The sequence below is a fragment of the Rattus norvegicus genome, chromosome 2, assembly GCF_021556685.1.
Source record: "Rattus norvegicus strain SHRSP/BbbUtx chromosome 2, alternate assembly SHRSP_T2T, whole genome shotgun sequence".
Classification (NCBI taxonomy): Eukaryota; Metazoa; Chordata; class Mammalia; order Rodentia; family Muridae; genus Rattus; species Rattus norvegicus.
In genome coordinates, this window is record NC_141535.1 from 242,648,424 (window position 1) to 242,792,602 (window position 144,179).

Below are 144,179 nucleotides of genomic sequence, written 5' to 3' on the forward strand. Positions count from 1 at the left end.
CAACAGAGGAATGGATATAGAAAATGTGGTACATCTACACAATGGAGTACTACTCAGTTATCAAAAACAATGACTTCATGAAATTCATAGACAAATGGATTGAACTAGAAAATGTCATCTTGAGTGAGGTAACCCAATCACAGAAAAACACACATGGTATGCACTCACTGATAAATGGATATTACCTCAAAAGCTTGAATTACCCAAGATACAATCCACAGACCACATGAAGCTCAAGAAGAAGGATGACCAAAGTATGGATGCTTCAGTCTTTCTTAAAAAAGGGAACAAAAATATTCATAGGAGGGGATGTGGAGGCAAAGTTTGGAGCAGAGACTGAAGGAACACCCATTCAGAGCCTGCCCCAAGTGTGGTCTCTCTGTGTGTGTGTGTGTGTGTGTGTGTGTGTGTGTGTGTGTGTGTGTGTGTGTGTATATATATATATATATATATATCCACCAAAACTAGATAAGATTGATGAAGCTCAGAAGTGCATGCTGACAGGAATCTGATATAGATGTCTCCTGAGAGACACAGCCAGATCATGTCAAATACAGAGGCGAATGCTAGCAGCAAACCATTGAACTTTGGGAGAATTAAAGAATGGATTTAAGGAGCTGAAGAGTCTTGCAACCCCATAAGAACAATAATACCAACCAACCAGAGCTCCCAGGGACTAAACCACCATCCAAAGAGTATACTTGGACAGACCCATGGCTCCAACTGCATATGTAGCAGAGGATGGCCTTGTTGGGCACCAATGGAAGGAAAAGCCCTTGGTCCTGCCAAGGTTGGACTCCCAGTGTAGGGGAATGTTGGGGTGGGGGCAGGGGAGAGGGGGAGAGGAACACCCTTATAGAAGGAGGGGAGGGGAATGGGATAGGGAGCTTATGTCTGGGAAACCGGGAAAGGGAACAACATTTGAAATGTAATTAAAAAATAATCCAATAAAAGAAAATGAAAAAGAAAAAAGAAAAGTTCTGCCTGAGGCAATCAGATTTAGCCACAAAAATAAAGAATGTATTGTTCCTTCCTCATTACTGGCTGTACCTTCAATAATTTTACATGTTTCTCAAACAAGATTCAGTTGGAAAGATGCCGTTTTAACCATTTGCCCCACTTTCAAAGACTCAGTTTTCTACCACTGTGCAGATCCCTTACCCCAAGTTCATTTATGGAAACGGTCTTGGAAACACTACCAGGCCCAAAAAGCATCCTCATAAGTGAATTCAACACTGTTCACCAAACAGGAAGGAAGCATAAAGGCAGTGACAACTTTTAAAACAACTGCACCACACACTGTGTGACCAGGACAGAGACTTGAGTGTTAGGCTAGAGTAATGAATGATTACTCTCTGGGAAACCATAAATTATAAAGCGCTTTAAGGACAGGGTAAAACTGGCTTACAAAATAACCTTAAACACACACCAATAAGATAACGCTACCTGACAGCCTCTTATGGGTGATGCTAATTTATGAGTTCTCTGCTGATAATACCATATGATGATGGGACTTTGGAAAGATCAGATGATGACCTCCAAATTTGTCTAATCACTTCATTGTGGGTAAATACGTATTTGCAATCAATGGAGCTAGTTTAGTGCTGTTTATGATTATCTATAGCTTACACTGAGAAATTTTGAAAATTAAGGTCCTGATGCCCATGATTAAAAAAAAACTTAAAAATACGATAAAGTACAAGAGATTATCAGTTAAGGCGACTTGAGCTTTCAAAGAATTTTCTCCTTTCTAAGCCAATATCCCTTCCTAGAGCCTATTAATAAAACACATTATAGATGGAAATTTAATCTTGACCAAGATTAAGGGTGTGTGACGAAAGCAGAGAGAGTCTAAAACGATGATTCCCAACTTGGTCGGAAGTTACGAGGGGACGCTCCAGGGGCTCTAGACCTTGGTGCGTATCTTTCCTGTGCTCATCACCAACAGTGGATGCGACTTGCTATTACTAATCAATTACAATGATTCGTTTCCCTGAAATAAGTGAGTGACTGTGACAAACTTAGAAAATAAACTAGCAATTGAAAAACCCAAAGGTAGATCACGCTCAATCTAAAGTATACTGCGTCGCCAAGCTGAGGAAATTGTTTAAATTACTCACATGTCCTGATGGATTTGGAAACCTCTAGAGATATTATTCAGAGCAATTTGATGAACCAGAGCAATCAACTGGGAATGAATCAGCACTCTGACATGTGGAACGCAGAGTTAAAGATGTGTAACACTATTAAGTAGAAAGCTATTTCACCGTGGTGTCTGTTTTAGAAGTGCTGCCCTTTGGAAAGATGAGGTCAGTTTAATATTTGTATGACATGGAAAAGGTCCAAACAAAGAAAGATAGATTAATGAAACAATTTGGAAGCCTGATAAAAGGCAAATAATTAGTATAGATGAGATTCTCCTTCCCTCCCTCTCCCTCCTCACTCTCACTCTTATTCCTCTCTCTCTTCCCTCCCTCCTCCTCCCCTCCCCTCCCCCTTTCCCACTGCCTTTCTCTACCTTCCTGCTGATGCAGAACCTGAAGGGAGAAGTAGCCATTAGAATAGAAACTTTTACTACTATTACTCAAAATAACGGCAAGATTAGTGATTTTTCTAAAGGTCACCAAACAACGGAAGGACCAGCCTGGGAAGAAACTCTGATCGCCTCCCTCCATGCAACACTGACATCTCCAGATGATCTGAACCGCTTTCTACTAAGAGAATCCCAGATCAAAAAAAAATAGGCAAATATTCCTGCTCACACTCACGAAATCAGCTTTAAAAACATTCTTTTAAATACAAAATTACCTCAGAATTAGAGGAAGAAATGCCTGATACTTAAGTACAAATGTATATTAAGACACCATAGTATTTTTGTATGTATGGGGGGAATGGTCTGTGTGTGTGTGTGCGCGTGTGTGCTTGCATGTGTGTGTGTGTAGAGAATGTGTGCTAGTAAGAGTGGATAACACTTTGGTGTTGGGAGACTTCCTTGCTTGCCCTTCACCTTACACACTGAGGCAGGGACTCTCTTTACACCCAGACCTCACCAGTCAGTCCACTAGCTCGCCCAGGGAAAGACTGTTCTCTCATCCAGTGCTGTGTTTTTAGATGGTCCCACTCTTATCTGCATTTACTTGAGTGCTGCCGTTGGAATTCTTATGTTCACTTGTGAGCAAAGAGAGGTTTATTAGCTGAGAGGTCACCCAAGTCCTACACTTGATACAATATATTTACAAAGATTCAATGTATTACAGCCTGTAAAGAAACAGGTTTTGAACTTTATGTGTGGTGCCTAGCTCTGGACACTGTAGTATCTTCTGATTCTCAGTTTTTAAAGGAGATCATCTACACAATGGAGTACTACTCAGCTATTAAAAACAATGACTTCATGTGAGTGAGGTAACCCAATCACAAAAAAAAAAAAACACTCACTGATGAGTATATATTAACCTTAAAACTCAGATTACCCAAGACACAATCCATAGACCACATGAATCTCAAAAAGGACAACCAAAGTGAGGATGCTTTAGTACTTCTTAAAAGAGGGAACAAAAATATTTATAGGGGTAGATATAGAGACAAAGTTTGCAGCAGAGACTGAAGGAATGGGCATTCAGATCATGCCCCACCTGAGGATGCAGCCCATATACATACAGCCACCAAACCCAGACAATATTGATGAAGCCAAGAAGTGCATGCTGACAGGAGCCTGATATAGCTGTCTCCTGAGAGGCTCAGCCAGAACATGACACATACAGAGACAAATTCTAGCAGCCAACCATTGAACTGAGAATGGGCTCCCAATTGGAGGAGTTAGAGAAAGGATTGAAGGAGCTGAAGAGGCTTGCAACCCCATAAGAACATCAATACCAACCAACCATAGCTCCCAGGGACTAAACCACCATCCAAAAAGTACACATGGACTGACCCATGGCTCCAACTGCACATGTAGCAGAGGATGGCCTTGTTGGGCACCAATGAGAGGAGAAGCCCTTGGTCCTGCCAAGGCTGGAAGCCCAGTGTAGGAGAATGTCGGGGCGGGGAGGAGGGTGCCTGGTTGTTTGGGGGAACACCCTCATAGTAGAAGGGGTAGGCAGATGGGATAGGGGGTTTATTGATGGGAAACCAGCAAAGGGAATAGCATTAAAATGTAAATTAAATAAATATCCAATTTTTTAAAAAAGTGAATAAGAGACAGAGGAGAGCAGGGCTCCACAGTCCGTCCCGGAACTGTGAATTCCTGTTCACGTAACTAAGGTTAGCTGTGGTTTTTGTTTGTTTGTTTGTTTTGTTTTGTTTTGTTTTGCTTTGTTGCTGTTATTGATGATGCTGTAATTAATTGTGGCAAAATTATCTTCTGTAGCCCCGGTGACATAAAATGCATCTGGAACACTAAAGACACCCGAGGCAAGCATTTATAGCTAATTTCCCAAAACAAAATGATATTTTGAACCAATTTTACTGCGCGTTACTGTACAGATGCATCTACTTAACTGAGGCAGTCAGTGTACACCACTGTCTCTGCTGTCCTGTTGCTGGGCTACAACACTGTCTCCCAGGTTAGCCTGGAACCCACTCTGCAGGCAGGGCAAGCCTAAGACCCCAGCCAATCTTTCTGCTTCAGCCTCCCAAGTGCCACAGCATCTATCGCTCAGCCATTGTTTAATTTGCATCACAACCCTGGCTGTTTCGTGTATGAGAGAAGTAACTACAGAACTGTGACCCCTGATCTTTGTATTGCAAGAAACTGGTTTAAGAATAATCTTAGGCAGACAAGCCAACCTTGTCCCCTCAGTCCTTATCCATTCTTGAGAGCCGTCATATGCTGTGTACACTCAGATACTAGTCAAACAGTTGAAGGTTTTAAGATGAATTATGCTGTATCAAAAAAAAATCACACATAACTCACTTTATTTCTTTGCTTTTCTGTGGCATGCATGCCAAGTGGGGGGTGTGAATGTTGCATTTGTACATTGTCTTGCTTTCTATTTGAGAAAGTATCACTTATCCCAGAGTAACCTCAAAATCACAATGGAACAACGTTGGAAAATTCCCCATAGAAACATGTATCCTAGTGAACTAAAGAAATACATGGTGTGAAGTGAGAAGGAATTGCTTCAGCGCATACTTTGGAGGCAAAAACTCACTAATTTTAGCAAACTCAATAGGTGGAGAATGAAGAATGTTTACAGCAATAGTCACAGGGCTAGAGATGAATCCAAGCACGAGATTGGCTCTAAGGGAAAAGTCAGCCTAACCGAGGCATGAGGAAGGGGTAGAGAGAGCACTCCTTGCCTAGCCTTTGTGGGAATGTAGACATGGCTCTGGAGAATGCCTTCATACCCACTGCACATTGATGTCCCGTACTCAGGGGTGTTGAATGTTACAGGCTGACATGTTGGTGTGCAGTATGTACCACGTTGTTTCACGCAGTCCTCTGGCAGGGACATGATGCTGCTTCCACATCATGGGGCCAACTAAGTAGCAATTCTCCCAGAGTCTATTCTGTATGAGTTCAAACTGCTAAGCCTAGACTTTCACGGCAAAAATCTTCCAGTACAAAGTCTACCCTTCCCAGGAACATCTCAAAACTTTCCTGTTAGTTTTGGCTTTCACACATAGAACTAACATCAAGTACTGAGACCTCACACTTTGTCATAGAACGAACCAATGCACAAAAGCACAGTCAGACAGGAAGCCTATCGCTGGCTTCTTTCCACAGGCTATACATTAAGCAAAGTGAAGTCTTGGGTGATTGCTGTCTTCAAAACTTGAACTGGAGAGATTGCTCAGAAGTTAAGAGCACACACTGCGTTTGCAGAGGACTGAGGTTCCGTCCCCAGAAGCTAGCATAGGCAGCACACACCTGCCTGTAACCCCAGCTGCAGAAGGACCTTCTTATTGCATTAGGCGCACTATTTGGGAATTCATTTACACACGCACGCACACACACACACACACACACACACACACACATAATTCCTTTGTAATTGCTGCTTTTAAAATATGCTTTCCTTCAGTGACACAATATTTTTATTGAAAATTCTCAAAAATGTCAGTGTCTTTCTGAAATACTGTACAGACAAGAGATTCACAGTTCCACAGTGAACTCGTGTCTCCCTTTCCACAATGCAGGCTTCCTCAAACAATGCATTTTAAAATGATTTTGATCTCACAATGGGCGATCGTAAAACTACAAGCATCATTAAACCCTCTGCTCTTTGTATAAAATCATTTTTTGAAGTATAAATTAGCTTCCAGATTAATAAGAGCACACGGAGAGAAAACACATTTTATACAATATTCGAGTTTTAATTTGCTCTTGTTATTTTTTTTGCAAGAATAACATTTTCAAAGATTTTATTATCTTCTGTTATCTTTGGAACAAGCTAAAGTTTGAACATGTGTGGCAGAAAGGTGGAGTAAATTATTTTAGGTTAATGACTTCTTAAAATAGGTATTGTGTCTCAGTATATAACTTTTGTCTGAAAATAATGAGTTTCTATATTTAAGCCCTTTGAAGTTAGATTCTGTGTATGTACACTGAAACTCAGTTTCTCTGGACCTAAGAAGCTCACACCACATTTCCTGGCACAGATACGAAGCCACGCTCGTTTCTTTTTGTCCTTTCTGAGTCCTCATCCTAGCCTTCCTGAGTTTATAAAGGGATCTAACCTTTCCCACCTAAAACAACTTGAAAACCTCCGTGCCCTCCATCTCCAAAGCACTCTAACCAAGCCGTGGCATCCTGGCTTGGCCAAATCGAATCAGCCAGAACATTCTGGCTTGGTCCAGCTCTTTCAGGAATCTGCGTGTCTGTGCCCCTGAGCATCAGCATGCAGGGCTAGCCTAGGCAATTACTGGCTGTTTCTTCAGCTATGTGGAGACTGCTCCTCTCTTTGAAAGCTGCTTGGGCTTCAGCATTTACATGGTCCTGGAATTCTCCGCTATATTGCTATCCTGTGCTTAAAAAATAGAAAAAGAGAATAAAGAAATGATTTTATTAAAATTAGTAAACACTTTTCTTTCATGAAATCCAAGCGGGTAAGTAATCACCTTTTGAAACTCCCTGCCTAGCATTCTCCAGTGCAACCTACAAAGGGAAGTATCATGAGAAAAAGACTATGTGCGGACCAGCCAACCACAACCTGGGCTTGGAGCAAAATAAATATCTATCTTCTAGACCAGCTTCTGGGCTATCTGTGGGACCGTGGGGATGTCTCATGACATTCTGGTTTTCATTTTCGTCACATGTGGTGGGATCTCTCTCGGGAACCTTATTTATTCACACATTTATTTATTTTATGTACCATACATTAAGCCTGAAAGGGTCTCAGGGGCACCGTGAAGGACGAGGAACAGACCTTCCAACCCTTAGCTTTCCTTGCATCTTGGGGACTGGTTTCGATCACGCCTTCATCCCTGTATGTGCCCTGGCATTGAGGGACACGGATGCTCATTACGGGAAGATGCTCTGTGTTAAACGTAGATTCCCAGAAGTCATCAGATAAACACTGGATGGGTCAGAGTTGTGCCCTACTTCATAACGTAAAATGGCGTATGCTGACAGAAGGAGCTTCAGCTATTTCTTTACGTCACCTTCAAGCAAACGGTTTCCTTAGCTTACATACAGTGGGGTCACCAAGCTTGAGCATTCGGTTTGATAAACTGTTGACACTCACATAAACTCATGCCATCCCCAGCTCAGTCAATGCGCATGACATCTGCTTTACCCCAGACTCCCTGTGCGTCTGTCTGTCTGTATGGCTCATCTCCCAAACTGTTCCAGGCCGATGTTTCAGGTCAATGGGTGTCTAACTTCCACTTTTCTAAATTAATTTGTCTGCAAGTTACTTGTAATTTTTTATGCTAGAATTATTTTTCTATTTGAGCAATTGCCTATTTAGTTATTCATTCCTTCATTCATGTATTGGAAGTTTTGAGTATGCCCCCCCCCCGCCCCCTGCTCCTCGAACATCTTCCCTATCTCCCTGCCCACACAATTTTCTCCTCTCTTCCCCACCCAAATAAATGAAAACCAAAACAAATAAACAAACAAACAAAAACCAATAAGACAGAAACATACCAAAAACAAAGCAAAACAAAAAGCCCGCAAAATGATAGGAGGTGGTTTTTGTGTTGGCAACACTTGCCCTGCCATGTGGCGGCTACACTTTGTAACAGTTCTTTGGAGAAAACTGGAAGGGTCTGGTGTGTGCTGTCACCGTCCAGGTGAATTGGCATTGGCCATCTCTGGCTCCTAAGATCTTTGTGCCATGTCGATTCTCCAGTCTGAAAGATAGTCATTTACACAATAGATTCATGCGTCAACAAATGGAGGGAACTTGGATATGATGCACAAATCGTACAGGCGCTGGGTTGGTAAGGGGTGCTGCGGTAAAATGGACTTGACATTAAGTTGGAAAAAAGAAAAGAACACTTTGTCCTTCGCAATCTTCAGCTGGGAAGCTGACCTTAAATGTTTCTTTACTTTTCACTCTCTTTCTTTAACCACAGTTTTTCTCCTGGGTCCTTGAATCTCCCATCGGGTTAAAACAGAGCAGCACTAACAAAATGGGCCCCTGTTGCCAAGGTTAGTCTTTTCCTTTCAGATCTGAAACCAGGGAACAGATAGGCAGTGGGGGCCCTCTGCGGTGTGCTCTCTGCTGGAATAGAGTTCCTAATGGGTGAGATCTGAGAGCACAAGCCTTGAGGGCTCTCTGGTGGCTGCTCCTGGAGCAATATGAAGCCACAGAGTCCCATCTGTGATCAAAAGGGAGTTTGTCACCACAGGCTGAGACTAGAGTCCAGGCTGTTTGGGTGAAGGGGCCTGGCGGCCGGACGTGGCCTGCAGAGTCTGGGCTGTGCACACATTCACACAAAAGAGGCCGGGAAGTGACAGGAGGAAGCTGTGCGTCACAAGGGACTGAGCGGGACCCTGCCGCGCCTGCCCAGCTCCAGGACAGACCCCAACTCTTGCCTTCAGCGCTCTGCGGAGCCAGCCAGCTCCACCCGGCTTCCAATGAGACTCCTCCTGCTTCTAGGTGAGTTGGGCTGGGCTGGGAGGCAGCACAGAGCCCACCTGCAGGGAACCAGGGAAGGCGATTTCTCACTAGCTGGGGTTCAAGAGTCAAGTGTCTGGCAAGGTCTCCAAGGAAAACAGACTCAGGCTTTCACAGGATGTTTTTCTGCTTGGCCTTTCCACTCTGGACCTTGCAATCCACGATCCAGGACTATTACCCTTTTACTTCATGGAGAAATCCCGGAAGTCTCAGCTTTGACCTTTCTTGTGTCCATCCCCTAGAAACCTGGGAATCTAAGTGGCAAATGCTTGAGAGAAGTTTCCTGACATTTTTACGGCTACTGCCTGCCTGGACTTTGGGTTCATATAAAAACCTGTTTTTGGTGATGCCTGGGGACACGTAATAAATCACTTCTTTGAAGGCAAATTAATTCAGGTTTAGGAAGTACATATAGTTTTATGTGGGGCTGGGATTTAGAATTGACCGCGTAAGAATCTCTTGGTACCCGATAAGGACAATTTATCTAAGATAACTGCTTTCGAAACAATGGCTTTGTGATTCATCCCTGTTCCCTACCAAGCTTACTCTTAAGTGGGCCTAGAACAAGACAATTAAAAGAAAGAAAGAAAGAAAGAAAGAAAGAAAGAAAGAAAGAAAGAAAGAAAGGAAGGAAGGAAGGAAGGAAGGAAGGAAGAAAGAAAGAAAGAAAGAAAGAAAGAAAGAAAGAAAGAAAGAAAGAAAGACAGTAGCACCAGCAACAACACAACAACAAAAACACTCTATGACTTGGCTTGTCATTCCTTAACAGTCCCCCAAAACACAGTATCCTTTTTCATGTTGGTCAAGTGTTTTGTGTCTGAGGCCAATCTTACAACAGTGTGTTGAATTGTTTCATTTCTCCAACTCTGTAAAAGATATTTTTCTGTGTTGGAAAAAGAGCAGAATGACAATTGACAGAACAGCGGGAGAAAGGAAGGGGTGTGCATTTCTTCTCCGCCATGTGACAAGTAACATCTTCAAATTTTTGCCTTGAAGAGACACAGATATTTAGTTTCCCTCTATTCTGGAGAGAAAGGTGTCTCCCAGAGCCAAGTGACACTGCAGCACCTTCAGAGGTAGCCATTTCACCTCAGTGAGGATACAGAGTTTCCAGGGCATGATGCGGGCATGGTTTTTACTATAAAATCTGGATTCTTTATCCCGTTGTAGTTTTACCTATATTTTCAGGATATATTCCTTAATCTGTCGTTGTGGTCATTTTTCTGTTGTGATTTAGCTAGGTGAATCATTGGAGAACTTTTATAATTCACCTGTCTAGATGCAAGACAATAAGAGCATTTGTGGGGTATTGGTCTTTAGCACAGGGAGGGATGGATGTCTGCTGTTTTTGACAAGGTCTATGTCTTGATTTTCTCTAGTGGGTCTCTCCACTTTGCTGAATCACTCCTACACACAAAACTGCAAGACACCGTGTCTCCCAAATGCCAAGTGTGAGGTGTTGGACGAAGTGGCAGCCTGCTTCTGCAGTACAGGCTACACTGGGAATGGCATCACGATTTGTGAAGGTAAGAAGTCTTGAACTCTTTTGATCTGCTTGTGAGACTCAGTTCTGAGGTGACTCCTTTCTGCTCTCTAGAAATGAACTCGCTTCACCTCCACTCTTAGGTTTGGGTGAATCAAAAGAAGTTTAGTTACCTAGTCACTAAGGATGGACGTCTCATATCAAGACGTATTTTGAGTATTGATAATAATTACTCCATGTTGTCTTTTAATTTGAAAGGTAAAGATTTCTCCAGCCTTAAGCCAAAGTCCAGGCTCAAGGAAGAAAGCTAATAGCCTGAAAGCTCACCAAGGCCGGTCTCTATTGGCTTCTTAGATGTTTTCTCTGGTCGTTTACTGCCTAACATCAAGTTTGATGTTAAGGGTAGGAAACAGAGTTGTGTGGTGCACACGAGTAATCAGAAGGAGAGAAAGAAAGAAAGATTACAGATGATCTGGCAGCCTGGTCAGAGCAGAGCCTCTCAGAAGGGAAGGACAAGTGGAGAGAGAGGTATAGAGGGGAAAGAAAAAGAAAGAAATGAGACAGAAATGGGGTAGCAGCATGAAAGGAAGGAAAGGAGTAGAGAAGGGAATTTAAAATAGCTTTTTCTCTATTTGTTAATTCTGCCCAAAGAATATCATGGTGGAGGCCAGATGTGAGGGGTCTTTGTAAGATACAGCTCTAGGAATTGACAGGACAGGATGAACTCCACCAGACAACCAAATTGGGGTGAGTTCCAGCCTGTGATCATATCAGCCGGTGTTTCTCCTGTCCAACAAGACTCTTCCTCTTTCTTGTCCCCCACCATCTTCAACAGAGGCTACTTTCAAGTAGGTTATTAGTGAAGCATTCTGTACAGAGAGACAGAGAAGACAGGAAAATGTCACAGGTCAGATAAATTAGCTTCAAATACAATTAAACACTAAGTTCATATTGGAGCTGTGTGGTATTGGCTGCCTAAATGTATTTAAGATCACATGGACTTTTTCTAATTAAGCTAGGACATTGTGCTCTGTTAATATTGCATGCTGTTGCTTATAGCATAACCAAGCTGCATCTCATGATTCAGCTTGATAGGCTCTTAAAAAGATTAAATGCGCCATATACAGTAAAATCCAAACCTCATCATAATTAGATTAATGCTTAAAAAAATGTACCGTAAAGATGCAGTTTGCGTAATGGTGCATTAGATCAGTCGTTTCTGTTCCTACAGCCAGCCAGAATTTGTAATGTACTATTCTACAAGTACTACAAAATACTTTCCATAAATAATCATGGTTTTTTAGTGTGTGTTTAATTGAATAGCAGTAAGGCAAGCTGATAGCTGAATGACCTTCAAAATACTGCTTCTGATATGTCAGCATGCTCTCCCACTAATCATTGCAAATTGTGCTGTAGCACTTATAAACCCATTGCCTTTCTGTTATTTAGATACTGTTGCTGTCTTGCTTGGGTCTCTGACAACCAACTAGCTGGCAATCCTGACTTTCATCCTTTGAAAAAGACATGTTTCCATATGCAACATAGTCTCAGCACCCGCTGCCTAAAAAAAGAGTAAAATAGTTTCTCTTGGGAGGAAAATACAGTGTTGAAGGTCCTGTGACTTGAAATTTCTTCTCCCTCTGAACACAGTTGGCAGTGGGAATTATTTGTCTTTTTAAAAATGATTTAAACTTATGTGCCCTTTCCATTTAAAGAAAGTCCTGTATTCACTTGATTCAGGGGTCGTTATCTGAGTTCATAATATCTTCCAAAAGTCCTACAGACTGATTTTCTTCCTTTCAACATCTTTTTCAGTCGATGTGCTAATATGTTCTCTCTAATTAAACTTAAAACAGTACATTTTCAATTACTGAAAAGTATAGGTTTTGTGTTGACTGTGAAGATCTTTTTGTTGGATTTTTTTCATCTCTAAATAGATATATTCCCTATGTATCTTGGCACGGTTGGCACTGTGTCAGTAAGAAATATCTGGGATCAGCTATAAAGAGGCCAAATAATTTCAAAGTAGGAGTTTTTTTCTTCTTTCCAGTATCACAGCAATCACATGACAGTGATCAATACAGAATTTGTTTTTTTTAAATATCAGACACATGTTTTGGTGATGATGTAGTTTCACTAATTGTACAATAAGAGCTGGTTTTAAGCGAGTCACATGGAACGCAGCTTATATGCTTCCAGCAAACAGGATTTAGCAGTAATAAATTAATCTCACCTAATCGCCTTGTTACTAAACAGATCTATCCATTGAACACCTTTACCATATACTGTATGCTCTTACCTGTCATTACTGAGATTAATAATAAGTATTGCACATGGATTCCAAAGCAGGAGTCAGTACAAAACTTCCCCTGTTCATGGTCTCTTTTATCTTTGAAGAAGAAATCAAGGGATGCAGCCAAGACGTGATGGAGACAATTGTTTCACCAGGTTGTCCTATTTGCCAGCTGTAACATCTTCTTTAATTATTACAGATATACATTACTGATATACATGTATATATGCTGATCTAAAGATATATAGATAAATATCAGTAATATCAAATTACTATTAGAGATAAATTATATATATATATATATATATATATAAATTTTTCTTGTATAAGAAAGTAGCAGTAGTAGGCAGGTTCTCCTCTAGGTTCTGGGGCTTTATTAGTCATAAGTAGTTGGCTAGGAATACTCCACTGCCCTGGTCTGAATGTATAAACAAGAAAGAGTTTCTGACATAGAAAGTGTGTGATGGGGCAGTTAAAGTTCTGTATTAATGCTTGTGAAGTGGGGCTATAAAGAGTAGGAATACAAGTGAACCTGTGGAATGGAGATATGTAACGAGTGACACTGAGGCAGAGAATAGAAACATAAAATAAATCGGTCAAGGTGTCCAAAGCAGCAATGAGAAGGTGGGCAACTGTACAACAATGGCCAGTAAAAAGGAGCCGGAACCACTTCCATAGCGCGAATCTCTGCTGCCCTGGAATAAAATAAGCTCGAAGAAGCAGGAAACAAGACCTAGAAGTTGAACATATCTAAAGCTTTTCAGACGCCCCAAGTATTTCATGCATGGAGGTAGAACACATTAACTGTAGGGCCAGGCAGGATGTTCATGCAGAGGGCCTGATTCTATTAGCAAGAATGGAGGCATTGCGAAATCTTAATATGACTCTGAGTTATACGATAAATTCTTCAGATTAAAAAAAATCAACCTACAGGGTAGAGTAAGCAAACGTGCAAGAACCTAACAAAGGCTGTTGTATAAACGACGCATTCATGTGACACATCATGGGTCGTGGACTTCCACGCCATACAGAAAACCTCCAGTTTTAAGGACAGATTTTGTAAACATGGTCTGTGTTTTGATTTCTGCACTCTTTTGTAACTGGGCACACTAGCATTGATTTAGCTACACCACAGTCTTTTGCACATAACAAAACAGAGGCATAAAGATGTGAGCTCCATATTCCCTAAGAATAGCTGGGAGTGTTGGCACTCAGATCCTCGGACCGTGAATCTCTAATAATGGAGAATACTAACATATTCTTAGCCAATAGACATAGTTAGGGTGGCACAGTCTTTAGAGGTGTGCCTATAAAGCAATATTTTGAACGGAAATAAGCTACTTTTATAGACATAGTATGACCATGTTCATCATTTATTTGAAAATTTGCGTGTCCAGATATTTGAGAGACTTTTTTTAAGAAAGGAAGAAGTATGAGTACAAATTTTAGAGAACCATAAAAGGCTCATAGATTGTTGAGTCATTTCATCCCATAACAAGATTTCTTTGTTTTGCTATCTACACTGTTACTAAGTATGCATCCCAGCACACTTCAATGCTCAACTATTACAAGTCTAGTAAAGAGGAGAATATTCACCCTCAAGTGAGGGAGAAACTGTGAAAAGCAAGTAAAGGGAGAAGGTTGAGGTGCCTATGGGTTCTCAGTGTGTGTGTAAAGCATACACTTGGTGCAGTACAGGGCTGGTGTAGGTGTGAGGATGGATGTGAGAGACAGACAGGCTCCCTCCTGACACAAACCTTCACTAAGTAGAGCAATGTTTGGGGCTTGAGCAGAATGTGAGTGAGACAAACAATTGTCCCAGGTGGGGACAGGAAGTGTCAGGAAGGATGCAATGTGGACAGTTTGTGCACATGTGTAAACATCTTTTCCTAGCTTGGAACATGTCTAGCCTGAATCAACCTAGGAAAAGCAATGAGGTCCTGCCTCTAGCTGAATAACCAACACATTTCATAAAACAGTGTCTGTGGCCAACAAGATGGCTTCACCAGTTAAGTGACACAAGTCCCATTTCCAGGATCTGCATGGTCTAAGGAGAGAACATAGAGCCTCTGCAAGCTCTCTCCTGACATTCTCCCAGATGGCCACTCCCTGCTGTTCTCTTTGCTTCCTTCTTTTTTAAAACGGTACATTTCATGTGTGTGACTGCCTCCCCCTGTGTGTGTACACACGTCCATGGAATGCCTGAGGGAGGCAGAAGAGGGTATCTGAACCACTGGAACTGCGACTACCAACTCTGAGTTGTCAAGTGACTCCTGGGAACTGAACTCGTGTCATCTGCAAAAGCAACAAATGCTGCTGACCACTTAGCCATCCTCCAGCCACAACACACTGGTGGAACACACACACACACACACACACACACACACACACAGAGAGAGAGAGAGAGAGAGAGAGAGAGAGAGAGAGAGAGGCAAATAAATATTCACTTCCCTCTCTTTTATTGAAAATAGATATTTTTTTTCTCATTCACACAATTTATCCTCACTAGTTTCCTCTCCATCTACTCCTCCCAGTTCCTCCCCATCTCCCCTCCCTTCCAGATTCACTCTTTCTGTCTCTCATTAGAAAACGAACAAGCTAATAAGGATTGTAATATAATTTACCTGATAAGTGAGGAGGGCGATGTATACTTCTGTGGGTACATGTGTGTACATGCTTGTAGAAGCCAAGGGTCGTTTCTCATATGCCGTCCATCTCGTGTGTGAATTTCTTTTACTTTTTAAAAAGAGAATCTTTCACTGGCTTAAAACTTGCCAAGTAGGACAGGAGGCCCTGGGCATCCATCACTGTGTCTGCAGCCCCATGATGCTGACATTAGGTTCTGGTGACTGAACTTGGGTCTTTGTGCTTTCAGAGCAAGCCCCTTACTACAGCCAGTTTTCTCCCCTAAACTCAATGTATACATTTTTATTCTGAATGTAACTATGTTCTGTATAATTTATATACAGCATATCTATATGTAAGTACAAATATATAACTTTTAGAATATGTGATGGAATATTATATTAATATTATATATGATAAAACAAAAACTAGTAGATCAGAATTGGACAAACGCACAATCAGGGAAAAAGAGCCTAAGAGAAGAGGCAAAAAAAGATCCAAAATATATATAAACATTTGGTATTGAGAGACCAAATCTTTTGGGGTTCAAACTCCATCTCAGAGAACCCTAAGTTTGAATTCAAGTAAACTAACAGGTCAGTACCTAGCACTAGTTTCCAAGTTCCCCCACCCCTCCACTCCCACAAGACCTGCACCTAACAACAATCTCCAGGTTAGTCCTCCAACAAATTTGTACCCCCAAGTTTCAAGCCTGCCCCTGCCTAACAACCACCAATCAAGAGGAAAACAGAAGTGAAGTTTATGGTTTGGCTCCCATCACCAGCCAATTATATTAAAGGCCTTAATGTTCCTCAATTAGATGTGTACCAGGTTAGATAGCCTTCATACTTTTTTTAAAAATTTTATTAGATAATTTCTTTACTTTCATTTCAAAGGTTATTCCCCTTCCCGGTTTCCTGTCCATAAGTCCCCATTCCCTCCTCTCCCCTCCCGCATATGGATATTCCCCCCATACATTCCCCTTGTTGCCCCCCATATTCCCTTGCACTGGGGTCCAACCTTGGCAGAACCAAGGGCTTCCTCTTCCCCTGGTGCCCCAACAAGGCTATTATGCAGTTGGAGCCCTGGGTCAGTCCATGTATAGTCTTTGGGTAGTGGTTTAGTCCCTGGAAGCTCTGGTTGGTTGGCATTGTTGTTTTTATGGGGTTGCAAGTCCCTTCAGCTCTTTCAATACTTCCTCTAATTCCCCCAAGGGGTCCTATTCTTAGTTCGATGGTTTGCTGCTAGCATTGACCTCTGTATTGGACATGCTCTGGATGTGTTTCTCAGGAGAGATCTATATCCGGTCCCTTTCAGTATGCATTTTCTAGCTTCATCAATCTTATCTAGTTTTGGTGGCTGTAATTATATGGCCACATGTGGGTCAGGCTCTGAATGTCCATTCCTTGAGTCTCTGCTCTAAACTTTGCTTTCATATCCCCTCCTATGGATATTTTCCCCTTTTAAGAAGGAGTGGGAGCATCTGCATTTTGGTCTTCCTTCTTGAGATTCCTGTGGTCTGTGGATTGCATCTTGGGTAATTTGAGCTTTTTGGCTAATATCCACTCATCAATGAATGCATACCAAGTGTGTTTTTCTGTGATTGAGTTACCTCACTCAGGATGACATTTTCTTCTTTTAATGCTTGGCTGAAACTGGGCTCAGGGCTCCCCCTTCCTGATGTGTCAGGGTTTGAGGGGAGCCCAAGCTGAAGCTTGAATTGAGACCCTAATGCAACTGCATCGTGTTTGATTCCTTGGTGGTCTTTTGGGGTTCACAGTCATTTCACCATTTCACAGCACAACAGTATAGACCTGTGCAGATGCTGCCCCAGTCTCTGTAAGTTCACATGTGATTTCATCATGTCGATTTAGAAGGTCTTTTTCATGTGGTCTTCCAGTCCCTCTAACTCTCACGCTCTTTTTGCTTCCCTTTCTTCATGGTTCCCTGAGCACTGAGCAGAAGAATTTGATGGAGGCTCCAAGTTCTCTGGATAGACCTTGGGCTATCTAGTCTCAGGCTTTTGGCTACCTAAGCAGTATTGTGTGTTGGTTCCATCTCAGGAAGTGAGCCTTAAGTCAAACCAGATATTGGTTGGTTACTCCCACATGATTTGTGCCACCATTGCCCTTGTATCTTGTAGATAGGGCTCACTGTTGAGCAAATAGTTTGCGGCTGTCTCGCTTACATTTCTTGTTGATAGCCTGCAGAGTACCTCTCTGTACCAAAGTTGCTAGTAGGCAGGGGTGAAGGCTCGATGTGCACATCAGTTCAGTTTCTCCATGTTCAATGAGTTGTGTGGGTGCTGTCTTCAGCAATGGGGCCTTACGGTCAGTTTGTGGAGAGGGACCTACAGTCTTGACAACAGCCTAGATTTTGGCAAATTTTCATGGGAGCCCTCTGGTGAAAACTGAACAAGCTGTAACACAGTCTTGAAACTGGAAATATTTACTTACAACTGGAAGTGGAAAGAGGTGGCCACTGGGTCTGTTTCTCTTACTATTTGGTGGTTGCAGTTAGATAACTTTTGTATATGCATGTATTTTAGGAAGTTTTTACTCTCTATTAATTTCTGTAACACCCCCAAATGACCCTTAATTTTAGTTGTATCTCCTTGTGTTTCCTCCTTCATCCACCTCTCCCCTCTGCCTGCCACCCATTACCCTCCCACCCCCCCATCCATTCATAACTTCTATCCTATTTCCCTTGCCTAACGATATATATCTGTCCCTCCCACTTTCCATTACTCTATACATAATTCTGTGGTACTCTGAATTGTCATTAACTTAATTGTCACTAATGAATTATCATTAACTTAACAGCTAATATCTACAAATAAGTGAGTATATACTATATTTTTCTCTCTGAATCTGGGTTACCTCACTCAGAAAGATTTTATTTTTCTGGTTCCATCTGTTTATCTGAAAAATTCATGATTTTATTTTTGATGCTTGGATAAAACTCCATTATACAAGTAAAGCATATTTTCTTTATTTATTCTTACATCAAGGAACATCTAGGCTGTTTTCAATTTCTATCTATTATGAATGGAAGCAAGTAGCTATGTGAGAGGATCAAGCATCCTCTGGATATATACCCAAGATTGGTGTATTAGTCAGGGTTCTCTAGAGTCACAGAGCTTATGGAATATCTCTATATATTAAAAGAATTTATGGGAATGACTTACAATCTTCAGTCCAACCAACTCAACAATGGCCAGCTGTGAATGGAAAGCCCAAGAATTGAGTAGTTGCTCAGTCCCACAGGGCTGGTTGCTTCAGTTGGTCTTGTGTATAAGCTGGAATCCCAAAGAAGTGGGTTCCAACAAATGTGCTGGCAAGTAAGTGCAAGCAGGCAAAGAGGAACCCTTCCTTCTTCCACACCTTGTGCTTATATAGGCCTCTAGCAAAAGGTAGGGCCCAGATTAAAGGTATACCACCACACCCAGACGTAAACTTTTCTTTACATGGAACTTTCTCTGTCCCAGGCTGGCTTTGAACTAAGAGATCTGCTTGCCTCTGTCTCCTAGGATTAAAGACATGTACCACCTTGCCTGGGCCTAAGCTTTTCATGGCTACTGCCTCAAGATCCAGATAAAGAGACTGCGTCTTCCAGCTTCAAGATCTGGATCACGGATCCATTTCTAGCATTTCCGGAGAGTAGTTTATTCCAGACATAGTCAAGTTGACAACCAGGAATAGCCATCACAATTGGTATAGCTAGCTGTTGAGGTTAGATCTATTCCTCATTTTCCGAGGAACTGCCCCAGGGATTTCTGTAGTGGAGGTATGAGTTTTCAATCTCGCCAACAAGAGATTGAGTGTTCCCCTTGCTCCACATCCTTAGTGCATGAGCTCTCCCTTGTTTTTTGATCTTAGAGGTATGAGATTACATCTCAGAATCATTTTGATTTGCATTTCCCTAATTATATACCTTTGAATGTTTCTCAAAAATTTGAATTTCCTCTTTCGAGAATTATCTGCATAGATCTGTACTGTGTTTTTAATTCATATCTAGTGTTTTAGTTCTTTATATACTTTGGATATTAGCCCTCTATCAGATAGGAATCCATCTTTTAAAAAGCACAGTGCCTCTAACACTATAAAATAACCATCGCATCCAGAGTCCTGCTTTTTGTGTCACAGCTCTACTCTTTTTGGATCCGTTAATGTTCCCACTTTATTTTGGAGCACTGATGCTATTTCCTTTGTTCTATGAGTGACTGTTACCTGGAGCCCATTTAAAGGGTAGTAATAAGTCACACACATCCTGTCGTTTATTTTTGATTTATTTTCTCTTCTCCATGAGTTAATCTTTATAATGCTCAAATTGTTCCAAGCTCATAGCTTAAAAACAAAATAGATGATACACTAATGCTAATGCTAATGCTTTCTGCAAGTTAGACACTACCCTAAATACTTTACACATATTCATGGATTCAATTGCCATAATATCTCTCAGAAGTATGAGTTAGTATTATCCCAGTTTATAAATACATAACTTGTTAGTGAAAACACATTCAAAGAATTCCTGTAGACAATCTCAAATGACTTAGTGAGGTAGATCTTTAAATAGGGAAACTAATCTCACTGAAGTAAAAGTAAATAGCTTTAATTCTAACTTGGCCCCACCTCCTTTCTTCTATACACAATATTGTCAGTGAAATGGACAATCAACAAACATAAGTAACAGGAAACTAAACAATGTGTATAACTTTTAGTGTACTGGTAAAGCTTGTATAGGAAATGCATGTATTTAATCATTTTCCAGACACTCTTGGAAGCCAAAGAGCTTCACAGTAAAAGTAGAGAACTCAGACAAGAGCATTAGTCCAATACTGAAAACTCAGCTCATGGAAGCTCCACAGGGGTCGGTCACTCACTACACACAAAGATGAATGCATTAAGATGGTGAACTGCCCTTGTGATGAGGGCACTCTGTACTTTTCAATAAATGGGATGAATTGTTAGGTGACTGGTAGATACACGATTTTCCAAAGAGTATATACATTGGAGACTGTCCTCTACCTTTGCTTCACACACATAAAGCCATGGCAATGCTCACAAAGAAACATAATCACCTCTTAGGAAAGAACTTTTGTCAGTGAAAATTGGTGCCAACTTTGTGCCTTTCTGACACCCATGATACTGGAACAATGCAGAAAAATCTATTTCCCAATTGTATACACAGAAAACTCTGAATTTTCTTATAGAGAACGGTCTATCATGGCTCATAGAAAAAACCTGAGGCAAGTTATTTGTGACAACTTCACCTCACTCTATGAGTGGACTCACAAGGATCACTGAAACATAACCAGCCTCTTAAGAGAAGATAATGACGTGACTGTAAAGGGGAGTAAGTAGAGAACCTCAGCATGAAAAGTTAAATGGAGGGAGATGGTGTCAAGGGAAAATGTCAAATACAGATATACTCAAGAAAATCATGATAAATCTCCATCTAAACCATAAAAGAGTGGAATGCGTGACAAAATATCAAAGCCTGGGTCATGTACCAAACACATGCTACACAGAGACGTCCTAAACTTGCCATGAGTCTCACTTTCCTGCCTCTACATTTTCTTCTTGTCCCTCTTCAGTAGTAAGGGTTTCAAGGCAATCAGCTGATGGAATTTCAGTTTATAAACGTTTAAAAACAGAAGAAGAGGTTTTGGAGTTGGATGGGAAATGTTTTCCATGAATGACCAACAACCTGAGTTGTCTAGAAACCATGATAGAAGGAAAGAAACATCAGTACCCCTTGGCCTCCTGTGCATACTGCCCCATAGTGGTAAATGACAACAATCAAATATCAGAATATTAAAATGAAAGCCTCCCATTTCTGGGTTGCTTGTCCTATAAGAATAGTCAGCACACAGAATAGAGAAGACAGAAATATAAAATTCATGTAAACATTAGTGAAGGATATATCAAGCTACAATAATCAAGACATTAGGTCACTACAGTACAACCTCTTTCTGTAATAGTCCTATTTCTCTTCTTAACTGTTATAAACCTTTGCCAAATCCCTTCTTACTTAATCTCAAGATTAGACAAGGCAGTTACCAACATGTTTTCTAACCTTCATTTTACGAGTAGTCTGTGATATTTATATTATAAAGCCATCAAGATGGAAATGAACCTTATACGTGGTGATGAGCGATAGCATAGTATTGGAGAAAATCAGTGGCTCCATTTGACTGAATTCAATTTTTTTTAAATCACTTGCAACTTTTGTGGTCACAATAATGTGAGTGTTGTTTTCCTAGCTTGTCTGGGGAGCGGGCATGGCCAATGAAAGAGTCATGTTCATCTTCTTGCCCTAGCTACTCCCCTTTCGTGACCCAGGCTCATCAAGATGTTTCCTGCTGAGCTGGACATGACCCAGACCGTCTCTCTTAATGTTCACAGGCAGGTGCTGTAAATCAGCTAGGGTTGGAATGAAGCGGAAGATTGTTTTCTTTCTTCTTCCTATAAAATACATTTCTGGATCAGTTTTCAGAGATATATATTAAAGTTACAGTAATAAAATGTAAGGTACTAAATATAATAAATTTAATTGAGAGAAGTGCTACGCTCTAATCACTGAATAATAAAGATAAGTCAATAAAGCAGTTTTTTGCATCTGTCTACCTACTTAGGCCAGTTGATTACCATCACGTGCAAATGTGAGTTTGCTCTTTGAGCAATGTGTGCATGTGTGGGTCAGTAAGTATTGCCTCACATACACACACTTTGTATCAGGCACAATGAATGGGATAGAGCGATCAGTTAGCATTCAGAGTAGAAACTAAGCTATTTCAATTTTGAGGATATTATCACCTAATGTGCATTACCTAAGGCCCAACTTATAAGTCCAATTCTTTGTAAGACTGAAACATTCTATTCACGATGAGTTATAGTTTTCATGTCATAGTGATTTCATTCTGCTTTAGATAGGTATACTTTTGAAGTACATTAGAAGGTCTGTCTGCATTTCAGTAGTGACAAAAAAACCCCTTGGTAACTGTCTCTCATTCTGGTTTGTGTCCTTGGAAGTTCCCAAAGTGTCTTGTCAATCTATAACATGCTTCCCCTGTGAAAAGTGCTGTCCCAATATGACAGCTGTACACAAAGTGTGCAAATACACAGCTTGAGATCAGCACAGAGGGTTTGTTTCTCTATTCAAGCTATCCCTAATCTTAGGACTGAAGGCTTCTAGCCTCTGTACAACTGATCTTCAAAGCTGACTTACTCAATCCAGCTTCTCTTGGCTTCCCATTGAATTGCTCAGCCTGGCTTCAGACTAACTTTGGTAATATGTTCAAATCAGGCTCCTTCTCATTCTCTGGCTTGTTCTGTCTTGACCTGTGTCTAGTTGTCTTTGTAAAACTCTCCGAGTAAAACTGCCACACACCTCTCTCCCTGCACAACTCTAAGTGCCCACTCAATCTCGGACCGCTCTTGTGAGAGTTGAGCATCACCTGTCTCTGACTCATTCCGTCAAATCTCTGTCTGCTTCATCACTTTGTCTGCCCTTCAATTAAGTGTCACTTTTAATCATTGTTGCTTCCATCTACAGACTAAACCTACCTTCACTGTTAGGGATTAAAGGTGTATGCTAAGGGCATGTTCCACCCAGATCATACTGTAATCCAGAGCTTGTCTGCATTCCAGCATATACCTAGAAAGTCTTTGGATGTGACCCCTTACCAAAGCAGCCATGCTTCTGGATTAAAATTTCTCTACACACCCTGACCACATGTTCACCTCCCTCCATTCTTCCCAGCTTCTCTGTACCTACTGTCTTCCCTAGTTCTACTCCCCCTCCAAGCCAGGAGACAACAGTCAAACAGAGGGGAAAAAAGATACAATAAGACAAAGAAAACATCTTCATATTGAGGCTGGAGAAGGCAAACCAATAGGAGTGAAAAAATCTCAAGAGCAAGTAAGAGTGAGAGCTACACCTATTCTCACTGTTAGGAGTCCCACAAAACCACCAATCTAACAGCCATAATGTGTACACAGAGAACCTGGTGTCTTTCATACATGAAATTCACTAAGTCACTATGAATTCTGAGTTTTTGAGATGGCCCGGTGGGTAAAGTGCCTGCTGCACTTGCATGGGAACCTGAATTTAAATTCTCAGAACTCTCATAAGTTATCGTGGCAACATGAAAAAAATGCGGAGAGAGATCAAACAAGGTGGAGGGCTTATCAAGAATGTCCTGATCTTCTGTGTGCTGAGACACAAATGTGTACATACCCTAGTATGACTATGTACATCTCACACAAACACACACACTCACACACACATACACACACATACACACATACAAACACACACACATACACACATTTACACACATACACATGCACACGCACACACATTTACACACATACACAAACACATACATACACATACACACATACACATACACACATACGCACTCACACACATACAAACATACACACACATACACACACACATACATACAAATACACACACACACACACACACACACACACACACACACACACACGAGTTCCATGAATGGAATGTATGCTTCTGTCCAGCAGTTTGGTTAAATTTTTTTCACTATCTGATGTTTATATAAACAGAGAATGTCTGATATATAATCTCAATACAAATATTTGATGGAAAATAAAGGATACTCATTATAATCAACTGAAAATTATATAAAAAATGAACACAGGTAGTACAAATCTTCATATTGATTTTTTTCCCGTATGCCTTTTGTTTTCCTGTTTCATCAGAAGTAATCCATCCTCAGACCTGGATTTTAGTTTGTCGCATTGGTAACTTATTCACAGCTTAGACAGCGACTAAGCTAGTGCTGACACAGGCTCAGACCCTACCAGAGCCTTCTGTTTTTCAGAAACTGAGCCCTGGTCTTTGTCTTTTGAGAATCCCAAGAATCGAAACGACTGTTGTTTATTTTTCTTGCTTGATCTTATGCTATCAATCTGACTTTTTCACAGTTCTAAGAAGAATAAAATCATTGGCACTGAGAAAAATGACCCTTTTGTTTCTAATTTGCATATATCTTTGTGAATTTTTCTTTAATTATTAAAAGAACTTTCATAGAACTCACACACTCTTCTCTCTTTTTCATAATCAGGCCTTTATAAATAGAACCTAGCATGGAGTCTTATTTATTTCTGAGAAACTATAGAAGATTATGTTTTACCCTTTTACATTAATAATCACACTGTGAAGGAAGGACTCCATTTTGTTACAATTCTAATATTTAATTTACTACCCAGTTATAAGTTTGACTGAAATAAAACAAATGACCACAAGTAAGGGAGGAACGAGGCATCCTTTCTCTCTACAATTTCAAATCCTTTTATGTGATTTTTGACACTCATAAAAATATAACACATAAAAATTCTTTCTCCACTCACAAAAAATTATTGTTTAAAATATTTGGATTTTAGCATTCCATAAGTGCACCTGCCTCTAAGAATGACTGTTCTGGTTAGCATCGGTGCCATCAATGGGAAGATTACTGGCTCAGAAGAATGACAAGGAGGTGTTTAAAAATTCTAAATATCTCAGAAATTCCTTTCATGATTGCATGTGATATGATTTTGTGTTCTCTTTTTTTTAATCAAACATCCAATCCTTTGTCTGATTTTATATTTGAGTTTAATTATTCTCTAGCCAGCTTCATGACAGAAGACCACTGTACAATGCATATAATATACCATGGATATAAATTACTCTAACATTTGAGCTGTTCTTAAAAAAGAATTAGAAGCATACTTGTCTAGTATGGAAATCATATTTTTTCTGAAAATTAAATACTTAAGCAAGATTGGTGCAATGTTTAGACTTGTTTAACTATTTGGACTGTTCCCACTGACCACAGGTAGGGGAACTTATTTGAAAGGACAATTTCTTATAACTGTAATTACAGTGAGAATGAGGTTAGGAGGAAGAGAAGGAGAGGGAGAAGGAGAGAGAGAGGGAGAGGGAGAGGGAGAGAGAGAGGGGGAGGGAGAGGGAGAGGGAGAACATTGATAACAACTGGAATCAGGCGAAAAGCTCTAGCCTTTTTACCTGGATGTAAAACATGAAGGTATTGTATATTCAAGTCAGATAATTTTCATTAAAAACATGATTATCTGGAAGGACATTGGCCAGACAGGCTCAACTCATGCAAAGTCGCTCTTCTGGGATTTACTGCATGGTAACACTATTTTCCATATTAACAGGATTTTTTTTCTACACTCTTAGTTCAGACACATGCTTTATATCACCAAGAAACGTGACTACATCCGCAGCCCCATAGATCCGCTTTGCAGTTGTGTTAAAGCTCCCAAGTAAATCGCCATCATGGCGACCCAGAATGTCAGGAGAGTTCAGACTTTGTCCTAGACGGGGGAGGAATTAACAGTCGGGACTTTTATTTGCTATGAGAGGAGATGATGACTTTCTCTGGGATGATGAGAATCTAACCAAATATTGTAGCTAAATATAGCACACAAAGCCGTGTGCCATTTCTGAAGATGGTATCACGGAGAAAACCCAATGGCTGGGCTTCACACTGTAGTTTTTAGGTACACAGATTCAATTTAGAGATTGGGTTTGAGAATAAAATTTACTGCCTGAGTGTTTTTGGCTGATAAGAAATGGATTTTGTGACCCTGGTGCACATTAATTGAAGTATCTGGCGATGTGTCCCGACCAGGTTAAAGGGACCATATGTACGTGGAGCCATATTAGGGCTTCGCACTGAGCGCCCACATTAAATCCCCTCATTACTCTCTAAGGAAGCAACTTCACCATCTGGAGACAGCTCAAGCGAACGACGCTTACTGCCTAACACCTGAGTTTTATGCAATGTACCATTTAGTTTTCAATCACTTTTGAAAATTGATATTTTTTTAATTTAAGAATGACATCATCAAATGGTATATTATTTTCTTGCTATTTTTTTATTATTTTTTCTCGTTTGCTTGCTTCTTCGTTTTTGAGGCGGTTTTACACTCTCACTTAAGCTGACTGAGAACTCATGTATGTTCCAGGCTTGTCTCAAACCCAGAGTTCTCTTACTTTAGCCTCTTAAGTCCTGGAATTAAAGATGCACACCACCACACCCAGCTGATATCTTCTAATATCTGAAAAGTTTTTTTTTCATTAAAATATACAGAATTACTTGCTGATGACTGCATGTGCACCCAACAAAATCAACACCAGTGTTGGATTAGCCGCTCACTTTCATAATTAATTTCTAAGATGGATGAATGAATGTCGTTGCGCGTTTCATATGATAAAGTATATGGACTAAGTATGTAGCTGCTGCTGATCTTTTTGCTGCTTTGACGGGTTTTGATTGTGGTTTAATGCACACAGGGCAAAATCATTTCAAGAAAAAGTTTGAGGCAATGGTGAAACCATAACCTTTTCCCAGAGGTCTCTGATTTTGGGGGGACTTAAATAACTGAGCAAAACGTCTATTCAATAACTGTCCATAGATATTCCTCCTTTTCTCTTTTGTTTATGCAATAAATACCAAAATGTGGAGCATGTCCATAGAGTGACTTTGTCTTTCTGTTCCTCGGCAAAACAAGGACATGTCCTGCATCCTAAAGAAATGACCACATAAATTTCAATTGACTCATGCTTAACAAGTGGACCAAGATTTGAGAGAGATACACAGTCTTCTATGTGTTGCTATTGCACTAAAATTGACACATACAGGACAAAAATCAGTTTGAAAAGATTAAACAGAACCTGAGGTGGTCCTAACATTTGTTTGATAGTTTTGCTTTTGCGGCAAACTTTCGAATTCTGAAATAAGAGAGCCATATATGCTTTCTGTCAGAAAGAACCTTATGCCAATTTTTGTGGCACCATACGGAGGAGAAATTCTGAGAGTATTTCTGGACCTTTATAAACACAGGAACCCATTGAGAATGCTAAAGAAAGTGCGGCAGGCACATCTCTGCTGTCTACGCTGTGGTGGGTGGCGAGCATCTGCTTGATTAGGCTGAGATGTTTGTTCAACTAATGTTATGTTCCTTGCGGCAGCTTTGTAATGGATGCTGCATGAAGGAGAATGATCTGTAAAGCATGTACTGAACTTGGAATTGCAGTTCATTAGGGCACAAGGGCGTCTGAAATTTTTCAGTAGATGCATTAATTCTTGTTTTATAGTCGACAATCCCTTTAGCTTATCCTTTTGCCGGGGGAGGGGGTGGAGTGGGGCTCAGATGGCTGCCTGAGAAACAAACACGCATGGAGTGAATCTGAATTTAAGGAAAGCTTTAGACACTGTGGATGTGGCATATCATGCTTGTGATCTCAGAAATCAGGAGGCTGAGGCAGAAGGGTTGTGAGTTTAAGGCAAGGCTGGAATAAATTGTGAGTCCAAAAGCAGCCCCAGCTACAGTGTGAGACCCTTTCTCAAAAACGGGGGTGTGGGTAGGATTACCAAGATAGCTCAGCCAGTAGCTGTGCTCACTTTAGAAACCTGACTACTTGTGAGCCCAGGTCAGTGAGGAAAAAAACTCCATGAGGTTGTCGATGACTCCACACTTGCCCACCGTGGCATGCATGCTCCCATGCGCGCGCGCGCGCGCGCGCACACACACACACACACACACACACACACACACACACACACACACACACAAATAATGAATGGAAAGAAGGGAAGAAGGAAATTGATGGAGAGATGGCGGAGAAAGGGAAAGAAGGAGAAAAGGAGAGAGCAGTGCAAACTGCATCATCATGCTGGGGCAAACACAATGAAGGCTAAGTCTTACTAAATTTCACTGAAATGATTGCACTGAAGCTAGTGATTCCTAACTATGGTTTTTTAGTGTCTCGAGACACGTTCCTTTGCTAATGAAATTTTCCTTTTCATCAGTATTTAAAACTAAGGTTTGAACTATGATCGTTGTTCAGAAACAGAATATTAAGGGCAGACAATAACTATGGAGAAGAAACAATGGCTACTGTTAAGTTAGGGCAAGTTTCTGGCAATGTAGCCCCACGGCTACACCTTAGAGATGTACAGAGTCCATAAGTAAGATTGCAGTCCAAATTGAAGCCGTATGAAACTGTCCCTCTACTGTAGAAAGACAAATTACAGTGTACCGTAGAAAGCAGAGCCTCTGCGGACTCTGTCTGTGGGACTCAATCCTCATCCTGGAATTTTTCGGTGACTAAATCTACTGGATACACACCGTTTTGTCAATACCAAAGCCATTTCTGCAGATTCAAGAAGATAATACAAATTAGGCACTTAATTAAAATGGTCCTACGGGAAGACCTCAATAAATCAAGACTGTCACTCACGTACGTTTGCCAGTCACTTACTGTCAAAAGTGTTTTAAGCACACTCTCTGCCTTCAACCACTGAAGAAAGTAGATGAAGGTTACTGGGCCACACGCACCAAACGCTAATGTTATCACACAGCAAAGCATTTTCCTGCCTCCCCCAAAGAACAACACACATGTTTACATCTGGGCAAGTTCAAGGAGCATCTGCCAATTCTCAAGTTGCAATTTACACTTCCTATGTCCAAAGACAAAATATGAAAAAGAAAAATGAGCAGTCTGACTATCAGTTCCCTTTCTCTAAAGAGTGAGTTTATTGACATTTCCTCTGTGTACCTTACCTAACTCACATGATGGGAGCTTCTGCATTTGAAGTAGAAAGAGGTTTACAAAGAAATATCCAGGAACTAATTGTTCCTAAATCATATATATATATGATTTAATGTCTGTTATATTAAATATTGTACTGTATTATATAATTACCTTGCATGTATTATGTACAATACTAATAATCTTAATTATAATTATACATAATTTGTATATATGTAGATACACAGACAGACAGACAGATAGACATCAGTTAAGAAATCAGGTAAAACCATTCAGAAGCATCAAAGGCAAGATGCATACAGATCTAAACTACAGTAAGACACGTTAAAAATAGCATGCATTTCTGGCCGCAGAGATGGCTCAGTACTTAAGACCACATATTTCTCTTCCAGAGGACTCAAGTCCCTTCCCAGCAGCACATTGGAGGCTTTCAAATGTTGACTCTAACTCCAGTTCCACAGGTTTTTGACCCTCTGGCCTCCAGAGGCACCTGCATTGATGTGTACTGGCAACAAGCACACTTACTAAAAATAAAAATAAACCTTAAAAAGTAAGTGTGAATTCTCAAGAGATATTTTGTGTGCAGTGAATATTTATCAAAATTAGTTATCATATATATTAGTAACCTACACCTGTCTAATTGATTTAAATGAATAAGTTTACATGAGTGTATTTGTGTTTAGTCCCCAAAAGTCTCTCCCTGAAGTTAGTTAAAGAATACATGAACGGGCAAGGGAGAGGTTGGAGAGGTGGCTCAGTGGTGAAAGCACCAGCTGCTCTTATAGAAGACTCAAGTTTGGTTCCCAGAACCCACACCTAACAGCTTGCAACCACGCAAAAAGTCAGCTTTAGGGAATTAAAAGCCTACATATATAATACTTCCTCCTACCCCTCACACACACGCACACATAAAAACAAATCTATAAATGAAACACGGAAAGAAGGCTGACTAGAAGGCTCCGTGAGTAAGGGTGCTGACCAACAAGCACAAGATCCTGAGTTCAATTCCAGGGATCCACGTGGCAGACAACTGACTCCCACAGATTGCCCTCGGATATCTATACATATAGGATATCTGATATCTATACATACAGGGGATCTGATATCTATACATACAGGGGATCTGATATCTATACATACAGGGGATCTGACATCTATACATATAGAATATCTGATATCTATACATATAGGATATCTGATATCTATACATATAGGATATCTGATATCTATACCTATAGGGGATCTGATATCTATACATACAGGGTATCTGATATCTATGCATACAGGTGATCTGACATCTATTCATACAGAGTATCTGATATCTATACATATAGGGGAGCTGATATCTATACATATAGGGGATCTGACATCTATATATATGCATACAGGGTATGCATAGGTGCACATAAACACACATGTGAAACACTAATAAAATATAAGAACTTTTCAGTGAAAATAAATAAATGATGGACAAGGAGATGATAGATATATCAGTATATGAAACCTCTTCAACGTATCGCTTTAGAAGTTTAGCAAACCCTTAGGATATGCCCACACAAATATCATTATTATGTACGAGTGTATGTGTGTGTGTGTGTGTGTGTGTGTGTGTGTGTGTGTGTGTGTGAAAATAATTATTAGAGAATGAGAGGCAAAAATATTTTGTATAGAGAAAGGATTAAATATGAGGCGGTCATATTTAAAATCCACTGTCAGATTTTTAGATGCTGAGAGAAATCACACAGATGCATAAGATGCTGAAATGAGGCCGCATTCCTCGGAGCCTAAGTGTTTTAAACGACTGAAGCTTGACAGAGTCATGGTTAGAATTAGTCTGTCTTGACTTTTCTCAAGCCAGTCTGAGTGATTTCTCATCCAGGGAAAGACAACTCTGAGTAGGAACATGCTAAGACACTTCCACTGAGTTCAACGCCAATTCTGAGTTATAGTTTAACTTACATCAACTCAAGATTACCAAATATTTATCCAGGGTATTTGAACCTAATGCAATTTCTTGTTTTTATAATTTAGTTCTGTTCCCTGAGAGTCTGTGGTGACTGAGAGCTTGGTTGGTCCCCAAGAGTGTCAGTGATAGGGATGTTGGGCCTGGTGGGAAGTCTGTAACTATCAGGACAGTGTCCCTGGAAGAGGACTGGGAATTCCATCCCATTCTCTCCTACACTTCCTGTGTATGTTGATTTGACTGCAGCAAGGAAACTGGAACAGAACTGAGCTGTAGCAGTCACTGGGCTATGCAGCCCCCCAAAACTGGGAGCTCAGTAAAACTGTCCTCTCTTTAAAACCAACTATTTTAACAACTTTGTACTAAGGAAGGGCCATCTAGTAACATAGCAAGCTTTCCAATAAAAACCTGCAAGTAAAATATAATAGACTAGAACTGCAAAGTATCTTTTGTTCCTATTACAAGATATATTTTATTTATTTTTAATATATAACTTATTAATGTATTGATTTGCATTCCAAATGTTGCCTCTCCCAGTCCCTGCTTCCAGAGTCATTCATACCATCCTCCCTCCCCTTCACCTCTTAGAGGGTGCTCCCTATTAATTTGCATTTCCCTGATGACTAAGATGCAGAACATTTCTCTAAATGCTTCTCTGCCATTAAAGATTCCTCTCTTGAGAATTCTCTGTTTTGTTCTGTACCAATTTTTCATTGGCTTGTTGGGGTTTTCTGGAGTCTAACTTCTTGAGTTCTTTTTATATTTTGTATATTAGCCCTCTATCAGATGTAGAGTTAAAGATCTTTTCTCAACCTGTAGGTTGCTTTTTTGTCCTATTGACAGTGTCCTTTGCCTTACAGAAGCTTTTCAGTATCATGGGTTCCCGTTTATTAATTGTTGATCTTAGAGCCTGAGCCACTGGTGTTCTGTTCAGGAAATTTTCCCCTGTGCCCATGAGTTCGAGGCTTTTCCCCATTTTCTGTTCCATTAGATTCAGTGTATCTGTTTTTATGTTGAGGTCCTGATCCACTTGGACTTGAGCTTTGTGCAAGGTGACAGATATGGATCTATTTTCATTCTTCTACATGCAGACTGCCCTTAGACCAGTGCCATTTGTTGAAGATGCTTTCTTTTTTCCACTGGATGATTTTTGGCTTCTTTGTCAAAGATCAAGTATGCATAGCTGTGTGGATTTATTCCTGGGTCTTCAATTCTATTCTGCTGATCAACCTGTCTGTCTCTTTACCAATACCATGCAGTTTTTATCACTATTGCCCTGTAATACAGCTTCAGGTTGTGGGTGATGAGTCCTCCAGAAGTCCTTTTATTGTTCAGAACTGCCTTGGCTATCATTGGTTTTTTGTTATTCCATAAGAAGTTGAGAATTGCTCCTTCTATGTCTGGAAAGAACTGTGGTGGAATTTTGATAGGGATTGCATTGAATCTGCAAATTGTTTTTGGTAATATAGTCACTTTAACTATATTCATCCTACCAATCCATGAGCATGGAAGATCTTTCCATCTTCTGAGGTCTTCTTTCTCGATTTCTTTCTTTAGAGACTTAAAGTTCTTGTCAAACAGATGTTTCACTTGCTTGGTTAGAGATACTCCAAGATATTTTATGTTATTTGTGGCTATTGTGGAGGGTGCTTTTTTCCCTTAATTTCTTTCTCCACCTGCTTCTCATTGGTATAAAGGAAGGCTATTGCAGCAGAGTGGCTGGATATAAAATTAACTGCAAAGTACCTTTTAAAATGGAATATTTAATTTGTTACATGTTTGTTAAACACAGGGTATGACTGCATACATAGTATGGCTCCTACTGCATTTGAAGTCTTTTTTTTTATTAACTTGAGTATTTCTTATATACATTTCGAGTGTTATTCCCTTTCCCGGTATCCGAGCAAACATCTTGAAGTCTTTTCATAAAAGAATTTTGTTTCCATGCTCAGCCATGTTTGGAGGGAATAAGGTGGAGAAGGAATAGAAAGAAGGAGGTCTTCTGCTCTTTCTCTCTACCTCTCTCTCTCCCTCTCTCTCACCCTCTCTCTTCTCCCTCTCACTCTCCCTTTCCCTCTTCCTCTCTGTCTCTCTGTCTTTCTCTCTGTCTCTGTCTTTGTGTGTGTGTGTGTGTGTGTGTTGAGTGTTTGTGTGTGTAGTGTATGTTTGTGTGTGTGGTGTGTGTGTGTGTGTGCATTCATTGGTACATACACATAAACATAGGAAACACACACATTAATAAATAAATGTAAATAAATAAATAAATAAATAAATAAATAAATAAATATTGTCAATATGTGTCACCAACTTCTTATAGGCCGAAACTTCCTATCACTAGTTTCAGTCTGTCTCTTCAAAATCATAATATTATTGTCAAGATGCTGACAATCAATTTAATTTTCTAAAACGTTCTGAAATAAAACATTTAAACTTTTTATTTGACAAAATTTTTTTCATTACTATTTTCTATTTTTGTCAAGAAAGCTATTGTGCTTGAAATATCATTGGTCTTAATTTTTAGCTATAACTATAATATGTTACTTATATTTTAGTCTAAATTGTCAATACTCTTGAATTATAGCAACAGTAACTGATTTTTATGTAAACTATTTCTAACAGAAAGATGATAAATAATTCTCTACCATACATCTAAAAGCCCTTCTGTAGTTCATAAGATTGTACTTCTTAAGATGATAAAGCAATAACTTTGAATCGAATTGGAAACTGAAATGGATAATTTATCACTCATTCACTCATCCATGCCTCTCTCATTCAATTAATACTTGTGCAGCACCTGCAATGCATTTGCCACATGCTAAGCTAAGTACAAATCAGAAACAAGCTCTGTGCCCTCCCCAGCCGCGGATTCCAGAATAGCAAGGAACGGTGAAAGCTAGCTTCCATAAGTGAACATTTCTATCTGAGGGGTCTGGGTGAGCAGGAGATGCTCACAAGGAAAAACTGCTTGAGCTGAGAGTTGAGATGTGCACTGGGTCCATAAATTGTGCATTTGTGGATAGTAAAGGGGAAAGAAAAATTATCGTTACATACATGCTTTAATAAAAGAAAAATTATAGTACACTTGTACTGTTATTATCTCTGATGATTACATTTTTGTTATATCTGTAAAATTAGTCAGCTATTCTATTGTGTAGCCCCCTTGTATCATCCATAGGCAAACTAGATCTCTACATATTTTTTTACAATTTTATAACCCACATTAATTTCTAAAGAAAATGGTTTGGAAAGTACTAAATTGTTGATGCTGGCTGATTAGCTGCATGGCTATTCCACTGGTCAGAAAGAAACAGTAATAGTCATTATTGGTAGGTTGATTGGTTGATTGATTGGTTGAGGTTTTGTGGGGTGTTTTGTTTTGTTTTGTTATGTTATGTTTTGTTTTGTTTAGACATAACACCATTAGGACACAAGTAGGCTTCAAACCCACTAGATAGTCAAAACTCATGTTAAACAAGGTCCCCCTGTAACAGCCTCCAGACATTGTTACAGGTGTGAGCTACCATACCTGCTCTCCATCGGTGATGGCTTAATCAAGATTGTTCTGGCAAAAGATAGGGAACAACAGTAAAGAGTGATAAATGAAAAGGTCCCAAGATCCTCAGAAGAGAGGGTGTATTCTGAGCATGAGAAGAACTGGTGTGGCAGAAAGGCTTGTATTGTGAACAGCAGGAGCGGAACTGACCCATTTTAGTGCACTTGGAAGTGTACCTGGAGAAATACTGAGGACGGCTCAGAATGGCATGATTTCATAAGGCTAAGAGACAACAACAGTGCATTCTCTCTGAGACTGAGACACGGTTGGGATAAATGAATCCTGTGTCGAATTGTCTTCAATGGCAATTATTATGTTCCCTGCCAAATAGGGATTTACATATTAAAATAACAATCCTTCCTAATTAATGCTCTTAATTGTTGAGACATCATAAAATGCTGGGATCTGTAAACATCACTAACCTCACTTTATCTTTGTATATTTCTGTTCCATGGTACACGCACGTTAATATTAAAGTGTGTGTGACACATCTCACTCCTACGAATGCCTCCCGGATGGTCAGATTCAATTTTAGACTCCTTATCTGATGCTGCTTCCACTGGTGAGGGCTCTGAAGTGGATTGCTTGCAGTTGCCTCAGATAGGACACCACAGGGTCTTCGTTTTGATGACTCGACAACTTGGAAAATATTTGAATTTGAGCAGTAATGCGGTTTGCATTGGATTTCAATTTTGTATTAGTTGCAAAATATTATTACATATCCAAAGTTTGGAAACTCTGAATTGAAGAAAAGAAATGCAGTCAGACAGATTTTTAAACCGGTGTCTTCACGGTGGATCATGTCACCCAAAGGACAGAGACAATTACTCAGAGTTCTGCTGAGTAAGAAATGTGAATCATGATTTTTATATTTTGCTTAACCTTTTCTTTGTTCTCTGAAGAATGAAGTTTTATGTAAACATTTTCTCCGATTTTAGCTCTAAATTTAGCCTTCCTTGACGGTAGCTGGTTTGTGAGCCTAGACCAGTAATGGGGGGAAATTTTATAACGAGTGTCACACGCTTGCTGTTTCAAAGCACTTTTTTTGTTTTGTGTGTGGTTTGGTTACTTTTGTTTTTTATTGGTTTTGTCCCCGCAGTTCCTTTAGTTTTTTAACAACTTTTGCCAAAAATAAAGTAATAAAAAGCCAATATAGATCAGAACCACGAGATTAATGGAGTCTGTGAACTAATTATAAATTATGTTGAAGGGAGAGCATTGTCCTCACTGTGCAGCTACAACTAAGGGCAAAACTTTAATGCTTTTAGATGAATGAATTTGAGAATGGGTTGTATGTTATTGTTTATACTTCATTTTAGAAAAGTGTTGTATTTATAAAAGCAACATATATTTATAATGGAAAATACATGCTTCTTAAAAAGTGAAGTTGCCAACTATCACAAGAACCTCCAATCTTTAAGCTCCCTTTGAACATGAAAATAAAATACACCAAGTTGTATTCCCATGCATGGATACCTACAAAAAGATTTTCTGGGTCATGTAGGTGATAGGTAGGTAGGTAGGCAGACAGATGGATATATAGATGACAGATATATAGGAAGATGGATAGATAGATGACAGATAGATAGATAGATAGATAGATAGATAGATAGATAGATGGATTATAGATGATAGATGATAAATAGATGGATAATAGATAGATAGATAGATAGATAGATAGATAGATAGATGATAGATGATAAATAGATGGATAATAGATAGATAGATAGATAGATAGATAGATAGATAGATAGATAGATAGATGATAGATAATTGGATGATAAATAGATAGATATTAGACAGATAGATGATAGATAGATAGATAGATAATAGATAGATAGATAGATAGATAGATAGATAGATGGATAGATGTTAGATAGATGATAGATAGATAGATAGGTGATAGATAGATGATAGATAGATAGATAGATAGATAGATAGATAGATAGATAGATAGATGATAGATAATTGGATGATAAATAGATAAATAGATAGATGTTAGATAGATGATGGATAGATAGATAGATAGATAGATAGATAGATAGATAGATAGATAGAAGATGGATAGGTAGTGGCAGACACATGAAGACAAACAGGTGATAAAGATGAATGGCAGGCTGCTATAACATTTGGATTATTATTCAAACCATTTTACATGAAAGGTAACCACTCTTATTTTTACCAGAAGAAAGGGGAAGTTAATTTGGAAAGAAATATGTTTAAGACTTTCATTTTTAGCTATAATAAAAGGTAATTTTAAAATAGCTTTAATCAAAATACATAGAATGACTATTTAATTTTAATCCTTTTGAATTCAGACATTACTATTGCTCTGTTGGTAAAAAAAAAAAAAGGAATGGCTGCTCACTATGTCAATATTTTCTGAATACTCACGCATTTCTGATCACATCACTTAGCATTCACATTTGATTCTGTCAGAGCTCAGCCTATGTTTGCCATAGATTTCACTGAGAATTGTCAGTGTTTGTAATCTGGAACTCTACTTTTTCTTGTTCCTTAGAATACATCCTGAGTTCACAGACAGATTTCCTGAATCTTTGAATGCACATGGTACAGTACATGCTAGGTGCTGACGCTTAAGCTGCATGTCCGCCACTGTCGCGTCTCCATAGGTGCTTGAAGCATCATCTGAAGGTTGAACTGAAATTGCTCTATGTCAGTTCCATGATTAGATTTCTTTTGATTCAGTAAAGAATTGTGTTCCCTGAATTTCCACATTATGGTTATCAAATCTGTATTTTTCAACTACATAAGAGAAAGTCTCCCTCCGTTGCCCAGGATTCTCTCAAACTCCTGGCAATTCTGCTTCCAACTCCTTGGTGATAAGATTGTAGGAGACCGTCAAATCTTTCAGTTATCCGTCATTAGTTCCTAAAAGCAATCCTTGTTTACTTAGACTGGAACTGCAAGCAAGTGTTCTTTACCTCTTCCTCCTCCTCCCCATCTCCCTCGTCCTCCTCCTCCTCCTCTCCTCTTCTTCCTCATTTTTTCAGTTTTACATCATTTTTAATCTCTTTATTCCACGTCTTTCACTTCAAGAAATTTTTAGAGCTATCTCTAATCAGGCAACCACTTCATTAATTAATTTTAATTTAAACCAAATTGATTAATTATTAGGTATTTTCACTCAAGCACTACTTGATTCTTTGAACTCCTTGTGTCTTTCTTAACAGAAGTTCTTTCACATATCTTAATAACTGTCCCGTATTCTATTAATGTTTGCACATAGCTTATATTATACATTCCAGAAGTCAATTTGTCAATGTCTCTGAATTTACGAACTTCTGTTCCTACTCTTCTCTACAAATGGTGGGATTTGGTTTGGGGGCTTCTTAAATTCAATTTTGATAATAAAAGATTGATGGTAGCCTTTGTATTTGGGGATTCTGATACCTAGAGCAAAGCTATTTCTATACAGGAGAAATATTGATTTGTATTTCCCAGGGGGGTTTCCACCCACACTATACTCTCTGCTGTTTACAAGCTTAGCGTTCCTACACCACAGCTACTGGATTATAAAATCTTGAACGTCCTTCCTACACCCACTCACACACAGCCTGGGTCATGGCAAATACTCTTATCTTTTTTACCATGCGATGGTTCTTTTCCTGGCCCTGCTGTGGCGGTGGTATACTGCCCTTTGATGTCTCTGGGCTTGTGCCTCAGACCAAGCTCAAAGGGCCATTAAGATCACCACTGCCCTAAAAGCCTTTGAAGCTTTTTTTTTTAATTGCCGAGATTGTAACTTTCTCCTAAGGTTTTCTCTCACCTTGGTAGAATGGGAAATTAAAACTCATTCTAAATCATGTTATAATCAGGGATGCATATATACCTAGCCCAGGGGAGAAAACAGAGTCTCCGATGATAGAAAAGACAGGAAGAAAACCTTGATCATCTAGGTGTTCTGCTGATCCACCCCATAGAGAACTAAGAGATTGTTTTATGTTTAAGTCACTTTCTCATGGGCTTTCCTGTCATTGTTGGGGAAAGGAGATCCGCAGGAAGTCCAACCCCTAGCCAAGGAGCTATTGGCAGATAACAGCTGCTGGATATGTCAGTTTCCTTTAAGGGTGGGGACCGTGGTAGAGCAGCTAAGCTCAGTGGATGCCCACAAACCCAAGAGTACACACACAGGGCAAACTGTCTCAGCGGGTTGCTTGTTTTGTTTCTGTTTTGTTTTGCTTTTTAAGCAAAGACACAAAGTTAGGTTACTAGGGCAATAGAGGATGGATTGTTGAGCTGTTGCAGAAGGGGCAAATATGATCAACACACACTGTGTGTCATTCTCAAAGAACTAATGGTAATTCCTGCATGCAACAGCTTTTCATCACTCTGAGCGAGCAGCATCTTACAGGACCATTAATGGACTTGTTCACTTGCATTGCCAAGTCTTCCAATTTACGGATTAAACTTCATGCCATATTAGTGTAAGTTGCTGACCTACCTTTACTGAAAAAAAAAAAAAGATTGTCCTGGGACTGATGAAAATTGGTACATATTATCTGACTGGTTGCTTGAAAATACAGAAAATATGAATTTCCTGGGGAAGCAGCATCACTGGTAGAGCGCTTGTCTAGCATTCATCAACCCCTAGGGTCTGTGCTTAGCACAGTTTAACTCAGTGTGATGGCACACACGCGGGACACAGAAGCAAGAGAGTCAAAAGTTCAAGGTCATTGCCTGCCGTTTAGGTACTTCAAGGCAAGTCTGAACTACGTGAGATCCTGTCTCAAAAAATAAATCTAGCTTGGTGAGTGAGATCGAATTTAAGTTTATAATTCTATAATGAATCAGCAAACTTAAAAAAAAGTTTAAATATATCAAATATATTATATTAAAATTATTTGTGTCTCAATTTACTAGCACATTATTTAAAAGACTTGAAGGGTGGATCACAACTGGAAATGAAATGAAAAACCGGGCAAGGTGAGGCCAATTTTAAAGACTATAGAAATGGGTGACGTCAAACAAGAATTACATCATATGTTGATCATAAGTCGAAAATGATAAAAATGCTCAGTCGCTGTACAAAGAGCAAGAGAAAAGAAACGCAATGATGAAAATCATCTAACTTGTATTTAAACTCTATTTTGCATTAATAATTCATTGAATTTAATTCATAACACAAATCTGACATTTTAATTATGCTTAGATTGCACTGAAGATAACAAGTAGATGTTTATTTTCTGCTATATGCTTTTCCTAGTCATGTCTTATCCTTATTTTTTTGTTTGTTTGTTTTCAATTAGAATTAAAGTTGTAGATGTGACCTGGGGAAGCAGCATCATTGGTAGAGCGCTTGTCTAGCATTCATCAAGCCCTAGAGTCTGCACTTAGTGCAGTTTAAACTCAGTGTGATGGCACAGGTTTGGGACACAGAAGCAAGAGAGTCAAAAGTTCAAGTCATTGCCTGTGTTTTAGAGACTTCAAGGCAAGCCTGAACTACGTGAGCTCCTGTCCCAAAAAAATAAAAAAAATCATAAAATGTTCATACTTTTACAGTAAAAATTAAAAGAACTTTGAATTAAAGCACTGCATTAAAACCAAACAGCATATACTGAGTACCTACTGAATACAATAGCTTTACGGACCATGGCCGCATTCTCCACATCAACTCTTATGAGCAGACGTTTTTACTGTGTTTTGTAATTTAAAAAAAAATTGTAAATTTACTCCACATGAATTGGTTGTGTAATACGTTAACACACAATAATTGAAATACAAAGCCAATGGACATATTAGAACTCAAGACTACGTAAAAGACAAGATATTTACCAGTCTTCCTCATCCTGAGAAGCTAACATTTCATAGCACCTAATTCATATTTGTGCTTAAAACACTGAACTCTTGGTCTCTGTTGATCTGGTGATTTTATTTTAGCTTCCTGGCCAGTTGGTCCTTTTTGTATTATTATCCTGTCTCTCTCCGTTTTGGGTAGTGACACGACTACTCTGTGGAGGGGTTTATGATGTAGAGAGAAGCGGCTTTAAAGAGAAGCCGCGGGTGCTGCTAGAGCACACAGATGTCTAAAACAGTCAAACCATACTGAGAGACGACGGTTAGCCTGAGAAGGCAGGCTTGCTGGAGAAAGCAGTAAGAGCATGGCGCGCGCGAGGGTGGTGACTGCACACAGATGGCCATGCTGGCCTCAGAGCTTGAACGGTGCTCATGCTAAACGTAGCAGGACGGAAGTATACTTCGCAACTCAGGCAACATTTAGGGCAAGAGTGTTAGTGTGAGCATCTTTAAGTGCTGCAGTGAGTAGCGAGAGAAGTTCTCCCGGAGAAGCCTCACCTTCTAGCGGCTTTTACAAACGGCACGGTTTCTCATCTCTACTCCGTGACGCAAACATGAACGATGCGTGGCAAGGCCTTTCCACATTATCCCTAGTCTTGTGATTCTGTAAAAAAATAAAATAAAAAATAAACTGTCAGGTCTTCAGTGGCTGTAAAGATGTCCTCTTTCACAAATATTAAATTAAATTAATATCCTAATCTAAGAGGTCAGCACTGTTTTTAACATAAAATTCTCAAATGGACTTGATTTTTAGGTCTCTGTCAAAGAGGACACGACGAACCGCATTAGGTTGTGTTTTGCTTTGCAACCACTTTCATGTGTGCTGTGAACCAGTGGCAATTTCAAATGCAAATTAGAATAAATGAAATTCAGCACAAGTAAGCCTAATGAAGCAAGGGGGTTGTGTGTGTGTGGGGGGGGGGTTGTGGGATGTGTGTCTGCCATGTGTATGTGTGAGTGTATATGTGTATGTGTGTGTCTGAGCATATGTGTATGTGCTGTGTGCATGTGAGTGTGTGCTTGTGTGTGTATGAGAGGGAGAATGTGTGCACTCTGTGTGAGAGGGTTTTTGCTATATGTATATATGTGGATGTATTTGTGTGTCTTAGTTAGGTTTTTACTGCAGTTGCCATGACCAAGGCAACTCTTACAAGGACAGCATTTAATTGGGACTGGCTTACAGGTTCAGAGGTTCAGTCCGGTATCATCAAGGCGGGAGCATGGCAGCATCCAGGCAGGCATGGTGCAGGAGGAGCCGAGAGTTCTACATCTCCATCTGAACGCTGCTAGCAGAATACTAGCTTCCAGGCTGCTAGGAGTAGGTTTTAAAGCCCATGTCCACAGTGACACACCTGCTCCAACAAGGCCACACCTCCAAATAGTGCCACTCTCTGGGCCAAGCATATACAAACCATCACAGTGTTTCTGAGGATATGTGTATTGCTGTGTACACATGTGTGTATGTGTGTGATTTTGTCTGGGTGCATATAAGAAAGAGACATAATTGTGTGAGCTGTATGTATGAGAGTGTGTCTGTTACATGTATGTGTTTGAGTGTATATGTGTGTATGTGTTTGAAAGTATGTGTATGTACTGTATCTTATATGAGTGTTACTGGTATGTGACTGTTTTTTCTGTGTGTGTGCATGTGTGTACATATGTATGTGTGTGTGTGTGTGCAGATCAACAGGTAGGGCAGCAGGATCTTTCTTTCTTAGAAGAAAGATAGAAAGGTCATAAGGAGAGATGGAAGAGATAGAGAGGGAGAGAGGAAGAGAGAGAGAGGGAGAGGGAGAGGAGTCTTGTTGAGGAATATATAAATTTTGAAATATAGGCTGTTTAGATCATAAAAAGACATGGTTCATATTTTGACTATTGCTTTTCTGTCTGAACGTTGTTTATTTTTGAAGGTTTGAGTCTTTTTTCACCAACTGTCATTATAAATTGGGTCGATTTTTCTCATACACACACAGAGACACACACATACACTCACATATGCACAGCACATACACATATCCTCAGATACACACATGCACATACATTCATGCACATACATATAGCAGAAGACCCTAGAGCACACTGACATGCTCCTCTGTCCTTACTTAGCTGCCTTTGGAGAGACGGTTACACAGAATTTAACCTGTCACCAGTTCTGAAAGGTCATGTTGCTGTCTACAAACACGAATACAGTGGTGCTGCAGGCTCTAGACCTGTGGTTGTTTACTGAACTACAGCCCTAGGCTCTTACGTTTGTTTCTTACACAGGGTCTCACTATGACCCCCAAGCCAGCCTTGAAAATGGACTGCCTCCCTGGAAAGCCTGGTATTTGAAATCTTCCTATTTCAGTCAGCATACTAGCTGAAATCACAGATATGTATCAGAAGGCCCAGATGCATTTTCAGTGTAAAATATTAAAATGTGGAACATGGGGATTAGATCATTAATTCATGTATCAATAACATCATATGAAGAAAGAAATTAGAATACACCTTTGGCCTTATATCACCTTATGTTTCAGGTTTTCCCACTTTGGAACATTTATGTCTTGGACTCCAATTTTCTGAGTAGTGAAGCAGTTCATAAAATATACAGACTAAGACTCTTGGAGAGGACCATTTGAGGCAGTGAGAGGAAAACGCACTGGAGTGTCACTATGACAATGCTCTCTTCTGGGTTTGTGAAAACGTACTGAGGTTCTGTGAGTGATCCTCAAAGAAAAGTATGTATTATGTACACATTGAAGAGAGAGCATTGTTATGGAGAAGATATAATAATTTAAATGTAAATATCCTAGATAATGATACAAGAGATAGAGTCACATGCAGAATGTTGTATTTGTGACTGTAGATTTCAGCTTTGTGTCTCCTGTGTTCTGGGCCAAGCAAGACACACGGTTGCATTTTCAAAGTTCCACCTATGTTCTAGGCAATGAGTACTTAAAAGAAAATTAGTATTGTGAATAAAATGCTCTACTGCATGCTCAGCTCCAGAAGGCTAGACAGTTCCCTGATAGTCCCCAAGTCTCCAGAACTCTAGAGCCTTACAACAGATGCAGAGACCACATGTCCAACGGGAGGAACCTGGAATCTTGGGAAGAAGATTTGTTACAGGACAAAGAGTCACAACATTGCACACCAAAGATCTGATCCCCAGACCTCTCTTTTATGTTCATGGTAAATACTGGAGGTGAATATCAATAATTGTATGGAAGCAAAGTTTAGTACACTGAACTGACATTTTGAATTATAACTTAGAAAAGACTTTGTTGCTCAGTGAATTTCTTTCCACATCTGCCAGTCCACCTGTGTTGGTACCACGGTCACACTGTGGGGTGAGAACCTTTCCTGCCGAAGAGGACTTTTCCTAGTAAATCTAACTGATGGTTCATACCAAACTATCTGCTGGTATATATGAACATTTACAGCTAGGAACTGGTATTGCCAACTCAACACATAATCTCCAAACTGTCGCCCCCATGAACACTTTTACATGTGGATTTATGTATGGGTTCATATTCATTTTCATCAACCTTTAGTCCAGCATTATTATCTTGTTAGTATTGAAGCCATACAACTTGTATTCCTATATTAAGGGATACATGTATTACCAAGGCATCTCTTTGTATTTTACATTTTTACTAAATGTAATTAACATGCATTCATCATTTAATGAGGTTCTGTAAAATGTTTATGGATCCAATATCAATATAGATATTAGATATTTATATCCACTTTATCTCATCACTTCCACAAAACTTTCTACACCTCCATAACTAATAGTCTTTCCCAAATCTCTAACCAGCTCTGAGGATTTCTACCTCTAGTCTGCATCTCTATCAAATACACAGAATCTTACCCAGGACTTCCTAGCAAAATTATTTTGGGACTTATTCATACTATGGATACTCATTCTGATTGTGGTTTGGGAATCTTATGAAGAGAGCACTTATGAACATTCAAGGTTCCATATAGGCATCTACTGAAACTCCTCTCAGACAAATGCCTAGAAGTGGAATAGCCAGTTCATGGGTAAGGACCTGTTTCACTGTACAACATAGAGACAAATGGTTGGTCCATGTTGCTCTCCCTCAGGCAAGTAGGAGACATCTACTTGTGCTACATACTTGGTCCAACACTTGGAAAAGTGAAGTGTCACAGATTAAACTCAAGTATCTCTATATGCTGGTCAAACGCTGTCATTTAGCTACATACCTGAAATTACCATTCATGATTCCAAATTTAAATTCTGTTTATTTTTAAACATTTTAAATTATTTATTTATTTATTCTTCACGTACATCCCAATATCAGACACCCATTCTCCCCAGTACCCCCTAACACAGATCATCTCCCCATTCTCCCCTTTGCCTCTAAGAAGGGAGAGTCCCTCAAGAATCTCTCTCTCTCTCTCTCTCTCTCTCTCTCTCTCTCTCTCTCTCTCTCTCACACACACACACACACACACACACACACAAAACACAGCACATCAAAGTCACTTACAGGACTAGGCATATCCTCTCCCTCTGAGGCCAGATAAGGAGGCCCAGTAAGGGATGTGGACCATAGGCAGGCAACTCATTCAGGGATAGTCTCTGCTCCAGTTGTTGGAGGACCCACATGAAGACCAAGCTGAACATCTTCTACACATGTGCAGGGACCTAGGTGCAGTCCATGCCCACTCTTTGGTTGGTGGTTCAGTCTCTGGGAGCCCCCAAGGGTCCAGGTTAGTTGTTTCTGTTGGTCTTACCATGGAGTCCATGTCCAATTCCAGTTTCTCAATTCTTCCTGTAAGTCTTGCACAAGACTCCAAACTCCATCTAACGTTTGGCTGTGGGTGTCTGCATCTGTTTCCATTGGCTGATGCATGAAGCTTCTTAGAGGACAGTCATGCTAGGATTTTGTCCACAAGCATAGCAGAGCATCATTAATAGTGTCAGCAATTGGTTCATGAGATGGGTACCAATTTGGGCCAGCTATTGATTGACTATTCCCTCTGCCTCTGGTCTATCACCATCCCTGCACATCTTGAAGACAGGACACATTTTGGGTCTAAGGTTTTGTTTTTGCTCTCTTTATCCCTCTTCTGGAAGTCCTTTCCGACTACAGGAAGTGGCCACTTCAGGATACATATCCCCACTGCTAGGAGTCTGGAATAGCTAGAGTTTCCTCCATAGACACCCTAGTGTCTGCCATGGGCCCCTGCCAATTTCCCTTCTCTCTCTCCTGCTCTCCCTACACCACGTCTTTCCTGCCCTGCTCCCCTCCCACATCCCCTCTCCTACCCAGCTCCCTAGTCTGACCACCTCCAATATCTATTTTGTTTCCCCTTCTGAGAAAGATTCGACCGTCATCCATTTGGCCATCCTGGTTATTTGGCTCCTTCAGATCTGTGAATTCTAGTGTGTTTTTCCTATACTTTAGGGCTAATATCTACTCATAAGTGAGCATACATTGTGCATGTGATTTTGAGTCTGGGTTACCTCACTCAGATTGGTGCTTTCTGTTTCTATTCACTTGCCTGCATTCATGATGTCCTCTTTTTTAATAGCCGCGTATTCATTGTGTAAATGAACCACATTTTCTGTATCCACTCTTAAGTTGAGGGACTTATGGGTTGTTTTAAGTTTCTGGCTATTACGAATAAGGCTGCTATAAACATAGTTGAGCAAATGCCCTTGTGGGACGCTGGACCGTCTCGTCTCTTGGGTATATGCCCAGGAGTGATGCAGCTATGTCTTGAGGTAGCACTATTTCCTGAGTGGCTGTACAAGATTTCACGCCCACCAGTGAAGGAGTGTTCCCCTTGTTCCACGTCCTCGTCGGTATGTGACGTCACTTGAGTCTTTGATCTTTGCCATTTGTATAAGGTGGAATCACGGAGTTGTTTTGATTTGCACTTCTCCGATGACTAAGGACGTTGAACATGTCTTTAAGTGTTTCTTAGACATTTCAAATTCCTCTGTTGAGAATTCTCTGTTTAGCTCAGTACCCCATTTTCGATTGGGTTATTTGAATTGTTGCTGTCTTAACTTCTTGAGTTCTTTATATATTTTTGATATTAGGCCTCTGTCAAGTGTAAAGATTTTCCCCCTCAATCTGTAGGCTGTAATTTGGGCCAATTGACAGTGTCTTTTGACCTACAGAAGCTTTTCAGTTTCATGAATTCCCATTTATCAATTGATCTAAGAGCCTGAGCCATTGGTGTTCAGGAAGTTGTCCCCTGTTCCAGTGAGTGCAAGGCTATTTCTGTTATATTAGGTTTAGTATATCCAGTTTATGTTGAGGTCCTTGATCCACTTGGACTTAAGCTTTGTACAGGGTGAAAAATACGGATCTAGTTGCATTCTACATGTAGACAGCCAGTTAGACCAGCATTATTTATTAAAGTGCTCTCCCTTTTCCATTGTTTTGGTTTCTTTGTAAAAAAAAATCAAGTGTCCAAAGGTGTATAGGTTATTTCTGGGACTCCCATTTGATTCCATTGATCAACCTGTGTTTCTATACCGATACCGTAGAGTTTTTACTACCGTTGTTCTGAAGTGCAGCCTGAGGTCAGGAGCGGTGATGCTTCCAGTTCTTTTGTTGTACAGGATTGTTTCGGCTATCCCAGATTTCTTGTTTTTCCATATGAAGTTGAGAATTGTTCTTTCAAGTTCCATAAAGAACTGTGTTGGAATTTTGATGGCATTGGATTGAATCTGCAGATTGCTTTCGGTAAGATATCCATTTTAAAAATAACATTTTGATTTATGTATGAAAAATAGCAAATAGGTCTTCAGAACTAAAGAAAATCCTCTGTCTAATGAATGTGAACATTTGTAAACATAGTTAATGTATAAGTAACGCATAAGTATATATATATACATATATGTACATATATTACAGTATACATATAGTTAGAGGATATTGAACCTGTCCTTTGAAATAAGAATAAACTCATTTTTAAAAGATACAAAGAGGGGCTGGAGAAAAGGCTCAGTAAAGTAAAAACTTTGCTCCCTCGAAGTAAAGGCAAAGATGAATCCTTACAAATAAATAATTAAATAAAAATAAAAAATTGGGTAGTAAAAGCAGGGTGTTTTGTTTTGCTTTGTTTTAGTTTTAGTTTCGTTTTATCCATTGCTGTTGTTTGTTTGTTTGTTTAACTCTAAACTAGGAATCAAAATTCAGAAGCTTTCCAATGTTTTGAAACTGGCTTCTGAGGGAAGAGGGATGGCTTAATCAGGAGGGAAACAGAAAAAAAGCAGAGGAAATGACATTTCAGAAAATGCAAATGCCGAAACCTAAGGGTACCCACCTGTCTGGCTTCCCTTAAAAAACTCAGAAATATGTGCTCTGCATCTGAGTTCTGTCTGATGTCCCTAGCTGAGAGGCCTGCACCTGGCAAGAGCTGGGTCCACTGGCAGCCATATTCGTCAACCAAACTCCCCACGTTTTCTGCACCCTGGGATAGACAACAAGGACAGATGGAGTACGGCTGCAACATAAAAAAAACATTTGCTGGGAACCAGACACAGATGCATGCCGGCCATGAAGTTATGTGGAAAGTTTTATAATTTGAGAAATTAATCATAAAATAGAACCATTGCTGAATCAGGAAATGGAATTGCACGGACGGAGGGGAGCTTCGGTGCTGTGCAGGCGCCATTTGAGAAACCAAATAGCCAACATTAGTTTTCACACTTTCAAAAGATCAAATTTGTTTCCCAACCTGTTTCTTTTTGTGCTTGATAAACGCAGATCCACATTCGGGTAGTCATTTTCTCTCTCTCAATTAATCTTTTCTGTGCTTTTGGATTTTATCCTTTTTCACCTCTTTGTAATTTTCATTTGTGCTAACTGTGTAATAGGATGCTAATGAATCCATAATATTAATTAATTAGACTCTTAGAACTACCTCAAAACGTGTAACTCTCAGTTCACTGCCATGGTAAACAGTCCCTCTCAAATGTGAACATTTATATAGACATCACGTCCAGTCGTAATGCTCCATTGTGTTGCTAAGCAACTGATAACACAGTCTGCATCACCTGGGGTTGGGTTTGATATCCCAGCTGTGAGTTAAAAATGATCGGGAAGTTTCTCCTACCATGACTCAGCAGCTTGCCTGGGTTATGGTCCTTTCCATTGGTGCAGCCCCTGCGGTATGCCTGGTGCTATCTGAGGATGCTGGCAAGGTCTTAGTACTTCAGACTGCTGGAGACGTTGTTTCCTCCACGTTGCAGATGAAGAAAGTCTGGAGCAGTTGCAAAGCCTTACATTTGCTCATGATGTATCATTTATCAATCAGAAATCCACACACCGATGTTGCCTAATTATTTGATCATGTTTCTGTGTCGCCAGCAGTATCAAAACAAAACAAATATTGTTTTCCTGTTGAAGAGTATTTCTCTTAGCAAGAATGTGTGCTTGGAGGGAATCTTACCAGACGTTTTCTAGCGTCCACGCAGATGAGGGTTCAGATTTTAAAGCTTTCTCTGGCATTCTAATGCTGTCCCGAGCTACACAAGTTCCCTTTATGAGTTTGCATTCTGCCATATGTAAAATGGGGCGATATCACTGAAGAGGTTTCTTTTCCTATTTAAACCTAGAACCTACGTGTTCAGGTGCTATCAGCTACTGGGTCTCATGAGTGAGAGGTGGGGACTGACTCCGTAACACTCGATATGTATGGTCGATGGCTGCTGCAAACTTTGGAAATTTAGGAAACTTTCTTTAAAAGAAGATCAGCCATATTTGCTTTTTGTAAGCATTAGTGTGATGTGCTACCAATGTTCATGTGTGATGTAAGCAGTAGCCCTTTACTGTTTTCTTAACACTTAATGGTTCTAGTGTCCCAGGAACACCAGGGCAACTCCATTATATTTACTTTTCTGTTAGCCTGTAAGGTTCCCCTGGGGTACATTGCACAAGGAGGCAATGCTCCGAACCCTTCTTGTTCTAGCATAGGTAACATTGAATGATTAGCCAAATTTCTATTATCATTGTAAAATGTTATATAAACTATAGCTTAACCGGGTCACACTTGAGGGCAGTTTTCCTTAACAAATTTTTAAGCTATAACATTTTAGTCCTTGCTCTTAAAGCAACAGTAAAAATAAACAAGCATCAAACTAGATAGCGCAATAATCATAAGCAACCCGTAAATTTCTGTCTGATGATTTAACATCTCATTTTTAGAGATCGGCTTTTATTTTTATCTTATTTCGTTTTTCTTTGTTCTAAGAAGGGCCCTGCTTGTAGCCCTGGCTTGCCTGGAACTCTCTATGTTGACCAGGGTCTCCCTAGACTCACAGGGATCTGCCTGCCTCCGCCTCAGGAGGATTTAGACAATAAAACGCTGGAAACACTTTAGTTTCACAGTTTCATTGTTTTTCAGGTATGCTTATCTCTTCCTCACTTAATGTTGAAAGTAACTCTTCGGAAACTTAAAGATACAGCATTAACTTTGTAGGGGTTTTAAAGGACCAGACACAACATGGAGCTGAAAGACCTGGTGGGAAATACAGAAAAAAAAAAAAAAAAAAAAAAACGGCAGGTTGTAAAGAAACAAGAACTGAGGTTGATCTCAACTCGAAGACATCGATCAGGACAGCCAGTAAGCTACTTTCTTACCACACAGCTTTTCTCTGCTATCGTCCCTACTGTGGGCCCTTTAACCACAAGCCCAGGAACACTCATTTGCAGTAAAGTAGGTACCGAAAGGATCCGATATACATAGCTTTCTGCTCTTACAGCCATCTCTTAACAAGCATTTTAAAGGAAGGACCTCGATTCCATAATAGAAAACATCACAAAGGGGGAAAACACCATTGTACTTGATGAGCTTAACAGTATCTCAACTAATAAACCAGCTGTCATCCTTGTTCTGCGTAAAGATACAGAGACAGGGACATGAAGAGGCCCTTTTTAGCTTGCCAACTTGCAATTACTTCATGACAGCGCGCAGTTTTGCCTTGATTGATGAAGAACTGAAGGAAGGAAGAGCTTAAGTGGAAGGATATTATTAGGTTTTGAAATGACATCTCTAACAGTCGTGCTAAGGGAAAACGAAACATCAAAACACCTTAGGCAGATAGCAAGGCCGCAGACCCACGGGCTGCTTCCCGGGTCCCTGTTTTGCCTTGCTTTGCCCTTAGAGATGGAGAACGACTTCATTCCACCGTGCGGGCGGCCTTTCCTGCTTTGCACTTTGATCCAAAACAACATGTGGAATGAGAATAAGATACCTTTACGACTTCGGTGGACTGCCATAAAATGCTGTTGCTGGGCATTAAAACACGCGGCAATCTCACACTCTGAGGTAGAAAGGCGCTGGACTGTGAGAAAGAAACGCACTTAACGGTTCTATCATCATCGCTCAGGTCCTCCGCAATCCTTCCCGAGTTGTACGGTGTTTCTGAGTCAGTCCCCTTTGCACTTAAGCATTCATATCTTAAGGAATCGGATCGGTTTTACCATCCCCATGTTGGGTCAGATCACTGGTCCAGAAAATAAGGCCTCGTGTCTTTTCCCAGGGTCTGAGGTATTAGTTGAATCATCCTCGTGCAGCTGGGTCTCCCTTGCCAGTGTTTCAGGCTGCAAAACTGTTGGAGGAAAACAATTTCCATCTGACCCTGGAGGCAATTATTTTCAGGCCTGGAAACCTGAAATTTGTCTGTACTCAGTACCGTTTTCTATTTAAATAGCTATAAATTACTAAGGCCTTGTTTGAAAAGTAACAATTTTGAAATCAATGAAGTCTTCTAAAGCAGAAGAAATGTATGTAGTCTTGAAAGAAAAGCAGGATTTTTTTAAATGCTTTAATTTCTTCTAGGAGCTTGTTTTACGTAAAAAAAATACTTTTACCTCATTTTATGAAAAAATAGCATAAAACTGCCCTAGGACTGATACTCTGAGACCAGTCAGATATGTTGGGGGGAGGGTGGCAATGCGGGGAGGATGGGGAGGGGAACACCCATAAAGAAGGGGAGGGGGAGGGATTAGGAGGATGTTTGCCCAGAAACTGGGAAAGGGAAAAACACTATAAATGTATATAAGAAATACTCAAGTTAATTAAAAAAAAAGAATATTCTGTGGCACACTTTAAGAATAAATAGTGCATGTCTTAAAATACAAACAAATATTATACTTCACCTTACTGGCATGCATGTAAGAAATTCGAGATGCAAAAACTCACTGACATACTCCCAAGGTGGTTTTAAAATGGACAGCTCTGATGAGCTAGCTCTGTGTGTGGAGATTCCAAAGACAGAGAAAGACCATCTTGATTGTAGCCTATCTCGACGATGCTTACATCTCAGTATTTCTCCTCAGCTTCTCCCAAGGTTTGGCGGAGTTGGTGTTAGGTAACAGAGTCAATAAAGCCTGTTTGAGACAAAGGGGAGACGAAGTGTGGGTGCTTGCTGGACAGCACAGCCCTGCCTGCCCTGTGGGGAAACATTTGATGTACTGACACTTCTAAAGAAACTCGATGATGTAAAAGTGCTTGTTGATGATGGAGACCTAAAATACTCAGACACTCAAGAAAGAAAGCTCAACACTACAGTCCCCTCATTATACTGGGGTTTGCTGTGTACCTCTGCCATGTCTGCCTTCTTCACATTCCTGACAGACAGATATTTTGTGGCCTCTTCACTTGAGAATCTCGGTTCCAAACAGAACAAATTTGTGAAACGTTTGTCAACTTCCACCAGTGAAACAAAAAGAGATTTTATAGTAACATAGATTCCATATAACTTTTTTTTAAACTTCCTTGGCCACTTTTCTAAAGTAGATTGGCAGCTTCATTTTATACCAATCAGGGTTTAGTATTTTATTGATTGTACATAGCCACAGAATTTAAATATGGTGTCACAGTTGTTATTACTTCAAGAACATTGTTGAGTGGAATTTATTGCAGGCATAAGTTAATCTAACATTCCAACTGCAGACACAGATAGAAAAGAATCACTGAATTCTAACTTCCGTATTATTTTCTTTGAGCACATAGATATTTTTCTACCTATGCATAGGTAGAAAACAAAAGACATGAATGGCATTGCACTGCCATCCCGAGGGTGCTTAGGTATCTGTGGGAAGGAGCTAAAGAAACAGATAACTTCCTGTTTGTTTGGAGAAGACAGGATGAGAGATGTCATCAGAGTGGACACAGAGAAGTCTGGTAAAACCATGGCATGTCAGGAGAACAAGAACAAGGCACAGTGGCTGCCGTATTTGAAGAGGAATGCATTACAACTTCTCATACTTAATTCTAAAAAATGTTGAGAATGGAAGTGAATTTCCACAGATAAATTTTGCAGGAAATTCACAACTGTGTACAAGCAGTTAGTAATTATGAGCCTATGAAAAACATGAAACATTATCCAAGGAAACAAAAATAATGATTAAAGAATATGTCTGATTTCTTTATACCCTCTTTAACACCCAGTTTGCCCTGATGTCTTCATGGTCTAAGGTAGAAGACAATTTTGTTAAGTGGTCAAGGCTATAAGTTCGCAAACCATGATGTTTTATATACTTATGATATGCTTCAAAGTCTTATAGTTATCAGAAAACTAAGTTACTATTTTTCTGGTGGTTGGATGACAATTTCAAATGATAAATATTATTCACAACACTTACGTCATGGAGATAGTTAAGATATCATGGATACAACTAAGATATCAGGTCTTTCTTCTAAAAAGAAAAAGTCATGGTTTAGAGAAAGCAGGATGCAAGGTGATCCTTAAAAAACAAATGCCACATTCACATTTAGATGAAATAGTCTATATGAAAACAAAAACATCCCCAAGTGTCATTAAAGAAAGATGTGAGTGATTCCTTCAATCAAGCAAGTCATCAGCAATTATCAAGCAATAGGAGGCGGGTACATTTTCGTTTCAGAATGTTTCACCTATTGAACTATAGCTAAAGTCAGCCAATATTCTTTAAAATATTTCATTCAATAGCTGTGCATTCTTAAATGTAAGAAACAGACTCAGATTTTACGATGGGATATGCTATTGTCCAGAATACACAGAAACACATACATACATACATATATACATACATACATACTTACTTACATATATACATACATACATACTTACTTACATATATACATACATACATACTTACTTACACATACACACACACAAAGAACAGCATATCCTATGCTAATACATAGCCCTCTCATATATAAACATATATATAATATGCGTATATATGTGTCTTGTGGTCCACCCTGACCACTGACCAAAGTAAAATGAGCCCACAGATCCTATTGTGTCCAGAGTATTTAGTACACTCCCCTCTCTGTGTGAATTTCATTAGCATGCTAATCAGCACCTGTAATAGGTCCTGTCTTCCCTTGGGGAGTTGGGGAGCACTGTCTCTTTCTGTGATCACAGTGAACACTGGTTAACAACAGCTTGGAGTTAATAGATGGAAAACTTGGCAGATAAGTAACTCACAAGGCTCAAACCGAGCCGGAGCCTGGGTCATTTGATGAACTGTCTCGTCGTTTCCCTTCAGATGGGCATCAGCTCTGAATACAGCATTTCCGTGCAGTGGATCCTGTCTACCCATCATGCACTAGCAATCTCAGTCAATGATGGAGAAGGCATCTTAGATCTTGCGTTCAAGAATCACTTATTTTACCTCACACTGGGTTCCAAAACACAAAATAGCAGTGCTAGGTGTTCAAGGAGAAGCTGTAGAGCGCATTGTGTAAGTAGAAAGAAGAAAATTTACAGGATTAGGAGGAAAAAGTAATCACATATGTTCATAAAATACTTTTATTGTGAAGCTGCCAAGAACTATTGTATAATAAGATATTCTGACAGGGACAATAACTCCACAGCTTCCACTGCAGAACATTGTAGCTGCTTTCCTTTATTACTGTGATTGCTGGTTCATATCTCACCACGTCTAATGTTTAGGTTAAACTTTTTCTCATTGTAGCATACATGTGAAACAAAGCACAGAATATAGAGCATGTAATACTGTTTCACGTGTCCAGAAATGGTATCAGCAGAAGCACACACCCTTTAGATAAGGAGACATGGCTGGATTTTATACTTATAATCACATGGGCATTGTCTCTGTGAGATTCACATGTAGGGTATGTTGCCTATGACTTGTACCACGCAGTCTAGCCATTATGCGAAGGTCTGTCTCTGAAATGATTTGAATTTCCTTACATCGCCTTCCTCCATGTTTCCTCACGAACTTCATTATGTGATCTGCTGTGTGCTCCCTGTATGTTTGTACGTGTTTTTTCAGCCAGATGAAATGTTTTTAGATGATTGGGGAATGATAGAGAATCATTTTACCTCAGCAACTAACACTCCTCTGCTCTCTTCAGACTGGAGACTCTGAAGCTCCTCTGCAGCAACCCTTTGTAAAAACATCAAGGTTCTCACACTGAGAGCTTGTAAGGCCTCTCTATCGATGACTTGATTCCCCTACTGCATATGTATCACTTCAATGATTAGAAACAAAAGTCAATAAAATGAGTTTCACAGAAGCGACTTCATAACCATCATCTGAGTCCCAGGGAGATTATGAGAATATTACTCATCTTTACTATCATAGCTGATGGGTATCAGGGAATGAAAACATTTCAGAATCATTGATTGATAGCCTGAAAGAAATGTGTCAGGATTTTGTCCCATCCTTGCATCCAATGAGCAAGAGAAATGGTTTCTAGTGTGTCGAAAAATAGAACTGTTTTCTCTTCCATTTCCCTCCTCTACTTGTATGCAGTGTGCTTGTTTTTATAATATGTGTACATTAATAGTTCTGACAAAGAGAAGACCAAAAAATGATAGTAGCAGAAAATGGGAATATTTTCTTAAGTGCTACATTTTCCTTAAAAAAAAAAAAAAGAATAATTGCAAAACCAGCCTCAGAAGAGGTTTCGTACAAGCATTATTTGTCTCTCCCCCCCCAACCCCAGCTTCTGCATCCCATTCAAAAGCAGATCCATCGACAAAGCCATATTTTTCTCTTCAAAAAATCTTGGAATAATACTTGCTGTTTCGAACAGTTTAAAAATCACATTTCCGTTAAAAAAAAACTCAAAAACACAAACACCTACCACATTTTATTCTCGTATGAATCTGTTCTGTTTACCTTGCATGTTGTAACGTTTTCTACTGGATGCTTTTGACTTTCCCTTCAGTAAATTGGTTTTATGGAAACCCATGCTCAAGGAGATGTTAGCTACACTAGTACTTCATGTCAGCAGTGAAGAGGAGGAGGGCGTTGTCTTCCGTATTGGAGTGTGGTCCCATGTGTCGTGCCAATCAATTATCATGCAGATGCAAGTGTCTATGCATAGCCGATTGGATTATATTATGTATTGCATTGAATTATTTCCTTCCCTGAAACAGTGAGAGGTCAAAGACATCCCCTGGTAGGAGGAAGGATATGTTAACATTGTTCCTTTCCATACCTTGCATTACATAAAGCAGAATCTTGCCATCAGCTGTAATGTGCACACAGTAAGACAGCAGTTGCGATGGTCACACAGTAAGACAGCAGTTGCAATGTTCACACAGTAAGACAGCAGTTGCACTGTGCACACAGTGAAGACAGCAGTTGCAATGTTCACACAGTAAGGCAGCAGTTGCAATGGTCACACAGTAAGACAGCAGTTGCAAGTGTGCACACAGTAAGACAGCAGTTGTAAGTGTGCACACAGTAAGACAGCAGTTGCAATGGTCACACAGTAAGACAGCAGTTGCACTGTGCACACAGTGAAGACAGCAGTTGCAATGTTCACACAGTAAGACAGCAGTTGCAATGGTCACACAGTAAGACAGCAGTTGCAAGTGTGCACACAGTAAGACAGCAGTTGCAATGTTCACACAGTAAGACAGCAGTTGCAATGGTCACACAGTAAGACAGCAGTTGCAAGTGTGCACACAGTAAGACAGCAGTTGTAAGTGTGCACACAGTAAGACAGCAGTTGCAATGGTCACACAGTAAGACAGCAGTTGCACTGTGCACACAGTAAGACAGCAGTTGCAATGTTCACACAGTAAGACAGCAGTTGCAAGTGTGCACACATAAGACAGCAGTTGCAATGGTCACACAGTAAGACAGCAGTTGCGATGGTCACACAGTAAGACAGCAGTTGCAATTGTCACACAGTAAGACAGCAGTTGCAAGTGTGCACACAGTAAGACAGCAGTTGCAATGTTCACACAGTAAGACAGCAGTTGCACTGTGCACACAGTAAAGACAGCAGTTGCAATGTTCACACAGTAAAGACAGCAGTTGCGATGGTCACGCAGTAAGACAGCAGTTGCAAGTGTGCACACAGTAAGACAGCAGTTGCAAGTGTGCACACAGTAAGACAGCAGTTGCAAGTGTGCACACAGTAAAGACAGCAGTTGCAATGGTCACAGAGTAAAGACAGCAGTTGCACTGTGCACACAGTAAGACAGCAGTTGCAATGTTCACACAGTAAGACAGCAGTTGCAATGGTCACACAGTAAGACAGCAGTTGCAATGTCACACAGTAAGACAGCAGTTGCAAGTGTGCACACAGTAAGACAGCAGTTGCAATGGTCACACAGTAAGACAGCAGTTGCAATGGTCACACAGTAAGACAGCAGTTGCAATGGTCACACAGTAAGACAGCAGTTGTGATGGTCACACAGTAAGACAGCAGTTGCAATGTTCACACAGTAAGACAGCAGTTGCAAGTGTGCACACATAAGACAGCAGTTGCAATGGTCACACAGTAAGACAGCAGTTGCGATGGTCACACAGTAAGACAGCAGTTGCAATTGTCACACAGTAAGACAGCAGTTGCAAGTGTGCACACAGTAAGACAGCAGTTGCAATGTTCACACAGTAAGACAGCAGTTGCACTGTGCACACAGTAAGACAGCAGTTGCAAGTGTGCACACAGTAAGACAGCAGTTGCAAGTGTGCACACAGTAAAGACAGCAGTTGCAATGGTCACAGAGTAAAGACAGCAGTTGCACTGTGCACACAGTAAGACAGCAGTTGCAATGTTCACACAGTAAGACAGCAGTTGCAATGGTCACACAGTAAGACAGCAGTTGCAATGTCACACAGTAAGACAGCAGTTGCAAGTGTGCACACAGTAAGACAGCAGTTGCAATGGTCACACAGTAAGACAGCAGTTGCAATGGTCACACAGTAAGACAGCAGTTGCAATGGTCACACAGTAAGACAGCAGTTGTGATGGTCACACAGTAAGACAGCAGTTGCAATGTTCACACAGTAAGACAGCAGTTGCAAGTGTGCACACATAAGACAGCAGTTGCAATGGTCACACAGTAAGACAGCAGTTGCGATGGTCACACAGTAAGACAGCAGTTGCAATTGTCACACAGTAAGACAGCAGTTGCAAGTGTGCACACAGTAAGACAGCAGTTGCAATGTTCACACAGTAAGACAGCAGTTGCACTGTGCACACAGTAAAGACAGCAGTTGCAATGTTCACACAGTAAAGACAGCAGTTGCGATGGTCACGCAGTAAGACAGCAGTTGCAAGTGTGCACACAGTAAGACAGCAGTTGCAAGTGTGCACACAGTAAGACAGCAGTTGCAAGTGTGCACACAGTAAAGACAGCAGTTGCAATGGTCACAGAGTAAAGACAGCAGTTGCACTGTGCACACAGTAAGACAGCAGTTGCAATGTTCACACAGTAAGACAGCAGTTGCAATGGTCACACAGTAAGACAGCAGTTGCAATGTCACACAGTAAGACAGCAGTTGCAAGTGTGCACACAGTAAGACAGCAGTTGCAATGGTCACACAGTAAGACAGCAGTTGCAATGGTCACACAGTAAGACAGCAGTTGCAATGGTCACACAGTAAGACAGCAGTTGTGATGGTCACACAGTAAGACAGCAGTTGCAATGTTCACACAGTAAGACAGCAGTTGCAATGGTCATACAGTAAGACAGCAGTTGCAATGTTCACACAGTAAGACAGCAGTTGCACTGTGCACACAGTAAAGACAGCAGTTGCAATGTTCACACAGTAAAGACAGCAGTTGCGATGGTCACACAGTAAGACAGCAGTTGCAAGTGTGCATACAGTAAGACAGCAGTAGCGATGGTCACACGGTAAGACAGCAGTTGCAATGTTCACACAGTAAGACAGCAGTTGCAATGGTCACACAGTAAGACAGCAGTTGCAATGTCACACAGTAAGACAGCAGTTGCAAGTGTGCACACAGTAAGACAGCAGTTGCAATGGTCACACAGTAAGACAGCAGTTGCAATGGTCACACAGTAAGACAGCAGTTGCAATGGTCACACAGTAAGACAGCAGTTGTGATGGTCACACAGTAAGACAGCAGTTGCAATGTTCACACAGTAAGACAGCAGTTGCAATGGTCACACAGTAAGACAGCAGTTGCAATGTTCACACAGTAAGACAGCAGTTGCACTGTGCACACAGTAAAGACAGCAGTTGCAATGTTCACACAGTAAAGACAGCAGTTGCGATGGTCACACAGTAAGACAGCAGTTGCAAGTGTGCACACAGTAAGACAGCAGTTGCAAGTGTGCACACAGTAAGACAGCAGTTGCAAGTGTGCACACAGTAAAGACAGCAGTTGCAATGGTCACAGAGTAAAGACAGCAGTTGCAATGGTCACACAGTAAGACAGCAGTTGCAATGTTCACACAGTAAGACAGCAGTTGCAATGGTCACACAGTAAGACAGCAGTTGCAATGTCACACAGTAAGACAGCAGTTGCAAGTGTGCACACAGTAAGACAGCAGTTGCAATGGTCACACAGTAAGACAGCAGTTGCAATGGTCACACAGTAAGACAGCAGTTGCAATGGTCACACAGTAAGACAGCAGTTGTGATGGTCACACAGTAAGACAGCAGTTGCAATGTTCACACAGTAAGACAGCAGTTGCAATGGTCACACAGTAAGACAGCAGTTGCAATGTTCACACAGTAAGACAGCAGTTGCACTGTGCACACAGTAAAGACAGCAGTTGCAATGTTCACACAGTAAAGACAGCAGTTGCGATGGTCACACAGTAAGACAGCAGTTGCAAGTGTGCATACAGTAAGACAGCAGTAGCGATGGTCACACGGTAAGACAGCAGTTGCAATGTTCACACAGTAAGACAGCAGTTGCAATGGTCACACAGTAAGACAGCAGTTGCAATGTCACACAGTAAGACAGCAGTTGCAAGTGTGCACACAGTAAGACAGCAGTTGCAATGGTCACACAGTAAGACAGCAGTTGCAATGGTCACACAGTAAGACAGCAGTTGCAATGGTCACACAGTAAGACAGCAGTTGTGATGGTCACACAGTAAGACAGCAGTTGCAATGTTCACACAGTAAGACAGCAGTTGCAATGGTCACACAGTAAGACAGCAGTTGCAATGTTCACACAGTAAGACAGCAGTTGCACTGTGCACACAGTAAAGACAGCAGTTGCAATGTTCACACAGTAAAGACAGCAGTTGCGATGGTCACACAGTAAGACAGCAGTTGCAAGTGTGCACACAGTAAGACAGCAGTTGCAATGTTCACACAGTAAGACAGCAGTTGCAATGGTCACACAGTAAGACAGCAGTTGCACTGTGCACACAGTAAGACAGCAGTTGCAATGTTCACACAGTAAGACAGCAGTTGCACTGTGCACACAGTAAGACAGCAGTTGCAATGGTCACACAGTAAAGACAGCAGTTGCAATGGTCTCACAGTAAGAACATCAGTTATGGTATGTACAGGTGACTCGCCTCTTCCTTAACCGATTTTAGTCTTCTGTTTTCACTGCAGTTCTCCTTTCTCCACCCTTGGTGGACACGTCCTTCCCTCTTACCTTGTTATTATTAGCTTGAAGATCACCACAGAAATGCAGTTCATGGAACGTTCAAAATCGAGGTATCTGAGTGATTGATGATTTTACTAAGTTCTAAGTTCTTTAGTTTCTAAATTCTAAGTTTTCTGAGTTGTAAGGAATTTTCCAGTTCCCCTGGGGACGGGGGTGGGGGGTGAACGGAGCAGGTGCATGAAGACAAAAGGGACAGATAATAAAGCTATTTGTTTGCTCCAGCCTTGATATGAAACAGGGCCTGTTTCATGCAGAATCACGTAATGGTTATGGTCCTTTTAGTGTTCCAATTTACAGGGGAATACTAGCAGTCGTGACTAGAGGTAAGACGGAGTCCAAGACGAAAGCTATCGTTCAAATTCTGTGCCTTTCAAGTTGTTATAATCAATTTTGAGCCTGGTCAATAGTATCTCAATTTTAAAGTCTTTTTCCTTATCTTTGGTGATTACATTTGAGCATAGAATACAAAATAAAACTTAGTATTTCAGAGTATCCATGACCTATAAAAGCAGTACAATTCAGTTTTATTACCAATGGAACCATTGTAGCCTCGTGGTTTGTAGCCGCAAACCTGCCATCAGTAAGGTTCTTGAGACCCTTGGACTTAGAAATTTAGACGCTTGTTACTTGTGCCTTAATTAGAAACACTGTTTATGCTTTATTTATTATTATTTCTCAACAATGCAAAACCACTCTCTTTGAAGTCAGCCATAAAAACTATGTCCACCTGATTCTGCCTCTGTGCTGGCCTCATTTTAACCATCCCAGGCATACTTTCCTAGCAAGCCAAGGAGACAGCAGCAAGCATTTTCTTACCATGACGGTTAAGTCAAGAATCAGAACCTGAAACACTGTTACTTTCCTGCCTTTGAATTATTGGTGTAAATCGTGCTGATCCAATGGCCGTTTAATTCAATGACAAATCAATGGTTGACTAGCCAATAACAACAGGAATAGAGTGCCCAAGATTCACCAGGAAAGGACATTTCAGACACAGTCAGCTGGCCTATGCTCCTGTGGTTATTGATAAGCTGGACTGAACTAGGTAAAACGCCAATGATCCTTGCAGTTACTGTTGAAGAAAATAAAACAGACAGAGGTTCCTTGTAGTCTCCCTTCACGTCTTAGCCATTCTTTTGGGCCTTTGCACTTCGTTGGTTAAAAAGGGAATAGTCTCCAAGCACCAACAAATTCATAATGACCAGTAATACATGCCCACAGCTGCATCCACTGGAACTGGGGAGTTAGAGGGAGAGGAAGAGAGTCCGTGCAGAGATAAGTACAAAGGGAACAGTGGGATTCCCCCTCTTCTGGAATCTGACAACCTCAGAGGAAACAAGAAAGGCTCTAGCTCTCCCCTAGAGGCCTGTAATTTATAGCTGTGTGCTTACTATCCAATTGACAGCATCCCTGTCTATCTGAATAGCCTGGATTCATCAGAGCACACCAGTCTTTCCATTGTAAGATAAGCTTGTTCTCTTGGCTTGTAAAAGAACCACTCCTTTACTTCTCCTACTTTTCTGCGAGTTAAAAAGGGAGAGAGCCATTTCTGCTCTTTCCCCCAAAGCCAACTGAAGTATTCAGTTAATCCCTAAAACTCTGATATCTTAAATGTTACATCATCATGAGTAAAAAGTAAAAGATCTGCCTTGCATGTCATCACACACAATATTCAATTCATATTTGTTCTGCTTTGACCACGCCCACTTCCTTTATGAGGGGGAGATGGGAGCACTGACTTCAGGTTTGAAGTCGTTCTGGAGTGTAATGTGCCCCTTCCTTTTCTCAGCTTTGGCATCATTTCCCAGGCAGATACAAATAGGTTCTGCATGGCCCTTCATGAAGGATTCCTGTATTTCAAAACCTGCTTACATACTCAAATTCAACCTGAATTTTCTACTCCATAGGATCTGTTGAAAGCCATCTTTAATCTAGTTCTGAATGTTTAGCAAGTGTTTGCCCAGGCTTGGTGGCACTTTCTCATATTCCGTATTCAATAATATAATTTTCCTTAGTTTTTGCTACCAGACAGTTATGAAAACTCTTTTCCTTGGTGGAGTACATTGTCAAGATGACATTTCTTAATCCAAACCCTTAGTTACATTGTAACCTGTTTCAGCTTACTTTCTCTTTGAAATCTCTGCAAATGACATAATTCCTATTATCTAGAACTTGACGTAATTTCCTTATCCTTTGTCTGCATTGTAACTTAGTAATGTCACTGCTTATTAAAGTCCGTAAGCAGCTGATACTCTGGTAATTTGGGTGTTTAACACATCTTTTCCAACAGCCACAGATACCTTTGTTGGGGACAATGTGTGCCTTTGAGCTTGTCATACTCAATTCATCATGTTACAGATGAGCCAATGTGCATCACTGAAAGAATGCTAGGTATTTCTCCCGATTAATAGTTTTTAAATTCTAAAATCTTCTCCAGTTTAGCTGTACTGGAAAAGATTTTAAGGAACATCAGTATAAATATTTATATATAAATATAATGAATTAATGTAGAGACGAATTCAACAGAGTCACTGCAAGTATCTGGGAGTTGATGAGTATTAAAAACAAAAGAAAGAGGTTTAAAATATACATTCATGTTATTATATATATATGTATTTATATATATAAAAATGTATGTATTATGTATATGCATTTTTCCTGTATGTGAACATATATGCCCATGTGAGTGCAGTACCCACGAATCCCAGAGGAGGGTGTCAGATCCCTCTGGAGCTTGAGAAACAGATGGCTGTGAGCAGTCAATCATGAGTTCTAGGAACAGAACTGAGACCCTCCTCAAGACAATACGCTCCCTTAACCACTAAGCCAACTACCAGCCCAAGAAACAACTTTTGTTCCTCTACAGTCTGCCCATCTAAAGGGAGATATGTCTTTCAAGGTTGGTTATTATAAAGCTAGACACTGCAGTGTTTAAGGGTATTGAAATAATTCATATTTATATATTACTTCTAAAAATAATTTTCCTATCCACTATCTGGAGGTTACTTTCCGATAAATGGTGTTTTATCGAACAAGATTTGAGTCGGAACTTCAGGGAGTTTGTCTATATTATATATCCAGTTTGTGAGACTCAGACATAGTAAATATGTTTAATTTCCTAGTTCTTGACAAGAAAGCTATGAGGTCAACTGTGCAAAACTATGTGTAAAGAACAACGCGACGTTCAGTATCAACTTTTTTGTATTAATATGTTGTGCAATATTAATAAAGGTGTGTTGAAATTAAATAGCACATTGATATGTTGATTTATTTTAGAAACCACTCATTTGGGCAACATAATGGGGCTCAACTGCACATCTGGTAATTCGGACCCAGTCAGCCCTCCCTCTGCATCTCTGCATATTATGTCTGTAGCAGCAGTCCACCTGGGATTCGAGCCTCATCATCGTCCATATCACCAATAACTGATCTGAAAACACAATTTATTTTATAGTTTAATATAAACTCCCCCCAATATTCGGTGACAGGATTCAAATTTAGAGATATAAATGAAAACTTTTATTTTAATAAAAACTCAATTATCTGCTTGTGTGGAAGTTACCTTCAGAATGTGAACTCTGACAGGAGGGCACAGATCCTGACTTTTTGATTAATTTTTACTGATTTCCCAATATAGACATTCACATTTGGGACCTGGAAGACTCCATAAATATTTCAGTAACTAAATGATTGACTCAACACCAATGTTGGAGAAATATTTACTTTAACCCAATTTAGGCACTTGGCGTGCAATTTATGGGATACTCTCAGTTAATTTTCATGAAGTAGTTGAATTTCTGTTATATGTAGGCATATGTGTATGTGCATGTGTGTGCGTGTCTGTGTCTGCATGCATGTGCACGTGTATGTGTACATGTATGTGCGTGCATGCCTATGTGCATGTATGTGAACATGTATGTGCATGTTGTGTGCATATGTGTGTGCATGTGTGTGCATGTCTTAATTCTATTGTGTGGGTGCAGAGATGCATATATTTCTGCTCTCTGAGAATGTATATATTTGCATAATAAGATATAATAATTACATAAATGTAAGCCAGCACAGTGAAGGTCTCTTCTACATGCAGGCATGTCAGATAAAGAGCAGTACAGTCACAATCTTATACCCAGAAAGCAAATTTCCCACCTGAAACTTAAGTGGGTGCACCATTTAAATCTTATCCTGCCCTACTACGTGGGGAATAAAGCTCTCTCCAGAGTATGAAGCCTGTAAAACAATGCTATTCTTCTCAAATGCCATTGAGAAACTACATTTCTCAATCCTATGTCCCAGTTGCCAATCTTCTTAGGATCCTATGTAACACATTTTATTGTGAGGAGTGAATTACTGATTGTGTACCTCAGGAAGCATGATTAGAGCTATTCCAGTTACTGGGGGAGCTTAACAGGCAATACTGTAATTAGAGACCATTTTAATTGTATTCTCAGTTTTCTAAATCCTTCAGTCTCCAGAAAACTTTTATTGTCGCGTCAGACCAGGTTTATTTTTAATATTCTTAGATTCAAAGGAGACTCAGTTTCATAGACAACAGAGAAAACAGACACACACAAACCAACAGGTAGGGTGATCTTCAACATTATAAGAGGAGTAACCATTGCAGTTCAAAACTCTTTCTTCCAATCTTCATTTCTACTGAGAAGCTACAGCATGGCTGTGAGTTTTAGCTGACTCCCTCGTAACTCTTTTAAGTAGTCTGTAAACACAATAACTGTACCAAAACGCAATCCTCAGTCCTGAGCCCTATTTTGTTAACCTGTTTTGTATGACGGATTATTCAGCAAAAAACTCATTCTCTGGAAAAAAATGTTATTTCTCACCAGTTTTGTTGTCTGTAAGGGTGAAGCTCGTCTGAGAAGCTACTGTGCAACTCTGTCCATTCTCTCCGGTTCTGTAGTAATTTTCATTGTCCACTTTGATAATCCCCAGGGAGTTCATGCGGAGCCGTAAATCTATTCCCTCTCAGAATTATTATCACCTTGTAATATAATGCTTCTGATGGACAATTCAATTAGATCTTAAATGTGACATATGTAACAATTATAGTCGTTAAACATCAATTAAAAGAAAATCGAGTTTCCTATTCAGAGCAAGAAGTGAGTCAAGAAAAAAACTTCTTTAACTCTCGTATGTGTTCAGTGCAGTTCCTCACACGTGAAGTAATTGTTTCAGACAGGTGTGGGTCATCCCTTTGGAATCACAGTAAAGCAGTGTCAGGTGTTCGGCTCCCCAAAGACCAGTTGAAAACCAGCATGGCCAGGTGGGGAAAGTTAAGCACCCAGAAGTCAAAGCGACTAACAGCTGAAGGGTAGAGATCATCCATGCTTCCTTCACCCTCTCCTGGCTGTCAGGCTTTGCTGCTTGTGTGTGTTTATTTTCTACTACTTACCTTGAGTTTCCATGTAACTGTAGGGGTTTTTGTTTTCTTAGAGTTGCAAATACTAAAACTGAATCCCAACTTTGGGAATAATTTCCAGTAATCAAACATTTAGCCTTCTATATTCTGTAGACATTAGAAAACTACATCCTCAACAATGACTTATGATCAAAGCCATTGTCTAATCATAATTTGAAAGAGGATTATGGTAAAAATTGCTGCTGGGTTTACCAGTCATAAATATGGAAAAACAGCATGTCCTTTTAAATTAGAATTAGAGGATAACTTGAGATTGTAAAACGTTGTGCTTTCTTTTGAGTAATATTGAATTTTTAGTACAAAGACGAGGGCTGTTAGTAGCAAGGAAATAGGGCCAGTTATTAAAACTTCACAGTCTTCTGAGTTCGAAGCCATCTTGATCTATACATTAAAACAACAACAACAACAACAACAACAACTTCGCAGTCGATCTTAGCCAGACAGAGCTGAAATTTAGCTTTCATTAGAATAGAGGCTAGCACTCTTTATCTCTCAGTCAACTTTGACAATCACAAAGACATGACGTCCTACGGACTCATTCCTCTGCATCTTTGACCAGAAACAAACTCTTGCAAAAGGCTCTTGCAATGAGGAGCTCAGCAAACAGGAACAGAATAATGGATTTGATTTCCTAGTGTGCGATCAGGTATCAGCTGCAGTCCTGGTGCCACTGTTGTCTGCACATGCATTCCCTCTTCGCTGTGATATACAGCTCTTCTGCATTGTGTGCACCTGTTGACTGGGTTACAAGTATAATGTAAGAGGGTTAGGATATAAACGTAGCCACTGCCACTCTTGTCACTCTAGAAAGGTAAAAATAATGCAGATGGATTAGGTACAAGCCAAATCGTGTGGGGGTAAGTGGACTGTGCCACCAGACAGAACTGATAAGATTGAGCAGGCCCGAAGCCCAGGGAATCTCAGAATTGAGAATTCAGGCATGGGTGAGGCCAGCTCCTTGACTAGCTCTAGGTGTTTGGGAACATGTAACCATGACACCCCACTAAGAGGGCCATGTCAATCAGTCATGTAGAAACAATACCTAAAGCCCTTCCCCCATGCAAATAGAGCATTCCTAACATCTCAGACTGAGCCAATAGGAAGCATCCGCCCCTGGAACCCACCCTACTCTCAAAATGTTTATAAGGTCCCTATCCACATGGAGAAAGTTCACGAGTTATTTTACCAAGAGTCATCTGAGAGAGGCTGTTTTATTGAGCTGCAAGACTCTAGAGAAGTATTTTCTCTCCCGAAGCAGCCACTTCAGGACCTTGGATCCACCCAGCAGGCTGGACTTGTGCCCTTGCTGCTGGCCACTTGTCTAGAGGCTCCAGCTGTGATTCTTGGCTGCTTACTGCTGCTCACCACAGCCATAGTTACTACTGGCATTGGCGCTGCAGGTAGCGGGACAGACCATGGTTACCTGCCCTGCAGGGGATCTTCTTCAGAAAGCTGTAACACTTTGGCTGGTATAGCCAGACCAAAGCTCTGAGGAATCTTTCATTCCTGCCAGACCAGAAAGTCCTCAGATTCATCCTTTCTGGTTTCACAGAGAACAACACTTGGAGACCCCTATCACAGAACGAGTTCTGCCTCCCCTGAGTGGGCATAACACCCAAGCAGCGTGGTAGCTAGGCAGCCAGACAATTTGGGCCTCAGGAGAAGTTAGCACGGCATGAACCTCACTGCAAGATGGAAACTGTATTTATTTTATCCATGGCTGCTTCGGCCCATTCTGAGATGGGACATTTCTAAAACATCTTCGGTAAAAGATGGACACAGAGTGAGGTCCCGGGGACAGTAGTTCTTCTAACTGCTCAGACATTCTACGTGGGCCAGCGCCTACCATTACTGTGCTATCCCGAGCACTTACCCCTGGAAAGTGCATAGCCACAATATCAAATTAAGTAACACACACCTCTGATTTTTTTAAAGGACATTTACATTTTTACTAATATATACCAAGTACCAACAGTAAGTTTCATTATGACATTTCTCTGAATGAATGCAGTGTATTTTATCATATTTAACTCCAATATATTTTCTTATTTTTTGTTTTTTTTGGGAGCTCCGGGTGTGAGCACTGCACCAATATCACCTGCCCCCTTTCTTCAGCCCCTCTGTAACTCTTCTTGAGTTCCCACCCTGACCCTCACCCAAATTTAGTTTTAGTTAATTTCTTGTCATATATGTGTAACAGTAATAATATATATGATTGCACTTATATGTATGTTATATGTTATATGCATGTAACAACTGTGTGTAAATGTGTTTGTAAGAGCTATAAGAACAGGATGTCTGCTACTAGCGAATGTCCTCTAGACATTACAGAGAAACTGTGCCCACAAAATATCAACAGTATGATTGCCAGGACAAGACATACATAATGACATTACCAGTTGACACATCAAGGCGGATGAGGGAAAATATGCAAAGTTCCACCCCTAAATGAAAATCCACATATGGTCACCAAGTAACCAGTCCTCAACATATACATGTGAGCAATGCTGAAGAGGCCCACTTCTGCCTTTCATTAAAATGGAGAAGCCAATATACAAATCGGACTAAAGTTTAAGAAGCGTTAGTTTCAGAGGACAATGGATATTATTTCATGAACTATCAATGCTAAATATAAAAACGTTGCATGAGCTTAATCCTGAATGCTAGTAACCAACCTTGGTTACTGTCATTAGGGCATCATATTGCCATTTTATGCATTCAGGAGTTGAAATGCCCTATTTGGTCAAAGGTGATAGGATGGCAGCCATCTGAGAGAACAGCAGTGTGAGGCCATCAAATAGAGCAAGGACACCAATGGCCATGGCACTCGTGAACTCACAGAAGCTTGGCTTCGTGCTTAGGGTCTTCACAAGACCAGACTCATGGACATTCAGCTATGAATAGAGAGAAGGCTCCTGGGGTCCAGCCCTCCCTTAGGAAGCTGCTGGCTGTTGAAGGCTAACGAGGGAAGGCATTGTCCTCAGTGGCGATGTGACTGGGAGCTGTTCTTCAGTGAGCTCCAGGGACAGCTCCGCACTCTCTTGTACATGTTGGCATGAGATCACAAAGCACATGTCATATTGCTATGAGGACGCAAACGAGGGAAAGAACACTAATGGAAGAAGTTGTTTTGCAACATTTGCAGATGTAGACGAGTGCAACGAGACCTCCGTCTGCGGTGATCACGCTGTGTGTGAAAACACGAACGGAGGATTTAGCTGCTTCTGCGTGGAAGGTTATCAGACCTCCACCGGGAAGACGCAGTTCACGCCTAATGATGGCTCTTACTGCCAAGGTAACGTATAGCCTTCCATCTTAAGCTATATAAAATATTTATGACATTTGTGGAGTGTCAAAGAGACACACTCCCAATGACAAATGGGCCCAGGTTAAAAAAGAAAAGGCCACAAAAGAAAATCAAGAAAAAAGGCAACAAAACTGATAATAGTGAAAGGGGTGGGTCTGGGAAGAGTGGGACCAGATGGAAGGATGAGGAATCAGGATGTGCTATGAGGAATGATGATGTGCGTGACGTCATCAAAAGATAGGCTGTGGTGCTGCATAATGTCCTGTGGACGTGGCATGGCCACTGTATATACAAACTCACAGCACCTATGGTTTCCTACACAAGATCACTGCAAAGGTAAGCCAGTTTAAAATTCCACCATGGATCGCAGAGGGTCTCCAGGCCTAACCCCTGTCTGCGGAGTTATTGGTATTTGATGGCTACTGGAAGTAGAATGACCTTTCCTTGGGAGTATGACCCCTGATAGGCTTCTCAAGTCCCAGTGGAATAGCCTACATGTATACAGGTATAGCGGCACCATTAGAACTCACAGGCTAATATATGTAAAAAGAAAAATAGAGAGAGGAAGAGAGGTGAGAGTGACAGGGGTTGGGGGAGAAACATGAAGAAGAGTCTTGGTGAGAAATGGAAAATAGATATGGTCAAGGTATAAATCTATAAATTTTTCTAATAATAAATATATATTTTTTACAACAAGAAAGAAACTTGAGCCAGTATAGGGGAGACGTAGGAAAAAAATGTGATCATAAGGCATAATCACCCAGGGTGTTTAGAAGCCACTGTGCCGCAGGACGGAGAGACTTGAGTTCACAGACGAATGCTCTTACATTGCTTGAGGGTTCGTTTTAGATAAAGTTCATGGTGATATTGCACATTTAAGGAAATCAATTTCTTAGAGAACAGCCACCTCTAACATGCCAAAATACGGATACAGGAAGAATGTATTAAATGCCCACCCATGAAATAATTTGCACCATTCATGATGTTTAATGGGTCTACACACAGCCTTATTTGGGCTGCTTTCCTATTTGAGCTTCTGAAGCATCACTGGGAAAGGAGGGGCTCTTTGGTGACATTCATGGCCGCATGCCTGCCATCACTGAACTTGGAAGACTCTGGAAGAAAAATAGTCATGAATTCAAGGGCCGCATTGTGAGCTCCGGACCAGCATTGGGAGACGCTTGTCTCAACACGAGTGAAAGACTCTTTGGCTCGAGTCCCACATTTCCCACCTGGTTGACTTTATCTTCCCTGTTGCCTCGTTCTTCCCAACTTCTATGCAGCTTGGAATGCATGGATTGGTGGGTCCTCCTATCTAAGAGTCAATACTCTGTGGCTCTTCCCATGAGTAGTCAGTATAGGATGAGTCTGTGTAGGATGATAGCTTCTGATCATATGAGCAAAAGTAGACGAGAAGAAATATAGATGATGAGAAAAACAGATGCTCCTTTAGAGGCTGAGTACTTGAGCTTCTTGATCACACGCACCATAGCTATGTAGGTGTCATCAGGAGAGGGATTTTCTAGCCTTCCACTCTGGTGATGGTCTTTATAATCTAGTACCGCCACCTTCCTAGCTAATGTAGAGACCTTCCGGAACCAAGCGCGAGGCTCGGTACTGACTTTCTTTTCTGTGCTTTGAGTTACATGTTTCCCTGTGCTTTCCTTGTGCTTTTAAATGAAAAATTGGGAACAGCTGAACTGAAGGCAAACAGCCCGATGACATTTTAGAGTAGACTTTAATAGCTCCCCTCCTTCATACTGGTAAACGGCAACGTGCCACTCTGTTATTTTAATAATCAAATTGTAAATTAAGATTGCAGGTTCATTCATTAATCTAATAGAAAGTGTTTCTGAGATGCCAGAAATGGGCTTAACACACACACACACAAACACACACACACACACACACACATACACACATCTTTGCATTAATTTAAGGTAATGATCTGGACTATTCCGTTCCTTGGACTCATTCCCCAACCTGACTGCATATTTATATTGTATTTATAACTTTAAGGCACATTTCACTGCACTGTGTAAAATTTTAAATTAAGAATATAAATGATGTGAGCCTAAAGCCCCAGCCCCTTCATTACGGTGTCAATATATAGCTATTGAGAGCTTCTGACTTAATTCTCTGCAATTTATTACTTCATCCACACTGAACTATGATGATTGCATATTAGAATCACAGTCCAAATGTAATATGAACAAAGGTAATCAATCGTAATAAATCTTAAGAGAGTCGAATCACATAATGTGCTGGACCTTAGTTTTCAGTTAAATCACACCCAGAAATGAAGCCTCGAAAAGAAAGTGGGCCCATCTTTATTCTCCAAATTCCTTGCAACCGAGTTACCATCAGTTTAGCCTAAGACGAGCAGGCAAATAATTTTAAGTGCACTTTGAAAAATGAGTCTTTATTAAATTAGAACTAACTGTTACATCTTAGATGATGGGAATAGATTTACTGACTTTGTTGATGAATCACGCTACTCAGAAAACAATTTGAGAGTGCGGCCCATGAATAACATTTTCAATAGCCTGTCAAAATGGATTGACCAAATTAGAGTTTTCTCTCTTTTGCCAAATGATGGGATTTCCCCCGCTTTCTTGTATCTTGTTTCGTGGTGTGAAATCACATGTAATATTGGTACGAGGACACAAGTGAGGAAAAGAACACTAATGGAAGAAGTTGATTTGCAGATGTAGACGAGTGCAACGAGACCTCCGTCTGCGGTGATCACGCTGTGTGTGAAAACACGAACGGAGGATTTAGCTGCTTCTGCGTGGAAGGTTATCAGACCTCCACCGGGAAGACGCAGTTCACGCCTAATGATGGCTCTTACTGCCAAGGTAACGTATAGCCTTCCATCTTAAGCTATATAAAATATTTATGACACGTTTGTGAGGCATCAATGAGCTACAGTCCCAACATGCATGCCAGGACTGACTGAGGTAGAGAAACTATATTAAGAAAGGTGTGTTGTTTCGCTTAGTGGAAATGGAGGCACCAACACGCTGGCTCCCATTCATTCTTCCTTAAACTGCGTTCTTCATTGTTCTGTGATACATTCTATGTTCTGGAACTCAAATGGATCCTCAAATGTTAAAGAATGCATTTTTAATGTCTAAATGAGCAAAATCATTCAAGTCAACATGATCAGCTTAGGAAAAATGGATTGCAGACTCACTGTGGAATGTGTTTTCTTTTTTCTACAGAAATTGTGAATTCAAATTGCCACTTAGAGCATGACTGCATTGCTGCAAACATTAATAAAACTCTAAAAAGAGTAAGTAGACACTTTGGGTTGAAATATATTTTATTTTGACATTTTGATCTGATTTAGAAGCACTACCAAAGTTCTACTCGGAAACATCAGCAGTTGAACCTCGTGTATTACTTACGTTGCAGATAGAATTAATGTGAAACTTCCAAAGCATTGTAGAAGACTTTATCCTGTTTAATTTATGCTATTTTTTTCACTATTTGATGCACAGGAAAATTATTTTCAACATGAAAGAAAGTTGTTGAATAAAATGGTAAAAACACACATGGCTCAGATCCAGCACCACATTCCAAGGAGAAGTGGTTTAATGCAACCAGATTTTGAACTTCAAAGTGAGCACTTCAAAGAGGAAGGAAAGTAGGAAGGTCACAAACGTGTTGTTATGCGATTGAGATTGGGTCACACTATGAGGGCGAAGCCCTGTCATCATAAACTCAGGAGCACTGCCCTGGAACACAATGGGACTCAGGCTACTGACGCATAGTTTTAACGTTAGTTCTCATAAGAACTAACAAATTTAAATATTGAGATGGGTTTATTGGGGAAAAAAGGAAGTTAATTTCGAAATTATTTTTTCAATCCTCCCTTCAAGTAAGCTCTGCTTGTCTCTTCAGTGTACTCAAAACTTTCCCAGTTACTTGGGAATTATTTCTAAACAAATTCTGTTTTCATTGCTACATGTCGTGATTTCAGTTTAACCTGATAACACATTGTTCACATATGACAAGGAAAGCAGCCTCTGCTCTCATTGGGTATGCAACTCATTCTGTTTTTAATGTATGTGGTCTTGTGTCTGATGCATATAAGGGTATGTGTGATTTCCTCAATCACTTCCCCCTTAGTTACTGGGACAGGCTCCCTCCCCCTCCTCTTCCCCCCCCCTCTCTCCTAGAGACAGTTTGCCCAGAGATCTGTCTCCACCTGCACCACCCTGGGATTACAGGTAGGCTGCCACACACAATACTTTGACACAGAGCCTGGATGTCAGAAGGCCAGTCCTCAAACTTAGATGTCAAATGTTTTCCTCACTGGGCCAACTTCCCAATGCCTTAAATTTTATGTGTAAAATAGCCCCTCACAGAAATCTGATTCTCCATTTCTATACTCACTCTTTTCCTCAGATTGGACCCATAACAGAACAGCTGACTTTACTCCATGAAATCTACAAGAATTCTGAGGCTGAGCTTTCTCTGGTGGATATAGTCACATACATAGAGATACTAACAGAATCATCCTCACTACAAGGCTACATAAAGAACACCACTTCGCCCAAGGATGCCTACTTCGGTTCAGCTCTTACTGTGAGTATGTTGATATTTAATCCATGGTGGAGATGATGCTGCTTTGACTGTTTCCTTTATTTCTGTTCAATGTATATAATAATATTTTTAGGGATGTGTTTTTCCTTAAATAGGAATTTGGAAAAACCGTCAATAATTTTGTTGAAAAGAACACACATGAAATGTGGGACCAGTTACCTACAAATCGTAGAAGACTCCATCTCACAAAACTGATGCACGCTGCTGAGCACGTCACCTTACAGATCTCTCAGAACATCCAGAAGAATACTCAGTTTGACATGAATTCTACCGACTTGGGTAAGGCATGGAAGTGAAAGGTCTGCTTCAAAGCAGCAGCATTTACCAAGTCAGACAGTAAGGACCAGTTCTTGACATATTAAATTATACACAGATTTTTCAATGCAAAAATGAATGTTGATTCATAGAACCAGCGCAATATGAATGAAGAACCATGCTAACAGAAAGGTTGATGTTCCACCTAACTTTATTGCCTCCCCTTTTCTATTCATAATCTGTTTATCATGAAAAGTAGCAGAAGGTATCGCTCCCTTCTCAGGACCACCCAGTGGTCTCCTCACCTTAACCTACAATAGTTCCATGAGAAATTATAGATATAGTGTATTTAAATTTCTCTTTGGAAATGCTTTTGCCTTGTGATAACATGAGGCATTTCATACTGCATAGTTTACTGAAAATATACTAAAATTAGGGCTAATGTTGAAGATGGTTATACATGGTTCTGAAGAGGCAAAGTGTTCTATTAAGAAATCATTGTGTGTGTCTATATGTCATTTCTAACTGGTACCCTGCTAGACAGTTGCATATTGACTGAATGATTGATCATCTCATCTGTATTCATCACTTACCCAAATTAAGAATGAAAATGATGAGGTTAGTACGTAGGCACACTATGCCTCTATGTTTCTGCATAAAGGACATGCTAATGTACCCCAAAAGTGAATTACTACTCAGAAGTCTAATTCTGTCAGTCTTTCCACAGTAGGTTATGTTTTCGTTCTGGATAGTGTCACAGGTATTTCCAAACTTTTGACACTGAGACAAGACATTGTCATCTACAAAGTTCACACTGTGAAACAAATGATTCAGTTGCAAAGAGGATCTCAAAAGTACGCTGAAGGTTTTAATTGAGTTTATCACTTTGTGTGATACCATACTCATTGCTTTTCTAGGATACAGCGTATGTGCTGTAGATGGGGCAACCCTGTAAGACACTATGGTCTTCACTGCTTTAGGAACTGTGTGTGAATGCTTCTGCATGTGTAGAGATTTTCATTTTTCTTTTAGCTCAGTAAAGATTAGAACATGAATGCAACAGCCAAAAGAAAAACAAATTTCCAAGGTTTGTATGCTTTGGGGGACTGTGCACTATGTTGTCTGAAACTGAAAAGAAACTATGTCCAATGCAAATGTCTCTAAATCTAAAACTTACATTGGTTAAACTAATTTTAGTATGTTTCTTATTTCCGTGGCTCTTATTTCAGCTCTCAAGGTTTTCGTTTTTGATTCAGTTCACATGAAGCATACTCATCCCCATATGAATGTGGACGGAGGCTATGTAAAAATATCCCCGAGGAGAAAATCTGCATATGACCCAAATGGTAGGACTTGAACATCTTATGCATGGTTGTGGATTTTTTTTTTTTTTGCACTTTTTTTTTCCTGGAGCTGAGGAACGAACCCAGGGCCTTGAGCTTGCTAGGCAAGCACTCTACCACTGAGCTAAATCCCCAACCCCTTTTTTGCACTTTTATTAGGTGTTCTATGTATTTACATTTGAAATGTTATCCCATTTCCTGGCTCCCCTTTCCGTTTCCCCCTTCCCCTGTTTCTGTGAAGTTATTCCCTCACACCCACCCACCCACTCCCACTCTCCACTATGCCATTCCCCTTCACTGGGAAACAAGCCCTCACAGGCTTCTCTTCCTGTTGATGCCAGACAATGCCATCCTCTGCTACATATGCTGTTGGAGCCATGGATCCTCCATGTGTACTCGTTGGTTGGTGGTTTAGTCCCTGGAAGCTCTGGGGGGTCTGGTTGGTTGATATTGTTGTTCTTCCTCTGGGGTTGCTAGTAAGTACTTAAATGTGCACTTGGCTATGTCACAGATGTATGAGCAATTTCCTGTAGAAATATTTAAGTTCATATTCATATTATCCATGTCTATACTCAAGATTTCATTCTGACAGTACTACTGAAGTGAATCTTAACCAATAATATCCTGATTTTCCATCATGAAACCAAATTCGTGAATGTGGATAGGAACACGTTTAGACTTTTGTTTGCATCCATCATCCCTTAGCTTTTGTATAGTGAACTCTAAGTCACGCAGCTTTAAAAAAAAATAAAACAGAGAATGCTGGTAGTGAGCAATTTCAGTGATTATCTAATTGAACAATCCCATTTGGCAGATAATGGAACTAAGGTACAAAGTTAATGGAGTTCTCTCCATGTTTACCAGCAAATAGTTTAGAGGGAAACTAGGAAGGAAAATGTGAATATAGAAATCAACTCCACAAGCTCTTATGTGTCACCTAACTGGGGTCAAGCAAGGGGTTAGGAATTTAACTTATGTCACCATTCATCTCCTCTTGGAGCAAAATGCACAGAAAAATCCTCTCCATCATAGAGAAAGTTCTGTCGTAGTTGTTCTCGAACAGGTAAAGATATATTACTAAGGGTAAACATGGATTGGAGCCTTTCCTCAGAGTGGGTGGCAATCATAAATATAAATGAAAACTAAACAGTAAACACACATAAAAACCACTTTATGGACAGACGGACTTTATTTTTAATGACCATTCTGCAGACCAGGCTCATGATATTTTCTTTGCTTTATTTCAATTCATTCTGATTTCCATTGCCTGGGAGGCTTTTTTTTTCTTCATTCTTTATCCTCGATGTTATTTGTTTTTTTTTTTCTGGTCAATGTGAGAAACATATAGTTACAAAACAAATGAAAAATAACCAAGATGCATTGCCATTGAACCCTTAGCTCATGTGCTGCTAAACCATACTGTAATCAATGAAGCATACATATAATATTTATGAATATAGCCACGGAACCTGTTAAACAGTTGAAATTTCAAAGGCAATTTGAATAGTGTTTAGAAGTCATGGGAAACGCGTTGAAAATACCTATTATGGTGACAAACGATGAAACTGTCACGGAATTAAAATCTCAGAGAGATGCTGACTGATTGTATGGTAGCTTTGTTATGTTTAATGACGATGCACATAAATGCACAGTTGAAAGGGATGATAATCTCAGACCTCAATAAGGCGGAGGGACAAAATGCCTTTTCCTCAAGGTTAAGTCTCAAAAGAAAGAGCAAATGTACAAACTGATCTCACCTCCCAGTGATGTCTGCCTCTGATTTCACTTGTGAAATTCATTAGAAAAGACACACAGTAGCATTGGTAGGAGTGCAGAGGAGATCAAGAGACACAGATGGGTTCTTTTTTAATTATTGTGTAAGCTGGATTTAGAAATGTGATAGGGACAGGATGGGGTAACAAAACAAGATTCATTTCTCTGAACCATAGTTTTATGATAAAAATATAATAGACTTCTGTTAAGGAAGTCTACATACTTTCTTTTAATTCCTTGTAAAATTGGGATAATAGTCAGATATGCAAACAGACCACTAGAGAACTTTAGAAAAACCTTTAACATTCTCCAAAAGAAAGGATCGGTAAAGTCACCTGGGAACAAGATTCTTAAAGAAGGTCATTGTAAAATCCATATTGGAAAACTTATTCCCGAAATGTAGCATGCAGGAAAATCTTAAGTTGTTTGAACCTGTTGCTTTTTCAGTAATCTAGGATGTCAAATATAGTTGCATCACTGGGGAAAGAAACGATTGGTGGCACTTCAACACAAATAAAACAAACAAAACAAATAAATATAAGGGAAAATCTAGCTACTAACATATATATATGTTACAATATACACACATATATATGTTATATATATATATATATATATATATATATATATATCTTAAAATGATGACCCTGAAACCTTAACATAGTAATTTTCACAAAATAAATACTTACACATCTGTTCTAGAAATTGAATGAAAGGCAGTTTTTGTTCTTAGAAAAAGATATGCAAATACTAACAGAGTATAGAAAGAGGACGGGACAAAACAAGATAAACATCATAAATCAGAAATGAGAGCAAATGGAATTCAGTATGAAATGGTGCACTCTTTTCAAATGAGTCTGCATTTGCAACCCATTTTCTTGGTGAGTGAGCCTTACCTTTTAGTAGAAAGTACAGTTTTGTTGTGTTGGAATATCTGCAGGAAATATTAAAAGGGGAATGATTTATTTGACTCACAGTTTGAAAGGACCCATCTAAGTCAGTCCATCATGGGGGCGGGAGGGCTGACGCATGAAGGAGTTCATGGCTCAGGGAAGTGGATAGAAAATTCCATGCATCCCAAGGAATCGAGAAAGGGGCTGCAACGGGAGTCAGATTCACCTTGAGAGCTTCAGGCCTGGTGACCCACTTCCTTTAGGCCAATAGCGTCTCCTGAAAAGCTCCGTAACCTCCAGGACATGCCCACCAGCTGGAGACCAAGCACTTAAAGCACAACTGAGTGGGGAACATTTCACATTCGAGTCTGGTAAGGAAGTTCAACAATCAATTAGTTCTAAAGTTAGCAAGAAATTGTCAGAAGTAAAAATGTTTGTAATTCTGGATGGGGAAAAGGAAGAGATGCTAAAAGGATATTCATCGAGGAAATACAGTGGCAGGGGCTGGAGTTTTCTATGGCATCCCTTGTCTAGAATAACAAATCAGTGTTTAAAATATCATTTCAGACAATAGCAATTAATAAAACAATTTAAAGTCACCTTTCCTTGCCAACTTTTTATTTCAGTTCAGACCTTTTTTTTTTACTATGACCCCTAAGAAGTATCTATCCTCCTACGTAGACCTGACGTTTCTGAAGTTTTAAGTTCTTCCTTCAAGCCCTAGTCAATGGATAGAAGGCATTAGCATCATCATCATTTCTAAGAGTCGTGATGTCACGAACTCAATACACCCCACTGTTCTACTTAGGGTTCTATAACACTGCAATTGCAGGGAGGAAAGCAATTTATTTGCTCCCACAAAGGCAACTGGAGGGAGGAAAGATTTATTTGACTTATATTTACAGTCCACCATGAATGCAAGTCAAGGAAGAACCTGATGGTAGGAACTAAACAGAAACCGTGGAGGGACTCTGCTTATTTGCCAGAGTCCATCCCTGGCAGGGTTCAGACCCAAGGAAGGATGCGTGGAATACTTCCTACATTTAACAACAATGGGCACAGTGTGCTTTTTTTTTTCTTTCTCCTCCTCAACCCCTGAAGTTCTCTGATACCCATAATCTATATGATTTCAGTGAGCAGATAATATCTAACTCAGCACATTTGTACATAAGCAAGTGACTGGTTGGTAGCAATTGTAGTTACAGTATAGAAAGCTGACAGACTACATACTTAGGAAATTCTGATTTAATTATTGGCACCTAGCATCTCACCATACCCTAATCAGGAGATCTAATTCATTCTAATGCCCACGGATCTCAGCACAATAGTAACCTGAGTCAGTCCCTCAGCCTTGCTTGGCTCACCTACGATTCTTCCTGTTAAGTCTTGGAACCAACAATCCAGCCAGACCTTCCTAACCTTTCAGTAAACATCTAGCTGTTGTTTGGCACAGGTCAGTGGACAAATTGTTGTCATAACTAGGTTTCCATTGGAAGAGAAGATCCAGACGTTAGCTGGTGTACCCACACTAGGGCCTTGTGTTGACTCAACTGTATCACCATTATTAACAAACAGAGGGCTAGTGATCTGTTCCGGTCCCACGATCCTCGGAGACAAACCAAGTGAATCACAGCCTTAGCTTTCTTTTACTGATTCTGAAGAAATGTCTGTCACAGACAAAGTGAAAGTAAACCCTGCCAATAGCAAAGCTAAGGATGCAAACGCAAGGCAAAAGTGAACCAAGCATTCCTTCGGGAAAGGCCAGGAGGATCTACAGAAACATCCACACAGGGCTTGCCGTGTGGGAAACCAACTCCTCAGTCCTTGTCGTAAGGAGAGCTGTCTGTCTTACACTCATGCACCTTTCCGAGCAGAGGCTTGGGCACTGCCACTGATTGGCTCCTTCCCAGGCTTACGTGGAGCTTCCCTCCTCATATCTCTCAGACGTCTACATGGCTAGTAGTAGCGTCACCCACACTGGATTGGTCCCTCCTATATTAATTAACAAGCAAGAAATTGCCTCAGAGGCACGCTCTCAGGCCACTCTGATAGAAACGTTTCTTCAGTTTGGTTCCCTCTTCCCCAGGAATTGACACACAGGTTTAATCATCACATCGACTAATAGCTATTTAAAGATTGGTGTCTTCCGAGCTGGTAGGTCAAAGAAAGGTTCTGTGGGGGAATCTATGTTAAGTAAGATCGCACAACAATTAAAATGAATAGAGATGGATGTACTTTAGAAACTATACATCACATGATCATATGGAAGGAATGGGTGGTATGGAGGGACCCAATTGTGTGACCACGGAGTTTTCTGAACATACGATCGATATTTGTGTTTGTGATTCTGGAGCATTGGGCTGCATTCAGGTACTGCTTTAGAGTAGTGCTAAGGTACAACATGGCTCGTCTGACTCCACAGAACTCAGCATTATGAGGAGGCACCGCAGAGATGACGAGGTTGCTCTCAGTAGCGTGACCCATCTGAATAAGTCCTCAGTCTCCTTAATCCCAACTCATTTGCTCAGGGACACATGGCTTGACGCTTACCTCTCTAGGGAAGAACATGTCTCAGACTCTGGCTCTCTGTTAGGATCAGGCTGTCAATATGTCTAGGAATACTTTTCCTCCAACCCCTGTTTGTGAACCAACCTATGGTGCCATGATAGTTGACAGAGGTCAAAGAATGTAAGAAATGAACGTCATACGCTAATGCACACATGGGATATTCCGCCTCGTATTCCAACATGAACCGTTACGATTTCCATACAGTATAACGCTTGTCTACTGAGATTTGTGTGGAAGACGTTTAATATATTTATATTTATGAGTCCACTGACTGCATCTGTTTGATTGCACAGGCAATGTCATTGTTGCATTCCTGTGCTATAGGAGCATTGGCCCCTTGCTTTCCTCATCTGACGACTTCTTACTGGGCGCTCAGAGTGACAATTCCAAAGGAAAGGAGAAGGTCATTTCTTCAGTGATTTCTGCCTCAATTAGCTCAAACCCACCCACACTGTATGAACTTGAAAAAATTACATTTACACTGAGTCATGTAAAGGTAAGTTGTTTTCCGGTATTATTTAAAACTGTCGTACATTCAGCAAACTAGAATACACTTCGGTGCCGTTACTTTAATTATAAGTGAGTTTTAGAGAATAAGAACATCGAAAAACAAAAAAGGTGATACAGTTTTTATCCTTTCTTCCTCTCAGGGATGGGAACTGAAGCCAAATCTTTCTATTCTAAGCTTTCCCTCAACCAATTAGCTGCAGCCCCAACACTCAACTAGTTTTCTATAAAACATTTTGCATTTCTAGTTTTTTTCAAAGTCTCTTCTCAATACTAGTGAGTCATGTGTGAAATGTTCTAGAATTAAGCTATTTTCTTCTTTTATTTTTAGTACATTACTAATCTTGCCAGTTTCTGTGACCACATCTTTAAGGATATAAAGTTGTCCTTTAGGAGATTGTGAAATGGCTCCAGGAGCAGGCCTGACAACCTTAGGTAATCCTTCAGAACCACATGCTCACCACAGAAGGCAAAACTGACTCCTCAAAGTTGCCCTCTAATCTCCACATAGAGGCACTCATACACACTCACACTCACTCTCAGACTTACACACACTCACACACACTCACTCACACACACACTCACACTCACTCACTCACATGCACACTCACACACACACTCACACTCACTCACTCACATACACACTCACACATACTCTCACACTCACTCACTCACTCACATACACACTCACACATACTCTCACACTCACTCACATACACACTCACACATACTCTCACACTCACTCACTCACTCACATACACACTCACACATACTCTCACACTCACTCACATACACACTCACACATACTCTCACACTCACTCACTCACTCACATACACACTCACACATACTCTCACACTCACTCACATACACACTCACACATACTCTCACACTCACTCACTCACATACACACACACACTCTCACACTCACATACACACTCACACATACTCTCACACTCACTCACTCACATACACACTCACACATACTCTCACACTCACTCACATACACACTCACACATACTCTCACACTCACACACTGATGCTCACTCTCACACTCGTACTCACTCACACTCACTCTCACATTCACATAAACACATACCCTTACACTCATACACTCACTCTCAGACTTACATACACTCACACACTCACACACTAACACTCACTCTCACACTTCACACACTCTCACACTCGTACTCACACTTACTCTCACACTCGTACTCACACTCTCACATTCACATACACTCATACTCTCATACTCATACACCCACACTCTTACACTTATGCTCACACACACTCTCACAGTCAAACTCACTTACATTCACACACATGCACACACACTCATACTCACACAAACCAATGTGCTATGCTCACATGCTCACGTGACCAGACTTCTTTTAGGAAGAGCCTCTTTGGCCTACTTTCTATTTCATTTTCTTCTTCTTTCTCATTTGCTTCTCTTGTTTTATAATTTTTTTATTTGCAAGTAGAATGTAAGATCAATAGTATATACACACTGTTTGGGTCAATAATGTATTCTTTGTATATAACTGACAAATGGTTGAAACAAAAACTAAGCATTTGCTGAATAAAGGCAGACGATGAATGTTGGTAATGCTCTTTCTGTTTGAAATAGACATGATGATACTTGATAAAAATTATCACAATTCAGCCAAATAGAAAAAAGGGTAGTATCATTACAATCTGCATTTCAGGTCTGCTACAAAATGACAAGTGTGGTCATTTATCAGCACTGGTTCTGTGTTGGTGTTAAGTGTCATGCCAATCCTATCAATGCTGCTTTAAATACAAGCAGAGCAGTCCTTCTGGGTGGTTTCCTCTTTCTCTCATGAGTGGGACATCTGTTTTTCAGCTCTCAGATAAGCACCAGACACAGTGCGCCTTTTGGAACTACTCAGTCGATGACATGAACAATGGCAGCTGGTCATCTGAGGGCTGTGAGCTGACATACTCCAACGACACCCATACTTCCTGCCGATGTAGTCATCTGACACACTTTGCGATTTTGATGTCCCCCAGTACCTCCATTGTAAGTCAAGAGTCTGCTTGTCTTCACAAAGCTGCAGACTTCATCATCCTCAACCTTTCTCTTCTCACCCTGTATCATTGAAAAGAATGATCCTTTTACTTATTTCCTTGGGGCTCAACGATATGTTTAATATAACTGAAAGGTCTGTGGTCTTCGTTTGGTTTGGTTTGGTTTAGTTTGGTTTGATTTTGCTTAGTTTGGCTTCATTTTCTTTAGTTTGGTTTGGTTTGCTTTGGTCTCTAACTCTTTCCATCTCTTCTAGGATATGTGTGAAATGGAACTTTTAGGTTATTTCCTATCAAGAACTTACTTAACCCATAACCTCCATTAGGTTGCATGAAAGACGTAATACCTTTTCATTGCTCTGGATTTTGTACATTGTAAAGAGATCATTCTCTTTATAGGTTCATTTTGATACCTAATAAATATTTGGCACATTTTTTAAACTAATAATCTATAAGAACATAAAACCTCAAAGATTTTCAAATAAAAAAAATCCTTGTAATATATGTTTTGCTTCAGTACTATTTCATTGGATATTATTATTAATTATTATTATTTATTGTTGTTGTTGTTACATAATTTCCTTCTTTGTATCTCTGTGTTGCAATCTTCATCAGTTTGCTGTCCTAAGCTTCTGCACCAGGTCACTAACTTCATTCCATTAGTACTTACAATGATAAAGTCTATTAAGTGCCATAATAGATTTGATTGAAGTAGTATAAAGGCCGTCCTTCCCACTGTGTGAAACATGGTAAGCTCAGATTCTTCACGTGAAAATGAACAACTCCTCTCCATGTCACTCTCAACCGCGCTCTTTGGCCCTCCTCATGCCCCGTTTTTCTTTCACCTTTGTTTAATGTGTTTTAGACGAATCACCTCATAGACACAAGCCTTGGACTCACCACTGATAAATCTGTTTTAATTAACCACTTTCCCATTACAATGATGAATTACCTTTCCAATATCATGCAACTGATGGTGATAACATTATTCAGGCATGTACTAATATATACTATGCTTAGAAAAGAAAATCACTAATTATAGTGCTGTTAGCCTTCTACATGATTTATATCCGATTTCTCTGGATACTAAGTACAGGTTTTCCTCATCTAAATGTACATTTTTATTTTTACGTTGTATGAGCACTTTGATTAATGCTTCCCTGAGAAGTTCACGGGGGATTGTAGTCCCTTCGATAAGTCACTAAGTCTTCCTCTTAACAACTCGGTCACTGTTTGTCCTTAGGAAGTTAAAGATTACAATATCCTGACGAGGATCACTCAGCTGGGAATAATCATCTCCCTGATCTGCCTCGCCATATGCATTTTCACCTTCTGGTTCTTCAGTGAGATTCAAAGCACCAGGACCACAATCCACAAGAATCTCTGCTGCAGCCTCTTTCTTGCACAACTAGTTTTTCTTGTCGGCATCAACATAAACACAAACAAGGTTTGCATCCCGGCCCCCACTGTGCTTTAACTCTTTTCTCCTGTGTTTTCTAATGGATCATGTCACATGAACAAACGCTGTGATAAAGATCTTAGTGTGGCAGACATGCTAGATAATTGTTAAGTTATCTTCTCTATGTTTGATAGTGCTAACACATCTAAACAAATCCATTACACCGAAAGATATCCTTCATTATTTAAGTGATTAGGAAGGCCAAAGTTTTATATCAAAGAAATTTTATTTCCGTAAGCAGTGAGCAAGGACTGAAGAGGGACGGAAGAAGTTTGTTTAAGGATTGAGAGAGTCTTAGTGAAAGCATCATGACTGTGAACAGACACCGTGACCAAAGCAACTCTTACAAAAAAACAACATTTCACTGGGGCTGGCTGACCATCTCAGTGGTTCAGTCGACTATCATCATGGCAGGAGGCAGCATCCAGGCAGGCGTGGAACTGGAGGAGGAGCTGAAAGTTCTACATCTTGATCCAAAGACAGCCAGGATGATACTGGCTTTCACGGGCAGCCCGGAGGAGGCTCTATTCAACATTGGGCAGAGCTTGATCATAGTGACACACTTCCTCTAAAAAGGCCACATACCGATAATGCCTCCTAGTAATATCACTTCCCGTGGGCCAAACAAAAGCAGCACCAACCCTGGCTGAGGGTGTGAACAGCATGCAAGTTCATATGCAACAGCAGCAGCTAGAATCCTGAACGCCTGCTGTGCACTGGCTGGAGAAACGTATTCTTGGGGCAAAAGTCAGGAAAGGGACTGTGCACTTCGGTCCCCCTTAGAAATCTCCCAAGGACTGAAGCTAGTAACCAGTCATTATGTCACTCTCAATTAGGTAGCATGGAACACCCTTTTTTTATACAAACTGTGTCTAGGCTTTGTGGCAGAATTCATGTCACCTCTGCATTCCAGACACCCTTCCGCCCTCTGGTGTGCATGTATGTTATCTTGTCTTCCCTGGGTTTTTGCTCTACAGCTCCCACAGAGAGTGTTTGGTCAACTCTTTCCACCCATTTTTAACTCTAGTTCAATTCCAGTTTCTTCATAAGTGACCTCCAAATTTCAAATTACAGAAATCTCTCTTTCCTCACTTTATCCTGTAGTCTCCACTGTATTTTTTTAACATGTACTCTCCTCGTCCTTGAATCGGCTTGTTTTAATATTCTAGGTTTATTTACTTTATGAGTGTTTTACCTGCATGTATGTCTGCATATCACTTGAATACCTATTGCTGGCAGAGTTCAGAAAAGACCACTGGATCCCTTGGAACTGTAGTGACAGACGATTGTGAGCCACCATGGGTGCTGGGGACCATGCCTGGTCCTCAGCAGTAGCCAGTCTTCTTAAGCATCTACCTGTCTCTCCATTACCTACATTGCTTTAGTAAGGGGAATATTATGTATATTGTATGACCCTTCCAGTAATATATACTATTAATTATACTACTCAGGGCATGGCTATTTTTCTATTAGTTCTTGTAAGCCTAACTCCAGGGCATGAAGAGATGACTCAGTGCTTAATAACACTTGCTGCTCTCACCAAAGACCAGAGTTCAGTTCCCAGCACCCACATTTGGTGGCTTGCAACCACCCATTAAGCCCAATCTCCAGGAATCTGATACCCATCTTCTGGATTTCAAGGACACCACGTACATCTGGTGTGCGTACAGACAAGTAGACAAGCAAACATACACATAAAGCTTCTTTTTAGGAAATAGAAAGCAAATTTAAATATAATTCCAGTTCTAAGAAATAAATAAATACTCATGGAAAGTCTTTAACAAAAACACATTTCAAATTTACATAGTAGTCTTAAAACCAGAAGGAATTCTACAAAGTATATTGTGGTAAAACGTACTACTCATATGTACATCTTCAGTTTTACCACTTAATCAAGAAGTTCCCTTTGTTTCATATGATTTAAGAATTTACATTCTTTGAAAAGACCATGATATCCAGACAGAAGTCAGCTTAAACCATCCACCATCACTGAGAAAAAATTTGGGTAAAGAGCCCTCAGTTTATCTCAGAACATTAATGCATAAAAAACAACAGATCTCAAGGCAAGTCAATAAGGTTAATTCTGTCAGGAGATCAGTTGGCACCTCCCACTGACAATGAAGTGCAGCTCCTTTAAACCAGCGTCAAGTAGAGCTTCTTGCAAACAAGGCTGAGGAGACATGAATATTTTAGTGTGTTCAGTCCTGGTATAAAGCGACATCCCTCATGAAAAACATTGAGAGATGATATGATAACTCTAAGGAGAATGTTGCTTATGGTTTCTTCTCCCATTTGCCTTCTAGCTGGTCTGCTCTATCATCGCTGGCCTGCTCCATTACTTCTTCTTAGCTGCCTTTGCCTGGATGTGCATTGAAGGCATCTACCTATACCTCATCGTTGTTGGGCTCATCTATAACAAGGGGTTTTTACACAAGAACTTCTATATCTTTGGCTATCTTAGCCCGGCTGTAGTTGTTGGATTCTCGGCCTCTTTGGGATACAGATATTATGGTACCACCAAAGTGTAAGTCCAACAGATGTTGTGAGCATTTGAAAGACGCTATTGAATGCTCTGCGTGTCTTTAAAAATGTTGTTTTGCTCTAGTCCATGCAGTGTACTCAATGACTTTATCTCTCACTCATTTTTCAGATGTTGGTTGAGCACTGAAAACAACTTTATCTGGAGCTTCATAGGGCCAGCGTGTCTAATCATTCTTGTAAGTATATAAAAATTGCAATTAAAACTTAAGAACTGGCTATGGTTGAGAAGAACATTCCCAAATCAGACATGGGGCTTGGTAGAAACTGGCTTTGACCACTCTGTGCCTGTCGTTTGGTACCATTTAATATATTGCATTAGAATGGAGACAAGTACATAACTTGTAACTGAAAAGCAATTACCATTCATTCGCATCTCTTGGGAAAGGATAATTTTTGCATAGCATACGGAAGGAATGTCAGAAGTATCAGTCTGTCTTATCAGCAGTGTCTCTGCATCCTAAAATGCTGGAAGTGTGCCCACCACCTGATAATCTGGCGTTTCAAATGTTTATGTTATTTAATCTTTTATCGATGATCGGTCATCTTTGAAAATTAGACTGTCATCTTTAGAGTTTTGTCATCTTTATGTACCCTGTCATCACAAAGTGATTTTAAACTAAATTGCAACATCAGAGACAAGAACCTGCTATTTCTCCCAAGCGGACAAGTTGTCTATTGATAGTCCTATTTCAACAAGGAAGGAGGCCTTTTAATTCCTATTGAAAGTGGTTTCAAACCTACAAATTTGGCAGGTATTATATGTTCTGGTCTGAATAAAGACATTTTATATGTCTCACAAGCATTTCTGAGTGCTGAAAGTTTTCAGTAACCATTCTGAACATAATAGTCTGTCAATGAACAAGGGAGGCCCTGACGAGATACAAGAAAGAAACAAATTGTCAGAACAAAATCTCTAAGAATATTTTGGACAACTTTCTCCCATATGATTTGGCTGTAAACTAGACTCCTTTCTCCTCCCTCGCTTTTTTTTTCTCTTGAATCTTTTATGGTTGGGATGGAACCGTTAAATAGAAATGGCTTTGTAGGCAAAGCAGAGAGTTCTAAAGAGCTATTGGCTAGTGGTGTGGAAATTATGCTTACTGATGACCACAAACAATTCTCAGGAGTTCATCCAGCAAACATTTTTCAACTACTTACTGGATATTTACCATGATTATTTGATCCAATTTAACTTATTTATAACACCAATATTATAATCTATGCCATAATACATACCAAGTGGTGTCATATTCATGTATCTTTGCTGGTGGTCTTGATATGAGTGTTTCATGTGAAGATATGTTATGTGTTCTGTTTTACTAATATGTTCTCAACAGAGTAAGTAAATAATAATTCTTAATGCTTAGATGAAACAGAGAAATCTAGAAATTATGCTGTTTTCAGGAAATGGCCATGTTTCTCTAAAGCAAGATGGGGTAGAATTTTTCTCTGAAATCATATTGTAAAGTTGCTTATAAATAAAAATAGACACCTCAGATTCTGAGTGAACTATCTGAAGCCGATTGCTGAAAACTTCCAGAAATGTAAGTGAACTCTATCACAATTTTCTAGTTTGGATTGAACAAATCAGTCCACCTTCTGTGCAAGTCTAGCATGCTAACCTTTCCCAGGTTTACCAGATGGTCTGATTGCTTAAGAAGTGGGTAAGACATCTCAGGTTTCTCTAAAACTCATTCTAATTATCACAGTTTATAAAATACCCCAAAATATTACAGTATCAAAGTGAGTTAGTTAATTTTAATCATCCTGAGTCTACAGCCACACTTCTTGATGGTGCAGTGGCATAACCTGACGTCAACTGAAAACACCCCTGCTGCTACAGTATTTCTTGTTCAGTAATGAAGTCAGAGAAACTGTGAGCCAATCACTTTTTCTTGGCCTGAGACTCCATAGTCTTTGCAGAAGATAATAGAGCAGCAAGTGTCTCGTAGATGGTCCACAGTCCTTGGACACCATGGATTATATTTTATACACCTTTTGTTTTTGCTGCCAATGTAAAGGAAAATTAGTGGCCACCCAAGAACAGCAGACAATGGTAAACACACTTGTATGAACTCACTGAAAAGTGTCTCTTTATTGCCGGCATATATGAGACTACCGTCCACTTCTGATTAGAGTTTCTTCCAGGCTGCACATTTCCTAGAGTATCTAGGAAGAAAGGGGAAGAGTTATCACACAGAGCTCCTAAGAATGAAACAAGGGGAAACACACAAACAAAAAACCCCTCAGCTCTTCTATAAATAGAGAAATGATCTATTGAGCATGGGTCCAATCTTAGAAATTGAAAGAGGGTATTCAGGCATACTGAGGTGTAAATCTAATCTTAGAATCTGAGATGCCAATGCACATATATCAGAGCACCACAGTCATCCTCAGCTATAGATCAGCCAAGGCCAGAGTAGAAAAGCCACTCTCAAAACATAAAAAAGGGAAAAAGAAGTAAGGAACAAAGGAAGGAAAGAGGCAATGGAACAAAGGAAAAAGGAGAGAAAGAAAAGCCTAGGGAAAAAAGTGAAGCAAGAGGAAGGGGTCACAGGCTCCCCAAGTCAAATGATGTGCAAACAACTTAGAGGAAGGTTTGAATATGAATATGCTTGCTTTTCTCTGATGAATAGGAAGGGATGAGTATAGGAATGGGGTACTGTAAGTGCCTATGTCTAAAATCTACATGGACACCATCATATAAACCAAAAATAATGAGTAATTAAAGAATTAAAAGACAAAAAAAGTGATGCTGTGAAGCTTCCCCTTACCAGTAGATAGCCAGACCCCTCTGTCCCTAATCAGGAGTCAGGGGATCAGGACAAGGAATAACCAGAATCCAAGACCCAGTCAATTACCCCACACTCCTCTGCAGATACATGAACCATGTGGACACATTGAATAGGGATTTTTTTTCTATATATTAAGTTCAGATATTCAAATGTTATTATTTGCCATTGAAGAAATGCAAACACCAATTGGTAAGAAAACCCCTGGGAATGCTCTGGTAGGAAAGCATACTGAAGGATATTATTAAGTTGCATATAGTAGGAGAGTGATGACCACACCCTGTGTCATGAGATACTATAACAGTGATTGATTGACCTGCAGATAAAACAAACAGCAGAGAAATAAATAATGACACTCATAGGGGTGAAGAGATGTCAATAGGTGACCAAGACCTCTTAACAATCTCTGGCCAGGATGGAGGACACTGCTTATAGAGAGGAAAAGAGCAGCTTTGCGTTTATCTGAAACAGACCAGGGAAGAGATTTAATTGTGAACTTGACTTGATGCCAAGCAGCCCTTTGAACTTGTAGGAATCCTTTGAAAATGAGCAAATGGTAGGGGACGAGACAGCACTGAAAACAAGGTACTTTATGGACTTATTCTTAGGAGTTCAAGAAGTAAGTTTCACATGGGAATCACCCTGGTCTAGACTCTTATTTCTTACTAGCTAACAAGCTAAACTAACTAGTCAGCAACTAAATGAAATTATCTAGCTCTCTACTCTAATCACACCTCTTCTATCCCCTACTAAATTTCTAGTATTAATATTAAGTATTACAAATTACTAAGTACACACTACTTTGACATATATGGTAGTACTTTATCTTTAAATGCCATTGGAGCATTTAAAATGAGATCTAAAAATTATAAAACATTGGCATAAGTTATAGATCTATAAGTAGGACTTGAAGCTAGTTCTTGCCTTTATCTAAAGCACAACTTTCTCTTTCTCTTGACTCTTCTTTAACTACTGTCTGATCTTTTATTCTATCATTATATCTCATTTTGCAATAATCTGAGCAGAAGTGAGCTCATCGCCTACCATCACAGCCTTGGTGCTGACATTGCTCCTTGCCTAGACTGGTCCTGACCATGTGTAATGATGAAGCTTTGGAAATCCACTTCTCTTCCTCCTTTCAGTCTTCCTTTACCATACTTCCTCAGAGATTTGGACACTTGACTGAAAAGATCAGTAGGCCACCATGATCTCTTAACAACCCTTGACCAGGATAGAGTCTTTTTCCTTGATGATCTTGAAATTTTCTCTAAAGTTCTGCTTTCAGAAATTATTAATAATTATAAATTATAATAAATAATTATAAATTATTATTAGTGCAGAGAGTTGTGAAGTCTTTCCCAAACTTGAAACTATTCTATTTCTTGAATGTACTTACATAAAATTTGTATGCCATTCTCTGTTGCAACTTTTCAACTCTAGTACTATGGGTGATAACTTCCTTTGTATAATTTTGGGCAACCCCAGAACACATAGTATCTAATGAGTCCCCGGTAATCAATTTGGAACTTTAATTAATTTGATAATAAAACCATAGTAATGCATGAGGCAACAAGAAAGGTCATGTGGTCTTTCTTTGGATGTTTGATCCCTCTGTGTCCTAGACTCCTGAAAGATAAATGAGGAGCATAATGACAGAAGAGCTCAACTCTGTAATGGCAAATAGCATACATTATAAGGCATCCATTCTTGGCAATTAAAACAGGAAAATCCCAATTGATCTGGAAGAAAATCTTCTCTCTTGTTCCCACCTTCTGTGCTAAAAAGTCAAACAAAAAGACAAATGTTGAAACAGGATTTCCAAAGCCCCAAATCATATGCACTAGAATATGTGCGATCAAATCCAGCTCATGTGCATGTGTGTGCTTGGGCCGATCCTAGCTTTGAAAATGTTAGTGAATATGTCACAGAATTTAATTATGGCAAAATGCAATATATATGTCTGCTATTATATAGTGTGTAGTTTAACTAGAATGGTTAACCAAAACAGAGAAAATAAAATAGAAATTTAATAAAAATAAATATTAAGTTTCTAGAAAAAAAGACAAGGTATAAGTTAAGTCACAAATTTAAACAGACAATTAGTGATGATGGTTATGACCTTGAGTGAGGGAAGAGCCTTGTCTGAGGTGTAAGGATGCTCTGGAACCTTTTACAGTCACTGTCATCTTGCATGGTCAGGGGTATCCCAGGCTTCACATCAGATGCTTGATATCTTTGAGACACAATATAAATGAGTAATAACTGAATTATTTCAGTTCTATTACTTTTGCTGTTCTTGGTTATACTGTTTCAAATATTCTGTGTCCCCTGACAAGAGTTAACTGCTAAAATATCTGAGCAGCAACATATTCTCCACTGACAATAGGCAAGCCGTTCCTCAGATAGGAACTTATTAATATTAAGTATCTCTTGAGTCTAGAAATGAGAAACTGGTGACCCCGTTGGTTCTATCTGTGAACCCCAGCATTTAAACATTTAAAAATGGTGACAGTGCATGAAAGGATCGTCTGTACCTTTGACAATAAGCTGGATGGAGAAAAGACTTCTAAGTCTTTGCAAAAGTGAGCTTCAAACTGCAGATGATTTCCATATTTTTCAATATTTTTAATCTTTAATGTTGAGCTCCTTTAACAAAACCTATACAAGCTGCTAGATCCAAGTAAACAAATATAAAAAGGAGTTCATGAAAATTTAGATAACTTTTGAATAGAAATTGAACGTTCCCATAGATATACGTTCAGTTATTGAACTATAGGATTAAGCTAAGTCCACAAACACTAATTAAGCTGTGTCCACATAAGGATATTTTTTAATTGAAAATAGATTCTTCTCACATACAGTACATCTGACTACAGTTTCCCCTCACTCCACACTGCCCAGCTCACCCCACCTCCCTTCTCCCTGGGATTCACTCCCACTACTTTCCCTTCAGAGAAGAGCAGACTTACAAAAGACAACAACCAAATGTAACAAAACAATATAAAAATAAGATATATTAGAAGCCCTCATATTGAGGCTGAACAAGGCAACCCAGTAGAAGGAAAAGAGTCCCAAGACTAGGAAAAAGAGTCAGAAACACACCTGTTCCCGCTGTTAGGAGTCCCACAAGAACACCAAGCTAATATCTGTACCATATATGCAGAGGGCCCGGTGCAGTCCTATGCAGACCTCATGCTTGCTCCTTCAGTCTCTGTGAAGCCCTAAGAGCCCTGCTTAGTTAATTCAGTGGGTTCTCCCGGTGCCCTCCATCGTGTGTGACTATTACAATCTTTCCTCTCCTTTTTCCGAGGTGTCCACAGGGATCCCTAAGCTCTGAGGGAGGGGCCCAGAGGAGAGATCCGATTCTCTTTAAAGCTATGATCTTTCATTGGGATTTAGATCAAAACTGTTGTAATAAATCATGGCAGTGTTAGCATTCTTCCAAACTGTCATTCATCCAGATAACACACCACTCAGGTGTAGTGACTGTCCCCTCTGCTGGCTCTTTCTGTGTTTAGACTTCTAGCTCCCTTTAAAGAAATATGAGTTAAAACTACTGAAAACAAATCACTCATATAACTCACAGAAGAGAGGACTTGTGAACATTTGTGGTGTGTGTGTGTGTGTGTGTGTGTGTGTGTGTGTGTGTGTGGTGTGTGTGTGTGTGTGTGTGTGGTGTGTGTGTGTGTGTACACGTATTCTGTGATGTCATTACATCTTGACTTTCACAATTGTCCAAGAGTGAGACATGTGAATATCATAAGACTGTATAATTTCATCCTATATTTACACTCCTTGTAACCTTCTACTCCTGTGACAGAACTTGAGTTCACAATCCACACTTTGTGAAGACGAAGGATAATGGTCATCTAAGCCATTCCTGTCAGGTGTAGTCACCCCTTCACTGACATGGCCTTGTCTCTGCACAGCTGTAAGTCTTTTCTTAGAGAGGAGAGTTTTAATCCTGGATTACCTTTGCATTGATAGTATTGTACTAAGAATAATATATATATACATACATATATGCATATTATATATAGTGTAAATGTGTACTCAATTACAAAGTCAAAAAAGTAACCCTTGAATTACCTATAGCCTACAATATAACTTATCCATCTTTCCTCATTAGAACATATACTTTTGCCATTCATATCCTTTCTTATTATGAGTGTGTATTTAAAAGTATCCCTAAGAATAAATATTTGTTTCCAGCATTTTTTTATTAAAAACAGTGTTGCATAAAAAATCCAAGTCCCACTGTGACTACGTACTCATCAAGACAGTCTTTTTTTTAAGACAGTCTTAAAAAGCACATCAGAGAGGGGGAAATGCAAGTATGTGCAGATTTGAAAATTTACATAATTATCCCATAAAAATTATATGAATTCATTTTGTTACACCAAGAACATATGAGAAAGCTGTTTTTTCTAATATTTATGCCAATGTGTGTCATTATTACCTAGTATAATGGCAAAATGGTGCTCCCAGGCTAAATGAAGACAAAAGAAACTTGGTTTATAACAATGAACCAAGCATTACTGGAGTTTGCAGGGAGCACTTTTGTGCTTATCAAATGATACTTTGGAAATTGGGTTCCCACATAGGGTCCTTAGTCTCATTGCTAAAGAATTCAAGAATGGACACAAAACAGAAGCTCAAGGACAATTTAATTAGAGTTTAAAGAAAAACAGGAGAGAAAGCAAGTTGTAAATCTCAGCAGCTCCCTAGAGGAAACGAATGAAGTTGAGAAAGGAAGGGAAGGGAAGGGGAGGGGAGGGGAAGGGAGGGGAGGGGAGGGAAGGGAAGGGAAGGGAAGGGAAGGGAAGGGAAGGGAAGGGAAGGGAAGGGAAGGGAAGGGAAGGGAAGGGAAGGGAAGGGGAGGGAAGGGAATAGATGGGAGAAGAGGAGAGGGAAGGGGAGGAGAAGAGAGTGTAAGAAAGGGAGTAGAGGGGATGAGCGGGAAGGAGAGAGAAATGGAAAAGAGAAAGAGGGAGAACACCATGCCCTTTAAGTTAAGGTGACAGAGGTCAGCTGTATGGCAGACAAGCCCAAGCCACATGGCAGGTTGAAGAACTTTAGAGAAAGAGTGAAAAAGCCCAGAGTAGCAGAGAAAGCATTGTCATTTCTTGCCAGTGACTGAGAGACACAGCGAGGGGAGAATAGAGAGCAGGGGGAAAAGACAAAGACCAGAAGGTGGGCAGCCCCAGGTGAACACTATGGTAGCTCAGGGACTGTGTAAGGGGAGTGAAATTCTAGGAAGAAAAAGGATATCATCTCCTTACAGAGTGAGTTGTTGCTTGTCTATTCAGTATACCTTAAGGTAGTTAGTCCCTTGGGCAGGTGATTGACCGGTCAGTTTGCTTTAACTCTTAAGGGAGGAGACAATGTCTTGTCTCCTCATACAGACAGATTCCATTATTTACTGTAACACAGGTTTAATGACACTGGGCAAAGCCTTTGTTCTTACACTACACTGTGGGAATTCCTTGTCATCTTCAGCTCCTACTCCCTAGATTCTAGTAGCTATACTACTACCTTCCAATACGTCTAGAGTCAACAGTCCTCTGAGGGCCATGCCCCTAACTCCTGTCACTGGAAACTGCCTCTAGTCTAGACTGTACTATTAAGGTTAGTTTTACTCTTGTACAAGGAGCACAAACATGAGAAATGTCTGTGGGCACTGTGTATTGGATAACCACATTAACGCTATCCTAGAAAATGCCTCTGGTTGGGAATACTAATCTTACGAAGACTGGTTTGCCATTTTCATTGAAAGTTGTAATTTGGTGTCAGAATGCTTTTCACTCCGTCTCCCAGTGAAATCTAAGGTTTAAAGCACTGTAATATTCCAGCCTTTTCTACACTGTATATTAATAAATAGTTAAGTGCCTGCAACGTTTCATATTATTCTGATCTTCTTGAACAATAGATAGCTAGAATTTTTAAAGAAAGAGAGTAGAGGGGCTGTTTTATGAGGGGGAAAGCAATATAAACAGTACATGGCTGTGTGTCAATATGTTCTCATACATAGGAGCTGTACTGTTATAGCTAATATCTTTAAAGGGAACCTTTTGGGACTCACTAGAATTTCATAAGATTTTAATAAACTTGTAGAAATTAGAGATTTAAAAAAATAAAACTACCTTAAGTCTCTCAAACTCAAGTGTTTAAAAAGAGGCTGATTGCAAGTGCTCCTTTGTGAGCGTCCCTCCGCGGTTTGGAGTCTGTGGTGTGGCCCTGAAGAGGAAAGCCCTGATGGTGTTGGTAGCTCCACGGAGTCACTAGAATCAGTACATGCTGTATATTTGCATAATCTTTTAATCTTCACGAAACCTTTTAATATGTCTCAGTTGTTCCTCGCAGAAGCTTCTGCTGTATGCAAAAATAAAAATAGGAACGGTATTTGGTAGAAGATCAGATCTCATAAGATTTTTTGCACTCTGGTACCATAATCTAGATTTATCTGTTTAGACATGCCTAGAGGCATTCTACTATTTATAATTTAAGAAGCAGATAAATTCCTTTAAGTGGACTGATTACAATAAAGCAAATCATTTATATTATCTTTAATCTAACTCATAAAACCCTCAAAAATTTGTTCATGATGAATTTTTAAAAATTGTTTGATTTAATCAAGAGGCAAGTGTGTATTCTTCTCATTCTCTGAGGGTAACACAGGGCACTTGCCCAAGTCATCTGTAACTAAGTGATGACCTGTGTCAGTCCTGCTGTGTTCTGTAGCTATCTTTCTTGGCTTCACATTGTTCTTGGGATCAAGTCAATAACCTTGAATATGACTTATTCTAAGACTGGTCCTGTTAGTTTACTCATCTTCAAACCATGGAGGCTTTTGAGAGTAATAGAGGTTTATAAAAATACTTCAAAATTGTGTTATTTTGTAGGAAATCTATAAAACAACTCTGTTCCAAAATTATTGTTTAAGTTAAGTAGTTTTATACAAAACAAAAAAAAAATACTTGTAGTAAAATCCTATGTGACTGATCATAATGGCATGGAAAGTGTCTGCTACTCAACCACAATGCCTGGGTAAGTTCCGTGAACTTGGTAACTATCAGGTACGGGCATAGGATCAAGAAATAGAAGTAGGGTACTGCTCATGCCCTTCCATACATGTTTAATCGTGTGCAAAGGAATGTACTCTGAATATGTGATGTGCACTGGGTTTCCCAACAGATATGGCAGAAAGTGGAAGTAGACTTCCTCAGATCTCTTTTAATAAGATGTTTACTGAGTGCTAACCTGAACAGATCTCAGCTCAATAGCCTAGGTCAATGATGATGTGTAACCCACCTACTCAGCTCTCTGTGTTTAACCACACTGACCTCTAGGCGCATATAGATCTTGATTTCATCTTGATCCCTTCTGGTCTTTCTCCTACCTAAGTCCTACCCATCTTGTATACTTCAATTTAAACATTGCTTGAAGGAAGTCTTTTCTAGCTCATTAGTCTATAATAAATATTTCAAAAATAGAAGTCTATATTTTGTTCTTAAGGGATACTTGCCTCATATATAGTATTGTATGTAATATTGTAAGTTCTTATGAATATCTGATTCATGACAGCTCAGTATTTATCTTTCTGGGTGACTTTAAGGTCTGTGAGAAGAGAGCATAGTGGATTTTCCTGCACTGTTTTGTTCATAAGGTCCAGCATGTAGGAACCACTCAGGTCACACTGTCGAGGAAATAAACGAGTGGTGCTTATTTAAATGTTCTCATTCCCCATAGAGGAAGGCAAGGAAAGAATTCAAGCACAAACCAGGGATGCGTTCACTAAGACCTATCAGGTTTACTTTATTTCTTTTCTTCTTAAGAAGGGCGGTTGCTCTGGCCAGCAAGCCTATCTGTGGTGGGTTTTTACTAAGACATGCTATAGGGTGTGTTAAATTTACCTGAACAAAAGAAGGCTTTGGCCAGGCAGTGATATAGGTCTCAAAGGCAATATGATTGCTAAAGGGAGCATTAGTGAGTCCCTCTGTGCCTGCCTCTCAGTACACAGATGAGGATAGTGATCGCAGCTTTGTGACACAGCTACTGCAAGTGGCATTAGAAGACTATGACTATCCTCTAAGGTTAAAGGAGGGCAAAGTAATTGGGGAACAACTTTATATCACTTCTAGTTTACCATTTAGATTAAAACCTAACTTCCCATGGGTGCACTGCTAAAGAAATAGTTCAGCAGTTAGGAGTGGATACTGCTCCTCTACACACCCCGAGTTTGGTTCCCAGCACGCAAGTGAGATAGCAATAGAGCACTTGTACCTTCAGATGCAGAGGACCTGACATCTTGGGTCTTCGGGAGAGCCTACTCTTATTATATAATCATACACAAAATTAAAACTGTCAAAGTTCTTAAAAACTTGTACTTGGCAAAGATTTTGACTATTAGCTCTTTGAATTTAATTATGCAAAGTCTGTACCAAAGTCCTTCGAATAGTTAAGTAACTGTTCAAGTTGGTGTAAAGTTCGGCAGCTTCTCCTAAGGCCACACTTTACTCAGTAGGTGTGTAGGCAAGGACGGTGTCTCACTTCTGAAACCGGAAGGTGAACAACTGTTGTAAGCTCTTAGCACACAGGTTTCCTTCCTTACCTTTATACCCATTTCAGTATTTTTCATGATCTATGACTAACTATAGGGTTGTTTTTTAAGCTATAAAATTGGACATTCACATAGCCACAGCGGTTCACTTCATCCTTCGGTTTACAAATTATTCATTCTCTTCTCCGTCCTTCTAATTTTTTTATTCTGGTTTAAATAGATAAAATAACTTTTTTCAAACACCAAAAACCTTCAGGTATAAAATATTCCTAATGGAAACATGCTAAATTATGAATTATAAGTTATTCTCTTATTGGCAGAGATGACCATTGTTAGAATAAAGTTTTAGGCATAGTAAAGGAAGGAGAGCCCTTAATTAACTAACGTAGGAAATCAGTAGGGTCGGGAGGGAGAAATATCTGTATAAGGAGTGATCCTAACAACTGCATTACAAAAGCTTTCAGAAGTGCCTTACGCTTGTATCCAGGCCTTGTTTTAATGAGCACACACCATAGGCGAATGGTCCTGCTGGGGGTCAAAGTGAAGATGCCCTCATCTATCCATAAAGTCCATGAAGTAACTGCAGCCTTTCTGCCACTCCACACATCCCTCCTCTCTCTCCCTCAGTCCTTCCCACACCGTCATTGTGTCCTTCTAACTTACAATTTATCTGTTTCTATTTTTCTGTTTCTATTTTGTTTAGGGATCAATTCCAGAGAATGGTCTTCAAGGACTTCTCTACTGTGCTTCAGTTCAGAAACATTAGATTTTGACTATTTAAGTGTTTGTTTCTACTGTTACTTTTAATCTTCAAACAAGTTAATGTTGATGAGAAAACTTTTATAGCAAACTCATCAAGATGTGAGGCAAATCATGATGATTTTATACATTTGTCCAGAGGTCAATTGATGGCTTCTTGATATAGGTGATTAAGGTCACTGACTATAGAAATTTAATTTTTAAATTCATAGAGCAAGTGAATGTTGAGCCTTTGAGATATGAGTCAATATTCCTGACCTTGAGAACCCATAAGGAAGAAAATAAAAGTAGTTTGCTTTTAGGGATTATTGATCCTAGACCAAGAGCTGATTCACTCTTTGTTGAATACTCACATATTGAACATGAATCCAAGGACCTAACATTAATTATGTGATTTTATTTAGGCAAAATATGTAAGATAAACAATAATAAATGAGTACATGTTCACATAATTGGCTATTAAGAAAGCAAAGGAAAGATGTCTCGAAAGTTGTCTAGTGACTGTCAGGGCTGGAATTGGACTCCCAGAGTTGCTCGAGGAACCATGTATTCTATCTGGAAGTTGAGTCATCAGTAAAATATCCACTTTAGTGTACATATCTTCACATGTTGGAAACCCTTCCAATTTACTGGAATATGCACATTGCCTTATATTATGTAGAGTATGTATATCATAAAACATTCTTGAAAAGATTAAAGAATTAAACATGAAAGAAATTTATTTCATGCATTTGATATACATTACATCAAGATATTTGAATTTCAATACTGAAGTTAAAATTTTGTTTTACTTTAAGTACAGTAATTAAATTGTACTGATAAGTACAGCCTGTTTTATAATGTTATTTTATTCTGGGAATTGAACTGAATTTGTGCATATCTAGGCAAGCCTTTGAAATGCACCCTGGTTTCTACCATTTAGAATGTTCCTGACCACCAGCCTCAAAAAGATGTATTTGTTTTCAGGTGTTTGTGTGTGTGGCAGGCCTCATTGCAGAGGACTGTTCCAGTACCCCTTTCTGCTGTCGGTAATATGTCTTTTTTGCAATTGAATTGCTATTGAATCTACTGAATTTATTGCAATAACTTAAATTTATAGAAAGAATACACTTGAATTTGCCTTTAGAGTTTCTTCCATATATTAAGTTAACTTGCTATCTCATGAGGAACAGCACTTTTTTCCCAGACTTTTTAAATAACTAATTGATAGACCACATGTAACAAGACCTCATATTTATAAATACCTGAGACAGGTATTTAACATAAGAGAAAGCATGTATGGAATTGAGTATTGTGCAATCTTAAATACAACTGGGCAATGCATCTTAATGTAACCCAGATACTCTCTAGCAATGATTAAATTTACTGTATCAAATATGATTAGATCTTTGTGGAGATCATACTTGTAGGCTTGGGTGGACTTCTGCAACCTGCCTGGTACCATAGCTTACTCTAGAGGTACGAAAAATGTTCATGTGATATCTTCTCCTATGTATATTTGTTACTGGTGCTAAGGATAATCACAATGCCCTTGGAGACACTGACACTATATCTGCTTATGATATTGAGAGCACATGTTAAACCCCGATAGTGAGACCTGGGCAACCAGGTACATACATACCTTACAACATGTTGCCACAGAGAGAAGAGTAGAGGTCTGTTCCTCAAAGTACCAGGAACAGATCTCTGCGGAACAGCTCCCATGTGATATGTGAGACTTCCTGTGACCCAGAAAAGGTAGGAGCACCAGAGACACTATCATGAGTGCAAAAGCTTAATCATCCCTAGAAAATATGAGCTGCAGTGTTAAAAATTCTATGTTTAGATTTTTTCACATCACATTTTTATAAAAGTAACTTATATTCACCTTGAATTTGCCTCTAGAGTTTCTTCCATATATTAAGTTAACTTGCTGTCTCATGAGGAACAGACTTTTTTCCCAGACTTTTTAAATGATGGAATGTCATTTTGGAGGCTTCCTGTTGAATAAGCTCACCCTTTCTAGTTCTTTCTGAAGTCTCACTGGCTGCTTCAACTCAATTCAAACTCCTCTCCAAGCTGACTGGCTCCTCTCAGCTTCTCACTGAATTGTTCTGCTTGGCCTCAAACTAACTCTGGCAATGTCTTCTAATCTTCTGGCGCCTTCTTACTCTCTGGCTTCAACTGCCTCTGCTGACCTGCACTGAACAACAGGAACTCAGGAACGAACTCAACTACACTGTACTACACTTGCTGTCTGTTCTCATGAGAATCGTGGTTACCCTGTCTCTGACTCACTTCGTCAAATCTTTCTCTAATCTGTCACTTCCCCTCAACTAGATGTTAATTTAATTTCAAACATGACTGCTTCCTTCTACAGACTAATTTTACCTTAAAGGTGTGTACTAAGGACATGTCTGTATCCCAGCCAGAACACGGAGATACAGATCTTTGGATATGATCCCTTGCCAGAGTATTCCCATGCTGCTAGATTAAAATTCCTCTACCCAGTTTGAAGGAAACCAGTGGAACAAGCAAAAACTATTTGGATTATGATGGGTGGGAGCCTTCTTACTGACCAGTGTCACATTCTTTGACCTCTGAAAACTGAGATGACACCTGCCTTCAGCAAGTTGAATCCTAGGCTCCATGAGCAAGGCTCTGTCATTGATTTTGACCACTTTGAATGAGCATAAACTAATGAGCTAACTCTGTAGCTCTTGCCAGTTCTGTAATAAATGCCTCTATAATTAATGTCTTTAAGTCTTAATATCACTTTTGCTTCCCTTCACTTGTTTTCATCTGCAGTTTGATAGTTTTATAAAATATTTGATAGCATAAACTCTGTAACCTACTAGGAATGAATTTTGCCTCTGATCCTTCCTAGTTATTATCTCAGGTAAATTATTTAATCTTTTTGTAACTCTGGTGTCCTAATTTATTAACGATATATGTTAGAATTCTCTGATTATATTAGAAGAATAATTAAGAAGTCCTGGGCAGTGTTTATCATACAATATATGAATAACATTCACCCAATGCATATTGGTGCTTAAATGGTAATTTTATCACAATTCTTGAACTTCAGTGTTACAGTCATTTATAGGTACTAGTAAAATGGTACATTATCCCACATCAACCATTCATCCAACTGCATTTCCCAGAAGGCAATGCCTGGTGGGAAAACACTGATGTCTGCTAACATGTAAATCTCAAAAGGTTAGTGTAACTGTTCCAGAGTAGTCTGTTAGGGATCTGCTCCTGTGATGTTAAGAACTTTCTTGAATGTTCCTATTATGTTTTCAAGCTGATTCAGGTGCTTCAATATGTTTGACACTCAACAGTTGACTTCATCATATAATTGCACACTGTGCTTCTTTTTGTCTGTAGTCTACTCTCTCCTGGGCCAGTACTGGAGTCTCAGCATGGGAATATCTTTTCACTCTGTAGATATCCCTATGGCAGCTATTCTGAGCCAAGTGTTTAACCAGACGGAACACATGGTGTTGTTTAGGCCTGTGTGAGAGAAAGGTCACTCTGTTGACTCCACCATGCTAAGAAAGAGGCGGTACATGCTGTGATGTCATAAACTCCGTGAGCTCTCACTAAACTTTTAGTCTTTTTCATCCCTAAGACTGGCAGATTTTGTTTCTATCCTTTACTTTATTTAGACACAAGATCATATGTATCCCAAGCCTCAATATGCAGCCAAGGACGGCATCAATGTCTGATCTTCCTGCTACCCTTCCCCATGTGTTGATATTACAAGTGTACATACCATTCAGGTTTTGTGGTACTGGCTATGGAACCTAGGATTGGTGTTAGGCAAACACTCTACCAACTGAGTGACAAATCCAGCCCCTAATTGTGACTTTCTGACACAGAAGTTTATCAGTCCAATTCCTTACACAACATTCCTATGTACCATGAGACATTCCCATACTGCCAAAAGCTGTGTGTTTTCATTCCTTCACCCAATCCTTTATATCCTTTTACTGCTTCCTAATTTTGGAGCATGTGGATGGTCTTCACCCCTGCACATGTTCAGCTTCTACAATAGAACACAAAAGTTCATCCCGCATACTTTAACTCCTTTTACACTCTTAGTAACTGGGCTCTGTAGAAAGGGCCTCTATGGTACCCTGTCCTCAATGATGCAGGGATTAGGGTGTGAATATGAAAACTTGTAAAATCAAGGTTAACATACAGAACAAACCATGTCAAACTAACTGAAAGTTAATTAACAGTGAGCTGTGTATGTCCCATGCTGTATAGATCACACTTACACAAAGTATGCTATATGTTTCTGAGATTTAAATTAGTAAGTATCATTTACACTGAGCACGCCTGGCAATTCTGGGAGAAAATATAGTACAAAGAAAACTGGGAGAAAATGGAAAGAGCAAGTTGCATGAATGGCAGTGCAAAGGAAGTCAGTTGTTAGCATAATTAATCTTAATCATTTCAAGAAAACAGAGGCGCAGAATCCACCAATACCAAACAAGGAAAACCTTACATAATTGGCTATTCATTAAATACATCAATAATAAATGATCATACATTGTATTACTGTCAATTTTTACTTAAACATAATCAATGATCATCAATAATTAAGATCTTTCATTATATATGTTAAATATATATGTGTGTATGTATGTATATATATATATATTATACACACAACACATATACACACGTAATAGTGAAGACAAATATTCCTATTCAAAAAAGAGCTGGATTTTTGGGTGGAGCAAGACTACGCCATTTGCATAATATTCCACACTTGTTAGTCTTTGTGCTATAAAAATGATCAAAATGCAAACATATCTCACAGGCACACAGAAGTCTGTGTAAAGCATTGATCAGCTGCCTCTGTTCTCAGGATCTCTCTGTCATGAATTTAAGGGATCAGCTGTACCCAGCTGTTCCAGAGGAGAGCTGTTTCCATAGTATACATATTCTCTTTTTTGTAATTAATCATTTTATTGGTTTACATTTCAAATGTTATCCCCCTTCCAAGTCTCCCCTCCACAATCCCCCTTAATCTCGTCCCCCTCCCCTTTGCCTCTAAGAGGGTACTCCCCCACCTACCCACTCCTGCCTCACCCTCTAGCATCTCCATTTTCTAGGGCATCAAGCCTCCACAAGACCAAGCACCTCCCATCCCACTGATACCAGATGAGGCAATCCTCTGTTACATATGTATCTGGAACCATGAACCATCCCACATATACTCTTTGATTAGTGATTTAGTCCCTGGGAGCTCTGAGAGGTCAGGTTAGTTGATACTGTTTTTCTTCCTATGGGGTTGACCAAACTCAGTTCCATGAGATTTCAAGACTTTGCCCCAGATCCTTGTGTCTGTTTGAAGGACTCCTTCAAATAGCCTCTGCTTGTAGAGGATTCACACAAGTCAGTTTGTCTTTAGAGCCAGCATCTATGCCTCCATTTCTTTCCTTATGTTTCATCTTTCCTGCCTTCTCTTCTGCTAGACCTCATCTGTCTTCAAGGATCATGGGATTAGACAGGGTCTCATGGCTTATTCAGTCATTTCATCTAAGAATCTACCTCAAACATTATTTTGTGTGTGTTTATGTACCATACTTATAGATCCCATGCATACACTATGGAAATTTGGGGGTGGGGGGCATTTTGCTTACCACATTCCCAGTTTTTCTGATAAGAACATATGGTTTACAATTTATCAGAAGCTTTTTAAGAGATTATTCTAACTTGGAAAAACAGTAAACATAAAATCAAATACAAGACAAGGCTACAACCCGTTGATGCTAATTTGGTTCATAGATAATGGAACACATTCTCTCTTCTGAAATTGAATGCCTCCATTATCTGGAGGGTGGTCTGAGGTTTGAAAAGGAGTGAGAGGCCAGGACACTCACTGCGTGAAAAGAAATCTGCTACTTGTCCATAGCAGAAGCATGTTTGTCTGGTGTCAGTCAATTTAAATGGACCAAGACTATTTGAAAGGACATGTAAGTTTGCGATCACGACACAGTCTTAAATGAACATGATTTTGTTTGATATGATGAAAAGTTAAAGCGTGAGTCTGAAAGTGCCTTGAAGGAAATTTCCACATTCCTTTCAGTAAGAACTGACATCAGCATATAGATGGGTTCATCCATTATTGAGAAAAAGACTTACAAAGGAAAAACGACTGATTGAGATGCTGCATTTTGAACTGTGGGTGTGGAGCCCTTTGGTTGAAGGTATCTGAAGGTCTAAATGCTTCATGGTTATCCCTGGCTGCCTTGTCTGCTCATTCATTAAAATTTCCTTTTAAAGTTTAAAGAATAAAAAAGACTGCTCAAAGAGTTTTCAAAATAGATTATTAAACAGAGTGCATATTCCAAGCATTGAAACACTGACGTTAAAAATAGATCAACATATAGATAAACACGTGGGGGCCACAGAAGTTAGATTTCAACCAACATGGTCTTCAGTGTTAATTGTCCCTGATATTGGGTTCCCTCACAGCTTTCTTTGTTCTCCTCCGTATTCCAACACACAACAACAAACCTCAGTGTCTCTATGTTTGCCATCTAGGATTTGTGGCACGGTCATTTCTAAAGCAGCATACTGGATTCTGGAATAACAGCCTAAAACTAATCTAAGTTTAAGGCAAAATCAACAATGAATGTTCATTTATAAGTCCTCAGCCCTTGTGCATTTGTGAAACTAACATTTAGGTCTAAATGACAAAGGGATCGCAACTGACACAATGATGAAAGCCTGTGTTTTACGCTTGTGTCACCATAGCTTAACTGTTCTTCAGCTTTAGGTGAATGCTAATGAGAAAATGAAATTATTCTCTATGATTAGCATGAACGTATTTAAAAATTACCCAAGCTCTCAGTTCCTTCATAACCATATACTTACCACCACAAAATTATAACATTAGCAATGTAGTGCCAACTATTTAATTCAAAATGCGACTGTCTACTTATCATCTGATCTCAAGGTCCTTACCTGTGGTTAAGCACAAAGGGTTTCTTTATTATCAGAAAATTCTAATTCTATATAAACTTGTTTTAAGGTAACCTTTGTTACCTTACCACAGATTCTTCACACTGATTCACAATCTATTCTTTTAAAATATTTTCCCATTCCATGTAAACTTGAGCATTTAAATTTCATTTCTGTCCCTAAGTACATAGAAACATATATGCCTTGGATGTCTCTGGATGATGTTGATTTCTTATGCATGGTTCATGAATCTATACAAGGCTGTTTAAAGACATTTATAAATTTGTGGGCAAAATTTTATACAAGTAATATAAAGACATAAATGTGAGCTTTACCTCTGGGTTTATGTTGCTGTACCATATGATCCAACATGATGTGGAAATAGTACATTCGAATAACTGAAGAAAAATCCAAGTAATTTTAAAGCACCGTTACTAATGGTGAGTAGAATTACTAATTTTAACAATCATTTTAGCTTTCTGGAATAGATATTACTTGGGAAAGGCATGAAAAATAGGTGCCAAATGTTTACAAAGCCAGAAATGTGACTATGCAGTTTTTGAGAACCTAAGACATTAAGGTCATGAATTGAAAGCTGTCATAGTCTATAGATTGTGACACTGTCTCAAAACAAAACAAAAAAAAATAGTTTGCAAAAGAGAAGAGAAATTGTTCCTTTCTGTTTCACCCATGGAGCTCAGGTCACAGTAGTATGCTCCCAGCACAGACGTCTGTATCTCATGATGACTTTCCTTCATAGGACAACTTTTTGTCCTCCTTATCCTTAATTCTCTACTGAATTGTAATCGATGGGTTCTAGAAGCCAAGGAAAGGATGATGCCTGACACTAAGCTACACCATCTTGCCTCTCCTCACAGTCCCCCCCGTAACTTACAGTCAGTTTGCTGGTGGATAAACATCCTAGGGTTATCTGTTTACTTTCTTCACTCTTAATAGAATCTATGACAGCCAAAGATCCTGTCCGTTTTATTCACCAATGTGTATGTACCTAGATCTCACTGGTGTCTGTAGGCAGGTCAGACTCTTGAGAAAATCCCTAAAATGATCAAAATTTAATGCCAAGATAGCTGTGCTTTCAGTGTGTTAAAATAATATACTTGAGGTGTTCATGACACTTTTGATTAACTTCTAGGTGTTTCCTATGCCCTTACATTTGAAGAGACGTGAGTTTATGGTATAAGAATTAACCTCCCATGTGTCTGACACCATATGTTTTCGGTTTTTCTCTCTTCTCTCTCTCTCTCTTTCTCCCTCTCTCTCTTCTTCCTCCTTCTCCTCCTCCTCCTCTTCTTTCTCCTCCTCCTCTTCCTCCTCCTCCTCCTCCTCCTCCTCCTCTTTATTCTTTTTCTCAACATTTCCCCCCTTTTCCAAAATAGTATATTTTCCATTTCTGGATTTCCCTAAAGGAAAGGTATGTTTTTCTCCTTCCTGATTCACACTATTTGAAAAGGCACATGCCCAGTGTGTGTGTGTGTGTGTGTGTGTGTGTGTGTGTGTGTGTGCGCGCGCGTGTGTGTGTGTGTGTGTGTCTGAACTCTGAAAATCAAGTTTATAAGGAACAGGAGTCAAAGAAACTTTAGCCAATACTTCGAATAACCCATTAGTGTAGAGAAAATGATTGAATCTAGAACAAAATCTTAATCATGTACCTCATCTTAATAGTTCTCTCTTTGTGGATAACAAAAGTTCACTCTAAAAATGTTATTAAACGATTTGAAGGTTTTTTCAAAGCAACTGTGGTGCACATCATTTATATCAATCAGTTTTGAAACATTTTTCTTACTTGAAAATATATATGCGTGTATTTCTGACATCAACCATAGTGGTTTGTGAATTTATTCAAAACTATATTTTTAAAAGTATAAAATGTTACATTCTTTTATAATTATTAAATGGTATTTATTAAATATTATTAAATTGACATTTTAGCTCATTATTTGAACATCCAAATAGGGTGAAACTGTCAACTAAGTCAATTTAAACATACTTTATCTTGCCTCTGCAATTGCTAAAGTCTTTTAATGGAAGCATTACTGTAATTGGAATTAATTAATCATATAATTAGAAGCAATGAACAGTTGGAAGCAGGAAAATAACTAGAACCCTATTTCTTTAAGATTTCATCTCAAAGAACTTTCAGTGTGTAAGTGGCAGTATGAAATTCTCTGACCTATTTCTTTATACTTGTTTTAATAGGAACTATTCAACTGAATTCTGACAAAGTCTACAAAACTTCTTAGTACATATGAGACGTAGCTCAGTGGTAGAGTGTGCGAGAACTCCAAGCTCATAAATTATTAGTATAGAACTACCTAAAATTATGAGGTTGCATTTAGTACTATCATTTAAAAAAAGCATCTTGAATTTTTTATTTAGATTAATAGATATCCAATAAAATATTAATGCACCAACCACACACATAATATTTAATATCTTGTTATTCATTTATTTATTTTATGATAAATTGCATTTATCATTTGAACAGTGCATGTCTGACTTGCAAGATTGCAAAAGCACAGGAAAGTGGGACAGGGGAGATTGCTCTCAGTGGTTAAGAACCCTGGCCGCTCTTTCAGGAGATCCTGGTTCATCCCCCCCCCCCCATGGTTAACTAACAAACCATTGTCAACTCCAGTTCTGAGATCCTATGCCCTCTTCTGGCCTTCACAGGTACTCCATGCATGTGGCGCATCTCCACACATGCAGGAAACATAAAATAAAACAAAACAGATTTTTTTTAACCACAGGGAAAGAAGAAGCAGATGCACTTTCCAGTCCTGTAACAGTCAGCGATAAGAGACTGAGTGTTCTACTTACCAACTAGAAAATACAAATAAAAAATAGGTCTAGCATGAAAATAAATTTTTCGACCAACAATTTTTTTACTGATTGATAAATTTCAAAAGCTTCTGAAGTTAAACATGAAGAAAATAAATCTCAGGATAACATCAGGACAAGATGACTAGATGATCTACATTAAATAAATGAAGGACATTCAAGACTTTTCTAATAGTGAAGACTGTGGTGTTTCACTGATTACTAATTTACTGTAAATTCTTCCCAGATATATATACTTGTAAGTTTCACAAGCCATATTCCTCTTAACATGTGTGCTGAGTGTCGACGGATGGTATCGGCCAGTCTGCACGTGCGGCTGTAACATCTGCGGAACTTTCTGCTCATCTCAAAGTCACAGTCAAACAGCTTCCATTGTGCACTGACAAAGTTCCTGACACTGTCAAAATCATGCAATTTACTTGTCTGCACATGTGAGTGCACATACACAAATCTGTGTCACGTGAGTCCTTGGGATTTAGGTTAACTCCTTACTACTCGTTCATTGTGCTTAGGTAAATCAGAACATACTATGCAAACTACCTCGTTTTTAAAATTGGGATATCTCCCCAGGTTAATCTCTTGGCTTTTGGAGTTATCATATACAAAGTGTTCCGCCACACTGCTGGACTGAAGCCAGAAGTTAGTTGCTACGAGAACATAAGGTATGTGTTGTTGAAGTTGATGAAAATGTTTTAGCAAGATATTTTTTCTCCTTCCTTTAACTTCCTTCTTTCCTTCTTTTTTTCCTCCCTTCCTTTTTATTCTTTCTTTTCATTTTCTCATGGCTCTGAGATTATACTAGATCACATGGTGTCCATGTACCGGGCAACTGTTCACCAACCCAACAATGTTCCCAGTCCATCAGTCACATAAACAAGTGATGAGTTGAGATCCGTGATGGTTTGTTTGCTTGTCTGTTTGATTAAGCACTATCTTTTTCACCATATTTAAAATATGTATTAGAAAAAAGCATTTAATACATTTAATAAACTTGTAAACATTACAGATTAAATAGTAAGTGCACCCATCTTTTAAAATATACTCCCATTTGAAAGAAAAAGATAATTGTTCTAAGCCAAAAAATAGATCTTAATAGACTGTCTTCTGTCAGACGTTTCTCAGAGCTTAGCAAATCTTTCTTCTAATTCAGAGTTTGCATGTTGCTATAATTTTTCCTTTAGCTAGCTCTCTCTCTCTCTCTCTCTCTCTCTCTCTCTCTCTCTCTCTCTCTCTCTCTGGCTGATCTAGTAAGACCTTGGAAACACTGTGTAAAGAAACAGCTGAGGTAGGGTGTGTGAAACAAACGTTGCTTGTGTTGCTTGGGAACAGACCCGCAGGTCTGATTCTTCTGAGGAAAATTCAGAGTTGCAATTTACCAAGTGTTTTAGTGATTACCTTTTTTCAGTCCTCAATAGTCTGAGTTTTCTGTCATGTCCTGACTTCAATAACATCTAAAACTGCGTATTTTAGGTGCTAACACACCTACAGTAAAGACTCCACTGGGAATAAAATGTCAGTTGTTTCGTTTTCAAGACCATATCACGCTTGAGAACGATTTAATATTGTTACCCGAAGTCACTGATAGTTGTCTGAAACTATGCATGCCTTAATATATGTATGCATAGTTCCTTTAAATATCATATTAGTGTTCTAACATGAATTTATTTCTTAAGGTTACTACCTTGCAAAAGCAACAATAACAAAATTCTAGATTTATATTCTACATTTCACCATTATTGGATGTAAAAGTATAACCAGAAGCCACTTCAGAGGTGACAAACACCAGCTGGTGCAAGTCCAAACAGGATGCTCTCCAAGGTCAGCCGTCACAGTTGACATGGAGTCAAAGCCTGCACACTAAGGTTATCACCTTAAAATACATGAAGATCAAGTATTCCCATCAAACGTTACACATTTTAATAATGAGACCTTAAATTGGAAAGCACAATCCAGGTTGAATAGGAACGCGTTTACCATAAAGGCTTTTGCATCAAACCACATAAAAACTCTGAGCATCTAAGTCATTGACTTTTCTGATCCTAAAATACTTCTCTCACGGGGCTGGGGAGCGGTAGAGCGCTTGCCTAGGAAGCACAAGGCCCTGGGTTCGGTCCCCAGCTCCGAAAAAAAGAAGCAAAAAAAAAAAAAATACTCCTCTCACCCTTAACTGGGGAACATGTGGATTGTGTGTGGCAACTGGGAGTTACATGGGCTTGCATGAGTCTTAACTGGATCTCTTCCAATGCACTCCAGGTCTTGCGCCAGAGGAGCCCTGGCCCTCCTCTTCCTTCTGGGTACCACCTGGACCTTTGGGGTTCTCCACGTAGTGCATGCATCTGTTGTGACAGCCTACCTCTTCACAGTCAGCAACGCTTTCCAAGGGATGTTTATTTTCTTATTCCTATGTGTTTTATCTAGAAAGGTAAGTATTTTAAATTATTAGTCAAAACTAATTTATGTTCGTGTAGCATATTACCAGAGAGAAAAACTGTTGCCTTGTACTGTGACTTTCACCTTTTATTGCCTAAATGTAGTCCATTTTAAATATACAGCAATGATTAGAGTGACTTTCATTTTAAAATACCAGCATATAGATTATCTAAATAAGCCTTGCAAAAATCCTTATTATTAGACCAGCATGATATAATATAGTGGAAGCTATATAGCTTGTATTCCCTTGAGTATATTTCTGTATTCAAACAGCAATAGACTACAGTAAATCAAATATGGTCATTTATTGTGACTTGAAAATAATGTCATGTGCCTGTCTTAATAATACAATATTTCTTTTTTCTCTGTCATCAAGATTCAAGAAGAATATTACAGATTGTTCAAAAATGTCCCCTGCTGTTTTGAATGTTTAAGATAAACAACGAGAAGACACAATAATTATAGCTGAAATGAAATGGAAATTCCAAGATTTCGGATAGCCTGTGTGACAAAAATGAGCCTGCCTTCATTGTTAGTAATTAATTTCAAATTCGCTTTTCTGTTCGCAGTATAAAAGATGTAGTTAATGTGAGATAAAATTATGGGCCAGAGAGCTCCGGTGTGTTTTCCTACATGACATAGTTAGATATGTCAAAAATAGTACTGCAGATATTTGGAAAGTAATTGGTTTCTCTGGAGTGATATCACTGTGCCCAAGGAAAGATTTCTTTCTAACACAAGAAATAGATGAATGTCCTCAAGGAAGCGACTGGCTTGATATCTTTGTGACTCATGTTGCCTTTCAAACGAGTCCCCTACCACCATAGTAATGAGTTCCTTTGCAGAAAGGAGAGTATAAGAAACTTGGAGGGGCAGAATATGAAGCAATGGAGAAGCCTTCTCTGACAAGGAATTGTCATTCCAATAAAATTGGCTTTCTCCAAAATTGAAGAGGAAAAAATTTTCAGGCTAAAATAACGAAAAAGGAAATGCATCCTAGCACTTTGGGAATTGGTCTGAACTTAAAAGGCCCAGACCTAAATTTACTACATCCATGTTCTTCCTTACTGTTCTAAACCAAAGAAAAACCTTAAAATTTACAGATACATGGATGAGTGTTCTCACATAACATCATATTTGAATGTCAATTTTTTTCATTCCTCACAGATTAAGACTTCAGCAACATATTTGGTAAAACATAAATTTGTCAAACTATAAGACTGTTCATATCTTTAGTGAAAAAATAGAATGTGAAGTATTTTGTCTATAATATTTTACTGTTATGAAAATAATCTTTTCATATTAGAGCAGTATACTTGAATACTTTACTGTTTTTAATCTTACAAATAGTGTGATTCATGTTGCAACCAGCCCTTTTAATTGACTGTATTTAAAAGGGCATTATAAATTTAAACTATTGATGAAGTAAATTATAATGGTTTTCTGATCAGAAAATACATACTTAAAGCATTATTTATAACAAATAAAAAGTCACTGAGCACTGCAGGGGTTTCACAGTGGATCTGATATTTTTAGACCGTTTCCTATCACCTATCAGTCTATTTGCTTAAATGTACAGCTCTACCAATTCTCTTACTCAAAGGAAGAGGCAGTATTTTTCTCAGAAGTGAGTCATTGTTCTGTACCTTCCTGGAGACATGATTCGATCCATTGAACATTGTGGTTTTAATTCTTGTGCTGTTGAATGAAGCCTGACAAGACACCTCCTAAAAAATGAAATGTCAGCTGGATGAAGCAGCCCTGCTACTGCCTGACTGAGTTGTTCTCTCAGGAAAGACCACTCACCTGCCAAGAAGCACGTTGCATCTCTACAGATCTCAGGGTTTCTCCCATGCCAAGTCTGTAGCCCACGAGCATCATTGTCATTCTAAGATGGGACTGTAGAAATAGGATATCAAAACCTAATCCGTTCAATCAATGGATAAGAAACTATCACATGTAGTAGACAGAATAACCCTTCTCAAATATTCATACACTCCTCTTCACAAGCTGTGGCCGTGGTGGATAGTGAGGAGCAGGAGGTCCTGTCAGGAGGAAGAGTAGCTGAGGTCCACTCAGTTGGAGAAGGCTCTCACTGTGCTGGGGGAAGTCAGCATGCTGACGATGTTACTTTAGTTTGGGTCTCTTGTTTTGGACATCTCATTTCTAGAGCTGTAAAGACAATAAAATTCTATTATCAAAGCCACTAAATATATGTTCTCTTATTATTCTACTTTATTTTTTTTTGATGTGGCTACTGGGAACTGAGACTGGAAATATTTATACACTAACATCTTTAGATCAAACTACCGTTCACATCAAGGGTAAAAACATTTTCATGATTGTCCAATTTCTCCATTTCTAGAATATTCTCCATGTGACAATTTGTGGAAAACATGTCTACTACAGGGAATGAATTTGTGCCAAGCTGATTTCTTTTATTTTTTTTTTCTTTCTCTCTTGGTCTTTCTGAATACAGTCTACTTCTCTGCTGCCTCCTGACCACAGGGCTGGTGTGATAATAATCTCAACAATGCATTATCCAGCTGTCCCAGGCCCTGGGTCAGATATAACATACTGGAAGTCAGATTGGAGAGTTCCCCATGCAATTTCAAAACAGTGCAAGGAGGCATCAGAGTCAGGCCACAGATGGAGCTGTACGCTTAGGCTGTACTGAGACTGATTTTCCAGGACAGAGCTCCAGGATATAAATGGAGCTTGCCCAGTGGTGACGGGTGCTACCTCTTAACCCCCTAGCATGTAACGCAGTCACCAAAAAAGACTGACATACAAACTCTGGTTCCCTCCATAAAGAGAAGGACATGGGGCTTGGAGGATCTCAAGAGTTGGAAGAAATTATGCCCCTGGACTCAAAGAATAAGCGAGGCAACAATAAAAGTATTAAAGTCTCAGACTGTGAAAATGTGCTACAACTAAGAAATAAATGGTAATCCCTTATACATGTTTCTGTTTACTGTTACATCATGTTTAGGAAAACATGTGTTTATAAGCAGTATAAAAAGCACACAGCAGTAAAGAAGCAAATACTCTGTTGTCTCCAAAGAAAGCACAGCAGGCAAACTTCACGTGCTAAGCTCATGAGACTGCCATTTCTCTGGTCTTGTCAATCAATGCTGGCCACTTATGGTAATCATTGTGTATCTGATCTAACTTACAGAACCCACATTAAACTCCTTACAAACTGTCTTTTTACAGTGCTCAAGATTGATCCCAGGGCTTTGTGCACACTGGGCAAATACTACATGTTCCTAGGACCTCTTCATCCATATCTTTGTCTAATTTCTCCAGAAAGGAAATTTTGAGGAAATCATGAACTATGAACTCAGAATGGCCTAAGAGAGCATTCCTTTTGTGCAAGGTTTTCAGCAGCCTGGAAGGTTTTCTGTCTTGCAAAATGTATCTGCCATTCAAGGCCACTGTCTACAGAGTCTCAAGTTGATTCTTACTCATTCCCACAGCCATTGCAACTTTAGTGAGTTTGGTGGTGGCAGTGGTACTGTTGTTGTTGTTGTCATTGTTGTTATTTGAGACAGAATCTCTTGTATTCTAGCCTTGACTTGAACTCACTCTGTCTCAAAGGATGATGTTGAACTCTCTCTGCCTACACCTCCCTGCTCTGAATTAGAGTTGGATGAACATACAGACTGCACAGTAACACAGCACACACTGAGGCAGCTTGTGAAGCAGTCATAAATCATCAAACTTAAAGCCCATAAGTATCAGATGACAAAAGTTAGAGAAATAACCTACTAACTGCATTTGCAAAAGAAAAACTTTGCCACTAAAAAGGACACAGATAATTTTTTTCTGAGTTCTGCCACCATATTTAATTTTCACAGTAACCTAGGTGAGTCATACTGCCATTTTTCAATTTGGAAAGTCACTGGTGAATTTCAGTTAGTGTTAGACCCCTAAGTCCAGAAAATTCTGCTTCTCCACTCAAATGCCCAGTTACCTGTTTGGGTAGGAGTGGAAGAACCCAGATCGAAGAGGTTGGAGCTCTTCGCTTTCGCAGGGCACTTTCCAGCCACAGCTGTAAACTTGTGCCTCTCTGGTGTCTCTCTCAGTAGAGAAAGCATGACACCCTCTTTCCTTCCATGGGATTCCAAGGGCATTTCAACTTTAAACCAGCCAACCAGCTTTAAACCATCTTATGCATATTGTAAGCCCTAGACTAAGTTCTTTCTTTCTTTTCTCTTGGCACTCACACTGTCACCCAAGCAATTCACTTTAACAAATTCCCCTTTTTGGGGGGTAGGAGGGTCTGGCTGATTATAAGTTTTTTTAATTTTTTATTATATATATTTTTATTAATCATTTTATTCATTTACATTTCAAATGATATTTCCTTTCTCAGTTTCCCCTTCGCAACTCCCTCCCATTCTATTCTCCCTCTCCCCCTTCCCCTTTGCCTCTATGAGGGTGCTTCCCCACCCAGTAACCCACTCCCAAGTCACCACTCTAGTATTCCCCTACACTGGGGCATCAAGCCTTCACAGGGCTAAAGGCCCCCATTGATGTCCGACAGCCATCCTCTGCTACATATGTATCCGGAGCCATGGATCTGTCTATGTGTACTCTTTGTTTGGTGGTTTGTCTGGGAGCTCTGAGGGCTCTGATAGGTTGATATTGCTGTTCTTCCTATGGGGTTGCAATCCCCTTCAGCTCCTTCAGTCCTTCCCCTAGCTCTTCCATTGGGGTCCTGGTCTCGGTCTGATAGTTGATTATGAGTATCTGCCTCTGTTTTGGTCAGGTGCTGGTAGAACCTTTCAAGGAACAGCCATACCAGGTTCTTGTCTTGTCTTCTTAGCAGCAGTAATAGTGGGAATTTGGTATCTGCAAAAGGGATGGATCCCTAGGTAGAGCAGTCTTTGGATACCTTTCCTTCAGTTTCTGCTCCATTTTTTTTGTCCCTGTCTTTACTTTGGACAGGAAAATTTCTGGGTTAACAATTTTGAGATGCATGGGTGGGCCCCATCCCTCAACTGGGGGCCATGCCTATCTACTGGAGGTGGTCTCTACAAGTTCTATCTCCCCTTTGTTGCATATTTCAGCTAAAGTCATCAGTTGGGTCCTGGGAGACTCTACCTTCCCTGGCATCTGGGACTTTTCTAGTGGCTATCCCTAGTTCCCCATCCCCCACTGCTACATATTTCTATTCGACCCTCTGAACTTCTCTCCTGTCCCTTCCCATACCTGAAAATGCCCCCCTTTCCCCTCCCCTCTCCTATCTCTCCCAGGTTGCTCTCTCTCTCTGCCTCCTGCAATTATTTTGTTCCCCCCTCTATGTAGGATTGAATCATCCACACTTTGGTCTTCCTTCTTCTTAAGCCCCATATAGTTTGTGGGCTGTGCCGTGGGTATTCTAAGCTTTTGGGCTAATATCCACTTATCAGTGGGTACATACCATGTGTGTTCTTTACCTCACTCAGGATGATATTTTCTAGTTCCATTCACTTGCCTGAGAATTTCGTGAAGTCATTATTTTTAATAACTGAGTAATATTCCATTGTGTAAATATACCACATTTACTGTGTCCATTCTTTTGTTGAAGGGCATCTGGGCCAAAAGATGCTCCAATATATAACGAGGACACATGTTCCACTATGTCTTATTTATAGTAGCCAGAAGTTGGAAACAAACGCCTTACTCTTCCATATTTCATCCTGTTCACACTATCATACTGGAGTCATCAATGTGAGCTCTCATTACAAATGCCTCTGCTACCTATTTTTATTACCTAATAGCTCATTCATTTCTTTTAATGGCTGAATAGTATTCCATATTAAGGGTGACCATAAACTCCACAGCTGGTATCCACTCTGAAATAGGGCAGTGATACATTTGCAGGACTGACTCCAGTATTATTCAGAAATAGCATGACCCATGCCATAGGGTCAGTGGTGGTGCTGAGTGTGCTAAATACTAACGGTTATTTACCTCTTGGTGGATATGAATTACCAGAAGGTAGCAAAGCTTTTAAAGTATGTCTGAGTGAAAGGAAGTTAGGCCGTTGGAGACCCCACTGAAAAGGATTGTGGGAGTATACTTTCCCTCTCTTCTCCTTTTAATTTGCCTCCGGGTTGCTATGAGGTATTCATAGCCGTGATGTAATGCCTTCCTCACCCCAGATACAACGCAGCAGGGCCAATGGGTCATGGACCACAAACTCTGAAAGAACGGACTGAGATAGACTAAAACTGACCTACTTCATAACCCTCTCCTCTGAGCAAAAATCACTTGTTCTTGCAGCTATTCAATGCAAACTCTTATGCATTTGAGGACTACAAAGCTCTTAGGCATTTTTGTCTTAGGGGAAAATGGTTGTTATTCATCATGGGTCATTGGATTGGGCAAGTATTGAGATGGGTGGGAAACCTGGAGGTGGATTGTGTGGACCGTTGGTATAAATCCAGAGTCTCAGTGGTGGGGTTATGGCAGAGTTGTGGTTCTCTACACTGAGAGGGTTAACTAGAACAGGTCTCTCCTGGAAACAGGGTAATGTGCTTCAGATTTCAACCACCCACCTGGAGGCACTGCAAATAATAAAATCTATAAAGTATATTACAATCCCATGCACTTAAAAATGAGAGAAAAAATAATAGGTTTCTTCAATATTGTCCTTGAGAAATACAGTTCTGTTTCCTATTGGGCTGCAATTTGACACATATCGCATCCAAGGACCAGGCCGATCAACCTGAAAATGATTGTTTTCTTTCTTTTTCCTTGATGTGTTGGAAATGAATCTAAAGGAACCTTCAGGATGCAGGAGGGTTAATTATCCTTGCAGTCAGTTAAGCTTTGGAAATTTTAGGCAGTGAGACAGAGCCCTAAAAAAGACTCCCTACCACCACAGCCTGCTGTGAGGAAACAGTCATGTGTTCCCACCACTGCAAATATTGCTCAAATTACCCTAAACTTCCCCTGATTTTGTGTGCATCCTGGTTCCTGGAGAGAGGCAGTGTGCTGAGAAGGTCATTTATTCTGTCACTTCAGCCCACTCGGCAATCATGACAACTACATCTTTCACTCAATCTAATGCAGAAGGCTTTTCACAGAGACCTTGTGTGACCCGAGGGAAGTAATTATTCAAAACAATCTTGCAGCTCGCTCTTCCGGTGGAGACTCCTCTGCAGTACCAGCGAATGCTTCCAAGTCCATCTTTCCACTCAGATCAATTTCTCAGAATCTCCTGAAGGACTCTACATATAAACAACCACCTCCCATGCCTTAGAACGTCCCTAGGCCGTCAAAGGCATCCTCGGTGCTGGGGATCAAGCTGGGACTGCAGTCAAACAGCCCCGTGGGCATCTCCTTCCCGCAATGGTTAGCAAGTCACAGCCCAGAACCTCAGTGGTGTATGAAATACAGACACCAGAACCTGCTGCACGGTGCTGTTGTAAGAAGGAGGTCACGTAATACATAGAGGAAAAGACAGTGACATTCAAGATTACTGTATCAATGAAAGAACTCTCACCTCAGTAGACTAGCATTGAAGATCTTTTGCGCCTCCATAATGCTGGTGTGTGTTACTGTGTCTCCATTACTCCTGCCCTCTGAAGACATAGATGGGGAATCCCACAGTAAGTCAGCTACAACACTGACCTTTATCCATGAGCTCTGGGCTCAACTGATACCACACCTACCCTACCGGTCGGCTCTGGGCTCAACTCAGAGGGTTTACCTCAATGAATAAGGTAGAGTGAAATCAAGAAAGACAGCATGAGGCCTCCACACCCATTCTCACACACATGTGCATGCTACTGCATACATGTGTGCCTACATACACAGGAAAATGCATACACATACGTATGCATAACACACACACACACACACATGAAAACAAAAGAGTAAGAAAATAAGGAGTCATTTTCACATTTTGTTTTACAAAATAAAGTCAAGACATCTAGAAAGAGGAAAAATCTAGATTCTATCACGTGAGTTGAGTTAATAAAAAATAAGAATGCAACCATAAAATGAAACTGATAAAATAAAAACACTTCACCTATTTACCCATATGTGTATGTAAATTATACATACACACACACACATATATATATATGTATTCTAGTGTGAGTTAACTAGCATTCACCATGAACACTTTGAAATATTTTTAAGATTATATTAAGGCATACAGTTCTGACACTGCTATGGCCAGCTGTGCTGCTTATAAATGATACTTCAAAATACTTTTCTGCCGAGATACAGGAGAAAGCAGAATGCAAATATTTAATATGAAGAAAGCTCAAACACATGTGACTTAATGTATGTCATTGTCTGTTTTGTTCCATATCCAATGTTCCAAAAGATAGAACCTACAAGTGAGACACTAAGGCTAGATAGAACAACTATGCTAAAAACACGCACACGTTGCTCCTGACATCAACGAACTCTCGGGGCCCTCTCTCATTTCGGTTCTCACAAGAGGGGAAAGAAAGCTGATGAGAAGATATTTACAGGAAGATAATCTTATGAATTAGTGAGGAAACCAAAGAGGTTTTAAACAAAAGCCCATTTCAGAGACGCCACCCCTGAAGCTACACAAAACGGAAAAGGTATCTACAGGATCCTGAAACAGCATTCAGTGGTATCTTCAAGCCTATTTTAATGGATGATTTGTATGCAACACTTCCAAGTGCGATGAGAGTATTAATGACTTCTAAATCAGATGATCACACCACACACCCAGCAGGGGCAGCTGGAGAGAACAGGGAAGAGTGAGAAAATGCACGTTTAAAATGTTTTCTTCTGAAACCTCGTAAACACAGCCTGTGAACGCTGCCCGCCCCCGCCCCGCCCCGTTAGCACACGGCCTTAGCTGGAGCTTCAGTTTTGAAAGGGAAAATAAAACACTACAAAAGCTGTACCCATTTGATTTAGGCTCATTAGACTAACTCACTGCCTCATCACTCTGAGATCTCAAGGCAGCTGCTGAGGGCAAGTTCACACTCTACAGGTGTGAATGTGCTAACATGAGGACAGATGGTTACTCCGATTTCAGGTAAGTGGTTTCCAAGGAACGTCATTCTGAACGCACTCTACGTTGAGGGAATCAGTGGGAGACCTTTACACCGTATGATGGTCCAATCGCTAGGGAAGAACACGAATAACCACTTTACAAACAAAACTAGCAAGTAATGTTCACCGCGACTCTGTTAAAATGATGCAGTAAGTGGGGAGGCCTTCCCTACCCTGCGCTTTGAGAGAGAACCAATATTGTATGAAACTGTGCTTGGAAACAGAGGTGCCTAAACATTTAAGATGTCAATGAAGAAAAGAAAGGCCAACTCTGACTTTACTTACATGGGAGTTTGACAATGCTGTGCTACAAAATATTTAAACATAATTTACGGCCCCCTTTCTGATGGGAAAGGTAGAAAATTTTAACTTCCTTTAAAAAGCTCAAATGTATTTTTTTCAACACTACTAAACATCATGCGTTTTAAAAATAAGTTTCAGGACATTTCAAATATGTACACTTTGTCTTATAATAAATGATGTTCAGTGAAGTATTCGCCTTGTTTAAGCAAGAGTCTAACTTTTGCCAGCAACTTATTGGAGGTAGAACTGCCCTGACCAGAAGGTCCCCTTTGACCACAAAATGACCAAACAATGTGATTTGTGTTTGAAGATTTGACCAGGTCATATTGATTCTGATCTCCAGAGGGAGAGAGGGTAAGAACATGGGCCTAACCTCGGAGAGGGACAGGAGACCATGACCCTAAATGAACCTGTGAGAACCAAAGGATCAGGAGTGCTCCTCGTTGGGTTGGGGATTTGGCTCAGTGGTAGAGCGCTTGCCCAGGAAGCGCAAAGTCCTGGGTTCGATCCCCAGCCCGGGAAAGGAGTGCTCCTCGTGCACTGTGTACATGTTCTCATAGCCTCCAGGGTACTCACAATTCTGCAGAAACACGATAACCAGCATTGCCATGAAGGAACTTCTTGGGCTCCATCCTTTAGGTAGTCTTTTCCTTAGCTGACTTTAATTCCATGAAGTTTCACCATAATTCCCAACCCAGGTGCAAACACCTGTGATTCCAGCACTCGGGGGTGTAAGGCAAGAAGAGAAGAGTGTAAGTTCAAGGCCTACCTAGGGTACACAGTGAGAGCCTGTTTCAAATAGTAAGTATTAATAATAATATTAATGATGATAATAATATTAATGAGAATAAACAAAATGTTAAGTATATTGTGTTCTAAGCTGTAGTTTTCCTATCGCATTATTAAATTTATGGGCATTTTTATCTGTTAATCATATAGTTAAATTTTATGATGTAGCATATGTTTCTTGAGAACACCAACAGAGCAACTCTATATATATGATAAATAAGTTTTATATATAATACATAATCATATATGCATATAGATATGATACTCATTTTAAAAAATTGTATAACACAGTGCAGTATCTGGTAACGCTAAGCTTAAAAGGTGAATTTAAAGCCTGAATCTACAGAAGAGGCCAGCAAACTTAGAATTCAAGAAGTGTTGGTGTTTCAGTCTTCGGGCAAATTTTTTTCTTTTTCCTCAATGAGAAAATTCAGTGTTTGCTCTGGAGGTCTTAAACAGACTGGGTGAGTTCTATCTACGTTATGTAGGGCAATCTTTCTTCAAAGTAACTTTATTGTAGATATTAACCTTCTCTATAAAATCCCCTTATGGTAACATCCAGACTTGCATTTGATTAAATATCTCCGCACTCTTGCCCTATGTAAGGTGACACAGAAAACTTATGGTCACAGAGATGGAAAGATGGCTCAGCAGGTAAGAGTGTGTAGCAGTCTTCCAGAAGATCCCCAGTTTGGATCTCTATGCCCATATCTGGTAGATCACAATTGCCCGTAACTCTAGCTCCTAACAAATCTGATTCCTCCTGCCTCTGCAAGCACCAGCACTGGTGTGTTCAAGCACACACACACACACGCACACACACACACACACACACACACACTCACACACAGAGACACATACACACACATATACTTACACACACTCACACACACACTCACACAGACACATACACAGACACATATACTTACACACACTCACACACACACAGACACATACACACACGTACACACTCACACACACAGACACATAAACACACACTCACACACACACCTCACACTCACACACACACACATTCACACACTCACACACACACAATTAATTTTTAATTTTAAAAATCCTAATAATTGCAGTTGACAGCTGAGGTGAAAAAGGGTAGTCTTGAACTCGTGCCCAGTAACAGAGGTCCTGTGAGAACCATGTCCACTTACTACAGAATTGGCTAATGCATCCATCAACCTACATACGTACATTGAACTAATCTTTGAGAAAGGCAAAAGGATAATTCAAGAGACAGAAGACACTTTCAACAAATGTTACTGAACAATTGGATGCTTGTGTGTATAAAAGACAACAACAGAAAGGACCTAGAAACACACAGAACACTGTACATAAAAATTAACTCACAGTGGATTGCAAGGCTAAATATAAAAGTTAAACATAACATTTCATGAGTGGAATTCACCAGTTCTCACTCTGTGCTGGTGGAAACGCTAAGTCCCCATTCCGAGAAAATATGGCAGCTTCTTAGAAAGATAAATACAGTCTTACTGTGGGATCCAGCCATTGTGTTCCTAAGTACTTATCCAACTGATTTGAAAATTAATGTCTACACAGATCTGCTCGTGAATGTTTATAAAGGCTTTATTCATAATCACCAAGACGTCCCTTAGTAGGTGGATGGATGAACAGCCACAGGACAGCCACAGGATGGATATTTTATGTCTGCCATTAATGCTCCATGAAGCCAGGCAAAGACATGGGTGACCCTTCAGAGCATATTGTTAACTGGATAAATCTGCTCTCGAGAAAACTACAAACTGTCAAGCTCATTTATGTTACATTCTGCAAAACACAAACCCTCAAAGACTGGAAACAGATCAGTTGTTCCCAGAGGACACCAGTGGTCTATGAATAGGTGAGAGTTAAGGGATTATTAATTCTCTGACTCTCTGCATTGTACTGTAATAATGCCTACAAGTGTATATGTCAAAACCCATAAAATCATTATGCAGAGTAAACAGCAACGCATGCTAAATTTAAGATCAAGGGATCTTAGGATAATAGCCAGTCATTTGACGGGGGAATGTAACTGCTTCAAACTGTAAGGAACAGTGACCTTGAGAATTAAAACCACTAAATAAATGTTAAGTAAGTCTTACCTTTAAGGGACTCTAAATATTTAAGTCTTCATATCCAAGAGTGTCTCACTAAACTCTTGGATGAATGTGCCTAACAGAACCACAGATAAAGCAAATCAACCCTTCCAGTGTTTCTCAGTTTCTGATACTAACTGGTATCTCTGAGTTTCTTTTCAGTTATATGAGTCTGTTTTACTAACTGATCTTTCTTGACTCTCTGTTTCTCATCCTTGGGTTCAACATAATTACTAACTATAACTTAACATTTTTATACCAACCATTAGCTCCTATAAACAGTTGGTCTGCTCTTATGTAATACTTAATAGCATTCTTCAACATTCGTGCCAGCCTAAGAATGCTGCTCTTGATTACTAACTATAAAATCCAAAACCATACCAATCTCAATGTCTCCTTCCCTGAGCCAACACCTCCATTTAACTAAAGAGTTCTGATCAATTCTTCCAAATTGCCCAAAGCTAGTTGACTAGTTTTATAATGATACGGATCTGTCTTCATACCACTTTGCAGCATGCCAAACATTCTGTTTGCTCATCAATCAAATTCTCCCATAAACTTGATGAAATAAATGCGACTGAGTTCACATCACACTAGCAGCTGCTAATCTTGCACTACTAACTGGGGTTTGGGGATCCTAAACCAACATTCTGCTATGTAAGGTTGGAAACATTTCATCCATTTGTTTTGAGAACCATAATTAATAGGAAAAAACAAAATTCACAAAAACCATCATGTGCAATTTTCTTTGTCTATAACAACTAGTTTTGACAACAAAATTTCTTGTAACTAGTGCTTGAAATTTCCTCAGAATAACCTTCTTTTTCTAGCTGTTTGTTCTTAACCATCAAGGTGATTGCCCTGGAACTAATGTGGAAATTTTCCATCTGTAGTAGACACGACTGTATCATCAATCCTTAAGTACAGTTGACCACAAAATTGTCCTATGGTTCTAACTTGTCTGCATTTATCCAGTGCCCTTTGTTCTGATAGACATGGATCCCTTCAGAATGTGATGGTTCTGTTATTGCTTCTCTCCTACTGGCCATGTTTAACATCTGATATCCAACTTCCCAACAAAATCCAAGTGGGCTCTCACTGTATTAGAACTTAAATGGTCATACACTTGGATCCAGTCTTATAGTGCCTTTTGTTGTCAATACTTGGGAAGACACAACCTCCACTGAGGAATTGCCCCCATCATAAGGGTCTATGAGACATTTTGTTGGCTACTAATTAATTGAAGACACCACAGCCCACTCTGGAGATGCCATTTCTGGGCAAGTGGAATGTATAAAGTGAACTGTGGATTGACGTCTATATGCAGGTAAGGGCAGGCATGAGATAAGGCAAGGCCATGATTGGGCAGTGAAAAAGAAAGGCAGGGACAGAGATTTTGTAAGGTGGGAGAGATAGGAGAAGGAAAGAAGAGAAGACAGAGAAGGATGACTCATCCCCATGTGGCTGTAATAGCCACCAGTGGCTATGAATATCTTATAAGGGATGGATTATTACAGGACAATTTGCCTTATCTAGGAAGGCAGTTTATATCACAATCAATTGGTTCTGAGTTTATTGTGTGGACATTTTGTAGAGTGAGAATTTACTGATATAAATCTGATTAATAAATTACAAGCTTCTAGAGTTTTGATTTTACCAGGATACTGGGAATTGTAACAATAACCTCAGGGGGCAGATGCTCTGAATGTGAGCAGAGTTCACAGTAGAGAGTCGCAAGAGGGTGGCCTCTGCTGGGATCAGAGAGTAGCCAGTGCCAATGTGGGACTAGCCATGAAGGTGGAGAGACTGCCAGAGCCAGAGAGTAGCAGAAGGTAGCATTGCATGATGCCTGGTGCCCCACATGAATTTCAAATATTTACTACAACACTGAACAAACCAGAGGGAGTCAGCCAACAATTAGCTCCCTCTGTACACTCTGCTTCAGTTCCCGCTTATAGGTCCTTGCTTGAATTCCTGCCCTGATTTCCCTCAGTGATACACTGTGATCTGGATACTTAAGAGAAAGAAACCAGATCCTCTCTCAGGTACCACAATGAACGTGAACTTGGGAACAAATCACAGATGGTCTTGTCGTCGTGGTTTTGTTTAAATTATATTTCCCTCTCTTAGTGCCTCTCCCTTCCTTTTTCTTCTCTTTAACTAAATTCTCTACGTAACGGAAGTCTCTAGGGACTAATGTGGTGGTTCAGTGGAGAGGAGTGATTGCAATAGAACCATGATGACCTGCATTCATTTCCTCAGTACCCACACACACACACACACAAACAAAACAAAACAAAAAAAATGAGTGTGTCAGGTATATTAGCCTGCAATCCCTACACTGTGTGAACAGAGACACAAGGACCAACTAGGGTTTGCTGGCTACCAACATAGCTTCAGTTCTGTGAAAGACCATGTCTAAACATAAGGTGCAAGATGATTGACTAAGGAAACCTGACATCCTCCTGTGGCCTTCAAACACTACACACACATACAACATACACACACACATACACACGCATGCACACATGTATGAGCATGCAGGCATGAATGCATGTACAAAAGAACCTACTGAGTCCATCCAGTGTCAGTGCGGCTCAGAGGAGCATGTGTTTAGAGATGACCAGTTAGAACGTGATAAACTAGCAGGGGCTTGCTGCTAGACTACACTGATTCTTCCTCTTTCGGCAGCCATGGATTAGCTGCGGGTCTTCCTCTGTGAGTGGGAGTTTGTGAACTTTCCCCATCCAGATCGGCATGGCAGTGTCAAAGTCATTATTCAGGTCTTGTTTAGTAAAGTACATTGAGACGTCATGGTTACACCATCCCTCTCGTGTCTAGAAGACACTACCTCACAGAAGGCATCCTGGTCCTCCGGCTCTTAAAACTTTTTCAACCCTGTGATGTTCCCTGAGTCATAGGTTATAGGGGTTGCACGGCAGATGTATCCCAACTGGGGCTGGGTACCCACGGTCATTTACTCTCTAGATTTTGATCAGTTATGCATCCTTGAAGTAGCCTCTACTGGAGAAAACATAGCTTTTTTATGTGGGTGTAAAAGTTACATTTATCTGTAGTAGTAAAAGCAAGTGTCTAGAATGCAATTAGAAACCATATTGATTTAGAAAAATGGAAGAAATAGACTCTACATTAGGTTTTATGGCCTTTCCAACCACAGGTAGCTGATGAGATTTATGGGACCAGGAATGAGTTCCCTCCAATTGAGCAGACCTTGAGTCCAATCAGATGCACATTGGTCAGCACTCAGGACGCAAGTGCCCCTAGGGCACCTTCGGGTACCTTGCTGGCCATTGTGGTTCAGAGGTTTCCCAGCGAAGAGCACTATAGATTGTCTTTCTTTTTCTGGCAGCTTGCACAAAACATATCAGCTAAAGTATCAACCTCTCTGCCTCTAATCAGATCGTCAGGTTAACTTTGATAAATACATCTACTTGACCCTAAGGAAACGTACATTTAGCATATAGGTGGTCAAAGGAGGGCTTTCTCAAACACCAGCTATGTCTCCAAAATAATTAGGTCACAATGAGCAATGCGAAAAGTAATCAATACAGCACATGACCCTAGGTACCGTTTAGGCTTTTCAAACAGGTAAACACGGCAGTGGCTCGTTCCGGAGAGTGGTTTAGGAGGCACACTGTGTTGTTCTATTTTCAGTTCTGAGTTTTCAGATCTGTGCAGCCTGTGGCAGGGTGTCTACTTCCTGAATTCCCCTGACTGCGCCGAGCTGTAAACCAGCTTATGCTGTACTCAGACTTGTTCCTGGCAGCACTGGAGGAGAGAAGGAAACAGGGCACTAGTTCAAAGTTGCTAGCGTGAGTGGGAATCATTAGGAGTCTTGTTAGGAGAGCAGACACCCTGAACTTAGTCTCGAAAGATAGGGAATCCATAGGCTTAGCACAGAATGAGTATCTGTACCTTCACACACACACACACACACACACACACACAGAAACACATACACACACACACACACACACACACACACACACACACGCCCCTTGCATAGAAACTATGGTCCCTGAACAAGGCTCTGGGACAGTCTGAGTTGTAGAAATGAGCTGAGTGCCCCAGCCAACAAGTCTCCAATTGCAAGCAGTACATCTCCATTGCGCCAAGCATCATGTCGAGCATCACATCGTATTAATGTGATTTGTTTATATTTTGTTTGGCTAGACTATGAGCTTCTTGAGGGCACGTCTTGGTCAATTAATTTTATGTTCCCAATGCCTGGAACAGTGGCTTTAATGAAAGATAATCTAAAGCTAAGGCCACAAGTGCCAAAGGAATGTTTCCCACTGACTAAAGGAGATAAAAGAGTGTGATAATGTAATTAGAATCCACCGTTTGCCTAGGAGTCGCTTGTTAAAATTTATTATCCTAGACCATACCTGAAATTGTCTTCTGACCACTGGGAAAATAACTTGTTCTTTCCCAACATAATTAAATGATGCGAAACTGTTAAAAACACATTTCTAAATAGACAAAAAAATAATAATTTGAGGAAAAACACTGACCACATTTGACCTACTTTTGTTCCCTGTATTTCTAGAAATACCTACAGGCCAGTTCGCAAACAGACGTGTGTGAGATGGTTAGTCACTCTTGTATGGTTTTTAAACACAGCCAGAAACAATAGAGATTTGGGATGTTTAAAAATATCATTTATTCACTCACCATGCTCAAATTGTGTCAACCCCACTTATTTACAACGCCAAGGCTGTTGACGGCCATTTAACTCTTTCCCATCTGTCTTTGGCCTCCTTCCCCTCAGCTTCTGTCTCTTCCCTTCACTTGATCCCAGTAGGAAAGCACTCTGTACCTGAGCATAGTGTCAGGGTCTTTGTACCTCGGACTCCATCCCTTTTCTTCATTTTTCTGTAATTCTCTTCCATTACTCACTATCCTAAGGGTTTTATATAATTGATCATCACAGACCATACTAAAACATCTCTGGTGATACCATAGTTACTGTCTTCTTTTTTCCTTCCAAATCACTTAATGTGAATAGAATAAACCAAAAGAATCATTGATGGATGACAAGTATCTATAATAATGTTTGATCTACACTAAGTACCCAATAATCCAGTCATTAAGTTAACCCAAGTCAGAAATGTCACCATGTACCAGGTTGTTAAGCAAGTAGATCAAGCTAAGTTCCCATGGCACCTGCATGTTAGTGACAACTACAGATAGCAACCAACAAATATACACTCCATCACTAATTGCCGATATACCTAGAAACGCCAGAGTATAGAAAGAACATAGAAATTAGAGAAGAGCGTGCCTTAGATAAACTTGTTGGGTACTGAAGGAGAGAGTAGTCAAAAAGAGTTGATAAAAATTAAAAACTGAGATATTAAAACTCAGGTCCCTATAGCCAGATTCAAACTATAACTTGGGTCAGTCTATAAAATTGATTAATTATGTGATATTAGGTGAAATACCTTTCCTTCAATTAGCTTTACTATTAGTTTAAAACACTGTCTTCTTTGGGATTTTGTAGATGAAGATGAAGGAGTCTGTTTATGTGTAAAGACTATGACACAGTGCCTGAATGTGACACAAGATACTTGACTGTTATTGTTTTCACTGGGGGAGGGGCAATGGGACAGGAGCCTGTCATAGGAGTGTGCCTGGAAGGTACAATGAAAAACCCGGAGCGTACTGTGGCTGGAAGGAGAAGCATTTGGAAGACTCAAAGGAAACGAGTTTTGAGATATAGTCAGGCTGCTCATTTGTTAAGTGTGCACTCATGGGATGGTGGGAAAGCACTACCAAAAGTCAAACCACCCTGTCACTAGTGAATGGAGGCATCCTATCCAGTGAAGAGGAATGAGAGTCTGGTAGGGAGTGAGTGTTGAGGATGCTCATCTGGCTTGGGTTTCCAGACAGGCTTTGGCTTCTGTACTTTCTGAGACCTCTCTGACTTGTCTCCACACTGAGAACCACCACCACCCTTCCAGTGAGCAGCCCTTAAACAGGGCAATCAGGATTTCTGTGGTTTGCTTCCTATAACCTGAAACCATCAAGATCAGAAACAGTGTTGATATGTGATGGCTGTATCTAGTAGATATCATTAGCAGTTAACTTATTTTATGGGCTGAGGATTCCATAAAGAGCCTGTCTTGAAAGAACAAGAACTTGAGTCCTACCCCCAGCACCAACAGAGATGCCATCCACTGGCTAAGCAGCACCCAGTTCACAGCAGATCTGTAAGTATATGGACCACCAGCTCCCCTCTCAAAGAGTGTGGACAGCTCTCTTTGCCATGGCCTGTGTCTGCCTCTCTAAATTTCTTCTTCAAGACATGCGTAGTTGAGCTTGGTTCAGCCTGCAGCCTGTCCCATTCACTTCACCTCTCTCTCCAGACCATCTCACCAGCCCCCAGTATCAGTATCATGGCCCCTTAGGAAAACACCAAGATTTGCTGTTGTTCAATAAACCATCTCCAAAGTTAGGACTTAAAGCAACAGAAATGTATTGTTTTAATTGTGTAGGTCTGCAGTCGAAAGTAGGTTGAGTGACTGTATTCTTTCCCAGACCGTAGAGAAGAACTTGGAGTCTGTACCTCCCCTTGGCTCATGTCCGTCTTCTACCTTCAACTCAGCAGTTTGTCCCCATCTCAGCAGACTCTCTGGCCCAGCGCTCCCGAAATGTTTCCACCTGAATCGTTAAGTTCCCTCAGCAGGTCCTGCCACACCAGCCCCATGCAAAGACCGCCCATCTCATGGTTAGCTGTCATAAGCCCCTGTAACCTGGCAAAATCAAAGCTCTAGAGGCTTGTAACTTACCAATCAGATTTATATCAGTAAACTATCACCCCACAAAATGTTCACACAATAAACTCATAGACAATTGATATTGATATAAGCTGCCCACCTAGATAAGACAGATTGTCCTGTAATCATCCATCCCTTATAAGATATCTATAGCTACCTGTGACTATTTAAAGCCATGTGGATCTTGGTGGCCCTTCTCTTCCTCCATCTTCCTTCTTCCCTCTTCTCCATACTCTCTGTCCCATCTCTAAAATTCTCAGCCCACCTTTCTTTTTCACCACCCAATCACAGGCCTTACCTTATCTTGTCCCTGCCCGTCACCTGCATATGGACATCAACCCACATTTCCCTCTTTGTGTCCAGTTAAAAGGCTCTTTCCTCTCAAATATCAATTGAGCATAACTATTATCGTTCTGTAATTTGTGAAGTACAAAAATACACCTAACACCCAGTCTGTCATTTTTGTCAATCAAATAGAACACTCTGTTATCTATCCTAACTTAAGAAAGGCTTACAATCTATATGTTATGTCCTGGCTAGCTTGTGTACTATCTGAAAACTATTCCCTCAAATGAGTTTTCTCAATGCTAAATAGCCTGGTTAGGCTATGAGACTATAATTACTCTTCAACACTATCAGAAATCCAAGAACGAATAATGTTAACTGAAAATATGAGAAGCACAAAACATAGCTTCCAAAACTTAGCTAATTTACAGAGGCCACTGATCACCTAGATGGACCCTCATTCTTCAAAACGTTGGAGCATCCGTCTTCAACCTTCTGGCCCAAGATCATCTGACAGACCTTTGTAATGCAGCATTCTGAAGGGCTGTTTACCGTGTCTTGGCAGAGATTATCAGTCAACTGTTCTGCATAGCTTGTCATTTTTCTGGACTGTATTTTGTCTGTAGATGAATTGAGGCAATTCTTGCCTCATGGCTGTCTCGCCACAATTGGAGCAACTCCACTGATGCTCAGTTTCTTAGAATCCAAGAAGGGGTGTTGTCTGGAGAAGACAGGCCTCTGATCAAATGATATTTAATAAAGAAATGTCTATAAACGCCATATTCTGTAGACTTCTGACACCTTCGAAGATCATCTATCTACTCAAAGCATTTCTGAACTGTTAAGCCTTTACTACTCATGGCCAATTCTAATTGAATTTTCCCAAAACACCCTTTTAATTACTAACAACCATGAGTTTGCTATCTGGCTCTTAACTCATATTGTTTAATCACCTAAAAACAGTTTGCAAGAGCAGTTATAGAAGGAGTGGGTCTAAGCTTTGTGTTCTTAAATGTGTTGTATAGGCACAATGCCTATATAAGAGTAACAATATCAATCCCAATTTTGTCAATAAGAAATATTATATGAATGAAAATTTTAAATGTGTAATATTCTCTACCAGTGGAAGAAATTATAACTTCAACCTATTAACGATTATAAGGAGTTGTACCAAATGAGATTATGGCTGCACAATTAATTCTAGCTAATTCCTCCTTGTTAAATTATGACCATTTCTAGATTCCTCAGAAAAACAATCTTAGAATAACCAACTCTAGCCTCCCAAAATTTAGGGAACCAGGGTGATGACTCTTCAATAACTTCTTCTAGCTGTACATGGGCATTGAGATATCTTGGGGATGGGGGGGAGGGGGAGTTGTTTGGCCTTAAGAAGGCCACACCAGCAGTTGTTGCAGTCTCTGATGTCTGTCCTGACTGGATCCAGCTGAAAGTCCCTGAGATCAGGAGTTCAACCAGGTCAGTTCAGCATGGCTGATGATGAGACTCACCAAAGCCGTACATTCTGCAATATATAAATCTCAAAACAAAAATTTAGTATCATCAAGATATCCGTATGGATTGTATCAGTCTGTGTAGGGAGTACAGACTGGTTAGGATGAAATTCTGTTTCTTTTTTTATTTTTATTCTCTTGAATCTAATTGTTCTGGGAGTCTCCCTCCATCAAAGCTGGTCCATAGAGCTCTGGAAGGTGTCCAGAGCCTAATCATCTTTTCTAAAAACCAAAGACGAAACTTTTTTCCCTTTAGTCAGCATATCCTTTAGTCAACAACCAGAAAAGCTTGTATCTTGTATTCTGTCCCAGAGAAATAATATAACCACAAAACTCAGGATCACACCCATATTGAAAATTAAAATAATCCAAAACAAATGAAGTAAACTAAAACACTGTATGAGTTTATTCTTAGGATTTTTTTTTCTTTTCTGTCAATGAACCCAAAATTCCCGTGGAGCACACCAACAAAGACTGTGAGTTTCCTCCAGACTATATACACGATCTATCTGTTATGCTCTCTACCTGGAGTTACAGACTTCTATTTTTCCTTTCTTAGTTCTGAACCATGGGCGGAGTTCTGTATATAAATCTATACTAAAAGCAAATAAACCAGCCTTTGAATTAAATCACACTCCAATCAACATCTGCTAAGGAAGCAGGCAGCCTCCATTCTCCAGTTCTCTGTGGCGCAGAGCAGCCTGCACTTTCCACAGCCGGGATCTGAGAGCCCTCTTTCTTTTTTCCAAGGTTCCCACACTTGAGTCCCAGCGCAACCTTTCTCTCATTTAAAAAATAAAACTCTAACTCTCTGGCTGATAATCTTAAATTTCTAGAAGATTCTTGCCTAACACATCGGATCGCCATCTGTAGCTGGAAATAATAAAAAGGATTTTTCCATCCCACACTAGCACGGGCTACTCTCTGGCCCCAAAGTCTCGCTGCCTCCATGGCTATCCCCAGCAGCGACCGCCCATTTCCAGGTTAGCGGTCACAAACCCCTGTAACCCGGCAAAATCAAAACTCTAGAGGCTTGTAACTTATCAACCAGATTTTTATCAGTAAATCCTCACCCCTCAAAATGTCCACAGAATAAACTCAGAGCCAATTGTTATTGATATAACTGCCCACCTAGATAAGACAAATTGTCCTGTAATAACCCATCCCGTATATGATATTCATAGCTACCCGTCGCTATTTAAAGCCACACAAATCTGGGTCGTCCTTCCCTTCCTCCATCTTCCTTCCTTCTCTCCATACTCTCTGTCCAGTCTCTAAAATTCTCAGCCCACCTTTCCTTTTCACTGACCAAACCAGGCCTTGCCTTGTCTTGTGCCTGCCCTCACCTGCATAGAGACGTCCACCCCCACTACTTGTTTTGATCTTTATGTTTCTCTCGTCTTTCTTTCCTCCATAAAGACTCTTCAGTTGGTTTCTTGAAATGTTCAAATAACCTATGAAAATCTACCACAAATGTTTAAATTGATTTTAACTTGTTCTACCAAACGTTTTATCATGTAAACAAATGCAGAGATCTTGATTACGATAGGATATCTTAGAAAAGCCTTATTCTGTCTACTAACCTAACCTTGGTTTTTCTCCCAAATAGTACATTACATTGAGTAGTTAATATAGTAAATTATATTAAATTGTCCAAGTTTCTGTGGCTGCAATTTCTATCTTTACCTGAAAGCTCCTAGGCCTACACAGCAAAGAATTCATTCCACACCTTCTGCTTCAAACAGTTACGCATGACCATTACAGCGGTGTTCCAGATGAGGATATGTGCTACGCAGAGAAGACAGGAAGTGAGCACTGGGAGGCTGGGGGAAAACAGGCTAAGAATTACCTAGGTCTACATTCTAGCCTACATATATATAAGTGTTCCTTAGCCAAGTTCTGTTAAAAATAAAACATCTTAAAACCCATCTGAACATAGGAGCAATAATGATACATACCTAGCTATTCACTCTGGGAACTCAATAAATACTTCACCTGAAGCAGTATGTACCTAACAAATTGTAGTTCTTGTCCTCTTGGAACATTGATTGATGCAATAGAATAGGTTTGACACAGTAACAAATGGGACTAAACAGTGTGGCTTTGTCTGGTTGGTTGGTGGGTTTCCCACGTTTGTTTTTTTTTTTATGCTATTTAATATCTTGTGAACCAATAGGGGCTCCACTCTCTATAGGCACTGAAGGACGAGGCTGACTGAAGTCACCTTATCTAATATTAAAGAGAGAGTGGGGTGCTGACCCTAGAAAGTCATGCACAGGAGGTTAAATGCATAGGCAAGGGTTGATATGCTTCACTTCTTCATGCAACTTCTTATTGCAAATTAATCGCATGGCCCCATCCAATCACAAGAAGAAACAGCACCTTCAATGTATCTGCTAAGAGGAAAAAAATACAAATTCTTTTCCTAATAGCATTAAAGATAACCTGCCGTCTAACTGATTCCTTATTAGACTACCTTCAACGTTGCCTTTGTATTTCAGTCAAATCTTCACTTCCCCCACCTTTTCTGTGTCTCCATCTCTAACTGAGATTCCCTTGGACTATTGCGGTAATCTCGCTGATTTCACTATCTCTACATTTCCGTATTTCTAAGGCATCTTTCAAAGTGATGATATGGATCTATTAGGAGCAGTTCATTCTCCAGCACCCAATGATAATAAAGTAGTGTGTCTTAGACATTGCTGCCCAGGGCCTGGGGCAGGGAAATGCAGATCCAGGCAGACACGTTGTTTGCAAGATATGTAACTTGAGAACGTTGCTGAATGTTCGGTACAGTTTCGAGGATTAAGGATGAATACGCACGTAAGTTACATATTTCTCCTCATAAACCGTGATCCTATCACAGCTCAGTAAATAGTTCTGCTCTTCACAGCTCGAAGAAAAGAGAATCCTGAACACTTCTTAACACATGACATCCAAACCTTTCATGCCTGGGAGACTTTAATCCTCTTCCTCGGTGTATCACTTCCACGGGCTGCCCCGTTGCTCCTGTATCATCAGCCTCCGTAAACCCAGCATGGACTTCTGTGTGCCTTGTTACAGAGTGATCCGACTGAAAGAGATACTCGTTTCCCCACCTACCTGTAGAAAATGTCCACGTTGTTTAACCTTACCAGCATCACCCATGACCTCTCAAGTAACAATAGAAGGGACTGCTTTTTCTTTGTGAATTTGCTGAATCACTTTTTTCTCCTACATAGATACTTGAGTTGTTCTTTGTACAAACAACAGGACTCGGGACGGCAGTCACACCAGTTCTGGACCCATCCCTCTGGGGCTTCCTCTTTCCTGAGATTCGTGGATCCTGGAGCATTCGATGAACAGAATTCTTTCACAGGAAGCTGAGGAAGGCACTGGTTAATTCTCCACCCTCCCCTCTGGGTTTTCTCGGGGTCTACATATCCTGTTTAAATAGCTTCAGTTGGTTGTAAGCATGAAGCTCTAATAGGGGCTTTACAAACGCCAAAGACAGAGAATTAGCTCCTGCTTCCTAAAGTCACACTCTAGTTTACACATCCCAGAAGCAAGCTCTGAACAGCAGGACTATATTGTGGTTGTGTTTCACTGTGTGCTAAAAAAAAAAAAAAAAAAAAAAAAAACGTGTTGGGGAAGGACCAGATTCTCAGCCTGTGTAACTACAAACGTTTTCTCCAAATTGCCGACAATGTGATCCACCCCTTAAGAAAAATATACACAAAAACAAAGCTTCGAAGCAAGGTATTTTCCCAACTTGAAATGGAATAAAATAGAAACTACCTAGCAACACCCAGCCCTTCTTATTATAATTGGCCAATGCAATGTGCCAAGAAAATGTATTCCCCAGTCCCAAGTGATGCCTGCTGTGAAGCCTCACCCACTTCTCCGTGTTTCTGGCAGGAAATCTGATTTGATCATTTGTGTTTCCAAGGGCAAGGTGCGGAGGAAGGTCTCCATCTCAGATGTCTGACAATCCCTGGTTAAAATGATGCTTTCGTCACTTACTGTGGCACACCTTAGCCTTGTAACCTCTCTGAGCCTCAATTATCTCACAGGTAAAATGGAGATGGGGTCGTATATTTCGCTGGCATGTATATTTCATGGTCCTGAAGATTAGCAAGATGGTGGATGTTGGCAGATAGGTGACGTTATGACTGAAGAGGTTTTAGTATTTGTAGCTGCCTCTCTACCCTCCCTTCTCACAGACTGGATGCCCTTGGGAAACAATGCCTTTTTTGTTGTTGTTTTGGGGTGCTTTTTTTGTCACTGCCCAGCACAATGATTGGATGTATTATTTTTTGGATATTTATAAATCTGGTCACCTGTGAGTCATGTGGGCTTTCTTTGACACCCATTATCTACTCACCAGTGAGTTCTGCTCTTCTGCCTGTCACTTCTCATGGAACAGTGACCAAAAGCTGGCATCTAGTAAGAGGACTGCTGTTTGAATTGGTATTAGAAGATTAGGGATTTAAATAGAGTAAATGTGGTATGGATTGAAGATCCTTTGCTATAGAAACACTACTATTATATTCAAGTTGGACAAAATGACATTAAATCAAAACATTTCAGCAAGGACCTCAGAATGGCCCTTAAACATAAAATATATTCATTTCTCTCTTTGGATTTTTCTCTGTTTGTGAAAGTGTGTGAGTGTTCTTCAACAACAGCAACAACAACAGCAACAACAGCAAAGCCTGCTAAGAGAAGTACTAGTTCTTTCTTTCTGTGAATGTGTATGTCCTTTCAGAGAGCATGAACAGAGAGGTAGTAAAAAGTAATTGTAATATCAGACCAAATTGAAACTGAAGAGGCACACATTGTTCTCCATTTTATGGCCGATAACATTTAAAGGGGACAAAACTCAGTTTGGGTCCTTTTAGGCTGTGATCAATACAGAGCCTCCATCCTTATTAGGCAATGTCAGCTGCAGTCAACCTCTGTCAACAGGCAATTTGTTCTATCAGTGCAGCAAATCATCACTACACACATGAACAGGGCTGCCGTTCTCACTCGTGCCTTGACTGTGAAGTGAAAAAAGATAGATGATAGATAGATAGATAGATAGATAGATAGATAGATAGATAGATCAATAGATGATAGATAGATGATAGATAGGTACATAGATAGATGATAGATGATAAATAGATCAATAGATGATAGATAGATAGATAGATAGATAGATAGATAGATAGATAGATAGGAGATAGATAGATACATAATAGTAAATAGATAGGTACATAGATAGATGATAGATGATAGATAGATCAATAGATGATAGATAGATAGATAGATAGGAGATAGATAGATAGATAGATACATAATAGATAGTAAATAGATAGGTACATAGATAGATGATAGATGATAGATAGATCAATAGATGATAGATAGATAGATAGATAGATATGATAGATGATGGATAGATAGATAGATGATAAATAGATAGATGATAGATAGATAGATAGTAGACAGACAGATATCTTGTTCTTTAGAAATAACAAACTTTCAGGAAATAAAGGAGAATGGATCTTTGGTTTAACACAAAGGACATTAAAAAACTCTTTTCCTAAAACCAAAGAGAACTATTTCTTTATAGAATACACTGCCTCGGCCACACCTCCTAAAACCTAGTCATGAGGTCTCAAGCTGAATACACACAGACCGTGAGGATCTTGGCCAAACACAACCAGCGGTGTCAAAAATGGTTGATACAAAGTTAGACCGCAGGGAAACAAATAACCCTATTAAAAAATGGGGTTCAGAGCTAAACAAAGAATTCACAGCTGAGGAATGCCGAATGGCTGAGAAACACCTAAAGAAATGTTCAACATCTTTAGTCATAAGGGAAATGCAAATCAAAACAACCCTGAGATTTCACCTCACACCAGTGAGAATGGCTAAGATCAAAAACTCAGGTGACAGCAGATGCTGGCGAGGATGTGGAGAAAGAGGAACACTCCTCCATTGTTGGTGGGATTGCAGACTGGTAAAACCATTCTGGAAATCAGTCTGGAGGTTCCTCAGAAAATTGGACATTGAACTGCCTGAGGATCCAGCTATACCTCTCTTGGGCATATACCCAAAAGATGCCCCAACATATAAAAGAGACACGTGCTCCACTATGTTCATCGCAGCCTTATTTATAATAGCCAGAAACTGGAAAGAACCCAGATGCCCTTCAACAGAGGAATGGATACAGAAAATGTGGTACATCTACACAATGGAATATTACTCAGCTATCAAAAACAACGAGTTTATGAAATTCGTAGGCAAATGGTTGGAACTGGAAAATATCATCCTGAGTGAGCTAACCCAATCACAGAAAGACATACATGGTATGCACTCATTGATAAGTGGCTATTAGCCCAAATGCTTGAATTACCCTAGATCCCTAGAACAAACGAAACTCAAGACGGATGATCAAAATGTGAATGCTTCACTCCTTCTTTAAATGAGGAAAAAGAATACCCTTGGCAGGGAAGGGAGAGGCAAAGATTAAAACAGAGACTGAAGGAACACCCATTCAGAGCCTGCCCCACATGTGGCCCATACATATACAGCCACCCAATTAGACAAGATGGATGAAGCAAAGAAGTGCAGACCGACAGGAGCCGGATGTAGATCGCTCCTGAGAGACACAGCCAGAATACAGCAAATACAGAGGCGAATGCCAGCAGCAAACCACTGAACTGAGAATAGGTCCCCCGTTGAAGGAATCAGAGAAAGAACTGGAAGAGCTTGAAGGGGCTCGAGACCCCAAAAGTACAACAATGTCAAGCAACCAGAGCTTCCAGGGACTAAGCCACTACCTAAAGACTATACATGGACTGACCCTGGACTCTGACCTCATAGGTAGCAATGAATATCCTAGTAAGAGCACCAGTGGAAGGGGAAGCCCTGGGTCCTGCTAAGACTGAACCCCCAGTGAACTAGTCTATGGGGGGAGGGCGGCAATGGGGGGAGGGTTGGGAGGGGAACACCCATAAGGAAGGGGAGGGGGGAGGGGGATTTTGCCCGGAAACCGGGAAAGGGAATAACACTTGAAATGTATATAAGAAATACTCAAGTTAATTAAAAAAATAAATAAATAAATTAAAAAAAATTTGCATGTATGATGATCCTGGTAAACTTGGCTTAGTGAATAAAACTGACAGTCATTTCTTTGGAGTAAAAAAAAAAAAAAAATGGTTGATACAACTCGCCTAGAAGGAGAGGAAATAAAACGATTTTTTTCTTAAATTCCATAGCCAGTTAGAATCAAAAGGCTTAAGGTGAAAAATTGGGAAAAGTGGGACTCTTTAGAGTCCTTATATAAGCAGCTCAGACAGCGCTGTCACCCTGGAACCGCGCGCGCGCTGCCTATCATCTGCATCCGTGACAGGAAGCCGGAGACTGGATACTGGATGTCTCTCCTCAAGAGCAGATGGGTTTGGGCTTTTAACTGTGGTCAGAAAGCCTGTGAGACCCTGCAAGACAGAGGATGCGTGGAGACCACGTGTGCTTTTCCAGGTTCCCGTGTTTACTAATACTCATCTAGAAGGGCAAAGCCCAGAGAAACAGAGCCAGAAGAGACCATCGGCTGAGGGAAACACTGGCTGGCTCCCTTCAGTCCTGGATGGAAGGGTTCTTTTTTTTCCACGCTGGTGAGATGGCTCGGTGGTTAAGAGCACAGGCTGTTCTTACAGAGGTCCTGAGTTCAGGTCCAGCAAATCACATGGTGTCTCACAACCAACTGTAACGAGATCCGATGCCTCTTCTGGTGTGTCTGAAGACAGCCACAGTGTACTCATACACAAAAAATATATAAATAAATCTTTAAAAAACAAAAGAAAGGAAGAAATGAAGGAAGGAAGGAAGGAAGGAAGGAAGGAAGGAAGGAAGGAAGGAAGGAGGAATCTTCCAGACTTGTAGGTCACACGATCTTCCAGCTGTCAAAACTCTGCCTTCAATATTCTGGCTAAGGACCAAAGCAGAAATATCCTTCACAACCTGCTCCTTGCTGTAGTATAGCTCTCATTCACCTTTTGCTTCTGTGCCTGGGGCATCCTGGGAAGAGCCTGATTCCACCCGGCCAACTAGCGGCTTCAGGTCCAAGCGAGTAGCAAGGACCCGAGAGCAATCAGAAATGCGCAGCGCCGTGCTGCGTGAAGCCAAGAAGTTACAGAGGAAAGGGTCAGGAAGAGGAAAAAGCTTTACTCTTTCCCATGTGTTTGCATTGCTTCAAAAGGATTTTTCTTCTTGGAAGCTAAACCCAGAGCAACCTTTGCTACTGAGGGAACAGCTGTGGTAGCTCTTTGAGGATGGCCCTGTTCCAGAACTCAGGCCTGACAATCCAAGAAACCTCTCCAGCTTTTGGCTCTAAACTGATCATCACACGAAACTGAACGTTCAACTAGAATAAATAACACTCTGGGGCCTGTTGTTTCAGGTGCACGCCATCCCTACTAACTTTAAAGCTGTTAAAACACCTACCTCGGTTGTACTTTCACCATAACCAAAAGTAATACAAATACAGATTTTAGCAATCTTTTCAGGGACTTCTGTTTCCAAGCACTGGGAGTTGGGGATTCACACATATAATTCCCATTAACACTAATAGGAGTTGGAGTGTGCGCGCCAATTCCCTTGTGTTGAAATAAGTCCATAGCCATATGGATACTAATAAATACATTTTTAATTCCGGTTTTATGCAGATTTTATGTAATATTTTATACAACACTTAGCAAACTCTTTGGAGACAAAGATTGCCTCTATTAATTCTCACAAGCAGAGACACAAATTCCTACAAAATCCTGGTTTTTGTATAATATCCATTTCTTTCATTAGGAAGAAAAGATCTAAATATCAGAAGCAGTTTTAATCCACGTACCTCGTGTAAAGATTTTTAAAGTGTTTGGGCATTTTGTTTGTTCATTTGTTTGCAAACATACCTTCTGTGCACGTCATAGCCTCTTGACCTTGATGAGATTTTTTTTCCTTCCAGGTGGGTGTAACCTTTAAATTGATAAGCGTGGCCCACCCTTTACACGATGCTGTACTGCCACCTGCTGGGAGGTCCTTTAAAAGCAGGAGATGAAGAAAAGCAATGAATTTACTTTTCTTTCCAAAACTCAGAAACACACTACCTGGAGACTTTTATAATATACACAGTAAAACAATCGATTAATCATTAATAACATTTTAAAACGTCATTTCAAAAATAATTTGAGGAGAAGAGAAACTAGCCAAAGGATAAGAAAGTTTTCGTGTTTGGAGTTTGGTTAAAGAAGGAATAAACGGGGAAGAAATTAGTCGAGACAAGAGGAATAAACAGGATTTGCACTGATTGTGTGTGTGTGTGTGTGTGTGTGTGTGTGTGTGTGTGTGTGTGTGTGTGTGTGTTTTATACAGAGTTTAGGCTCTTTTAGAATATTTGTGGGAAATCTTTTTTATTTTCAGCCCTCAGGTAAGTTTGAAAAGTTTATTGTATGCACATGAAAATAAAATCAAGATTTACTTCAAAATTCAAGAAAATATAAGTAGCCAATGTCACATTGATTCGGGATTTACTAAAAGGGGCTCCAATGTAAGTACCGAGAGACACGCAATTTAAATAGATTTCAATAATAATAGGGTTGACTTTTAGAAATGAAACTCCACCTTAGAAACACATTCAAAACAGCACATATGGTGTTTGAAAAAGAAAATTAAATTTTAAAATTGTAATTACCTTGAGCTCAGTACAGAATAAAATGCAAAGACAAAATCCTCTCAAGGAACAAGTGTTGATTCATCTGAATTTTACAAGACAACTTCCCACAGAGAGCCCGGAGTCTCTAAAGACACCAGTCCTGAAAGGTTGGCTCCTCTGGTGAGTGTTATGAACTCTCCCATAACAACCAGGGCAGGCCCCAGACCCACCGCCTTCTTAGAGTCAACAGAAGGGAAAGACATGAAATATTCACTGATCTCTCCTGAAGAAACAGCTCTAGGTAGATAGAGTTCTGCAAGAGATTACTCACTGACTGTGAACATCAGGATTTGGGACAGGTCCCTTTACATGCAATAGAGGCCACTGAGTATCATCATACTAGGTTTCCTAATGAGATAAAATGTTCTAGTCCTTTACAGATATTTTAGAATGTTTTGTAAAAATCAGACTTTTTTTTATGTCACTGGAACCAGAGGAGGATATTTAAATAGAAAAAAAAAAAGGCATTCTTTTTCTTTTGGCAGCCAACCTTGAAAAGAGGACAAAGTAGAACTTGGAGAGTGCTCAACATTTTCTAACTAAATTAAATATTTAATTTAAATACATATCTTATTACCCTACAAAAGCACTTTTCACATCTACGTCCCAATACAAACAGAAAGAAAGACACAAGAAGCTTTCAATCCTGTGAACTTAAAGGGAAGGTTGGTACTTCACTATGACCCATCTCCAAGGTTCCAGGGAAATGTCATTACAGTCGTACGACACTTAGAACAATTGCTGAGTGTGTATGGCGGGGTGGGGAGGTATATTACATTAAATCACACTGAGATCATCTATCCCCCCCCAACACACACACACACACATGGTTAGAGAAACTGTTGGAAAAAGAATAAAAACCTGTTTCTATAAATACCACCGAAGAAGACAGTTAAAATGAATACATAGACTTTTTCCCCCTCAAACCAGGATTTCAATCATTTTTATGTCTATTCCACAAGAAAGACCCTAATGCTTTGCAGCTCTTTCCACAGTCGCAGGTGCTCGGAGTGTTATCTCCTTGATGTACACGCCCAGCTTCTATTAAACGCTAATGGTGAGACCACACGACATTCCGAGGACACAGCAGCCCTGAGCTGCCTTTACTCCTCAGACAGGAATATGGGCTGTGCTTTCAAGGTGCGCCTGAGCACTGCAGTCTAATGGACTGCGTTCCCATTCATGTTCCTTGGGAGAACACATTGGCTAGTACTCAGATGGTGTGGATGGAGCATTTGGCTTAAGAAGAGGTAAGTGTTGACTAACACCCAGTAGGTGGGCTGTATGTGTCTCCACAACTCCACACCAGACACTCTGCTCTGTGAGAGGGGGTGAGCATTAGCATTCGCCTTGCCTTGTAAACCAATGAGCACAAGTGAAAGTTCACTGATGCATAAAGCCTGAATGATAGCCTCTAAGCTCCCGAGACACTAGGCACCCGTGTATTCAAGCTGTAACAAATCTCCCCACTTCTCCACAGACGTTTATAAAAATGACAGAAACTGGAAATCCAAAGCTGGTTGAGTTGAAGCAACGTCACCACGCTGTGTCTGTCCAGTTCCCCATTCCCTGTTTGATTGCTTTTGTCCACATCCATTGCTGGGAGATTTTAAAAGCACATCTCCAGTATCATGGCTGACAGTACTCTTGGGAGAGCACGGCAGAATCTGATTCACCAGTGCAATAGAGTCACTGTTCTTGGGGCCTCTGGGAACCATGTTCCAGCAAAGGATAAAAAATAGAATTTTTCTTCCCTGGTCATAGAATAGCATTTCCTGAACAGAATTACTCAAGTCCTAGAACAAAAGTATCTTGCATCCTGTAGACAGGCTTCCCAACCCCATTCAAAGTTAGGAGCTGTCAACACCCACAAAAATCCCAATAGGAGATAAACCTTGCCAACCGTTCTTACCTGCACCACTGTGTCTTTCTCTCTCCTATAGTCTCTTGCTCCAACCTCCTTCCTATTTTCAGAAGTAATCAAGGAAAATCCTATTCAATTCAACAGGTTCCGATGGAACAGATGTGCATAATTCTGACCAAAGTTGAGCAATCATAGTAAGTATTATTAAAACTAATTCTCAGTGTTTGAAGGACCTTGGCTGGGATCTCCAACACCACACATTCAGAGAATATTTTGACCAGGACTTTAATTTCCCTTCCAAAGATGAAGAAATTCTCCACACAGTAGGCTAAATCTTCATCCCAAGACAACATTTGTGAAATCCCTCTCATGACCCTTCATTTCCATC

General features: G+C 39.9%; 1 protein-coding gene across 1 annotated transcript; it reads left to right on the forward strand.

Annotated features, from left to right (window-relative positions):
• Positions 1-8,790: 8,790 nt before the first annotated feature.
• Positions 8,791-113,565, forward strand: Adgrl4 (adhesion G protein-coupled receptor L4). The gene is given in 16 exon segments (NM_022294.1): positions 8,791-9,047; positions 10,445-10,591; positions 68,835-68,984; positions 71,705-71,854; positions 72,221-72,291; positions 73,410-73,589; positions 73,703-73,886; positions 75,092-75,208; positions 80,733-80,935; positions 82,815-82,991; positions 84,240-84,443; positions 86,759-86,979; positions 87,106-87,172; positions 109,500-109,591; positions 111,183-111,351; positions 111,736-113,565. Coding segments are annotated over 16 exon segments (2,217 nt in total). The 5' UTR covers positions 8,791-9,025; the 3' UTR covers positions 111,799-113,565.
• Positions 113,566-144,179: the final 30,614 nt, after the last annotated feature.